Source organism: Castor canadensis, chromosome 5 (genome assembly GCF_047511655.1).
Source record: "Castor canadensis chromosome 5, mCasCan1.hap1v2, whole genome shotgun sequence".
Taxonomy (NCBI): domain Eukaryota; kingdom Metazoa; phylum Chordata; class Mammalia; order Rodentia; family Castoridae; genus Castor; species Castor canadensis.
Genome location: NC_133390.1, coordinates 176,577,954 through 176,720,027, shown reverse-complemented (window position 1 = coordinate 176,720,027; position 142,074 = coordinate 176,577,954). Strand labels below are relative to the sequence as shown.

The 142,074-nt window shown below is 52.0% G+C and overlaps 1 protein-coding gene across 1 annotated transcript; it reads left to right on the top strand.

Moving 5' to 3' along the window:
• The first annotated feature begins 31,017 nt into the window (after positions 1 to 31,017).
• Positions 31,018 to 109,783, top strand: Bmp7 (bone morphogenetic protein 7). The gene is made up of 7 exons (XM_020170147.2): positions 31,018 to 31,618; positions 62,164 to 62,356; positions 83,236 to 83,384; positions 95,319 to 95,516; positions 103,116 to 103,192; positions 105,610 to 105,720; positions 107,728 to 109,783. Exons 1-7 carry the CDS (start codon positions 31,201 to 31,203, stop codon positions 107,875 to 107,877), a joined length of 1,296 nt encoding a protein of 431 aa, XP_020025736.1. The 5' UTR covers positions 31,018 to 31,200; the 3' UTR covers positions 107,878 to 109,783.
• The last annotated feature ends 32,291 nt before the right edge of the window (positions 109,784 to 142,074 follow it).

Here is a 142,074-nt window from a genome sequence, read left to right as displayed (position 1 = left end):
TTACAAAGCCCTTGGCACAGCCCCTCTTGCCTGGAGTGTTGACAAAAGCCAGACATCTGTGCTGGAGCACAGACATCCTTCAGCATGGTGGCTGCAGCAAAGCTGGCAGTCACTTGGAGGCACTCAGGGAACACTTCCTGGATGTCAGCTCTAGCTAGCATTCAGCATGCCTTGGCTCACTGAGTCCTTATAAAGGGCATCCAAGGTCCATACTATATTATCTTCATTTTATGCATTGGGAAACTGAGGCTCAGAGAGGTTAAGGAAATTGCCCAAAATGTGCAACAAGAGCTTCCCAGGGAAGTTGGGACCTGAATCCAGGTCCATCTCCATCTCCTGTGGAGACCATTTCTCCTGGGGCAGGAGCCCCACTAACTCCCTCCACAGGTGGAGTCACCTGCCTGTGAGCCATGAACCTGCAGAGTGCAGTGGCCTTGGCTCCTGCAGAGCCCAGCTCCAGGTCTCACTTTGTTTGGCGTGGTCCTGTGTGCACCCCAGAGAGGCAGGAAGAGCCAAACCCCTGGCTCAGAGGCCCCACTGATGGAATTAGAATGTTCTTGTCAGAAAGGATTTCTTTTGGAGATAGCCAAGCAAGCCATGTACTCAGCTGCTGGAGGCAAGCAACAAACTTGTGTCATTCAACTAAGCCTTGGCAACCAGTGCTTCAGTCTTGGGCAAGGCGTGTGGAGAGGACATGTGGGTTGCACAGCAAATCCAACTTCATGGCCTGTTCAGATAAGATCTTTGGACTTCCTTTTCGTGTTCTGTCCTGTCCCCTCTTTTTCCAAGGTCATGCTCAATGTTAGCTTGTGACACCTCAGTCACTGGGCAGCAAACCCATGGGATGACCCCCGCCCCCTTTGGAGCTGATCAGCCCATGAAGGGAACAGTGAAGGACCTGACTCCGGGAGGGATCCTGATGGTCTTCCCTGACTGTGTTCATGTCATCTGCTTAACGGAATTCCACAGACCCTAGGTCAAAGCTGCCGGTTCTGTATGCTTTCCATCCACCCCCACTCTCTGCAGGTTTCCTGGCCAGCATTGACCTGAACACTTGACAGCTGACTCTCCATGAAGCTCAAAGCTGAAGGCTAATGGAGTCACCACCAAGCTCCTTAGAGGCCTCAGAGAAGGGAGAGACACTGGGAGGTGGCAGCCACGGCTGGCCGTGGAGACCTGTGGCCAGCAGGTCACAGCCTCCAGTGGGATTGTGTGGCTCGTGACTCAGGATGAAAAATGATTGCACATGGATCTGGCTTCTTTTCCTTTTTACCCATTTATCTGAAGCTCTACCATACCACCTTCCTTTGTAATGTCACTGTCCGATTGTCACATGCTTATAAATGCCCGTTGGGATCAGCTTCCTGGTCTGTGTCCAGCTGCAGGGGCACAGCATCTGCATTTGGACCCTGTGGCTCTCCCACCTGGAGTTGTAAGTTCTTTCATGGCACAGGTAAATGACGTCATTTCACTCTGCTGATCTTTCCTCCACTGGCTCAATGTTAGGCAAAATCGGCAAAATCCAGATGCAAGAGGCCTCATTCCAAGTCTGCTCAGCTCCTGCAGAGGTGCATGTGGTCTGTACCTGCAGGGGTTGGTCCCTGTCCTCACCTTGTGCTGCTCTGGAAGCCAGGACAAGCGGCTGTGATGTAAGGATTCCCAACCACCCCCACCCTAGGCAACCTTACCAGCTGTCTCTTCCTATCATCAGTTCAAAACCTTGCTATCATCTTCACTGGTCCATGGTGGCATTTAATTTGACCCAAGTGTGACAAAATATATTTCCTTTGGGACTTTTCTCACCACCCCTCCCTTTAGGAAAAAAGAACACATTTCAAAGAAACTACAAACCATGACTCTCAGCTCTAGCCTGTGTCTCTCCCTTTGGGTTTCTTTATTTACTCCGTTTTTTCTGACAGTCTTGCTATGTAGTTCAGGCTGGCTTGAACTTGAGATTGTCCTGCCTCTTCCTCCTAAGTGCTGGAATTACAGACTGCTCTGCTGAGCCTGATTTGGGCTGCTTTAGTTTTATTCTGACATGACACTGAATCTGACCTTGAGCCTGACTCTCTGCTGTCTGTGATGAGAACTCCTGGAGGACAGAACCTGTGAGTTTTTTTTTTTTTTTTTTTTCCTAGTACTGGATCTTGAGCCTGGGGCCTCACACATGCTAGTCAGGTCTCTGAACTACAGCCCAGCCCCCTGCTGTGTACTCTTTATTCCAAGTGTATAGAACAGAGTGTCCTGTGCCCTGCAGGAACTCAGTCAGTTCACTAAGTATTAATTCCTGGGCTTCCCATGACATGTGTTGAGTACTTGGAGAACCTGAATAGTGATCAGGCGGTGACAATTTATGGACAACTGGTTGCCCACTGTGCTATGTCTCCTGCATCTCTTATGGAGTTGAGCTGGGGAGCCGTGGGTCAGAACCATGGGCTCTGCTATCCACCACCTGGGTTCACTTCTGGCTGCAAGCACTTGGTGTAGCAGTGACCTTGGGCAAGTTCCTCAGGTTCCTCTGTGTCAATTTCCACATCTGTAACATGGGGCCAGTGGGAGTGCCATCTCCAGATTAAATGAGGCAATGCAGGAAAGCATTTTAAAAGACATCTTGTGCAGGTCGCAGGCTCAGCAAAGGCAACTGAGCCTAATCCTTTCTTCAGACTTAACGACAGGAGCCGTCAGGATCCTAGGCAGCAGAGGAGGAAAGAGATGGAGCTCACCCAGCCTTCCAGGCTGGTCAGCATCGGAGCCCAACATCCACCTGTTCTCACTGGCTTGCAGTTTAGCATGGGACAGGAGGCCCCTGCATGGATACCTAAGCTCTGCATTGCACTTGAAAGAAGGTCAAGTGCCTAGGTCATGTGCTTGTTGCATTGACTCTCATGTCATTCCAGGGAATCCCCAGTTATGCAAGGACACAGACTGGGGTGGTACTTTGGAGTCCTGTACCCTGTAGCATTTTACACAAACAATAGGATGTTGGAAGAGTACGCTGTGACAAGGAAAGTTCCAGTCAGCCAGTTCTCAACCAGTGACAAACCCAGTGACAGGTTAGGGTGGGCGTGCAGTTCCAAAGCGTTCACGGGCTCCTCAAGTGCAATTGAGGTGTCCCCTAGCAAATGGTTATGCACTGACTGTGTTTGAGTTCTTCTTGAAGGGCTAAGCCAGGGAGCCAGTGGCCAGCCAGCACAGCTCCCATTGTACTTCTTTTTGGAAAGCTGGGATGGACTGCACCCTGCAAGGTGAGGCTGTTTGCTGCAGCCCCACCAGAGAGACGCTCCCTTCCCTGCAGAGCAAGCCAAAACCTGCCTTAGACGAGGGCTCATTAGGGGTAGTCATTACCCAGCCTCGCCTTTGAACCTTGCCGATTGTGGTGTTTATGGTCTTAGATCCCGGCTAAGCAGGCAGCCTTTCACTAGGGTGGGCCTCATTTGAGGAGTTAAGTCATCTGCTAACAAAGTCTGTATGACTCTGATGTCACATCTAAAGACGGCCAAGGGTAGGTGCTCTCTAGACCTCAAGGTCACCCATGGCTGTGGGTGACAGTGGTGGACTTGGGCTATGTCCTAGGAAAGGGCTAGCAGCAGTAGTCAGCATTCATGAGTGTTTCCTAGGGCTACGTTCCACAAATGTCTTATTTAAGACTCTAACTAGTAGGGAGTATTATCCCTATGTTACAGGAAAGGATACTGAGTCTCAGAGAACTGTGCCAGGGTGCCCGGCTAGGATTTTGAAGTTTGTTATCTGCACTGGCTGGGATGTCCAACTTTACACTCCCAGCCTTAAGTGGAATGAGGGTTAGTTTCTCAAAGGAGGTGACTCCGAGCTGAGGTCTACCAGATACACTTTACCTAGACCAAGAGATGGAGACAAGGGCAACGGAAAGAAGCAGTTGTGTCAAGTGCAGGGTGAGAGCTCTCCTACAAGAGATGAAAGGGTGAGCCTTTGTCCCTTGGCCCAATAGAGGCCACCGTTTATGAGAAACAGGCCTTCATCAGATACCAAACGTGAGCACCTTGATCTTGAACTTCTCAGCCTCTAAAAATGTGAGCAAAAACATCTGTGCTGTTTACAAAGTATGCAATCCGAGGTATTTTGTTATAGCAGCCTGACAAACTCAGACACTTCCCACTGAAATCAGAATGCGGGTAAATTATCCCCATTAGCTATGTATTCCTACACAGCATGCAACCACAAATTTAACAGCTCAAAGCAAACACTCATTTTATTATTTTATTTTTGAGACAGGGTCCTACTACGTAGCCTAATCTGGTTTCAAACTCATGACCCTCCTGCCTTAACTTCCAGAGTGCTGGAACGCAGCTTTTGCAAATCAGGGTTGTGTGCTGGCTTCCAAGCCTTTAAGACTACCAGCAGGTTGAGGGCTGGCCCAGGCCCATCTGAAATGGACTGGTTGTGGATGTGTGGCCAAGCTCACCACATTGTTGGCAGGCCTCGGTGTCCTGTGGCCTTCTCCACAGGTTACTTACCTCATCAGGGCACATCAGCCCACAAAGCCAAGAGCAGGGCAGAGTATGCAGCTTCTTGTCACTCAGTTGGAGGGACATTCAGCATTGCCTTACAACCCTGTTGGTCCAAAAGGAGTCAGTAGGCCAGCCCGTCCTTAAAGAAGGGTTCACACAGGTCTTGGACATGGGGAGGTGGGGATCATAGGCAGACATTGGTAGTCAGCCAGCTCTACCCCAGCACCAAAGCCTCCTGGCCTTGGCTGCAGGCTTTTAATCTTGGGGAATGAGTGCCTAGGACAGCTTACAGGAAGAGGTTAAAATAAGTTTCCTGGAGTCCTGCTGCTGGCTCTGGGGCAGGTGACCATCTGCGGAGGCTTCTCCAGGGTCTCCCAAGCCCTGAGGTCCCCAGTGAATGTCCCTAGGCTGATGCAACTCTGGAAGGAGCCAGGCAACCTACCCCACCACACCCTCTCCATCACAGGACCTTCCCCTCCGCCCACCACTGAGTGCTGAGCTTTCTCTAAGCCTCCATCCCAGCCCCAGTGCTTTTATTCACATGAAAGCTTGACTCGGGCCTCATCCTGCTGGGCGGATTTGCTTTCCTCTCCTTTCATGTGCTCTTTCGAGTTATGAGATGAAACACAGACTTACGATCGCTGAGCTCATTAACAGACAGACAGCAGCACGCGTTATTACACCACTGGACCCTCACATCAGCCCCATAAGGAAGCTCACACTTTTTCTTCTGATCGTGAGACTTTTCAAAGATGGAAAAAGTGGAAAAAAAATTATAGCAAACACCCTTAACCCTGTGGCCAAGGTTCTATAATTAATAGTTTACTAAAGTTGTGATATGTCCGTACATGTATCTAATGTACTTTGATCAAATTCACCCCCTCTGTTCTCTTTTTTAACCCCTCTTCTCCCCTCCATTTTAACAGTGCCTGCTTCACTCTTTCTTTCACAATGGATTGCAAACTCGGGCCCTTATACATATTAGTGAATTTTTGTTGCTATTTGGTGGATTTTTTTTTTTTTGTGGTACTGGGTTTTGAACTCAGGGCCTACAACTTGAGCCACTCCACCAGCCCTTTTTTGAGATGGGTTTTTAGGGTCTTGAGAACGATTTGCCCAGGCTGGCTTTGAACCTCAATCCTCCTGATCTCTGCCTCCTGAGTAGCTAGGATTACCGGCGTGAGTCACCAGTGCTGGCTCTTTTTAACAGTTTTTAGTGGGTTTCATTATGTATTTTCATACATAGATACAATGAAACTTTGGTCATATTTGTATCTCCTCCCCCTCCCCTTTCCTTCTTCTCCTCCTGCTGGTTATACTGGGGTTTGAACTCTAGGACTTGTACGTGGCAGGTGCTTTACCAGTTGAGCTACACCACTAGCCTGTTTGCTCTGGTTATTTTCCAGATAGGGTCTTGATTTTATGCCTGGGCCACCCTAGACCACATCCTCATATTTATGTTTTCCAAGTAGCTGGCAGGACAGCCCTGCAGCATCATGCCCAGCTTTTTCTATTGAGGCAGGGTCTCAAGATCTGTTTCTCCAGGCTGGCTTTGAACTGAGATCCTCCCACTTTCCACCTCCTGGGTAGCTAGGGTTAGAGGCATGAGCCACCACCCCTGGATAAACTTGCTTTTTCCTATACCTGCTTATCTGTCCCTCTTTCTCTCCACCCATCATTCCATTTTTTGGTTTTTGGAATTGTTTTTAAAAATTCTAGGTAGGAGTATAAGGAAATCCAGTTTTTAAAATTATTGTAAGAAGTTTCAAATAAATCTCAAATTCAGTAGCTTGAAGTTTTACAAGCTCAGAGTGGAGAATTAGACATATATACACATACTTATTTATATAGCTGAAGTTTAGCTACTGTTTACAGTCCTCGAAGCCTGGGGTTTGTTGACTAGGCCATTGTGGCAGAAGACACTCGAAACAAGTCTCTAAAAAGCTGCTCTTATTCGTTGTTTGGTTTGTTTATTGTTTTGTTTTGTGAATATTTCAACATATGATGAGTTGAAATTCCAGCTTCTACAATTTTTAAAAAATTGTAACATGCGCCAAAAAATGTTCAAATTTGTAAATTCTATGATTTCCAATTTGTGTGATTTGGATTAAGTTATTTAAATCGCTTCAGTTATTCATTTTATTTTATTTTTACACTGTTGGTGATCAACCCCTGGCCTCACTCATGCTGGATAAGCAACAAGCCACTGAGCTACATCCCAGCCCTAAGAGTAAAGTCTCTTTCTCTGTCTCTCTCCCTCTCTCCCTATCTCTCCCTGCCCTTTCTCCCTCAGGTTCTCACTGTGTAGCCTGGTGTGGGACTCACAATCCTCCTGCCTCAGCCTCCTGAGTGCTGGCTCACAGGCATGTACCACACCCAGCCGTCAGGTCTGTTTGGGGAATGAAATAAGGAGAGTCCTAGAAAGGGCTCAGCACCCAGTGCCTGTCCACCTGCAGAGAACCTACAATGCCAGCTCCAACTGTGTGTGTGACCAGGACAACTCTGGATCACCTATAACTTCTATGTGGCTGGGGATTAAGGTGTTGGGGGGCTCAGAGGATGGGTGGCTGTGACAGTCTTGGCTTCCCATCCCCCCATCTGTTCTTTCCTCTCCCACCTTGAAGCAACCACATCCCCTCCAGGCTCAAAGTCTGAGCCACCATTAGCTCTGTCTAGGTGGCCCAGGGTGGGGAATGACAGCATCCCAGGCCCTGCTTGTCTACCACCTGCACTTCTTACCAGCAAAGACATCCATGGCCCGCCTTCTGGTCACCCACATAAAGCCACACTCAGTGCCCCGAGGGTCCTTCTGAAAAGCATGTGGCAGTCTTGCAGGTCACTGCAGTGGAATTTGACCTCTGAGCCTGGCCCTCCCCTGTCCAGAGTCACAGGATTCCATGGTTGGTTCCTGGCTGCCTCTGCCACGCACGATGACGGCTACATTCATGTCAGTGTGCCTTCCTTACATGATGTTCAGATTACCAGGGTCATACATTTTCATTGTATGAATGTCACATGAATATACAAAATAAATCCTCTTCTCCGGAAATGAGCAGTTTTGGAAAATTCCTTTAGGATTTTCTTGCCTATTTTGACAATATTTTTAGAACAAAAATGGAATGACATTATGCAGAGTATTTAGTCACCTTTTTTCTGTTTTAACCTTAGGCACATCTCAGACTTCATTCCAGCTGAGATGTTATAACAGCTGCAAGGGTTGCCACAGTGTGTTTGTTCTGTGTTGTCCCTGCTCCTTGGGGCAGATCCTTAGGTGACAATGCTCTGATGTTTTGAACCCTGCATGTATTATAAGATACTTGGAGAATTGTAAAATTGAAACTTGGAGTCAGAATTGGAAAGGTTAGCTGGGCGTGGCGGCTCACACCTGTAATCCTAATTGTGTGGGAGGCTGAGATTGGGAGGATCATGGCTCCAGACCAGCCTGGGCAAAAAAATTTTCAAGACCCCATCTCAATGGGAAAAAGCTGGACGTGGTGGCTTAGACCTGTCATGCCACAGAAGTGTAAAGAAGATCACAATCCAGGCTGGTCTGGGCACAAACAGAGAACACCATTTCCAAAAGGGGCTGAGGAGTGGCTCTACTGCTTGTAGAGTGTAAGCTCTAAAGAGTGAAGCCCTGAGTTTTGACTCCAATACCGCCAAATAAATAAATAAATAAATAAATAAAATCACTGGGTCAAAAATCGTCAAAACATGAATCAAGTGCTTGCCATGAGTCTTGACTTTGGCTCATATTCCAATATTGACTTTGAGAAGGGTTGTATCTAAATGCATTCCTGAAGGAGCTGAGGAGGGAGGGGGGAGGGGGATGGCAGCTCCCTGGCATCCAATGACACACGCAGTCAGTTCCAAGGCTCATGTTTTATGGGGCTTGGGCCTGTAACCCTCACACCCAGCCCGTTATGCAGGAGCCACCATCACCCCACTTTACTGGGAGTTCACCAGACAGAGGTTAAATGATTACTACCACACAGCTGGCACAGGGGCTTTGTGGGTTGGCGCCTGTTAGATTTCTGAGTTAAAGACGATTACATGAAGGTGGTTTTAAGATGCCCAGCCACCCAAGGGACTCCTGGTCTGCTTAGGTTGCCCGTCCCCATCATTCTCTGTGGGCCACTGTGGATGGCAATGGTGATACCCATAGAGGCCTGTGGGGGGCTGGGTGACAGGGCATGGATGTCAGTGCTGGGCAGGATCCTATTGAAGGCAAAGCCCCCAGTGAGGCTAGATTGTGCCCTGGCGGGAGGGAGGCAGGGCGGAGAATTCCAAACGGGGAGAAGCAAGATTGGAGGGGCCTTTTGCTCTGAGCTAACAATTAGGTGGGTCCCTTAGGGGTTCCTAAAGCTGTCCCCTCCCTGCACACATCTGCTGTTCCCATTAGCTTCCCTCTGTGGCCTGTAGCACTCACCTCCGGGTGCAGGTCAGTTCTCGCATCCCAGAGGCAACTGCTTAAGTTAATGTCATCAGCAACTCACCCTGGCTGAGGTCACCTCCTGCAGGTCACCTGGAGAGGCAGAAGAAGGTGGCAGGGCAACCCCTCTTTATCAGGAAGAAGACAAATTCCTCTCTTAGGGAGGAAGGTACAGGGCAGAGTGGGGGTGACCAGCTGCCTCCAGAAGGCTCTCCCAAGAGAGTGGCCAAGAAAGAACATGGAGGAGGGCCTTGCCTTCGCCACTGAAGAAGGAGTTTTGGTGGCAGAGGAAGAAGCTGGCCTGGGGATGACCCCTGGAGGACAAGGGAGCGTGCTGGACCCTGCTCTACTCCAGGCCCACAAAGCTGGTAGGGCACAGCCTCCCTGCAACAGCAAAGTTGAGTCCTGGACTCCAACTTCTCAGGGGGTTCTTTGTATCTTTTGTTGATTCTTGGACTCCTCTTCACTCATTTCCTAGGCGTGAAGATGAGGGGGACCCTGAGAACCTTCCTGGGGGTCTCTGCAGGCCTATCAAGTTCAAATTGCACACACAGTTTTCTGGGGTCTGCAGCCCTTTTAGCTCCCTGCCTCCCCTGGCACCCTCCCTTACTCTGCAGCTGCACCCCATAGACCTCATGCTTTACTCTGATGCTGTTCCCATCACCCAGATCGCCTCTCTCTATTCTGGGGAAAGTAGGGTTCCCTTCTTCAGATCTAAGGCGACACATCCCGGGAGTCACCCATCACTGTTGGTTGCAGTGCCTCCGGGGATTTTTCAAAGATGGTCTTCTACATGACAGTGTTGGGTGTTAACACTGGGAAGTTCCATGCCATTTTTGCAACTTTGCTGCAAGCCTAAAATTATTTCAAAAATAAAAAGTTATCAAGCAAAGACGCCTGTTTCTCCCCACAATCTTGGTGGGCTTGATTTCAGCCCCCACTTGTCCCATGACAGGGCCACCTTGTGTGGCCAGACCTGCCAGTCCTGTGGGATAAGGACTTCCCTTTCTAAGTCTCCCAGCCCAGGTAGTGTGACACCCCCCACACCCCCCAGATGCTTCTAGCTCTCAGCGCCTGGCCTCTTAGGTGATGTCATTTCCTCACAGAGGATCCCCCCACCACCCAGCTAGGCCTGGCTGTTGCCCAGCTCCTCCATGGTGTGACCAGGGAGATTAGGCAGTACAGTGGAGATTAGGTGGTACATAGTGTCCCTGGACGGCCACCCAAGTTCCCTTTGCTTCCCAGGGACAGACCGGCAGTGACTCTGGACCAGCAGAGTGCCAGGCACCCTGCAGGGGCTTCTGAAATGGACAGAAGCCAGTGTGGTGTACAGGGAAAGACGGGACCAGGGTTGGTATGGCTGCCTAACCTGCATGGCCACTGAGAAAGCCAACTTTCTTTCCAGCCCAGAGGGACAGCCCGCCCTTCTTGGCCTGCCTGTTTCCTCCACGTGCTAATTCACAGGACAGTAATAATCCTCCTGTGATTTATGGTTTGGAGGGCTCACCAGGCTTCGTGCTGGAGCTGATGGGCATTTATTACCTACTTAACCATTTAAGTAGAACAAAAAGGAAAACCCTGTTGCACAAAAGGTGATGAATGTTTCGGTTCAGACACCCTATTAAAATGATTCATTAGCATGACAAAGAACCTAGGCCTCCATGGGAGGCACACAGGAGGTTGGAGATCAGATTGGGCCAGACCAGCGCTCTTGGGGGTGGGGCTGAGCTCATTCCCAGATTTGCTTCTACTCTGTTCTGGTGGGAGTGAGGGGTGGGGTCTGTGCAGGGTGCACTTGCTGCTTTGTGGGATTGGTTTTTTAAAGAACCTGTGTTGTCTGACGGCAATGCTGCAAACCCGACTGCTCAGGGAGAAGCTGTGAAAGAATCGCAGAGGTCCCAACGCCTGCTCCTCTTAATCATTGTCCACCATTCCTTTGCCACAGCAAAAGTGTCCCAGCTCATGGGCAAACACTGAACTTCAATGAATACAGATGCAGCCATCGTGGGGTGAGGGACAGCTGGGGCAGAAAGAGGAGCTGTGCTTGGGGCAGTGGGTAGGCTTGGTGCCACGCCCCTGCTTTGTGGCCTTGAAGAAGTGACTTCGTTCTGAGTCTCAATTTCCCTGACAGTAAAACACCTAGCTTCTAGATTGATGCCAGGGTTCAAGGAAAGGAGAATAGAGGAGCCAAGTTCCCTGGCTGTCGCAAAGTTCCTGTCTCAGCAAAGACACCATCTGGTCCTTCTGGGCCTAGTTGGTCTCTCTCTTCCTCCCTCCCTCCTTCCCTCACTTCCTCCCTCCCTCCCTTCCTTTCCCCTCCTTTTCCTTTCCCTCCCTCTTCCTCCTTTCTCTTTCTTTCTTTCTTCTTTTTTGCAGTGCTAGGGATCAAACCCAGGGCCTCAAGCCTGCTAGACTACTGCTCTACCATTAAATCACATCCCTAGCCCAAAAAAGACTTCTTGTTTTTGAGACAGGATCTTACTTTGTTGCCCAGCTTGGCCTTGAGCTCCTGGGCTCAAGGGTCCTCCCGCCTCTGCTTCCTGAGGAGCTGGGACCACAGGTACATGCTGCCATGTCTGGCATGTTGCTGTCATTATTTTATTATTTTTTTAACATAGATGACATTGATCAAATGCCCCTCTTCTTTCTCCCTTAATTCCCATCAAAGACTCTAGGGTTTGCACAGCCATCAGCCCTGATTCCCAGACAGGAAGATGGAGGGTCAGGAAGGGTTAAGTGACTCGCCCAAGGTCACATGGCCAGTCAGTGATGCATATCCAACTTGAACCCTCATCTGTCTGGATCTTTCCTTGTGGTATTTACAAATGTGTCTTGCCATTTGGGAGAGGCAGGAAATGCGCAAGTGTTTCTTTCAGAATCACAAACCAGAGCTTGCCTGTCTTTCTCATTGAACCATCCAACAGCATTTCCAAGTAGGTGTTTTATTTGTTGATTGATAGATGCTTGCTCATAGTGTTTGAGTCCTTTGGTACAAGGAGTGTACTTGGGGGAGGCAGGCAGTCTTTGAAGGCAAATCCCACTGGGGTTCTGCATCACTATGGTGCTGTGACCCAGGACAAGCTGCTTAACCTCTTTGTGCTTCAGCTTCTTCATTGGTGGTCTTGTGCACTCACCTTCTGCGGTGGTCTGAGGCTCAGACATCCCCAGGGGTCTATCTCTATGACAGGCTGTGCCAGTGCTCACCTTGTCAGGGATAAGTCTGTTTCCTGGACTACATGGGTGGTAGCAGGCTGGCCTCCCTGTCACCGGGCCACAGTAACCTACAGGGTTTCCATCAGTGGACACTATCTGTGCTGACCTGACCCCACTGATAACTACTCCCAACCACGCCCCCTCATTCTCTTTTATTTGAAGATGAAATTCCTATTTCTACTATCTGGTGGGTGTGTCTGAGAGCAAAAAAAAATAAAAGAAGTAAGGGGGGATTCCAACCCTGGAACCTTTGAAGCTACAGCTGGCTGACAACATTGTAGCAAGTGTCCTTACTCAGATTTACCATGGAGGAAGAAGGTCCATGCCAAACAAAAGCGCTTACCAGGGGAAGGGAAAATATGAGAAGCATTTGGTCAGATCATCCTGGGAGCTTGGAGCTTGGCGGCTTAACCAGTGTGCTCCCCACCGCGCTGCCTCCCCATCCTGGGAAGTCATTGAGTGGAAAGTAATTCAGGTTGCTAAGTGATTTACCCCTCATGCAACCACTAGAAAGGAATTCTGTTTAATTAAAAATAAAAGAAAAAAGAAGGAACACAAATAAAGAAGTAAGGGAGGGAGGGAAAGAAGAGGAATGGAAGGAAGAAAGGAAGGAGGAAGGAAGGAAGGAGGGAGGAAGGAGGGAGGGAGGAAGGAGGGAGGGAGGGAGGAGGGAGGGAGGGAGGAGGGAGGGAGGGAGGAGGGAGGGAGGGAGGAGGGAGGGAGGAGGGAGGGAGGGAGGAGGGAGGGAGGAGGGAGGGAGGGAGGAGGGAGGGAGGGAGGAGGGAGGGAGGAAGGAGGGAGGGAGGAAGGAGGGAGGAAGGAAGGAGGGAGGGAAGGGAAGCCCTGTGGATGGGGCCGTTGAGGCTGGTGGGGACATTTCTTTTTCCCACAGAAAAAGTCCATGTCCTGCTGGGCAGCTAAGCTACCACTCTTCCTGCTGTTGGCCCCTCCCTGCCCCCAGGGAAGAACAACCTGAGCCTGCCCTCCTCTTGGCCTCACAGGCCAACTTCTAGGGAGCCCCAGGGTGATCCAGAGCAGAATTCTGAGTCATCAGGTCCAGAGTAGACCATCTTGTGGCCCGGGGATGTATCTGTGGGTTTGCCTGACTGGGATTTGACTCACCCACAGCACAAGAGCAATGTCTGTGTCCTGACCCCAGTTAGACATGTCAGATGTATGTCAGATGGTGGTGGAATGTCAGCCATTCCATGTTTCCACCTGAACCAGTTAAAGAAGAGTGCGGGGGAGCTTTGGAGACCGGGGGTCAGAGGGATGCAGGGTGTCATGCACTCTGTCACAAGCAGCCCAGAGAGTCTCTGAGACCTTATCCACGCCGAGTGAGCACATGCCAGGGGTGTTGTTTAATCCTTGGAGAGTCACAAAGATGAACATGGCTGCTCCTCCTGTCCTGGCTGAGGAAGCTGGACTCTGAGAGCCAGATGATTTTTCCGGGATGTTTGACAAAGCCAGTTCCAGAACCCCCACCCTTGATGGTTAATTTACTGAGCGTCGTTTATTTAAGTCGATACCTTCGTTTGCTCAGGAAACATTACAGAGGTTTTGTTTATTTGTTTGCATCTGCTGGGGGTAGGGATGCAGAGCAGGAAATTAAAAGGTATGGCAGAGAGGAGTGGCATCTTAGGGGGAGACAATGTGAGGGCCCGTTGTGATGGGGTGGCCAGAGTGACTGGAACATCTGGGTGGGGGTGAGAGAGGTCAGAAGAGTCAGAAAGCTGGGGAATTTGTGGACTGTACTTCTGGGGCCAGGAAGGAAGTTGGGCCACAGTGCAGGCAGAAGTGTTGGGGACACTCAAGTGGTGGAAGGAGAAGGAGCCAGCAGTAGCCCCCCCAAGTCCACAGCCAGTAGGCTGTAGAGAGTGGAAGCCTGGGATCTCACATTGGGAAAATGCCCTCTTCCCCATTATCGCCTTTCACACACTTACTGAGCGCCTGCTGTGTGGTGTGCCTGTGCTCTGTACTCAGGGACCTTCCCCTCTCCACCTCTAATGCCACAGGAAGTCACTGTGCAGGTGTGGAGAGGTGGGTGCCCCAACGACACACAGCAGTGGGTGGACTCCCTCGTTTGTGCTTCCCAGAGCCTGCAGAGGAACAAGGCTGAACCTTGAAGATGACCAGCTGCTTCTGACCATGGCCCAGTGCCCAGGTGTGTCTGTGCGGTGTGCACCTGGGAGAAGGGCGCTGCCTGCATTTCCTCTGCGCAGATGAAAAAACCCAGGTTTGGAATGGGGAGCAGGTGCAGGCAGTCCCAGGTTGCACTGCCAGATGGCTAGGGATACTGACTTTCGTCTCCTCACTATCTGTTCAAAGTTCTCTGATACCAATCTTCCCATTGTGCCTGGGGGGAGAGGAATGATTAATCCAGCAATACAGCCATCAGCAGGTTGTTTCCAGATGGTCCCTGGTGGCAGGAGCAGGTGTGTTTTGGGGATTGGGGGCGGGGAGAGGTTGAGCATGAGTGAAACTTCATGGAAGCCCACGGCTTTCCCCACACAGTCCACGTGGCCTTGAACTACTTGCAGGCTCTGGGAGATCAGTGAGTAAATATGCAATTTGAGTTGCATTTGGTGTCCCTACACAATTTAACATGATTAGTACCGGACAGAGGAGTCCCAAAGCCTTGTCCTTAGGGCCTGGGGCTCTCTGGTTGCCCCCGAGTGTTGGGGAAGGAACAATGGTGCTTTCCTGGGTCAGATACCACTTTGGCCTTCCCCAACCTTCGAGTTCTTGAGGATCCAAGTGCTTCCCATCTTGGTGGTGGGGGTGGGTGCTGTGATGGAGTCTGGGGCTGCTCACCCTGCCCAGGGTTTCTCAGCCTCAGCACTGTGGACACTTGGGCAGGCTCCTTGCTGCTGGGCGCTGCACACGCTAGATGCTAGTAACACCCCTTCCCCACTGGGATACCCAGAAATGTCCCCAGCCCATACTCTGTTGAGAACCACTGATCTAGAATTCACTAATGTGGGGAACAAGCCTGCTTCCTGCTGCACTTAAAATCTCACTAGTGCTGTGCAAAGGGGGAGACTGCCTTCTCCAGAGGTGAGTGGCAGCTTTTGTTTCCTGTCTCTGGTCCCTGCGGACAGTGGCTCTTAGGTACCACCTGGAGACTCTCTAAGCACTGGCCTGAAGAGGCAGGTTTTAGTAGGGTGCTGAGCAGGCTAGCCAGCCCTGAACAGAGAGTGGCTGGCATGCTGAGGTCTGTTTCCTCCCTTCAAGGTTCCCCACTCCCTGGGCCTTCAGATGAGAAGGGAGGGGTCAGACCTCTGCCTCCCAGAGGGCAGTCAGACAGCATGGCTGCTTCATTTAGTGGATTTGCTCCAGCAGCTTCTGGACACCCGGAGTCCCCTGCAGGACGACATTCAATGTCACACACTGTGTGTATGTATGTGTGTGTGTGCACGCATGCGCCTCTGAGCATGAGAGAGTTGTGAGTGTATTTGTATGTGTATGTAAAAGTGTGTCTGTGCATGTGTGTATGAGTGTCTATATGTGTGTTAGTGGGTTTGTGTGAACTCGTGTGTATTTGTGTGAGTGTGTACATGTGTGCCTGTGCAAGTGTGTATATAGGTGTGAGTGTTTGTATATGGCAGCATGTGTGTGAGACAATGTGTGTGCATGTGGCGGGCATGTGTGGGCATGTGAATGTGTGTGAGTGTGTTAGTGAGTCCCCAACACTTTGCAGGCAGTAATTATGGAAATGTGTGGGTCAGTCCTGTGTTACCCACGCCCTCCCCTTTCCCATCCTAGACAAAAAATAGGAGCCAGAACCCCTCTGCGCCGACCACCAAGGCCGAGCAAAGGCCACCGCCTTCCCTGACTCCCTCGCACCCTGCCTGCTTGGCGTCCAAGGCATCTCAATGAGCCGCCTGTTCAGCCATCCTCTGAGTTTTGGCCTGGCAGGGGCCACTGAACGCAGTTTCATCAGAACAAAAGCGGTTCTGTTCTTGTTGTCCCTGCTTGCTGCTTGGATGCAGCGGCTGTAAACTGATCTGGACCAAGCAGCAAATCTGGATCCAGCCCGGCCGCGGTTCCAGCCTCAGCAGAGATGTCTGGCGGGATTGGGAGCAGATAATTTACGGCTGAAACCAGGCACAGGAGAGGCCTTTTTATTTGGCACAAATGTTTTCTATTAAAAGCCTCGGAAGCCCCTGGAAACCGGAGCCCTGTTCTCCCCACACTGGCTCCAGGACCCTCAGTGGCACACAAAGCCCTGGCAGTCAGAGATCCCCGTGTAGAGGTTGCACTGGCTCTGGGGAGAAGTGGGACTGGACTGTGCAGAGTGGGCAGGAACACATGGTGGGAGGGCTCTGCACCCACCACAATCACTATCCTCTGGGGTCTGAGGAGTCCTGAACACCAGGGCAGTGGAGGTCCACCAAATGAACCTTCCGGATACAGGAGAACTGCCCTAAAGTGGAGTTGCTTTGGGTCCTGGGAGACAGGAATCTTCATGGCCAGCTCTCTGGGACTTCATACAAGATCAGTTCCACCTCATCTTGGGAGAGACTGCCCAAAAGAGGTCATTTTAAGTGTTTTAAAAATAAGTTCTTCATTTTACGTTTCTGTATTAGCAAGAATGTAACTTGGGGAGGTGACTGGGGTCAGGGGCTCATTTTGTGTGACCTCTGGATTCCTCGTCCAGATTTGCAGAATGGTTGTCCTTGAAGCTGCTGTTTCTTCTCACTGTGCATGGCCTCATGCAGCTCAGAACCACATTCATTTGGGCTCATGGGTTAGTTTAAGCAAGGGGCTCAAAGGCTGAGAAGCACCCACTGCGCACACACACCTGAGCATTGGTCAGAGGCTGGAACACCACAGGGCTCAGCGAGCCTTCCAGCAATTCAAGAGTGCAGAGCCTGATTCTTCTTCCTGAGGAAATCCTGCTTGTGAGATAAATGAGAGAAGTAATTCTGTCCATTCTGCAGATGGGAGCAAGGAGACACAGGACTGTCTGTGAAGTGTCCAGGGTCACAGGGCGAGTGGCAGGTTCTGACTTAGTGGGCCTGGGTGGCTGGCACGGCTGTTCCTCTAGTCACCCTCTGAGCAGGGAGGACTTAGGGCAGGGGAACACTTGCCAAGAATCAGATTGTAAATATTCTTTGGTTCTGTGGACCGAGCGGTCTCTTTCACTGCTGTTGCAGCCAAAAAACAAAGAGGCAGCTGTAGCTGAAATGTAAGCAAATGAGTATAACTGGGTTCCAATACCACTTCTGAAACCAAAGCAGGCAACTGCATAGGCCTGCAGATTGCTGGCCCCTGACCAAGTGATGCACACCTGTCCTTACCAAATAAAGAGGTCAGAGAGTGAGACGGTTCAGACATGCGATGTACAGAGGGTGCAAATACCAGTTCTCTTCTCTCCTTCCTACCAGAAATAGTGTGGTGCCAATTAAAAATGCTCACTGGTCAGGCTCCCTTGCAGCTAAGGTTATCTCATGCTGACTTAGAAGATGTAATGATATCAAGAAAGGCTATCATTTTCCCAAAAGAGTAGGACAGACTCAGCAGGCAGGTGCCCCTTGCCCTTCCTCCTTCCATTTATTCTGCTTGGGTGATGCAATGCCTGGAGCTGGAGCAGCCACACTGCAAACCATAGGCAAAGGATAGCCCAGCAGGAAGCTTAAGAGGAGGAGGCAACTTCAGTCTCTTCTGAGAAGCTGTACTAGTCTTGGACTTCTTCCTGTAGAATTCCTGTATGGAAAAAGCAAAAGCAACACCAACCATACTTTTCTTTGATCTGTGCTCTAGCAGCAGGTTTCTGCTACAGCCAAACACGATCCTCCAAATTCTAATACTTAGCCCAAGGCTGGCGGGTGCCGGGTTAAGTGATCATGTAGGGTCAGTAATGTGGTAAGGGACATCTTTCACCCCCTAGGGCTCTATAAATGCCAGTAGGGTGGCAAAGTGACATGTTTTGTGAGCAGTTCTGTGCAGGTAGGAGGCTGGGTAGGGAGTGGAAAGCGCCATATTTCGGTACTTCTTTGCATAGTGTTTTTCACAGGCTAGACACCGGAGGTCACCCATTGTGGTGTGTGGAGGTTTGTTAGAGCCACTTTGCCCAACGTGTCACCTTACCTGTGTGTCCCACGGCCGCTGTGACCCGCTTTCCCTCACCAGCAGCAGCTCCGTGCACAGCCGCTGGGCTGAACAGGAATTTCCTTTCCCAGCTTCCCTTGCGGCGGCAGCCACGTGACCTGCGCTGGCCAATCAGGCACAAGGGGCGGTCCCAGCGCACGTGGCCGGGGAAGGGGCTTTGCTCCCTCTCATTCTTCCTTAACCCGGCAGCTGTGGCACCTCGTGACCTTAAGTCTGAGCCTCTGCTCAGGGTGCCATGCGGGAAGGAGAAGGGAGCCTGGTCCCCTGTGGCCTCTGCACCTGCGCCTTCCCCTGCTCCAGCAGTCAGGGCTTCCACAGCCAGCTTTCAATCCCCTGGGTGCCTCCGCGCCCTTTAGGAATGGCCCACCCTTCACCCCTTGTTCGGCTCCCGGAGACCCTGTCTTCCTCCAGCCCACAGCCTGGCCTGTGGGAATCCTCGTCTGCTGTGGCTTCCTGGTGTGGCGGTTGGGGTGGCCAGGCCCGGTTCTCGTCCAAAGGCTCATCTGAGGAAGACTGGTGTGCAAGCTCACAGTGGTGCGGACTTGCAGAGAGGTCACTGTTCCTTGACGACTGTGGGTCATACGCTGCCCTGGGCTCTTTGACGTTAGGGACACCCCCCCCACACACACACACCCAGCGTAGCCCACCAGTGCGGCCGACGTCATCCGAGCTAGCGTGGTTGCATCACGAGTTACGTCATGTGGCTTTTCCTTACCTTGAATGCAGTCTGTGGGTCAGAAGTTCCTACCCACACTCAAGGAGGAGGGGGCACAAGGACATGAACACTTGGACTGGGGGACTCCTCAACTAGAGTCTGTCTGCTCCATGGCCTGCCAGGCCTCCATAATGAGGCTGCTGACCTGACCTCTGAGCTAAGCGCCTCTCAACTTTGTTCACTAGCATTCTAGTCATAGTGGCTCCTTAAACATGTCCTGCCCCAGGACCTTTGCACATGTGCTCCCCAGTGACATGAGTGGTTCCCCACACTGCCTTTGGGGGTCTCTGCTCTGATAGCTCTCCTCCCAAGAGGCTTTTCCTGACTGCAGCTAAATCCCCCCTTATACGTCTCTGAACCCTGGCTCTACATCACTGGCCCTTTGTCTCACAGCCCCTCTGGGGTAAAAGTTCCCCATGTCAGGAAGGTTGACCATGTTTGTCTCCCCCCCCACACACACACACTGCTGTCAGACAGTGCCTGGCTCATAGTGTCTCTCAATAAACATTTGTTACAGAGGACGAGGTGAACCCTGGAGAAATAAATTCAAGAAGAGGAAGGAATGAGTTGAAGGTTGGAGGCAGGAATAAGGTCTGAGAAGCAAAGTGACACAAAGAACCACTAGCAAATGACACTGGTCCCTGTTTCAGCAGCCATCAATGTGGTCCTACTGTGTGTCAGGCATTGCTGAGGGTGAACGGCCTGAGTGCAGGACCCAGGTGGAGAAGCAGCTCATGGGCAAGGTGAGTGTGACCTGAGGGTGCTCTGGGAGTGCCACTGCCGGTCAGGCATTTGCTGAGCACTGATTGTGTGCAGACAGAGCCACAGATTTGGCGCGAAAAGGCCAAGACAGCAGTACGCAGTGGTCCCAGGGTGTTCTGAGACCCACAGGCCCCTGCGTCTGCGTTGATGCTCTGCCGATAACCAGGCAGGGCAGGATTTCTGAGGTGAACTGGCCTGGCACTGACTGGCGCTGATCTCCAGGGGGGTCCCCTGCCAGCCCCCTGCCCAGTTGAGTGGTGCTCATACAGGTTCATTGATCAAACATGGTTTCATGTTTGTCCACTCAGTGTCCCTCTCTGCTTTTCCTGGGGATGGCTCATCCCTCTTCAGGGAAATCACTCCTGCCCCCCAACATAGTTGTTTGGTGAGGCTGACCCCATGCCCTGATTCCCACTCTGACTCGGTGTGCAGGTGTGCCATGCTTCACAGTCTGTCTCTGGTCTGCAAGGCAAGCTGAGACCTGGCTGCCCAGGCCTCCTCTCTCCAGTCACCAGCTGGCCCTGGCAGCTGCAGTCATTGGGAGCCAGCCGAGGCCCCGGGTGCAGGAGAAGCCAATGCTCAGATGGATGACAAGGTGAAAGATGGAGCAAGAGGAAGAGAGAGTTGCCATCCATGTGCCCAGCACTGTGGAACAGGAACCCTCTTCCCCAAACATCAAACCTGGCAGGAAGGTGGGCCACCAGGTGGGTGCCCAAGGCAGTGTGAATAATTTTCTCCCCAGCCCTTCCCTGCTTTGTGGGGCTCAGCGCCCAGCCAGGATTGGGAGTCACATGGGGCCATTTTCACGGGACCACTCCTGATCACATTCTGTTGTTTTATCTATTAAAATCTCCTGGGGAGATAGGCCTGCTTTGCAAATACAGGATGGTTTTATCTGCTCTGCTGTTTACAGCTTACTGCCAAGGTGGTTTCCAGAGACCACCAACCAACCTCCAAGTCAGGGGACCCAGGATGACCACCCTCACTTGAATTCTTTCCTTCTTAAAAAATGGAAAGAACCAAATGTCTACAAATTAAATTTCCTGGTTATACTGAGGCTTTTGAAGTCCTATAAATCAGCCTTTTGTTTCTCTAATTCCCATATCCCCTGCCCCCAGCAAATTCTCACATGATATTTGAGAATCAAAGGATTTTACCCCATAAAAACAAAACCAGGACCATAGTGCCAGGGGTGCAGAGGGCTGGGAGGCAGCACTGATCACAGGAGAGTGGGGTGGTGGTGGCTTGAGACTTCAGTAACTTCTGTCCTTCCTGAAAGAGAAAGCCCAGACTGGCTCTCTAAACAGCAGCAGTAGGAAATGGTCTGGTTGAGGCAACCATGCTTATTCAAGCCTTTTGATATTGGGCATCCTGAGTTCCAGCTCCAGGACCGAGGCTCACTGGGAGCCCATGCGGGCAGAGCAGAGTGGGCTGAGAAAGGGGTCTGGCTGAGGAGGACACTGCACCTCGACTGGGAGCAGCAGACAAGGGCCAGCAATGCCCAGGTCTGGGCTCTGTTCCAGGGGGAGGGCTCAGGCCTGTAGTTTGGGCTGAGATCCCTTGGCTGTAAGAAATAGGCCCCTGCTCAAGCCATCCTGATGAACTCAGGCATCATAAAGATGGGTTTGTCTGGGGCTGGGGTGCAGGGAGCCACCAGGCTCCAGGAAAAGCAGAGTTAAAAGGTGATTCTGGATCAAGGAGCCCTTTGCTGTTGGGGTTCACCTCATGGCCTTTGCACCTGCCATTGCTTCTACCAGCAACTCCCTTTCCCTATTTGTCATAAGCCTGGCTTCTAGGACATCACCTCCTCAGAGAGGCCTCCCTGACTCTTTGTTCCCAGTCCCTCGCTTCACTCTTTCTCTATGGCACTTGTCACTCACTCTTATTCCTCATCTGTCTCTTCCAAAGGAATTCTGAATGTCTTTCCACTGTTGCTGCCTCAGCACCTGCAAAGAGACTGTTACATGGTGCAAATATATAAATACATGTGAATGAATCGATGATTAAAATTCCCAGGCTGCTGGATACAGTTGCTCAGGGTGTGTACTGCACAACTCCAGAGGTCACCCATTCTAAAAGATGAGAATGACAGTGATGGCCCAATAGTACAGTGTATGAGCTGCACCACTGTGCACAGTCGCCCTGAGCTCCTTGGTAATGCCAACTTGCTCATCACCCACCATGGTCATGCTGGCTCCACTTCTACCTCCTCTCTCACCTTCCCTCCCATAGCCCATTTTCACAGTTTTCTACTTCAAATGCCTAAGACAGTGAATTCCATAAATCTGCCTCATTGTCTGGCTGCGAGCCATATCAATGGTTCCTCTGATGGACATAACATGATAGCTGTTTAGCCAGAGCGATGAGGACTCATGTTGTGATCAGGTGCTTTGGATGGAATCCCTTTTCAGGCAGCATTGTCTGTAGTCGCTCTCCTTCCTTCAGGGAGTGTGAATTCCTGCCTCATCTGCAGACACTTGGCCGGGGGCTTGCACACACTGAACACTGGGTGGAAATGGGGTAGGTCGATCTTCAGTGCTGGTGGCCCTGGGCTCAGCTATTAGATGTAAGTTGGACAGGAGTTGAGGAGCTGGTGCCCAGGGCTAAGCGAGGGCTCCTTTGAGTCTGCAGCCAGCGGTGTAGGCCACTCTGTCACCTGAGTGGTGACAAGCGCTTATATGATGAGCCCTTTCCAAGGATTGGGGGGCTCAAGAGCATGTCTACTGTCACTCACCAGGTGACAGGGTGTGGGGGACAGTGAGGCTCCTGATTCCATTCTGAGCCAGGCAACCTGGGCATTTGTTCTTCAGTAAATGTCTATACTACATCACTTCAGATGACCCCCTCTGCTGGGCTTACTTCACAGTAGGGACCAAGTCAGCACAAAATCCATGCCCATGCTGGGATGAGGGAGATGATAAACAAGAAAATATGTAACTACATATTCTGGGTGATGGTAAATATTCTAGAGAAAAAAACACAGATTGTTTCTGGTAGGTGCTACAAGAGGGTGTGAATGATGACACGCCACTTGAACAGAGACCCAGAGGACATGAAGGAGGGAGTTGTGGACATTGGCGGGTGAGCCTTCCAGGCAGATAGAGCAGCAAGTACAAAGGCCCTGGGGTGGGCATTTGCTTTGAGGCCGAATCCAGGACACAGCTGATGCTACTTACTTTATCTAGAAGATCCCCACAGTGTGGAATTGCCAGATAAAATATAGGATGTGTGGTGGTCCCATTGGAATTTCAGATAAGCGATGATGTCTTTTAGCATAAGTGTGTCCTGCACGATTTGGGACATACTTATACTAAAAAATTTAGTTGTTTATTTAAGATTCAAGTTCAACAGAGTGTCATGCATTTTTAATTTGCTAATTCTGGTAACCCTACGCAGTGGCCAGTCATCATGTGAACTATTTTGAGGTCTTGGGTTCGAATGCTGTCTTTGCCATGAGACTGTGAACCTTGGCCATGCACTCTGACCTGTGTCACCTCGCCTGCAAAATGGGAGATATGGTGTCAAATTTCAGGGTAATTAGAAGATTGAACTGTAAAGGCAGGTCACCATGTCTCTAGTGCTGGCTCTAATTAGGTCATGCTGAATCTGCCAGTCTCCCTAAACTATCTTTTTCATAGGAGTCAGGACTGACCTGTCAAGAGTGAGGTCTTACCCATGGAGGGGCAATAAAGATAAAATGCAAAGTAAAAAAAGGCTAATTTTTTGAAAAACTGAGCAGAAACACAGCATAGGAAGTGACAGAAGGGAAGAACAACTTTGGAGAGGGAGCCATGTAGGTGGCGAGGCTTCCCAGGACCCTGTGAGCCAGGAGCTCAAATTCTAATCCCAGCTCTGCTCTGACTCAGTGCAAGACTTGAGGCCACACAGTTTCTCTCCGGTCTCATTTCTGTCTCTTTAAGGAATGGAAGCATGAATTTGCAGTACTTTTGTTGCAACTGACTGCAAACAGCACACTATGGCTTAACTGAAAAGTCCTGGGTGGGGCTGGCTTCAGGAGGGGTGGGTTCCAGGGGCTTGTTGATGCTGTTGGTCTGCTGCTTTCTGGTGCTTTCCAGAAAGCTGACCCCAACCTGCAATCCCTTGGGGAGCAGAGACCCTCTTTTCCAGTAGTCCCAGGAATGCTGGGAAGTTGAGTCTTACTGGCTGCGTTGAATCATGTGACCTTTATTGAGCCATCACACTTTCTAGTTTTTGTTCTTTTTTGTGAGCTGGGGTTTGAACTCAGGGCTTCACACTTGGAAAGCAGGCACTCTACCACTTGAGCCACCCCTCCAGTCCATTTTGCTCTGGTTATTTTGGAGATGGGGATCTCTCAAACGATTAGCCGTGGCTGGCCTCGAACTACCATGATACTCCCGATCTCTGCCTCCCAAGTAGCAAGGATTACTGGTGTGAGCCGCCAGTGCCTGGCTACTTAATTTTTTGTCACTGTGACAAAATAACTGATAAAAAACAACTTAAAGGAGGAAGGAGGTCTCAGAGGTTTCAGCTCATGGCCGGCTTGCTCCATTCCTTTGGTCCTCAGAAGGCCATGGTGGCAGGAGTGTGTGGAGCAGGAGGCTGGTCACTTCATGGCAGCCAGGAAGCACAGCACCAGAGAGGAAGGTCTGGGGGACAAGACACACCTTTCAAGGGCCAGCCCCAGTGACCTACTTCCTCCCACCAGGCTCCACCTCCTCCCCACTGTGAACTCATCACTGATGAAGTCAGTGCCCTCATGACCCATTTACTGCCCCATTGTGCCACCAGCTGAGGACCAAGGCTTCAGCACATGAGCCCATGGGGGGACACTTCATATCCAAACTACAACAGCCTTAATAGGGCTTTCCTCTATAGGGTACCCCAGTCTCTCCTGCTCTATTTAACCAGAGGAGCTCCCTTTCTGTTTTTCATATTGGGCTTCTGTGGAAAACTTGTTGACTTAAAGTTGGAGCTGCTGAAAAGAGAAAGCAGTAAGCTGCTCCCAGCTCCCCAACATGAGCCCTGCAGCGCTCCTGGGCCTAAGGCATCTGGGCTGATTGGGCAGAGGAGGGGCTTGCCAGGTGATCTCGGGGCACCCAGAGATGGCAGAGATCCTTGAGGCTCCAGATCACTCTGCACCGTGGCTGGCCTGTGACACTTCCGGGAAGATGCCTCTGATTGACTAGTGCTCAGGCTGCAGGGCAGGCTAGGACAGCATATCTCTGCGGGTACATTCTGCTCCAAAGATGCGGAATTCCAAACACAGGAAAGGGATTGGGTGTGGCTGGGAGGAGGGGGATGCTGAAAAGGTGGGGCACTGAGGCAGGAGGCTCTTAAACCAAGACTACTGGTTTCCATGTGTCTCTGGGAGGGGGATCAGTCCCCAGGGTGGGAGGGGGCAGCTTCAGCCATTTCCATGGCTCACTCCATAGCGAATTGATAAATGCACCAAACTTGGTGGTTCATTGGCTGGTACAAGTGTCTTCTTTGGTGAAAATCGATTAGTTGTTAACAAATAAACACTGAGAGTGGTCGCATGCAAACCCAGGTTTCCAGCTCCTCCCACAGATCAGAACTCTGGTCATGTTGGAATCAAGTTTCTGCGTGGCATCACTTGGGAGCACTCAGTCTCCAGCTCATCCCATCCCCCCCTTTAGTGTATGTAGGCCCTGTCCCTTATTGTCTGTCATTGTGCTCATGGCTTCTCTTGGTGGACGTAGGAAGAAAGTAATTGCAACCTGGTGTCTCTGTATTACCCAGCTGCCGCCTCTGCGCAGTGTGGTAAAGGACTTCTGCTTGAAAGGAGGAATGGTAGAGGCGTTCAGAGGGGCTCTGAAGTTCAACAAACACTGATAAGGCACCTACTGTGTGCATGGGACAAGCGCTCTGTTTAGGTGTGACGCAGCGTTTAAGGACATAGGACCTGGAATCAGACAGCCTGTGCTAGAATTGTTATTTCACCATCAGTTCACTCTCACTGTAGCTTTGGGCAGATTCACTTTGGGTATTTGAGCCTTGATTTTGTCATCTGTGAAATGGGGCTAGTAATGAGGATTTTATAAGGTAGTTGGGAGGGGCAATCAGTTAATTTAAACAGCACTTAGAATAGTAGTTGGCAGATATTTACTATTTGCTTTGAAGCCTCAAACAATGTAGCAGTTGTAACTTCAGAAATTGAAAGCTTTATTCAACAGAGAACAAAGACAGCAGCAGCAAGAGCCCCTGGGAGCTGGGGGAGGGAGGAGGGAGGATGAGGGAGGCATAACAGGTCCTGGGGTCCTTTGCACAGCCAGGTGTAGAACAGAGTTTCAGGATAAAGCCAGGAGGAAAGGACTGCTCCCAGATCACTAAACACAGTTGAGCTCCTGGCCGTGTACACATATGCGACTTTGGATTCTGACTCTGTCACAGATTAGTTGTGGACTTTAGGCCAACCGCTCTCAGCACACCCTTTCCAGGATCTGAGGGGCAGAACTGGCCACTCCAGGTGGAGGGAGATGTGGGGAAGGCAGCATGGTCACAGTGGGTGTCACCCACAGGGGCAAATGCTTCCCACAGGCCAGGGGCTGTGGCACCTTGTGGAAGGAGGAGAGGAAAGGGCCCCTAGAGTTGAGCCAGGGAGCGCTAGTGCTCCCAGCCAAGCCAGAAGAAGCAGGGAAACCACAGTTATGATGTCATATGCCGGTCACAGCCAGCTTCCCTCCTCAGAAGACTCTGGAAATCTGTGGTGACATCTCAGGACCGTGTGTGTCAGTTCACCTGTCTGTGTTTTCCATTTGGAACTGTAGCCTATGTCACATGTGCTTAATTCTGATGGAAGTTTTTTTTTTTTTCTTTGAGACAAGTTCTCACTATGTAACCCAGTCTGGCCTTGAACTCATGATCCTCCTGCTTCAGCCTCCTGAGGGCTGGGATTACAGGCATATCCCATCATGCCCAGCATGATGGAGATATTGCATCTCTTATGTCACTGTTTAAAACATTGTACAAAGAACCCCGTAGGAGGAGCAGGCATGAGGAACCCGCACCTCTGGTGCAAAGAGAGGTTTGCACAGGAAGGAGATTTTCATTATAGGTGTGCTAAAATAATTTCCTCTTCGGTGGCTGTCGGCACACCAGGATTTTCAAGCATGTGTGTGAGCAGGCTCTTGGTCCTCTTGTTTCCTGCTGGGGCCTTGGCCAGGTGGGGTGGAAGAGGGAGCAGCCCCCCAGCCCTGTCGGATGCCTTGGGCCGGCTGGGCTTCCTCCAGCAGATGGAATAAGAGTTCTGGAGATGCAGACTGCCCCCACCTCGCTGAACAATGCGCGTGTCAGCAGAATTCTTTTCTTCTTTTTATTGCCTTGGGGACATATGCTGACTTGGTCAAAATCTCTCCTGCAAGATGTGACTGATGATGTATGAAATGAAAAGTCCTTGCCCCACGCTGGGAGGCCAGTCAGGGTGGGGACAGTGGGCGGGGGTGGCTGAACACAATAACACCCTCCAGTTCCAGGACCTCTTTCAGCCCAGGTGTGGAGCAGCCCAGGCAGATCAGATCAGATTACCGCCCTGGAGCCCCGCGCTGGGTGCCCTGGCTCTAGGAAGCAGAGCTGGGAGTGTGGGGGTCGGCGGCTGCTGGGGAAATGAGACAGGCCTCAGGGAAGTCCTGGGCCCTAGCTGGCCAGGGTGGGGGCTGGGGACAAGGAGCAGATGGAATGCAGGGATTACCTTTCATCTTGATGCCCCTCTGCTGGGCTCTTGCCCTCTCCCTCCGATGCTCCCCGCTCTTGGCCAGGCCTGGCTTGCTGTCTCTGCTGGGCCCCAAGACGCGCCATCATGAACGTTCTGTTATTTTAATACTCAAGATTTGCTGGGCATTGGTGGCTCACACCTGTAATCCTAGCTACTCAGGAGGCAGAGATCAGGAGGATCGTGGTTAGAATCCAGCCCAGGCAAATAGTTTGTGAGATCCTATCTTGAAAAACCGTGTCCCAAAAAAAAAAAAAAAAAAAAAGGAAGGGCTGGCAAAGTGGCTCAAGGTGTAGACTCTGAGTTCAAACCCCAGTACCAAAAAACAACAAAAACTCAGACTTTCTGGCTAAGGTCGTTTTCCTTCTTATCCAAACAGCAGTGTCTCTGTCTTCTTCCCAGGCCGGGAGCTGAGCCCTTTGTGTGAGCAGAATTCACTTCTGAGTCTTTGGGGTCACCCTAGGAGCCTGCCGCTACTCACCAATGGGAGAACTGAAGTGTGGAGAGGTTCACACACTGGAAGTGGCAGAGCCAAGTGTGGACACGGTGGGCTGGCTGCCAGATCCCAGATGACATCTCCACCTGAGACTTCTCCAAAGGACCTGCAGGCCTTTCTTGTGGTGGCCTTGGCCCCATGCTAGCATCCAGGACCTCCCAATGGGGGTATTTCTTGCTTCATGTTTGCATTTAGCACACTGAGGACCCAGCACAGTCTATCTTCCTGGAGCTGATCACCAAGAGATAAGGCTAAATAGGGGGTGAGAGCCCAGAGGGAGCCTTATCTCTGCAGGTTGGTGGAGCACATGATTTCCTCTTCTGTGAGGAGAAAGGGCAGAGAAAAGGAGGCTTCTCCACTCTGCTGGGGTGAGGGGCCTGAGAAGCACCGAGGCCCCCAGTCCACCGTGGTCACAGGGCTGGGTGTGGGGCTCAGAGTGGGACCAGGTAAGATGTACCAGGAGGGGACACGAGGATCTTGCTCCCATGACTCTCCAGCAGTGCCCCTTTCCACATGGCTAGGGTGATCCCCCTAAAGATGGAGAGTGGCTTACAGAGCCGGGGGTGGGGGGGTGGGGAGAACATCTTCAGAGCAATGCCTCCTGACTTGCCTTCTTCTAGACTTTGGAAGGAAGCCACCCCTGTCATTGGGGGTGGCAGAGCAGCTCTTTCCCTGGGTAGTCTTCAATGGGGTGTGGGCAGGGCTGGGGGCCCAGCTGGCTCTGTCCCCACTATGTAGGTTGGTGTGCTGGCTGGTTCCTCTATTGGATGCCTTCTCTGGGAAAGCCAGGCTTGTTCCCTCTCCTCTCATCCCTCAGGATTCAGGGCCCTGGCCTCCCCTCCAGAAGTCCCCAGCCCATTCTATCACCTTATCCTGTTTGACCCCCTCTGCACGTGGTCACTTTCACAGGCTGAGTGACCCGGGATCTTGAGTTGCATGCTCTCTCTCTAATGGATAGTGGATATGATGGCTCTCCAGCTACCTACCCAACAGTCCCTGGGTCAGATGTATTCACTGTACAAAACCCAGTCCAGGTGTCTCATCTCCACACCTCCTCCGTAGCCTCTCCTGTCCCCAGACCTCATTGAGAGTCTCTCTCCCGTCTCCCCCACTCAAAGACCAGCTTCTCCATGGAGGCCACCACATGGTCTTGCTCACCGCCACTCACTGCTGTGTCCTCCACCCAGTACTGTGTTCAGCACTGGGCTGGCCACCTGATGTTTGGGGTCTGGTGCAAAGTGAAAACAGGGGGCCCTGTGGCCACTGGTTATCAAGAACTGCAATATGGTGACCACAGGGCATGATATTAAGGGTGACTGCACACACAGCCACCTGCTCACATTCCATGTGGAGAGAAGGAGTTCATAGATACAGGGCAGCACAGAGGATTCTTGAGGACCTTGCCTGGTAAGGGGGCTTATGGTGTCCTGCAACCTGGGTCCACGTGGGAATATCTGGGACCTGCCTGTGAACAGCTGCTGCTTCCCTCCTGGCCAAGGTCTCTCCTCTCTCCACCCATGTGGCCCCTCAGACTGCCATATTGTCCAAGGGCCCTTAAAGGGAGACCAGAGAGCCTCACAGCAGACTACCCTTGCCAGGATGGTCTCCTCCAGCCCTCCTGCTCCAGGATGCAGGACCAACCTGCAAGTAAGGTTGAGCCAGAGTGCCCCACCCCACCCCTTTCCCATACTCAACCCTTCACACTCATCCCAAACTCCCTGGATCCTCCCAGGAGCCTAGCTCCAGGAGATCTGGGGAGAAGAGGGGAGCTCCCACTTTTCCTGATGAAAAAATGGAGGCTCCAAGATACAGTACTCACTGAAGGTCCCACAGGTCAGAGAATAGCCTTAGGCTCTTTCTTAGTTGAGGACAGGGCAGAAATGAAGCCCTGGAAGTCTCTTCTTGGCCATGAACTGGAGGCAAACAGCTGCCTGCTCCCCCCACACTCTTGAGGTGGGGGCTAGGCATCTGTCTCAGCAGTGGTTGGGGACGTGCTCTCCCCACCCCTCACAACTTTCACTTACGTCCCCAACCAATAGGGATTTTGCAGCCACAGTGGCTCCCAGGAGCTCCGAAAAGATGGCTAGTCTAGAGCCCTCAGGGCACTGAGTCTCTAGAGGGGGCAAGACAATAGAAACAGCGGGAAATTCCGGACAGTAAACAAAATAAATGTGCGAGGGGGCGAGAGGAGGAGCGCCCTTATCTCCACGGGTACTGGAAGGTCTTGGGGAGGAAGTGGCACTCCTGGGGGCAGAGGGCCTGGGAGAGTCCAGGCAAAGGAAGGCAAGTGCAGGCAAGCCGGCAGCAGGTTGGGGAGGGTGGAGGGGTCGACGTGACTGGAGTGAAGGGCGTATTGGGGGGGACAGAGTGACAAGTCAGGCTCAAGAGTCACCGCCTTCTTTTTCCCCCCACTCTTCCTCTGCCCCCTCACCCCACCCCAACTTTGCCCACCGCATCCGGAGTCCCATTGGTCGGCTCCGACCTCCTTTCTAGTCCCAACTGCAAGTGCCCAGAGAAGGCGGGGCCGACTCGAATTCCTCTCTCCGCACCCCCGCGGTGTCCGTCCCCGGTACCGGGCACCCGGTGGGCACTCGCTAAATATTTGTGGAGCGCCCAAGAAGGAATGAATGAACCCATTGGGCCCAGCCGGGGAAGGGCGGGGCCGAGCGCAGGTGGGAGGCCGCGGGCGCGGGAGGGGCCCTGGAAGCCCGTCCTCCTCCTCTTGCTCTCCACCTCCTCCTCTTCCCAGGCCCCAGCTCGTACCACTCAGGGGCTCGCGAGGCGGCTCGCGAGAGATCAGGGGAGCGCAGGGCTGGAAGAGCGACCCGGGGCCCCTGCTCCCCGCGCCGAAGGTCGCCAGAGGGTGGGTCGCAGCCCGAGAGTGAGGGAGCTGGAGGAAAGAGCGCTCGCTCGCCAGCCGCCTCGCTGCCTCCCCGGCACTCGCTCGCTGGACTCTTAGGTTTGCTGGCTGCTCCTCCCACCCCGCGCCCGCCTCCTCGCTCGCTCTCGCTCGCTTGCTGAAGCTAGTTTCCAAGATCTGCGGTGCGTCAGGGCGAGTGCGGGGCGAGGGGCCCCGGGCCAGCGCCGAGCAGGGGGCGGGGGTCCGGGGAGAGCGCAGCCGGCCGGGGAGTGGCCATGTCTGGCGCGGGCGCAGCGGGGCCCGTCTGCAGCAAGTGACCGAGCGGCGTGGACGGCTGCCTAACCCCCCTGCCACCTGGGGCGGCGCGGGCCCGGGTGCGCGGAGCCCGGGTCGCACGTAGAGCCGGCGCGATGCACGTGCGCTCGCTGCGCGCCGCGGGGCCACACAGCTTCGTGGCGCTCTGGGCGCCTCTGTTCTTGCTGCGCTCCGCCCTGGCCGACTTCAGTCTGGACAACGAGGTGCATTCGAGCTTCATCCACCGGCGCCTCCGCAGCCAGGAGCGGCGGGAGATGCAGCGTGAGATCCTCTCCATCTTGGGCTTGCCCCATCGCCCGCGCCCTCACCTCCAGGGCAAGCACAACTCTGCGCCCATGTTCATGCTGGACCTGTACAATGCCATGGCGGTGGAGGAGGGCGGCGGGCCCGACGGCCAGGGCTTCTCGTACCCCTACAAGGCCGTCTTCAGTACCCAGGGCCCCCCTCTGGCCAGCCTGCAAGATAGCCACTTCCTCACCGATGCCGACATGGTCATGAGCTTCGTCAACCTCGGTGAGTGAGGGTAGCCGGGAGGGGGGTCTGCGTCCCTCTCGGGTGGCACTTTTTTCATCTTGCCCGCTCATCGTTTCCATTCCTGGCCGTTTGTAAAACCACAGTGCCTGCCCGAGGTTCTCCCACCCGGGACCCTAGTGGACTCCAACCGGTGTGCGCCCCCAGGTAGGGCGGGCGGGCGGGCTCAGCTGGCCTGTGGGGGTTGATTATTGGGAGGGAGAGACCCATCCCCAAGCCTCTTCGGTGTTTCGCCGCCTACCGCATCTCTGGGGCGGGCCGCGGCTCAGTTCAAAGCGCCTGGCGGAGTCATGTGAGCCGGCCCGGCCACCGCAGCCCGCGCTACCTGGATTTAAAGGGCCCGTCTGGGAGAAGCTGCCTTCCCGCCTTTCTGCGCTCCCTCTCAGCCCTATCTGGCCCTGCCACCGCGGGCATCCTTTCTCTTCCCCGCCCTGGCAAACCCTACCTGTCCCCTTGCGGTGCGCGTACAGCGCGCCCTGAGCGCCTCGGGAGTCCCTCTACCAGCCGCCGGGCGCCCACCTCTCGTCGTCTCGATTGGAGCTGGGGAAGAAGCGTTGCCATTGCGAGTCTTCTATTTTAAATATTTAATGATAGGTCCCGGGCGGGCAGAATCCATTTTCAGCGTTTATCACGTGTGGCGCGCAAACCACGGGTTTTGGAGATTGGGTGGCGCGGAATCTCCCGGCAGACGCCCCCGCGGGGCCAGCTGGGGGACCCGGTTCTCGACTGGAGTCACAACGACCCTAGGATGCGGGCTCCGGTACGCCCCTCCGCCTTTAGTCTTTAAACTTGTTCAAACTAACCCCCGGCAGCGCGCTGTAGGGCTGATGATCAAATATTTGCTTTTCGAGATAACACGCTGTTTCCTGAGCCGCTTTCATTCCGCTTGTGTAACTTGCTGCGACAACCCGATCCAAGCCAAGACTGCAAACACGCCCACGGGCGCTGTGTCAACCTGGAAATGATGATGCTTGAAGCCCCACGCTGGGCACCTGGGGCGAGGAGCTGGGGCTCAGGGAAGCGCCGATCAGCCTTAATGCTTGCCGCCCCAGATAAGGACCCTGGAGTTTCTGGGAAGCTATTGTCTGTCCTTGATAGTAGCCAAAATCAAATAGGTTCAGGGAGCAAGGGGTGGGAGCTTGAGATGCCAAAATAACAGAGTTATTTTGAGTTAGTTAAGAATGGGATAGTTTCATATGTCTTGGTGTAGAACAGTCTCTGAGATGTAGGAGATGAAAAAAAGCAAGGTGCAGATCAGCCGTGCCCCAGTCGGAGAAGATACCATGAATCCAGAGAGATTTTACTAGGGGGCGGTGCTTAACGTGGTTGAATCTGAGGTCTGATTTTTCATTGTGCTTTTGTGTGTGTTATTTTTTGATGTGTGCATTTTTTGTCTATAGCAAAAACTAAAGAAAAGTTGTAACCACACACATATCAGTACATTAAGGAACAGGAAGTAGTGTTGCTCTCTGAAGCCAGGATTAAGTGGGGCCCTTTCTCACGACCTCCTGTTGTGATTCCCACTGAACACGCAGGTTCCAGGGCTGCACTCAGAAACTGGCTGAGGTCATTAAAAAAGTAATGGCTGGCTTGAGTAGCAGGCTTTCAGCAAGCCCAGTGTGAATTCTGCTCTGGTGCCTCTAGACCTGCCCTATGGGCTCCAGCATCCGAATGGAGGACCAGATCCTTCACTAGTGCTGCTGGGAACATCAGGGCAGGGCTAGCTGCTCCCCCCGCGCCCCCCCCTCCCCTTGGAAGCAAGCTGGGGCTTGCCTGGGAAGGCCACAGCTGGGTGGTTTTCCTCCTCTGGCTGTACACACACTGCACACCTTCCAATCCAGTTCTTTTCATCTTGAAAGGACAAAGACTGGCTTGTCTGAGCCTCTTAATCAGCCGCCTGGCTTTGGGCTTTGTGGGACCCGCCTGACTTTCTCAGGTCTAGCTTTCTGGAACATCACTCCAAATTAAATGGCAGAGTGGCTTTTAACAGAGCTCACTGACCTTGTTTTCTTCCTCTCTCTGTCCCTAAACTCGAGGTTAATTAGTTAGGGGAAGACCTGGACTGCAGTTTGGGGAGAGGCTTCCTGTGCATGCTTCTAAGGCTGGCCTTTAATTTCTGCTCAGCAAGACCTGAATGGCCTATTCCCTAGGAAGGATGCAGGGGTGGCAGTTGGGCTGAAAGGGATGGGGTGTGTGGGAGACTTGCCCTGATGCTGAGTTTGCTGAGAGGCACAGTTCTCCCTTGGACTACAAATCATGTCGATCTGTAACATACAAAGTTTTCTAAAGCCAAGTTTATTCTTGCACTTCACCTAAAAGTGAGAAAATATCACTTGTTCATGTCAAACCATTACTTGTTACCATTGGGGGGACTTTGGAAACCCTGGGTGAGGATCTTTGGGGGAGGCTGAGTTCCTCCGCCGCCCCTCCCCCTCAGGGCATACCTTTGCTGTCCTGTGGGGTGGGCCTGCCTGCCTGTCTGTGTGGGGACCCCTGCCTGAATTCTGAAGGCTTCTGCAGACCTGGTGCCTTTATTCTTCCTGCTGTCTGTAGCCAGACTGGGTTTTGTTCCTATAAGTTGTTCTCCTTGGAATTCGAGCTTTTTGCCAGGCTGAGCAGGATGTAAACTAGTGGGGAATTTACGACAAAACCAGGTGCTCCAGTGAGGACTTCAGATGATACCTAATGACAAAGACCAGCCTGCACCATAAAGGCCCAAGCAACAGCGGTCAGCTGCTTGATCGGGGCTCACACCTCCCCAGCCCAGGCCTCTTAAGTTCAATGGCAAGATCTGTAAACCGGTTTGGATTAAAAAGCCTCCAGTTCTTCTGTGTAGACTTAATTTTGGAATTCAAAACAGGCTTCGCTCTCTTAAACAGTCCCCAGGCGACGACAGTTCCATAGACTGGATCTACCCTTAGCCCTGACCACTCACTTTTCTCTGGAAGCCCCCAACAGCTCTGTTTGGACTCTGCTAGCAAAGCTAGCTGGCATGGGGACGTGCTGCTTGTGTTTATCTCTGGGCCAGGTTATGAAGGAATGAAATTTGTTTAATCTTCAAAGCTGCATTGAAGAAAGAGAAAGTTGGAACCCTATCATTACGAGAGAGTGCAGGAAAGTGGTCTTTGCGAACACAGCCCAAGCGTGGGGAGAAGGCCGCAGCTTGCTTTTTGCTTCCTACCATCTGGCCATCCTTTTTTGTTGACAAGTGTTTGGCATTACGAGCTCTCCTTTTGCCCCTTCAGAACAGGCCCTACCACTGTGGAGTATTAGGAAAAGATTCTGTTACAGTTTAAAAATGTCCTTCGGGGAGGGCTCTGCGGAGCAGGACGGCAGGCGCTGCAGCTGTAACCTGGCTTGTGTTAGAATCTGGAAGGAGTTGCTTTGCATTCCAGCGCTGCACGGCCCTCACTGGTAAGCAGCCAGAGGTTAATATAGCTGTCACACAGGCTTCCCCTTCTTTCTTCCTTCCCTCGCTCTCTCTGCAGAGTGCCTTCACTCTAGGAGTGTACCAACAGCTGTGTTTTTAGTAACCCTTTCAAAATCACTTCTTTTAAACCTCATTTTCCTGCTTATATAAATCAAAGATCTCCCTCTCCTCCCCTTTTCCCAAGGATATATATGACCCAGAATTGAACTTTTTGGATCTTCTGTGGATTTCCCTTCTGAAATCAAAGCAGGGTAAGGCTGAACCCTGGATGCCAGCTTGGGTAGATGTTTTGGGTTTGGATTCCAGGGTTGTTATTCAGTTACCAGGGGAAAGGGAGATGGTCCCGAGAAGAGTGGGCTTTGGGGCAGCACATGTCGGGAATGTGTGTGTGTTGGGGGGGGCGTTGGCGATGATTGTTTGAATGCACAGGGGGAAGAAAGTGCCTCTGAGACGTGGCTTGGGTGAGCTGGGCTTGGACCTTACCTTGGTGGCGGCGGCCATCAAGCCTTTGCCCAGATAAACACAGCTGGTGGATGATCCCCTGACCACTGGCATGCTTGCGATGTGAGCGCATATCACATGTCCACTGAACTTGGAGACAAGTGATGACTTCATTCCAGGGACAGCCCTTCTAAGTTGATTGATCACCCATATCGCTTTAATATCTCGCCCACCCCATGTGCTAAAGTCATCTTTGGCCCGAGGCGAGAATCACTGTGTCCTCAGGCTGCCCTCCTCCACCCTTCCCAGCCTGCTGTGGAACGCAGGGCCCCGTGCACCCAGCTGCAGCCTGAGCTGGGGAAGCACTTGAGTTTTGGCACCTGCTGCCCAGTCTCACCGGTGCACTCTGCGGGGTGTTGGGGTTTGGCGAAGACAGGGATATATGGACTGGTCATGTCATCTTCAGAAGGAACGTGAGGGTGAGCCCAGAGTGTGGGGGAGAGGCCGCAGCTGTACACTTAAAAGAGTTCAGTCCCACTGGTAAAATCAATATATTAAATTGCACAACCCTGTGCTTTTAATTAGTTTAAATCAAATGCGCCCGTGCCGTTTTACCTCCTCTCGCCTCCACAGGGTGAGGAAATACCAATATTTACATAGAAACTGTTAATTTGTGGTGAAAATGATAACACATTGGGCTTTCCACTCTCCAATGGCTCCAGCTTGATGGATCCCAGATCAGCATGGAGTTGAGAGGGGTGACATCAGCTGGGGATGAGGGAGCAGGGAGGGGACATCGGTGACATCTGGGGCTTGGACCTGGATGCCAGGACGAAGGTGGGTGTGTCAAAGGAGGCGATGCCTAGGGAGGCTGGACTTTCAAGAAAGCAGCAACTCTTCCTTCCTGGTCAGATTCACCCACGGAGCTGAAATCTGTCCCCTGAAGCAATACTGCAAAGCTGGCTGGGGCACTTGCCTTTGGGTTGGCCGTGACTCTGTCCCTCTTGCACTCTGGCTTCTTTGTGCTGGGCAGCTCGAGGTTATTTAGTCCAGAGCTTTTTTTCCCAATTCCTGCGGTGTTTATCCAGGCAGGAGGGCTCCTCACTGCAGATGACCCCTGTACCACCCCGATTGTGATGGGAGCCGGTCGTTACTAGCTGTGTGTTCAGCTGGGATCAAATTCCTGGTTTTGCTGCAAATGCATTTGACAAATACTATTTGACAAAAATGCGACTTGGTATTTCTTAATGCAGAACAGATATATCGTAGTTAACCTTCCCTAGCACAAAATCGCTTGAACCCAAGTGAAACGTCGGTGCCAATGAATACCAGGCCGGGCCGTTCATCCCCCCTCCCCCCCCAACCCCGAACCCCGCACGGCGAGTGTTTATGCTTTGGGAGATGTCAGGAGTGCAGGGAGTCTGACGCCTCCCGACGTGGACCTCTGAGCAGCACGCACTATGAGTCCTTTCCACATTTGTGTCGGAAGGCATTGTGGGAGCCGTGCAAAGCCTTTTCTGATCCGCGTGGAGTGGATCGAATTAATGACAGCTCGAGAGCCCCAGTTTTAGGGTAGTTGCTTTATTGTGTTGGAGCCAGCATGCTTATAATCCGGTTTCTGTACAAACATGTTTAACGTGTGTTAATGCATTTCCAAACCAGAGCCTCTCAGCACAACCCTGCTTTTCATTAATTGACATCGGTAGCATGGTGCCGTATTTCAAAGGGCTGGCCAAGTATAAACTGTGTTTTCAATTTCCTTCCTTTCCTGTGTTTGGAATGCCAATGTTAATTTGTTCCCATGTAGGAGCGGGGTGTGTGGGGGGGTGGCTGCCAACCGTGGCTTTCCATAAAGGGCTTCACAGTGAAGACCTCCAGCCCTCGCTCATGCTCGGGGCTGCCTGGCCAAGTTTCCTGACACTTTGCAGCTAATTCTGGGTGATCTATGGAGTGGGGGGCTGGAGGGGGGGCTTCCCTGTCGTGTAACGGAAGTTCTTGGTGACAGCAGTGGGTGTGGCTTGGCAAGGGAGAATGAAAAGGCGGTATCTTTAGATACCCCTTAAACCCATGTGCCTGCTTCCACTGTGGTTGCAAAGTAGCTGTGTGACCGTGGGCCAGTTACTGAACATCTCTGAGTTGGTCTCCTCGTGTTATAAAGGCTGGTTAATAATCCTCTCCTCAACAGCTTCCCAAGAAGACAAACTCATTTCACATGCAGAGTCTGGCACATGGTAGGCACGCAGTAAATGGTAGCTCTGTTTTTACTGGGGAGGCCAGATAACTATTCACTTTTGTCATGTTAGTCTGGATTTCAGCTTAAGTACTTTTAAAATAGCGAGAACAAGCCACTTGTGTTATCTTAGCCATGTCAAGAAAGCGACCCTACCGGAGGTGCACATCTGTAGGTGCCTCCCTTCGCTTGAAAGGTCAGTGAAATTTTGAAGGAGCACGGTATGCTTTTTGGATGATAAATAGGGCACCGTGTCAAAGCTTTCTCTCCGTGGTAGCATCCATGGTTAGGAAACAACCTGAGCAAGGGGGCAATCAGGAACGCCCTGCAACTATCATATCCACAGCTTCCAGGGAACACTTATTCCAAAATGAAAAAGTTCAGTTCTTAAAAATCTCATTACTGAAGTACTTCTTCCCACCCCATTCTGGAAGCTGGTCAAAGTACAAGCAGTCTTTCTCCTCAAAGGAGTGACAAGCCACCGAATTCATTAACAGAACGCTGTGACTTCCCACTTTCTATTGGAGCAGGTGCAAGCGGCCCACCATTCCTGCAGCTGGCTCCGGCGACACCCACAAAGCCCTCTGTGGGCTCAGCGGGTTCAGAAGCCTCTGGAGACCAGAGGACGAAAGAGTCGCCTCCAGGGCCCCAGACAGAGGGCTGGGTGTTCTCTCTGCAAGCTTTCCATAATTCCCCCCAGCCATTTCTGTGCTGTTAGGAAAATCCGATTTAGCAAGTATTAAGTTTATCTGCACCCCTGAGGTCACGTGTTTTGTCCCACCCTTATCTCCCTGAAGTCGCTTTCAAGTTTCTGTCTTTTGTTGTCTGGCTTGATTAAATTTGGCTGCAAATAAAAACTTGCGCTGTGTTCAGAATTGAGGACTTGCGCGACCTGAGCTTTGTAATTCCAGTCTCTCTCTTACTTTCATGTAGTTTGGAAAAAAAAACAACAAAATCTAAGTGCTGAGTCTGACACTTGGCCTCTGGTGGCCCAAGCGCTCATGGGCTCAGCGACTTCACACACACAAAGGCAGCTGAGGGTGCAGGGTGTCTGTGGATTCTGTGGCTTGTGTTTGGCTTTTGATAAAGGCCTCTTTTCTGAACTGTTGTGTGCAGGCCTTCTGGCTGCCCTGCTCAGACACTGCCTTGCAGAGTCCTAGAGCAGAGCGGGTGCTCAAACATTGGCTGTTTGTGTCCCTGAAAGGCATAGGGACATTCCAGTCGTGTCCTCTAAAGGCATCTGGTCTTGAGTTCCCGCCAGTAAATTTTCGGAGTGTGTGTCTAAATAGAAATAAATTGTATAACGACTGTAGTTTAGAAAACATAGATGAAAATAGAAAATTAAAGAGCCCAAAAGATTAAAAATACAAAATTTTCACATGTAGTAATTAATGCAAATTTTAATGAATCATTATGAAGCAATTTCAATTGACAGTTTTAGTTAGAAACAATGTCAGTTGAATCAACACTGCTGTCGCTAAAATTGCAGTGTGATGAAATACTCTTTGCCAGTTTTTCCAAATCATGGTTTAGCAGATTAGGGTCATTGAGCTGAACTTTGGATGATTCTGGCTCTTTGTCTAGTCAGCATAAAAGGAAGTTAACACCTGGTAATAAAGAGCCCCCCCGTGTCAGAACCTGGAAATCAGAGGTTCTGCATCAAGTTATGGGTCCATTGAGGGTTAATGGGGGTACACATAGTTGGCATGGAGGGAGGTCTGGGTCCTCAGAATGTCACCAGAGGGGAAGACACTGTGAATCCTGGGTTAGATTTTCAAGTTCCCACCCAGAAACTTGACATGGTCCTTCTCCCTACCCTTCACTGGCAAAGCTGAGCCCAGGTGGGCAGGAGGCTACAGTCCACGTGTGTGAACAGTGGGCACTGTGAAATGACGCCACCTGTTGTGTTGTCACACAAGAGAGTCTCAAGACACAGCTAGAAAAGAACAAGGTCCCCAGTTTTGGATCCCAGCTGCCAGTTATACAGACAGTTTGTTGAAACCTAGGTAGTGAATTTCCATGATGTGTGTCATGTTTGGAATTTATTTAATGATACTATCATAAAGCATTCTTTTCCTGCCTCTGGCAGATCCCTCTTGCCTTCCCCTCAGGGTGTGCACCCCATTTGGGCGACCAGTGTCTGTAGAAGCTCTGTCTTCCATGGTTCAACACCAGTCACTGTGGCTTTCCATGCACACATGTGAGGACCTTCCAGGTAGGACTTGCCTTTGAGCAGAGGTGTGTGTCAGTATCAGTTGGGTTTGCTGCACTGAGAATTCTGACACCTTGACCCTAAGGTCCCTGTGACTGAGGCTGCTGCTGCTATTTCTATAGAAGATAAACATTGTCCCTCGTCCCCATGCCTTGGTCTGAATGGAGGAACTGCCTTCCTTCCTGGGCCTTGGAAGCATTTCCTAAACCACATAGGATCTTGCGTGGCCGAATCTAGATTCTGAATTCAGAGACTCCATTGTGCCTGTGCATCACCTAAACTAAGCAGACTCACGGCGGAGGGCTGAGCTCTTTCCGTAGCAGCCATGGGTTTATCATGCTGTCTTTTTCTGCTCTTTTAGGAGAAGAGTAACCCCACCTTGCAAAGCTGGGTAGGAGGTGTGGGCTGGGCCTCTGCATGCAGCTCTTGCTGAAGACAAGGCTGCTCCTGTCCCAGAGGAGGGGACCTGCAGATAGGGAGGGAGGTGTGCAGATGGCGATGAGACCCTGAAAACAGAAGCTGAGCCCATGACCTTGACCTTGTCCTGTTCTGATGAGTAAGATGAAGATAAGCAGGCACACACCTCTCCCTCTAGGTGCTCACCCTGCTCTAATCACTCCTCTCTCCTCCGTCTTTATGGCTTGAACATAACTGTCTGGACAAAGAGCCCTGCGTGGCCCGGCACCCCTCCATGAGAAAATGCCAGGGGCAGCTCCAGATTGATATTTTAACAGCAATGCCTCAGGATGCTGAGTAGAAAAGCCCACAGAGGCAGTCTTACCATGTGTACTGGGCTGCCCACCACAGATGGCTTGTAAAACAGTGAAGTCGCCCACAGTCTAAGTGTCTGGGCACAGGGGATTGGTGGAGATCTGGGAAGGAATGTAGTATAGTTCAAATGCATGGATGTCTTTATGGATCAAAACAGAAGGGGGGAGGGAGAGAGAGAGAGAGAGAGCAGGATGATTGGATGTCAGACTTGTCAGTTAAGCACACATGCCACATGGCATTGTGAACTCGTTTTATTTTTTGTGGCTCACACACATTAGTAACTCATGGAAAGGATTCATGACCTTCAGGGTGTCAGTTGAGTGGGGGAGAGGGGCAGGTAAGGGATGGGGACTGGTAGAAAGTCTAAATAAACTCTGTTCCTGTCAGTTTGGTTTCTTTTAATAAGAAAAAGGCAAAAGGAAATGCAGTGTGGTGTCCTGGGTCGGATGTTAGGATGGATCAAGGCTGTCAGTGTGAAAAACTCCTGCAGCTTAGTTACTAGTGTGACCTTGTTGGTTCTGATAGATGTCCATCTTTCTGGAAGACGTTCATATTGGGGGAGTGAGTGAAGGGGGTCACACATGGCCCCCTGTGCACAGCTTTGCAGTTTCTGTGTAAATCTCAAGTTATTCCAAAGTAGTTTATAGTTTTTTTAAAGGAAGCAACCAAGCTATTAAGTCGTTATAGATACCTGTGATTTTCTCTATGCATTCTTTGTGATTAAACTTTTCCTAAGACCCCAGCAAACCAAAGCTCCTCGTGCTGGAGGGACAGATGGATGGGGCATAGGAGTCTGAGTTGGGGGCAGGGGGAATTGTGAAACTCTGTGTGGCTCTGCTTTCAAAGCTGGGGGCCTAAAGTGTGCTGGGTATTGCACCCCACAGGCCAATAATGGCTCAGTCCTCAGACCCATTAACAAATGGAAACCCTGTGGGACAGGGGCCCGAGGCCTTTAAAACTCTCTTCTGCCCATCCTGGATGCCCAGTATAAAGCAGCTGTTTGTTTATGGGCAGAGAGGGAGTGTTGTTTAGGGTCTTTCAGTTTTCCTCTTGGTCCTGAACTTTGTAAAATGCTCCCCCCTTCCCCTTCTCCAGTTCCGTTTTCAGACTGACTTGACCTCACCTTTGTTGCGAGAGAAGCCCTTAAAAATGGCAGTAGGGCCTGGAGCCTTCCAGGGCTAGGAAATGCTTATGGGGTGGAGGTGCTGCCGGTCATTTCCTTCAGGAGGAAATAATAAATGAAGTGACTTGCCTGGCGCCCCCCAGCCCCGAGCTCCTAATTGTCTTAATGTGTGGACAGAGGGGACCTTGGGGTCCTGGGGCCTCTGGCAGCTCGGCACCCCAGGGATATGGAAGTGCCTTGCTTAGGTAGCTGTAGGCCGGGGTCCCCAGCCTGCCCTGTTGCCCTGTGGAGCCACCCTGTATGTGTAGGATGTCCAGTAGCAACCCTGGCCTCCACCCCTCAAACACCAGAAGCACCCCAGCCCCAGTTGTAACAACCAGATATACTCCCAGCCACTGCCACATGTCCCCTGGGGGACAGTCGTCTGTCTCAAGGTGACCTCTAGCTGGGAGGCTCGGCTTCCCTCAGCGGCCCATGGTGCTGAATGGGAAGCCATGTGTCTCTGGGGGAATCACTTTCAGGCTGAAAGGGAGGCAGATTGCAATCAAGAACAGCCTCCCTCCTCCTTTCTGTAGCCCTCAGCTTGCCTTTGAGATGTCCTGGTGACCAAGCAGGAGGCTGAGGCTCTGATGAGTGCTGTCCTTTCCCTGGACCCGAGTCCACTGTCCCTCACCTGAGCCCATGGTGTAAAGCTGCACACGCTAGTGTGGTACTTTTCTCTCCTAAACCTTCCCAGGAAGGAGGCTGGCCCACCTTCCGCCTTCCTCCCCACAGGTAACTTTCCCAGGTGGGGGAGGGGCGGGCAGTGAGCTGTATTTTCCCTCGTGTCACCACAGCTTCCAGCTCTCCAAGCTTAAATGCTGCTCCAAGGTAGGCCACCACACAAGACCTACTTAGTTAGCTCAGGCACGGCCCGAGGGCCAAATATGGCCGATGACCTGTTTTTGTGCAGCTTGTGACCTCAGAAAGGCTTACACGTGTGTTTTTAAAACGGCAATAAATAAGACAATTGCAGGACAAGGCCAGTGTCTGTGAAATTCAGATTGCACATCAGGGTGGCTAGATAGTTTTGTGGGCACGTGCTCTGGATGAATTCTCTGCCATGAGGGTTTCCGTCCACAGAGACGGGAGACTGCATGGAGGCCCAAGCCTGGAGTTTCCCTGTCTGGCCCTTCTGGACGTTTGCAGACCCCTGCTTTCCATGTCTCCATCGCCTCCCTGTGACAATCCATTTAGCTGGCCACTGTCCTGTAGGGAGCTAGCGGCTCCCACCTGTGTTTTCGATTTCGCCTTGGGTTGAACCTGGGTCTCTTCTGAGGGCTTCTTTGAGCTCCTCACAGGGTGATGGTGCACCCCACTGGCTTTTCCTAAAGCCGCCGGGTCCCAGCCTCCCCTCCCTGTTTCTGTTGGTGGAGAATTTCTCCTGAAGTGGTGGTAAGGACATAGGCTCGGGGCTCAGACTGCCCTAGTTGAAATCCCGCCTCTGCCACTTGCTAACCTCCTGACCTTGGGCACGTTACAAAGCTCAGGGTCCTTATCCCTCCTCTCCAGTTGATAATTGACACCTGTCCCTGGGTGCGTGAAGGACAGGGGCAGGAAGGGAGCTGACCTTAGTGTGGGCACGTCTTGGCTGCCTAGTGGTGTTCGCTGATGACAGCGGTGCTGTCACTAGCCCAGCCTTACACCCATGCAGTCCCAGCACCTGGGGCAGTGGGGTGTGGCATCTGGTCATGCTCAAGGCCAGTGACCTGAGCTTGGTGCCTGAGCGCTAGTCGAGGGGACTGGAGCAGGGTGGCCCTGCCTGAACTATGACACCAGCTGAAATGGCCACCGGGCAAAACAGGAAGCCAAGGATGAATCCTGTCACACCAGAATGTCATCCTGCTGATTGCCATCTGCTCACTATGCAGGGTTTTAAGGAAACACTGAGATGTCAGAAGCAGCTTGAGGCAGCCCTGGCCTGTGGACCGCTTGGGTGACCTGTCACATTAGACAGGCGGCTGTGTGCCCCCTCCCCCCTGCTCTGTACAGACTCACACACATAAAAATTTCATAGTGAAATTGTGCCACTTCCCTTTCCAGTTCTCTGAACACCATCATGCCAGGCTCTGTGCCTGGCGTTTCTGCGTGTCTGTTCTCCATCTGGACCTCGGGCGTCTGTCCATCTAAGGCAGGCACCCACCACACCTTTGCTGGGCAGATAGCACGGGGAGGACATAGGATCAGGGATGACAGGGTACCTGCCCAGCTTTGGGGTTCACAGGTCTGTCTGTCTGAGTCTGGGTCACTGAGTTCAGTGTGCTTTGGGCCTCAGTTTCCCCTTTTTTGATAGTGCGGGGCTTCACACTTGCAAGCGCTCTGCCACGAAAACTACACCCCAAGCCATTTTGCTTTTAGTTTGTTTTTTAGGTAAGATCTTGAGCTTTTATCCTGGCCGTGCTTGGATGTTGATCCACCTACCTACACCTTCTGAGTAGCTGGGATTACAGGCATGCACCACCACTCCTAGCCTCCCAGTTTCCCTTTATTGTGGGTAGCTCAGGACTCAGGGTGGCCAGGACTGAGGTCATGGTGGAAGGGCTCAGCCATCACCTGCAGGGGGTGCTCATTGCCCTAGCAGCCAGCCAGGCTGCAGAGCACCTTCTCGAACCTGGAACAGGGTGAAGACTGGACAGGCCCCATCTGGCAGTGGCAACTCATTGGTGATGCCTGTGTGGCTGTGTCCGAATCAGTGTGGCCTCAGCTCTAGACTCTTTCATCTCCTAAGAAGTTTCATGTTGAACACATGGATTTATGTTAGTTGCTTAACTCCACTGCAAACTTTGACAAGAGGCCAGGCCTTGGACCCAGTATATTGTAGTCCTTTGTGGGGTCAGCCTGAAGGCCATGGGTGGGACAGAAATTGAGAGGCGTGATATCCACCCTGCAAGGTGCCACTATGTTGTGTCTATGTGGAAGGTCCCTGCTGCCCCATCACACGTGGCATAAGCAAGTAGCTTCAATCAGAGGTCTATGTTGTACCAAAATACTTAATTTGAGGTTTTTTGTTGTTGTTTTTTTTTGAGACAGGGCTCCCTATGCAGCCCAGATTGGCTTCGAACTCTCAATCCTCCAGCCTCAGCCTCCTGAGTGCTAGAATTGTAGGTGTGTGCCACCATGCCCGGCTCCAAAATATGTATCTTTAAATCCTAGATCCACTGTGAGCTCTAAGCAGCCCCGATGTGCTGTCTGCTTCTGTGGAAAGGAATAATGACTCCTTTAGGACTTGTTCAGCTGCAGGTCACAGAACACCTCCGAGAATGACTTCCATACAGATAGGTGTTTCTCTCTCCCATAACTTGGAGTAAGAGGGGTGACTCCAAGTTTGGAGCAGCAGCTCAGGGATACCTAAATGGTCCCCCATTTCTACATCTCTCCCCACTGCCCCCAGTTACTCCTGATTACAAGATGGCTGCTGCAGCCCTAGGTATTGTATCCTCCTGAATCCATGTCCAAGGTCAGAGGAGGAGGAAGGAAGGATCCAGAGAGCTCTTTTTGCTTGCCTTCCTCTTGGTTTCCCTGTAGTTCTCTGGAAGACTTCTTGAGCTTCCTGGGTCAAAATGCGTCATAAAGGTAGGTTTTGTTGCAAGAGTGGGTGGGAAGTTAAGCACTAGCCTCTAGCCAGGACTGTGGGAATGGTGAGGGGAAAGTGGGTTGGAAGTGACTGTTGGGGAACCACATGCAAGTGGTTTGAGTTTTTAATTTTTCTCTCCCTCTTTGTTGTTTGCTGTGTTGTATGTAGTTGGATTTAGGAAGGCGTGTGCATGTGTGATTTGGCTCCCCTGCATGCATGAATAGATAGACTGGCTTCCAAATCTCCCAAGTACTCATGTGCCACTGTGAGTACATGTAGACAATGGTGGCATTTGATGCTGTTTTCACCAGGTCCTCTGCAGCCCACAGAGAGGGTGTAGCTTCTCTTTAAACTTGACCTAAAAGTAGCTACAGCCTCTGCTCTGACTTTGAAGACTGGGTCTCTCAGGCAATAGCCCAATGTTTGCTGAAAACAGACCTTATTTTAGGACCATCACCCTTCTGACCTCCGTAGACAAGGGTGAACAGTTCCTGAAAATGACCTGGGAAGGTCAGAAATCACTGTCCCCTGCTCGGTAGCAGAGATGGTGGTGTGGGGGCTGGGTAGAGCTTGGTCTGTGTCCTGCTTGGGGACAGGTGGCTGCTGTTCTTCTGAGCAGAGGATGCATAGATCGAGATGCCCAGAGTGTTTAACCTGCTCGTTTCCATGTGGTCCAGCAAAGGTGGAGAGCTGCCAGGCAAAATGGCCTCCTGTCTCAGTGTGGGCTGAGTGCACGGAGACTGTTCCGGGTGAGTGGTGTCTGGGCACCTGTGCCGCTCCTCGTTGCCGTGGAAGATGACATGACAGGGCCTGGGTGTCTCCTCAGGCTCTGAGGGGAAGAGATCAGTGGAGAAGGAGGAGGGAGGAAGGTGTTTCCAGGAGATTTCTGGCTAGCGTGTGTTTGGTGTGAACATTGGGCAGAATTCTTTGGTTGTAGGCAACAGAAACCTCTTCCAACTAGTGACTGGGAAGGAAGAAATCAGCACTTTTTCGAGCATTGAGAAAGGCTTTGGTGGGCCAGGACAACTCCTGGAGAAACACGGACTGTCGCCTCCACACCACCATCTCTGCCACCAAGCAGCCTCCCTCTTGGCAACTTGTCTTGTCAATTCCTCTGCTACCTGGCTGATTGGAGAAGAAGTCACTCACAGCAGCCTGTGCTCACAGCTCTCTAGCTGGCCCATGCCTGCTGCCTGGCTTCCCTTGCTGCTTGACATGGCCTTGGGATGTTGTTCTGATCCTTACACACATGAGGAAATTGCTGGTGCTAGAGTGGGCTACGAGGTGGTTCAGAAAAATACTTTGCCTCCTGTTGAGTGATGAGCTCAGAGCTCCGTCTACTTCTCCCTTTTCTCGCCTTGAATGTGCTCCGTGAAGATCTGATGCTTGGAGCCCTGACAGCTAGTTTATGACCATGAGGAAAGAACCTAAGGATTAAAAGTTAATGTGCAAACAATGGTAGAGCAAGCAAAGACTCTAGAAACTTAAGTGGTTGAGCTGCTGCATTCAACCAGCATTCTAGGGGAGAGACTCTTAGGCAGCTTAAATCACAAGTTCCCTGGTGCAATCTAGAAGGTAGATCTGCCCCATGAACAGGGCTGCTGCGTTGGGGGCATAGGGCGTGTCTCCTATCTTGATTGTAGTGTTAGCTGTGATAATAATAATCTTCGTAGCTGCCACACACCCTTTTCCCCCTTTGTTTATCATAACTTAATGTCCTAACAACGTTTCAGGTGGAGGCTATTATTATCAGCCTGTTTTTGCAGACTGGGAAACTGAGCACAGAGAAGGAAGTAGCCGGCCGCAGGATGCACAGCTAGTACCTGTGCCTGGCTTTGGAGGCCCAGTGTCTGAGCTGTCCCTCTTACACTTGATCCTGACCTGTGTGACTGGCTCTGAGGACACTGGAAGCAGCAACCAAGAGCCAGCCTTGCTCAGGGAGAGCCTACAGGAGGCAAGAGGAAGCCTCACGTGGCCTTCACAGTCATGTGCATTGGGCCTAATGCTCCATGACCTTGTCCGCTTGTGCTTCTGAGAGCAGATGTCTTAATGCTGACTGTTGGGATCTTTTCCCAAAGAGTTGTCATTAGACTGGTTGTGCCTCTTTCCACAGAGGGGACTTGGCGACATATTTGGATTGAGCAGACAGGGAACGGGTAGAGCCACAGCGCTTACTGTTAATAAAAGTGTTTATGGAAGTGCAACATGTGTACCAAACAGTGCACAAATCAAGAACACTTGTGTGTTTTTGGGAAGTGAGCACACCCAGGGAGCAGGGCCTGGCAGAGACAGAGTCCAGTTCCCCCGAGCTCCTTGTTCTGCGCCCCGGGGTCTCCACTGTCCTGTGCCAACAGCATGGCACCACCTGCCTGCTTTTAAGCTATGTGAATTTAATTGTTTAATCCTTTTTTAAGTTACCAGTCGAGGAGCCAAGGCTAGGAAAGAAGACCCCTCTTGGAGCTGTTCAGAATCTATCTGCTGCTCTGCTGGGTGCCTCCACCCAGGTACCAAAATGCACTTGAAAAGTTGTTCTTCCTTTTTTTCTACTAGAAATAGTTCAAAGGGCAACAATGTCATTTTAAGGGTGTTTTGATGAGGGATTCAGGTGTGGTTTTTTAACACATGAACTTGAGATGAATGAGGGGCTCGGAGATTTCCAGTTTCCATTACTCCTTCCCCAGCAGCTCCTGGGGCGCCTCTGCCCACCTCTATACCCGGGTTCAAATACTCTTATTTTGAAAGGGAGACGTAGCTGGTGAAGCCAGCAGAGCAGAGCCAGCGCCTCTTTGCAGCACCTGCATCTCTGGCCTAATGAGTTTAGGCTGATGGAACCCAGACCCCAGGAAGGATTAGAATTTCTCATTTGATTTGGTTTGCTGCTAACATACCTGAAACCAGCTGTGCCTGCCCAGCTGACCCTGGGGCTCTGTCTGCACTGTGGAAAGTCTGGGTCCCCTGCAGCCCTGGGAGGTGCGGGGCAGTGGGGAGGGGGGCTGCAGCTCCCTTCCACCCCCCTTTCAGGGCTGTGCTGGGAAGCCCTGTAGACAGTACACCCAATTCTGCCACTCTGATGGTGAGCCTCTGTCTCCTCCAGCAATCAAAACAGCCCCCAAACCAGGGGCCTCCATGTCTGAGAGATGGGTTAACTTGTCCTCAGTCCCTGCTGATGACTGGTAGGGCCCGTGTCCTATCCAGCCCATTGGGCCCAAGGGCTCATGCTTAACCTCACTGCTTCCTAAGCTGAGTGAGACCAGGAGGGGGCTTCTTCCATACACTGGTCCATGGGGGCACTTCCACAGCCACTAAGGTGCCAAGCCAAGAGTGTGTGGGCAGAACAGACTCAAACAGCCAAATAATGACAGCTCCCATAGTGGAAGACATTTAAATGTATCAGGCATTTCAGGCTCTCTGTGGACTGGGACACCACTCCACATCCTGCTGGTTCTCAAAGTAGGATCTCCAGACTGGCATTGCCACCCCAAGTTAGCGATGCAGTGGGGCTCAGCAGTCTGCATGTGAACAAGCACCCAGGTGGTCCTGGGGCTCCATTGTCAGAACCCCTGGTCTAGGTCAAGCCCGTGAAACTTGTCCTTTTTCCCAGTGTGAGCCCATGTCCCAGAGGTGTCAGTGCTCACACTCTGAGGAGGTAGCAGAGACTTACAGCTCCATAGCGCCACAGTGGAGAGGCCGGGGTTCGACTCCTCCACTTGGTTCTTACTCTCTGGGAGTGAAAATCTACAAGCAAGGACAGTTCCCGGGCAGGTCGGCAGGCAGTCCGTCAAAGGGTCTCAGCAGGTGAGTTCCAGGAAGGAAATGACAGGGCCTAAGGGAGGGTGGCTGCCAAGCTGAGGCCCGCTCAGCCTGGGGAAGAGGCCATGGGGCAGGGCCAGCCTGGCGTAGAGCCCTGTGCTACTGACGTGGCCATGTCTGATGACCGTTCTAGGTACTGTTGCTCACCACGTGTGTGGTGGTGAGTGTCCGCTCCTCCCAGGGACACCATGACTCTGTGACTGGCACAAAGATGGTCCTGCCTGAACTGGTAGAACTTGGAGCCACCAGTGGCCAGCTGCCAGGGGCCGCAAACCCCCAGCTCTGGAACAGCATTCTCCTGGCTTCCACGGAGTTTCCCACACGTGGAGCCTCTTTGGAAGGCAAACCATGTCACCTACGTCAGCACACGCTGTGTGAACTGCATTGAGGGCCCTTGTTTCGCGCTTAGGCGGAAATCAAAGGCGGACTCGAAAGGTTAAAAAGGTTTTATTTGTGGATAGAAAGGAAACGTCACATGGGGTCATGTTGTGGGACCTGGAAACCAGTAGTCCCCTGGGTTAGGTTGGAAATCGGGTTTTATAGTTTTTATTTTATTTTATATTTTTTATTACCCGAGGGTGGAGGTTTTGGCATGGACTGGCGTGAAGGAGAAGTGCAAATGGACGTTTCTTGGGAAGGAGAAGGGGCTAATCAACACCTTTTGGGTATATGTGGACCTCCCACAGTCCACCCTTCAAGTTCCCCTCTCAATGACTGCCCTAACTGCTGTTAGAAATAGGGATGACAAAGTCTATTCAGTGACTGCTTCCTGCTGACAGGGGGCGATGAAGGGGCCCACAGCGTCAGGACTGACCACGAGAGGGGGTTATCGAGGGGACCAAGATAGTAGGTCATTTTTAATTCCATCAGGGGCATCTGTAGATTGATGGATTCTAGATGAGAGGAAACGAAGTTGACAAGTAAGTTTAAAATGCAAGGCCCAAACACAAGCAAGAGAATAATGGCAAGTATAGGCCCCAGAAAGGGTAGGAAGCATGTCCTGGAGAGGAGCCAGGATTTTATTTGATCCCATACCTGTGTGGATATCTGAGTTTCGAGGGACTTTTTTCGGAGCCACTTAGCCTGTTGGTGAATGTAATCTGCACATTCCTCTACAATGCCTGAAGTGTTTATATATGTGCAACAGGAAGCATTGGCGATGGCACATACCCCCCCTTGTTTACCCAAAGGAAAATCTAGGGCCAGCTGTGGTCCATGACCATGACTTTTGTATGGCAAGGGACGACAGAGACCTTTGTGTGTCCTTAATGGCAAGGCTGACCTGGTCTGAGGTGCCCTTTATTACCTTGGTCAGGTTTTTTGTCCCTTCATTTGAAGCAGATGGTACCTCAGTGTCAGGGAGCAGTGAGGATCACATGATACCGATGCTCTGTCTGTCTGTCTGTCTAGTGGGAAGGCCACGAACCTCATGTGGTTTTTAGATTTACATTATGTATAGTGAAATAAAATGAAACACTCATCTCCTCGGCCACACTAGTCAGGTTTCAAGGGCTTCCTGGCCACATGAGGCCTGGGGCTGCCATCTTTGTCTGCACAGGTGCAGCACCTAGGCCAGGTAGAGCATCGGGCTGAGCTCTGTGTAGGTTAAAGTGGGTGGGGTGTTGACTAGAAGACCGAGGGGCCATTCCTTCATGGAGAGGAGCACGGGCCCAGTCAGCCTGGGCCACGCCTGGCTGATGACCCACAAGGGGCTCAGGCCAGGGTTCTTGACCCCCGTGATTCTCCACCAGCACTGTCAACATTTGGAGCAGGGCCTTGCATGTGTCCTTGACTGACCTTGAACTCCTGGGCCCAAACCATCCTCCCGCCTCAGGTACCCCCTTCCCCATTCCCCAGTCCCTGGGTCACAGATGTGCTGCTGCACCAGTTGCTGTGGGGCTGTCTCAGCGTCATAGGATTCTTGACCTTGATCTACGGGATACCAGGAGCACCTCCCCCAACACCTATTGTGACATTGCTCAGCGTGCCTGGAAGTGGGGAGGCAGGGCAGGGGCACAGTCACCCCAGCCATAGAAGCCCTGTAACCTGGTTTCCATTGCTTCCCTTCATTTACAGTGAGCTGGGGATGGGGTTGGAACCCGGGACCCTCGGGGAGACAGATGCGGGGGTCAGGGATAGCTGCCTTGGTTCATGGCTGAAGGACAGATCTACACAGACAGCCCTTCTTTCACCTCCTCCTTCTCCTGGGTCTCTTTAGGCAAACCACTGGCCCTGGTCCAGAGATAATTAGACCCATCTTTCCTTCCTCCCCGCCCGGCCCTAAGCCTGTAGTTGACAATGGTAACATTGTCGAGCAGTCCACATGGTCACATTGAAGTGTTTAATCTTGCAGTCAGCTCGGCCGCCCCGCCCCAACATCTGTGCAGACCGCCATGCTCAGGACCAGAGACGCCCAGGATGCCTCGGGTGCAGCCCCCTCCCTGGATCAACAAGAAGGCTGTGTCTCCCCAAACCCTCTTGGTGGGCTGGTGGGGGGTTCTGGGGACCTGGTTGCTATTTGAGCACTTGGTGGAACGTCCTAGATTTGAAGCAGCTGCTCAGAGTGGGGGAGACAGTGTTGCATGTGCCCTTCTCCAGGCAGGGCCCTGCCCTGGATTTGGGAACCAGTGGGGGGGTGGGGGAGTGTGTGTGGTTAAAGCCACAGAGGCTGCTGCCTCCCTCTGAGGGTGATTCTGCATCAGGCAGGGGCAGAATTCACAAGGAGGACTCAGGGAGGGACCAGAGTCACACACAGAGCCCTTGCTCTCTGAGATTTCTTTTATGGACATTGATGTGAACCCGTGGAGTGTGCCAGAGGCTTCGTGTACGTCGAGCTGCTTCATTTAATCACCTCCCCAGTACGAGGTTGGTGGTGGTTCCCAGGTGAAGGAGAGACAGTGTGGCTGGTAGTGAGGCTCTGGCCTCTGGGACTTCAGATCAGCTGTGACTGTGGACAAGTGACTTTCCACTCAGCCTCAGCGTCTGCGTCTGTGCTTCTGAGCAGGACTCAAGGAGATGCCATGTGCGAGGCACAGGGGAGGTGGCATTCAGGCCAGTGAGAGAGAAAGCCGGCTCCTCCTCACACCTGGCAGCTAACCGAGCAGAAGAGAAATCAGCAATTGTGGGTGAGGATGTGCAGAGGTCAGGATGCTTGTGCATCGTTGGCAGGAGTGTAAGATGAGGCAGCTGCCGGGGCAAATAGTGGGGCCGTTCTTCAAAATGATAAAAATAGAATTATTGTACGACCCAGCATTCTACACGCTATGAAAAAAATGAAAGCAGGGTCTCCGTGAGACATTTGCACACCCACGTTGAGAGCAGCATTATTCACAGTGACTGACATGGAGAGGTGGCCCCAGTTCCAGGGACGGATGAATAGAATGTGGTCTGTTCACACACTGGAGTATTATTCAGCCTTGAAAAGGAAGGAAATTCTGACACCTGCTAAAGCATGGATGAGCTTTGAGGGTATTGTGCTGAGTTAACTAAGTCAGTTAGGGAGAGAAAATTGCTGCCTGGTTCATGGATAGGGGGTGGTTCTTAGAGGAGTCAGGTTCACAGAGACAGGAAGTAGAATGGTGGTTGCTAGGGGCTGGGTGGGGGAAGGAGCAGAGAATAGAGAGAGTTTTATGGGGTGGAGTGTGTTTGACACCACTGAACTAAAAGCAGTCAGAACAGTGCATTTTCTTTAGGTGCGCTTTACCACGGTTAGGCATAAAGATGGTGATATGGTGGCTGTCACCTGGCGCAGGGGCTGCATAGGTGAAGATGCTGCCGTCTAGATGGGCTTCTACCAACTGCTCTACTGTGGCAAGCCACCAAGGGCTTTTGCCTCTGCGTGCATGCTGGGGAGGCCATGGGGTGCTTGCTGATGGTGGGGACAGGTGTGAGGATCCCCTGTGTTTTCTGCACTGCCCTTCACTTCGGCTCTGTGTGCTGTTTCCCAGGAGCTGGGAGCGGAGCGCGTGGAACCCTGGGTATCCAGAACTTGGGATTGCCCTTTTCCCATCCCTCTGCCTTGCCATGCAAATCTTTGTGTGAATGACGAACCATCCTCGAATTTCACATCCCTGAGGATGCAGGACCATAAATCGCCTTGGCAGGTCAGGTCCAGTGGATTCTGTGCCAGGATCTTCCGGGTTGTATCCCTGCAGCAAGGGTAGTTGCTGGGCGAGGGCCTAGGGGATGAGACCTAAGCAGTCAGGGTCACAGCCGTCCAGCTGTAGCTGCTGGTTGTCGTGTGCACTTCGGTTAGTTCTGCTGCTTCCTTGATCCTCCTCATTTGAGGGTCTGCCTCAGTGCCGACAGCAGCAAAGAGCCTTGGATCCATCTGAGCTCACCGGCCAGGGGTGCAGAATTCTCACGTGGACTAGCGGCTTTTGCCTGGAAAGTGTTCCTGTGCTCCTAAACTATTTCTTCCTGTCTCAGAGCTTGGCGGCATCTTTGAGGGCAGTGAGAGGACCACATAGTCTGGAAGCTGGCCAGTTTTTTCCTAAAACACCATAAAGTTTTGGAGGGAGCTGCTTGGTGACAAACTTGTGTACCGTACATTTTTAGCTCTTCCCCGCTGGGTGGAGGAAGTGCAGAGCCCTGCGGGAGAACCCACAGCACCCTGCCACCAGGACAGGCACCATTCTGCAGTTCAGGTGTCCTGCACGGCTGTCCCCATAAGAACTGCTTTCTGAGGCCAGTGACCACATCCAGTGAATGGTGTCCCTGTCGTCTTTATCTGTATGGGCTACCATTGGTCATTGTTCCCTCCTTGTTCTCTGCTCGGCCTTCCCTTGGGCCTATCTCTTACAGTGATCATGGACTCTGTCTCCCACACAGGAGACACGGCTACCTGTGGTCCCCTAGTCCTTCCATTGTATAAGCAAGTTTCCTGAATGACTTTATGAAAACTCAGCTCAAAGGTCCAGACTCGAGCACTCAGGGAGTTCTGGACCTCTCTCTCTAGCTGTCTGCCCCAGTGTTCCCCTCTGAGCTGTGTGCCTCTTTTTCTCTTTGCCCATGGTCCTGTTGCCCCCCAGGCCTTTCCGAGCAGCCCTGGACACCCCTTCTCCATTTCCTGCTTTTCAAACCCTTGCATCAGGTCTGTTGGTTTTCCTGGAGAAGGACTTCTTGCCTGTCCTCCCTTTCTGTAGTCAAGACAGGGGATAGGAAATACCGTCGTTCTCCTCCTGGGCCAGCCAGGGTTGGTAGTGGCAAAGTGAGTGCCAGGTGGAAGAAAAGAATGTGTGATTGTTTAGTGATGCCTGGCCTGAGTGCAGGAAGGGGGAAGGGAACATGTGTACTGGGTACATACCATCCCGATCCAGGCTCTCCTAGAGCTCCTGCCCTGTTAACCTCCCCCCATAACACTTACCATTGGATCACCTGGCCTCTGTCTAAAGTAGATCTCACCATGGCACCACCCCCACAGCAACAGACCAAACTAGTCTCGTTGAATGGGGTTAAGGATTGAATCCTTAGCACGGCATTCGAGAACCTTCCCAGTGAAGAACAAGCTTGTCTTTTTCTGATTATTCCCAACAGACTTCTCACCTACACTCATCCACATGTTGCTTCTTGTCCCTCAGGCCTTCAGTTGCGATGCTGTTCCCTGTCCTTTGGGGATAGCCAACCTCACTCTTCCTAAGAGTTCATTCAGTACCTCCCCTGTGAGGAACTCCCACCTGCAGAGTGGTGAAAATAACAGAATGAACCATCTCTTTCCAGACTGTTTCCTCTAAATCCTTGACATGCAAGCATTTGACCCATAACCAAGCTTTACTGATGCAGTGATCTTGCTGAAGGCATTCACTCAATAGAAAGACGTCCACCAAGAGCTGTGTGAGAGCGCACGGTTTCTTTCTGTCTTCTTTCTTTCTTTTTTGTATCACTGGGGTTTGAACTCAGGGCCTCACACTTGCTAGGCAGGCATTCTTAACACTTGAGCCATTCTGCCAACCCTTGTTTTCGTGATGGTTTTTTCAGAATAGGGTCTCAGGAAGTATTTGCCCAGGCTGGCTTTGAACCATGATCTTCCTGATCTCTGCCACCTGAGTAGCTAGGATTCCAGCCATTAGCCACCGGTGCCTGCTGAATGTGCTGTTTCTAATGGCTACAGGCTAGAAAGCCCAAATGCCTGTCTAAAGATAAGTTCTGGCCTGTGTGTACTATGGGGTCCCACCCAGCAATGGCAAAGCCAAGCAGTGGAAACAGGTACAGAAGGCCACGTAGTCAGGTGTCATGTGACGAAGGCACCTGGTGTCGGTAGGGTGGTGTTCATTTTTGGGAAGAAGGGGGAGGTGTGGGCAGGCCCTGCTGATACGTCTTTGGTGCTGGTAATGAGTGGGTTGCGGCCTGTTCTGGGTGTGTCTGTGTTACGGAAATCCACCAGGATTTGGGGACACCTACCCTCTGTGCTCTTTGCTGTGTGTGTGTTTTATTAGTAAGATAATTTACTTAAAGTCTAGGAAGGAGTTAAGCAGAGAGTAATCTGTTCAATCTGTAGATTTAGGAAGCCCTGTGAACCACCAGGCCGGGCTGGGTCTGGGGGTGCAGGATGTAGGCTGTTGTAGCCCCTGTTCTTACAGAGCTTGGTCAAGGGGCACATCTTGATGTATTTGGAAATTACACAAGCCCAAGAAAGCAGTTCTCATAGTGAATGGTCACCTTGAGACGGCCCAGTCCTGTGTGTGCATTTCCTACCTGTGTGTTTCTGGGTGTGTGATAATTGGGCCCATGTTTGTTGGCTCAGAACTGCTGTTGTTGCAAAGCACCCCAACTCTAATCAGCTTAAAGAGCTTAAAGAGGACTTGCTTGGTGGAGCTCAACATTGTTCACAGACCTGAGAGCTACAACACTGACCTTCAGGAAGGTTGGCCTCAGACTACTGACCTCAGACCATGGCCGGGACCCCCTGTGCCATTCCAGCCTTGCCCGTTTTGCCGTTCTGCCTGGGTCTCTCTCTCTCTCTCTCTCTCTCTCTCTCTCTCTCTCTCTCTCTCTCTCTTACACACACACACACACACACACACCCTCACCAGCTTCCTCCTCCTGGCAGTGGGCTGTGGCTGCCCAGAGTGTTTAGAGTTCAAGGCAAAGAAAACATGCTGACTCTCTCACTAGCTTCTGGTAACAATAAGGTCAGGCTTCTGGTCAGGTTTGGGGCTTGTTTCCTGTCATCCCTCCACTCGCGAGAAGGGGGTCATCACACAAGATGGCAGTTCCCTTGAGATCACATGGCTTGACTGGGGGAGTGTCCACCAGGCTTCTCTAGAGAAAGACATGCTACCTGCTTGTGGCATCGTAGTGAGCTGTGCCCCCGGCCAAGGTGATCCACTGGGAGGCAGGGGAAATAGGTGGTTTTATATCTTTTTTCTCACATTTGTTAAGTGTTATTATACTGCTTTGTCTCTGTATATTGTTAGGTACACAGTAAGTAAGTATATTTTGGGGTTCATGCTCCTCATTTTGAGTGTGTTGGACACAGTTCCATGAAGCATGGTCTATACACCATGCGAGGGATTGTCTGAGTGTGGGCTCCCTTTGCACGTCTACACAGCAGGCTGCCAGTTGACTTGGTGTTGTGATCCCCTTGGTCAGAGGACTCTGTGGGAGGAAGAACCCCACAGCTGATGGGCGATTCCATCTGGAACCCTGGGATCTTTCCTGACATGTCAGAGGGTCATGAGAGGGGTCCCCCAGGGCTGGCTTCTTGTACCTTCCTGCCTCTAACCCTTTATTGATACCTTCTAGCCCAGACTTCCCTTCTTCAGTTTGGGGGCTGGGGCTTCAGGCTTTTGTAAATCGACACTGGGGCTGTCATGGGGTGCTTGCTATCAGGGTGCCTTTTTCCAGAACCTGTTCACTTTGGGATCATCTTTTGGTCTTGGGGAATTGGGTCTTTGAATCTCCAGAAGATGGAAGAGATGTTTGCAGTGTCAGTTCTCTTACAGCGGGGCGCCAGAATGCAAAGGCCACCTGTGGGAGAGCAGGTGACTCCTCAGGCCATGGGTCTTCATGGAAGGTTTTCTCGACGGGCTCAGAACAGATATGGATTCTAGACACTGGCTTAAAACCCAAGTCCCAGGCCATCAACTCTGGTCATTTCAGAAGTATGTGCAAAGCTGTGTTCTCCTATAAACACATGCAAACTTCCATCTACCTTAGTGACCACAATGAAGTCGTCTTGGTGTCAGGGCTGAAATCGCACAGAGCACACTGAGAGTGGCCTCCATATGAAATAAACCTTGGGAGGGCAAGACTTGGAATTTGTTTTGTCCTTTGAGTTATTCACTGCTTTTTTTTTTTTTTTTTGGAGAGGGTAGGTGATCTGGTCATGGCATTCTTTCTTGGATAATTCATACACATTTATTTCAGAACATTTGATGACAGGTGCTTCAGGAAGAACAAAAGGACACCACGGTTCATGCCTCTCTTGTATGCAAATAATTTGTGAAGGAAATTCACTCAGAAAGCCAAACCAGATTGCCCACAAATGTTCAATAGGAATTTAGTTGATCACTTTATGAGTTTCTTTAATTTAGAAAACCTTTATAACTGATAGCTCAACTGTCTTAACAGTATGTTAACAGTATGTCTTTTGCATTAAAATATCTTACATAGCTGTTGCAAGAAACTTTGTGATTACACGCCAGTGTTTTCTTTCTCGGTTGGGTGTGACTTGTGACTTGGTAAGTGTGTTTATTGTCAGGTGTGTTCTTTACTGTTTGGCCTGTTACAGTTCTTCTTTGTTTTTGCAAGTAAACGGGTCGTAACTAAATGAGTAAATGCTCATGTGCCCACCGTGCTGCTTCTGCCCCACTGGCTCATCGGGTTAGAGACCCCATAACAGTGGCCAACGCAAATTGCCATTTGCCAGGCACTCCTGTGTTGGAAAGGGCCATGTTGTATGCCTCTGAGGAAGAGAGGCACAGAGTTTCAATAACTTGGCCAAAGTCACATAGCTGGTGAGAAGCTTGGCTAAGACTCACACTCAGGCTACCTGGCTCTAGCGAGTGTGGAGGTCAAAGGTGTGGGCTTCAGTGCTCACCTAACTTATGACCATGGACAAGTTACCTGACTTCTCTGAGCCTCAGTTTCTTAATCCGTGAAGTGGGTATCAGCCCTGCCTCACTGCTTCCAGTAGATGATGGCTAGGAGTACTCGGTGTGGAACCCCGAGTTCCTGAGAAGCACTCAGGACTCATGCCTATTGCACTCCTGTGCAAGATTGCAGAATGCACCACTGCCTCGAGTCTCTTCTGGCCTCTTCTGCTGGGGGAGGAGCAGGAAAGATGGCTGGAAGAGACTGTGGGTGCCATCTGTCAGCAGTGCCCTCCTCACCCTCCGTAGCACCATGTGAACACCTCCTGTGGAACTCTAAGGGGACATTTTCCACAACAGCCTGCTCCCGCCTATGGGTAGAGCACAGACTCTCAACTGTGTGGAGCTGGAGGGAAATGAATGGACGGAAGAGCCCAAGTTGGTAGAACTTGGTGTAGGGTTAGAGTGAAGCAAGAGGAGGGGTATTGAGGGTGACTTCAGCCTCTCAGCTTGTGTGGAGACAAGCTTGTGTGGTTGAGGCTGCTCAACCACAGAACCAGGCCCGGTGAAAGAAATTCATGAATGGTTTAGGGAACTAACTTGGAATTGCCTTTTGAGGGTTATAATGGGAGATGTCACGAAGGTAAGGGGAGGCATACTGGCAAGAGATAAAACCATCTGTGTGTGTGGGTCATCTGCAGGTTCATTTGCATACAGGAGGTCATTTGCATACAGGAGGTCATCTGCATATAGGCTCATCTCCATGTAGGACGTCATTAGAATGTAGGAGTCATTTGCATGTAGAAGTAGGTCATTTGCATGTAAGGCCCCCTGCATGCAGGGAGCCTTCTGCATGTGGGTTGTAACCACAGTTGAGGACAAACTGTCATGGCGGTGGAGTGTGAGGAGACCAAGCTGAGCACTGGGGAGCACTAGTGATGTGGATGGGAAGAAGAGGCTGCATCTGCAGTCAGGTCTAAGATAGGTGGCTGGGTGTTGGGGGGCCATTAAAGGCTTTCACAGTGGGAGGAGCCCTGTGTTGATTGCTACCTGCCTCCATCCTACAGGATGTCCACCATTATCTCACCCAGGTGACTATGGGGTGGTCTTTAGGGACTTGGATTGGGTGTGGTGGTGGGTGGGGTGTACTGGGAGCTACTCCCTAGGGTGCACGGTGGGGGCTGGGGGCACATGCACTGACTGCTCCTTGGGGTCAGAGGTGCTCTCCAGGACTTGCAGCCACCTCCTGGGCCTTGGTTCCCCAGTGCTTTCACCTCTCTCTGTCCCCTGGAGAAAAACACCTCATAGCCGTGAGTGGTCCCCAGATGTTCCTTCCCCTTCATGGCAGACCTCCTCCCTCACGCTCGCAAACCTCCCTGGTGCCATACTCTGGGAGAAGAGCATGTGTTGTTGCTGCAGCTGGGCATGCCCAGTTCCATGTGGCATGCCCACACGCCATGTACACCAAAACTCAAGAATTGCCCTGCCTCAGGAACCCCAGTTGGGTAATTCCCAAAGGGCCCAGGAACTATAGCATGCACAGATGGTTGGAGTGGAATCTAGCTGAATCTGCAGCAGTGAGGATGAGTGAACACTCAAGGTAATGTGGATGAGTTAGAGAAGCCAGGTGCAGAAGAAAATACACCTCGTTCCTGTGCGGTGGGTTGAAGACAGGCTGAAGCATGCTATGGTTTGGGAAGTCGAGGAGGGGTGGGTGGCTGGCTATGTTCTGCTGTTTTTCTGGGTGGGGTTCTTATGTGAGGTTCCCTCTGTGACAGTTCAGTGACTGGCACACCTGTGGTTCATGCACACACTAAGCATGTAATAACGCAATTAGAAGTTCTGTATCAGAAGTGGAGAAACTTCCTTGCTGGGCTGTCCACATGGCTGCAGAGACACACGGTGACTAAGGTCTGTCTCTGGTTTGGGTGGGACCTGTGTTGGAAACCTAGCTCTGTGACCCTGGGTGTGCCCCTTGACACCTGCAGGTCTCCAGTGCTGTGCCAATGCCATGCTGTGTTCCCCTCCGAAGGCGACATGGGGGTGGAATGAACTAGCAGGTGGCAGGGACTGGCCCAGGCTCTTTGCCTTCCCTCCTACCATGGGGCACTTCCCCAGGCTCACATGACTCCCAGTGGACTGCCCTTCCTAGCAGCTGCCAGAAGGAACCCTCCCTCCCACTTCTCCATCAACAAATGAGAGGGACAGGTGGCACCTGTGGCCCTCCTTTCCTCTGCAGGCCAGAGAGTGCTCCTTGTGGGGTGAGGAGCCGTGCGGGGCAGAGCAGTCACTGGGAAGCACACAGGGTAGTTTCTGGAAGTCCTTCCCTCCAGTCAGCTCTCCATGAGTAACTTGGGGTTCCAGCAGCTACAGTCAGAGGTCACCTTCCCCAGACTGTCCCAAGGCCCAGCCTCTTTGTCCAGCCAGAGCTCCTGGCCTCAGGGCCTTTCTCTGCTCTTTCTGCCCAGTAGGGAGCAGCCCAAAGAGTACTAACTTCTCAGTGCTCCCTGCCTCCCCAATATCTTTCCCAGCTGTTACTAAGGTTGCTACCCTTAGAAAGATGAGATCTATCTGTAGGAAGGGCCTTTGGGATGTTAGTGGTAGGAGCCTCTTCCCTCAGTGGTGTTTCTGTCCTGCTTCCTTCCTGGAGCTGCACAGCCTGAGAGCTTTCAGGACTCCTAAATTGGAAGTATGCTAGCCTACGTCTCCTTTCTTCTGGCCATACTGGCTCTCCTCTTTCCTGTCACTCAGGTCCCCCCACCCACCACAGGCAGACGGATGGAGCTCTGTCTTCAGGAGAGGAGAGGTCCTGCAGATGCTAGGGCCAGCTGGAGCTGGTCATCCTGCCTCTGCCAGCACTTAATGACTTTCAGTGTTGTGCTTCAGTAGGCATGGCAGCCCAGGGCCATCGTGGAAACCCTGTCCTTGGGTTTATCTCCACCCTAGTATCACCTGTGAGACGGACATGCTGTCTAGTCTCACATCACCACCAGGAGAAGGCAGAAAGCTGGGATCCTTTTCCTTATTTTGGCCTGATGTCATTTTTGGAAGCCCCTAGGCTTTGTCCTTCACCTCTTTTCCGGCTGTTAGTCTGAGGGTGTGATTGTAAACCTTGGCTACCTTTTGGAAATACGTGGGGTGCTTTGAAAAAGTGCAGGCTTCCAGACCCCTCCCCAGAGCTGTTGATTCATTCACATGGGTCAGGATGGGGTAAGAACAGCATGGTGCCAGAGCCCCCTGTGGGCTTCTCTTCCCAGCTTCGTGTTCAGGATCCTTGAAGTCTGCCAAGATGGCAACATTTACACCATGGAAAATGTCAGACTCTACAGATCAGGTCTCAGTCAGAGCTGATAGTTATATTTACCACTGTGAGCCGGGGCATGCTTATTTTCAAAAAGTGTTCACAGTGATTCTTAAGTTCAGCCAAGGCTGAGAACCACTGGCCTAAGCTGTCCCAGGATTGGCGAAGCCAGGTGCATGTCACCAGTGATAGTTACCATTATCAAGCCCTAATAGATGATAAGCCACTTGTGTGAATTAACTCCTCACCCTCACGACGTTCCCTGAAGAGCAATTATTATCCTCATTTTTTAGATAGTGAGACCCAGGTCATTGCAGGTTGCCTGGTACCTTGTCCAGGGCCACACTGCTAGTTGGCGGCTGAGCCCCAGCTAGTTGGATACTTAGTTGCTCAAGATGACCGTGGGGTTTGCAGGGTGTCAATGTGGGATGGGCAGTTGCCACCAGGGGTTGCTTTGTACTGATCTTCACCCAGCTCAGGCCAGGTACTTAGACTCTGTGCCAGGAGAAAGAAACCCAGAGACTAATGGGCTTTTGCTGCTGGTGTGTTTTCTTCCCCTTCCAGTGGAACACGACAAAGAATTCTTCCACCCACGGTACCACCACCGGGAATTCCGGTTTGATCTTTCCAAGATCCCAGAAGGGGAAGCTGTGACTGCAGCAGAATTCCGGATCTATAAGGACTACATCCGGGAACGCTTTGACAACGAGACCTTCAGGATCAGTGTCTACCAGGTGCTACAGGAACACTTGGGCAGGTGGGTGCTGCAGTGGTGCTGGAGGGGGTGGTGCTAAGTTTCCTCCAGCTACAGGGGAAAAAGGGGTGATGGCCACGGATGGGGCAGACAGCAGCAGGACAGTCATGGTGACTTCCATCATGGACCACCAGTTACACAGGCCCTGGATGGGTTGTCATTTCTAAAGAAGGTGTATGATATATGTCACTGTCTTAACACTGTGCCTGACCTAAATGTGGGCAGGCATAGAGGGGCCAGGGAACCTAGTCTATGGCCCTGTGGGGGAGGGTATGGAACATCTGGTTCCTGGCCGTGTACTCAGGGAAGACAGGAGAAGTGGGAGAGTTGGTGCTGACGGTCTCTCTGTCTCCCACGTGCCACTCTGGAACCCTGCGTGATGTCCACCGATCAATGAAAGTGGCTTTTATAGTAAAATATTAGGGGAAAAACCCCAATCCAAAACCAAACAGCCAGAGAACTTGAAGCCTTCCAAGAACCACTACTAGGTCAGGAACCAACAGTTTGTGCTAAGACTTTAATTTCTGGCTCTTGAGAGAGCCAAGAATTCTAAAAACTGGAACACCTGTGAGTAGTACATCTGAACAGCCAGTGTCCTTCTCCATGCTGGGCTTTTGGATTGCTCAGGTCATGGGACTTTTATTGTCCCCTCCTGCCCCAACCCCAAATGCAATGGCATGGTAATTAATGGAAGCTGGTGGCTCTTGTTCTTCAGCTGGGAAGGGGACTCATCACTGCAGACAGGGACTGGAAACTCTCATCTCACTTGCCGAGCACTGCTGTGTTTGGATCATCTTGACTAAGTGGCCTAAAACCACAGTGAGAGGTCACCCAGTAAGAAAGTGGCCACATGAGCATATGGCCCAAGTTTGGGAAGCTGGAGCCCATGCTTACAAAAAGTATTTCTGTTGAAAATTTGGTTTTAGATAGGTATGGCATGGCCATAGATTAAACACTGGTAATTAAGGCTTGTTGCTACTGCCAAGTCCCAGCCTCCTGACCCCAAGGCAGCCTGTGCCCCATTCCATGAGTTGCCTCAGGCAGCAGGTATACCTATACACGGAGCCCACCACACGTTCTTCTGTTGTCACATGGTCAGTCCTTCCCCGTCCTTGTGCTTTCAGTCCTCACTAGGTCCCATCATGTGGGTTGTGTGGTGGGCTATCTCACGGTTACTCACAAGTGTGTGGTGGACTTTCTGTTCTGTTAGTATGGACAGTGTCTCAGGGGGGCTTGTGTGACATGCCTGTGCCTCTCAACCCTTTTTGCTCTAGTCATTTTTCAGATGGGGTCTCACTTTGATTGGACAAGCCTCAGACTGTCATCCTCCTGCCTCTGCCTCCCATGTAGATGGGATTACATGCATGCTTCTCCATGCCTGGCTCTGCACTTGGTTCTTGACGGATGCAACCCCTGTGCTGCTCTTTGTTTGAGGGACATCTCCACCAATCCCTTCCATACCTGCTCTGTCTCACAAGTGGGGAGGGGCTGGAGGCTCAGTGACCTACAAGCCGTCCTGTTCTGCCGTCATGGAGGTCGAAGCTACTACCTTTACAGAGACGATGTGATGTTCTCTGCAGTTCTTTTACTAACCCCTGCTGAGCATCCGTGCTGCAGGCTCTGTTCTTGGAGAACAGAGAATTTACTCATAGTAAAGATGAGAGAATTTACTCATAGTAAAGCACCCAACTGTCACCTTAAAACAATAGGACTTTATTCTCCCAGAGTTCTGGAGACAGGAAGCCCAGAATCAAGGTGTCAGTAGGGCCCTGCCCCTTTTGACGCCCTAAAGGATGTAGGGGGTGTTGATTGTTGGTGCTTTCTGGCTTTGAGTCTAGAACCAAGATGAGCCTGGTAATTCCCAGGTGGAGTAATTTAGCTCTTCCGAACCTGGATTGGAACCCTGCCATCTGGCGTACTGTGGTCCTGGAAGTAGTAACCTCAGAGCCTCTGTTTTCTGCTCTATAAATGGGGATAATAATTGAATCTCTCTCCCAGGGCTGTGAGGAGGATGAAGGGAGTCAAGGTTCTGAGAACAGTGTCTGACACATAGCAAGTGCTCAATAAAGTTTTACTAAGCCTCATCCTCTCCTACCACCCGTCATTGCCAGACATAGCTGTCCTTCATAGGAGAAGGGATAGCTTAAGCTTGGACCTCATTACGGTCTTCTCTGTGTCTTCGCAGTACCATATCCCTCAATTTTGCAGTCTCCGATGGCGACAGAGGTTTGAGCTGGAAAAACGCTCCTTGGATCCTGTGCGTCCAGCAGCTCTCTATGCAGAGGCCAAGTGCTCTTTGGCTTGTTCCCAGTGGGGACATGCATCTTCTTCCAGCCAAAGGCCTCCTGCCTGTCTGGGTCCCACCAAGGAGCCCAGATTCTGCCTTCATAAGCCCTGGCTGTGCAGCCACCCTGGTGTCCGTGCTAAGGGAGCTGTGCTCTTGTTGTCACCCTCGCCCAGCTGCGTAGGGCTGGGACATCTGGCTCTCTGGCAGGCTCTGCCCGAGCTCTGGGGAAGCTCGGGGGTGCCGGAGATTAGCTGCTGCGGGTTGGCCTCAGTATCTCTCCCCATGTGAGAGTCACTTTTGAGTCCTCTTGATCTCTTGGAATCCAGATTAAATTCCGATAATGAGCCGAGCTGGAGGCCTTCCATGGCCCTGGGGCGCTGCTTCAAGCTTGGCCCCAGACAGCTGGAAAGGAGTGCAGGAGCCGCCCTTGGTGGGCTGTGGGCCAGTGGGGGCTCAGAGGCGGGTCTGGGGATGGTGGCCCTGGTTCTAGAGGCCTTGTGGGGAGGGTGGGGTGGCAAAGGGACCAGAGTCAGCCTCGTTTTCTAAACTCTGGACAGCAAGCTGGACCAGCTGGGGCCTGGTCTCCAGGAGTTGGCTTTGCTTCTGTCCCTGTTGGAGCAGGTTGTTTGGGGCAGAGGTCTGGTTGGCTTACCTCTTCCACATGTGAAACTGGAACTGGATGCTCCACCACCATCCCCCACCCCTCCAACCCCAGTGTGTCCCAGGCTTGCTCCCTGTGCTTGTGCCTTGAGAGCCCCAGCGAGGCTAGGCCCTGTCACCACCAAGGTCGAGATGATGACAGCAGCTGGATGAAAAATGTCCCCCAGTCCATCTCAGGGACTTTGGCTGCCAGGAGAGTGACCTCAGAGTGTCTCCAGTGCCAAGATCAGGATCAGCTGCAGCCTGAGTCACTCTGAGGCTGAAGGGGCTGGTCCCTGTCTGTCCCCCACAGGGGCGAGGTCAGCAGAGGAGGCCGAGGTGCAGCTCACGGCCCGCATCAGCCCATGTGCATGCTCCTGTTCCCGTGCCACCCTGGGTGGGGAGTGCTCTGTAGTGCAGCCTGGCCAGCGACTTGCCCAGGCTGTCTTGCCTGGCTTCTGCTCCCCACTTGGAAGAGGTGCTGAGGGTCTCACCTCCAGGAGCACACACCTGCTTGCGGCTTTCCCTGTGCCTCTGGAGAAGGAGATGTCACATAGAGCTTCCCCATTCCCCTAGTAGGTCCACTGCACTTCTCCAGCCAGATGGGGAGCAGGTGAGGCTTCGGCCTCTGATCTGGCGCTCCGAGGGCCGGCACAGCTGTGTCCCAGGGACACGGTGGTGACTTTGGTGCTCTGCGCAAGAAGGTTTGTGGAAATGGATGCAGGAAGAACACTGTAGTCCCTGCAACCCAGGATGGCCTCAAGCCCTGGGCAGATGGGTCTCAGGGCCTCATTACATCCAGTCATTTTCTGGGGACTTGAGGTGGCAGTTGTGTCATGCATAGTAGGTTCTGGGCAGGAGTGGAGCTGACTTTAGCCACATGAGCACATTTGAGCAGAGGGACAGGGACCCATTCCCGAGCACATCCCACCCCTGCAGTCTGGGTTTCTCCTTTTGTGGCGCTTACCACTTGTGACTGGGTGGTGGACACTCCACCTCCGTTATGTGTCTTGGAAGTGACCTGTGAAAACGTGTCCCGTTTTTACAGACCCCGAGACTGGCTGAGAGCCGGGAGGTCGCACAGCTGGGGAGTGGCAGCAGTGGGACCGAACATGGGTCTCTCAGATGCCAGCTCTCACAGGCCTTGCTGCGGCAGTGCCATGGTGCCTCCTGTTCGTCCCCCTCTCCCAGTGGGCCCAACATGGCCAGGATGAGCTCTAGCTGTGGTTTTCACTGTGACAGGGCACTGGAGCCAGTTAAAGCTCCTAGTAACACAGGGTGGACCCGAGCGTTGGTATTTTGCAGAAGCTTCCAGGTGGTGCCTGCACGTGGGGCTGGGAGCAGATGGTGTCTGTCGCCTGTGAGAGAGTCTCTGGCCCCGCCTGGTGCCTTCCACTCATTCTCTTGGAGACTTCTCCTTCCTACAGGATGGAGCCCAGATTGTGGTCCAGACCATGTCTGTCATTCTCAATGGCATAGGAAAGGGACTGGCTGAGGGTGGAGATCCCTTCGGGCTCTGGCTCTGGAAGCTTCCGGAAGCTTCTGGAACCTTCGTACTGCTCCTGCAGGCCTACGTGCCTGGTTCCACGTCTCCTGGCTTCTGCCCCTTGCCACTACACCTCAGCCCCAGGGCGTGAGCTCTAGTTTCGAGCTGCCTTCTCAGGAGGAGCCAGGTCAGCTCCCAGGAGCCTCTCCAGACAGCAGAGGGGAGCGGCTGACGGCCACATCACCAGCATGTCCTGGAAGGTCAGAGGAGAGGCGCGAGTAGCCTTGGTCAAGGCCACCTTGGCAGCCCTCCTGCCGCCACTTTCTCTGGGCCCCTCTCCAGCTCCGTGCTGCATAGTTCAAGTGACGGTCCTTGGGACCTCGTATCTGCCCTTGTGGCCCTCTCACTGGTTTGCAGGGATTGTTCTGGAAAAAGCCTGAATTCAAGGCCGCCCAGCCAGGCAGGATGGCAAGCCACTGTGTCCAATCCAGTTAGTGCTGCTAGCGCAGCCAGCAGGCCCCACTCAACATCCCGGGGCCAAACGCCCGCTGGCTTCCTGTCCTGTGGTCTGAGGCCATCTGGTGGGCCTTGGTGGCTGTTTTGATCTTCGTGCCTTTGATTTCCTTCCATAATTCATCTCAAGCCTAGCTTCTTGGCGGCAGTGGGTGGTGGTCGGGGTATCAGCGGTAACAGGCTTCGTCTGTGGAGTGCTTGCCAGGGGAGTGGGGGAAGGGGACTCCTTGCAGACCTGAATCACACAAAGTCTGGCTGGACTTGGTCAGTCTCGCTGCTCTTGCAGACCCCACATGGGAAAGGGCTGCTCCCTCAATGGCAACTGATTTGGTCAACGTCACAATGCAATCCACAGTTACCTCTTCTCTATGACACATCTCTGAACTGGAAGAAGAGGTGGCTGCCACCAGGGACGGTGATGATGACAAAACCTAACTAGGTGCCACTGCCTCTCTTTAGAACTTTCCAAACAACCCTCCCAGTGGAGGTGTTCTTATCCACCCATTTTACAGGTAAGGAAACTGAGGCACGGTGCCAGGTTGGGGAGAAGGAAAAACAGCTTCCCCTTTCCCCTTGTTACATGTGTTTTTCTTCCTTGGCTAGTGGGTACACATTTTCCTTTCTCCCCACAGCAGTCCTATGAACTGGGTGATGGTGAGGCCAGTTGTATTTCCACATAAGGAAACTGAGGCAGAGAAGACAAATGACCTGCCTTGCTGTGAAGCGAGGAGGATTTTGCCACTTGGAGCCCTCTCGCTCCACCACTCGAAGTGCGTGAACTTCGCTCACAGGCCTTGGTGAGTGGGAGCTGTGGTGGCCTCGGGAATGGCCCAGCTGCAGGGCCATGCACGGCAGGGGCCGAGTCTGTTTTGCTTGCTGTAAGTCTTTTTGCCTGCAGCCTGGCACATAGTAGGCCCTTGTAAAACACCTGTGGCATGAAAGGATGAAAGGGTGGCGTGACCTTATGCTTTAGAAGGTGGCTTCCTAAGCTCAGAACATCACAGTGTCCTCCATTGCATTGACGTGAGAACCCCACTTTGGGTGTCTGCAGCACAAGTGCGTCAACCAGCACCTTTTCCCTGGCTTCGTGTGTCCCAGCAAACATTCCAGAATGTGCTGTCTTCCAGAACTGAGACGGGAGAATGCCTTGTTTGCAATCTTTCTTCAGCATCTGAGCTCAATTTCCAAAAAGTGAAAATTGCCTGTAATTACAGTACTTTCAATCCTGTGCAAGTTTCCCTGTGATAATCATAATTATATTTTTTAGAGCTGGTGGGCTGGTGGGTATCCAAGGGTAGGTTGGCTGTCATTGGTGAGGAGGGGAAACATCAGTGTGTGCTGTGGCCCTGGGTTCCTGACGCTGGAATGCATCTGGGGATGACGAGCTATAGGATCGGGGCTGTCTGGATAACTTGATCTGACACTTTAATTCCAAAAGCACTTCATGCTTGGATCAGGACCTCTGCCCGCCTATAGGAGCCTATTTTTCCAAATGTATTAACATCTGTATTTCATAGCAGGGCCTGTAATTGCTTTAGCCTTTTTGGCAGGAGACAAAGGGAATTAATATTTTTCAATTTGGTCATGAGCGGTCATCTGTAGCTGAGGAGCAAAGGACCTGCTCAGATACTAGGCCTGTGAGGATGGGGAACACAGGCACACCAGAACGACATCGTCTTAAAGACACACCTACGGTTAATGAAGTTCTCGGTTATTTCAAATTCAGGTCAGAGGTAGGCGTTCTTCCTTTGTACCCTACTACCAATTCCCATGAGCACCAATTTTGTGGTTTTTTTCTCAACAACGCCCCTGACTTCACCACTCCAAGAATGGAGGACGCAAAGCTGACACCCAGGCCTACATTGTAGCATGGGTGGCACTCATGTCCCACTGGCCACTGGCCTCTCTGAGATGAGGACTGGGTGAGCATGACAGTGAATGGTTACAAAAGGCCCAAGAGCACAGGGCAGTGGGACCAGGAAAGGAGGAGGCCAGGTCGGGGGATGGTGCCAAGCACAGTCCCAGGAGAGTGACTGGCTCACTCCTCTTGCATGGGGTTCTGAGATGAAGTCGTGCTCTGTGGGGTCAGGGAGGCTGCAGGGTTTTTGTCAACCCCAGGCATCCTAGCTTCGGCCCTGTGGTCTCTTGTGCAGCCTCCCTGCCTCTATGGCATCTCTCTGCACTCAGGTGTGAAACCAGGAATGCCTCCAGATTTCGTCGTGTCCCCTAGGTGGCAGATTGCACCATGTTGAGGGGGTTCCAGTTCCCAGGAACATCCACCTGTGTGCTCATGACACCTGGCAGTGAGACCTCTGGGGCCTCATGTCCCAGTGGGAAACCCAGAGGCCCCCACACTTTGGACATGGCTGCTGGAGCTGGTGGTGCTTAGAGTAGGAAGCCCCTTGCCCTTCCTGTGCTCCTCCTGCCCTCCCATTCGTTTTGCTTGCTGCTTCCCCCCACCCCTCTACTCATCTCATGGGCTTCTGTTGCCTGAGCCAACCTGTTTTTTGAACTCCCACCCAGGAGCCTGTTTAAAAGAGAATACAGACCCCACGTTTCGCTTGGTGAATCTGATGCAGGACGTGAAACCATTGTTACTAGTGTTTCAAAACAAGCTCCCAGGACTGGCCGCTTGTGGGGCTCGGTGCAAAATGTCAGTGTGGAGCCCCTTGTTGAAAAACGTACCAGTGATCTCAAACAGCGACAGAGGAGTGTGGAGTCACCCGTGAAGCGGGTTCTGCAAGTCCCTCGTCGTAGGTGTTCATTGATATCCATGGCCAGTGGGTGGTGGTGAATTTGCCACCCAGAGGACCCCATGGCTTTGAGCCCCAGATGCCCAGAGCCCTGCTTGGGCTGATTTCCATCCCTTCCTCATCGCCTCGCCCCCTCCAGGTGGTTCCGATTAAACAAAGTAGTTGCGTTCAAGCCCTTAACTTAGGATCTGCTTCCGAGGGGACCCTGGAACATGACAGGTGAGGGGAGTGCGCCCCACTTGGGCAGCCAGCAAGATTCCATGCCTTGAGACATGTTTAGCGCCTGGCCCAGCTCTGGGAACCTGGCAAGCACCTACTAAGTGTGTGCCACTTGCCTTCGCCTTCCCTCTTCCCGGCACCTTCTGGTTTCAGGGTGCTGCCATCACAGTGAGTTGCAGACATCCCTTCCCCCTTCTTCTAGATGTTCCCATCAGCTTTTGCTTTTGAGAGTCTTGAGCTTGTTAGCTATCTGAGCCAGCTATGTCAGTAACATAGATGGAGACACTTTGTATCGTTCTACAATGATTTACAGGTGTAAGTCACCAAGTAGTCTTAATTTTACTTGGGACAGTGGCAATCACAGGCTCTATTCCATTCCAGTTTTAGTTAGGTTAATTCTTAGGTAACACATTGCATTTCACATGATACATAGGTTGCAGAATGGCTAAGCAGGGTCAAAGGGGTCAAAACAGTCTCACTGAAGACAAGGTCAGAGAGCTGAACAGATGCAGAGAGTCATGCAGAACTTAGAGGAGGCCTTAACATAAGGAACCCTGCCACACCACTGGGGTGCAGGGATGCTAGGGTAGAGCTGATTCAGAGCACAGAGCTGGCTCAAGGCTCTGAATGGGTTGGACCAACAGCAGTTCATTTCAAGTGGGCCTTGTCACGGGGGCTCGGGCTGAGCTGAAACCCAGGGATAGAGTGAGGAGTTTGTTGCCTGTTGATCAGATCTGTGATATGCAGTGGGTGGTCTGCTGATAGGTCAGTGGGTGCCACTGTACCCCGGTGTTAGGTGTCCCTCCTTTTGTATGATCCAGGGGAAGGAGCTGTATCATTCCTTGGTCGCTGTGTTTGATGAGCTCACAGGCCTGGCTTCTTTGATAATGATTTTGACGCACATGTGTCTTATCCATTTGTTCCTGATTTAATTTGATAAGTTTGTAGGTGGTCACTTTTATTTGCGTAAATAAGTTATTAGTCTGCCTCATAGTTTGTGCTGGACAGATGGTGGTTATTTTCTTGCACAAACAAGATACAGAGTTGTCCTGCCTTAGCGTTTACACTCAGAATGGAGCAAACTCCTGCTTTGTTAAAATGGAGTCGCTCAGGGAAAGGCCCAGCCTGAAAGCCGCTGTGCTCTACAGTGATACGGAGTAACCTAGATCAGGGCACAGCCTGATCTCCACGATAACTGCATCGCTTGCTTCTTTCTGCCTTCAACTCCACTGTCAAGTTCACTTCCTTTCTGCACTTTTCCAGCTCTGGGTTTGGAATCTTAAAACAGCCTGTGGTTCTTTCTGTTATTGTTTTGTTTTTGAAGGTTAGAGAAATGACGTAGCATGAAAACTGTTTGTGTTGGTTTGCTTAGCCGAGTTTACCTTGTTCTATTTTGGTTTGAGCTGGAGGCTGGAGGAAATTGGGCAACCAGGGAAAGTCTAGAAAGATCCACCTCTACAATGCTGGTTGTGGGCAGCTGCCCATCTGTGCGGGACTTCCCAGAGCTGGTTCTGAAGCCCTGTGGTGGTCCCCTTGAGGCCTGGCTTCTTGGGAGGACTCCCAGGGTCTTGTGAATATGTCTGATGTGGGTGCTGGCATCAACGGGGGGGGGGGGGGCTCAGCTCTTGTCACTGGATTTCCTGATGGATTACACCTAGGTTAAAGGGAAGGACAGAATCTCCAGTTTTCCAGAAATTCTGGGGCCCACACTCTGAAGTCTTGAGCGATGGGGAGGAAGTGTTGAGTCTGCAAGGAAATTGGAGGTCTGCTTTCTTCCCAGTGTTGCCCCTGCTGGCCTGAATCCTCTTAGTTTTTCCTGACATGTGGGGAAAGGAGGTGGCCCTGAGTGGTGATGGGACAGGAATCAGGAGGAGAGCAGGAAATCCCAAACCATCTAGTAGTTTCTGACTAGAGGTCAGTTTGGGGTAAGTTGACCACCAACTCCTATCACCACCACCATTACCAGTCCTCAGTCGCAGCCAGGCCTGTGGCAGGTGGTGGTACAGAGATACTCAAGGCTGACCAGAGTCTCTCCTTAGCTAGTGTGGGGAACCAGCCTGGAACCTGGGAGGGGGCTCCCAGGTGGCTCAGGGTAGGATGGGTGGGTGAAGGCCCAGGGAAACCAGGAGTTGAATCCATTTCTGGAGATTCTGTGTGACCTGAAACACCTTCACTCTTCCTCTTAATAATGTAAACTACCACAAGTGAACCAGCAAGCCACCTCGGGGAGAGCACGCTGGGATGCAGCACAGTTGTTCAACACAATGGTTCAGCATGGGCGAGACCTGTACAGTGCTCTGCTGGGTGCTGGTGCTGGTGCAACAGAAGGAAAACGGGCTGGGTTTGCCAACGGGAGCTTATAATCTTTTGGGGAATGAGGAGAGCCCTAAGAATGGTGTGAGCTGGAGTGATTGCGGCTCTGGTTGCCTGGGGAGGACTTGGGCTTTGGGGCATTCACAACAACGTGATGCCATTTTCTGGGGAACTGAAGGAGGAGCAGAGGTGATAGATGTAAAGAGGAAGGAACAGTGTTGCAGTCAGCATGCCAAGGCCTGGGCGGGGGGGGCTTGGGTCTGGCACATTTAAATGAGAACCTGAAAAGTGGCTGGGGACAGGGAATAGCGTTTGAGGGATCAGGCCACATCAGCAGGCAGGTTACCAAAGCTCGTTGGCTCACTTGTGTGAGCTCCGTTGTCCTCTGAAGGATCTTAGTCAGGTGTGTAATATCTTTAAGTATGGGACACAGAGAGCATTGCTTTTCATCCTAAGAGCTAACAAGGGGCTTGAGACAAGACAGGTAGCTTTTCTGTCCATGCAGGCTGCAGGGGACAGGGGAACATGGGTGGGAAGGCAGGGAGGACCCCCGAGTTTCCTGCAGGTGGCAGCTCTCCCTCTGCCATCCCAGCCGTTGCTTCCCTGCATGGGGGTTCCAAGCTGCACGCTACCACCTGCAGGCTCACTCAGCCTCAGTCTCCCACCATGACACCTGCCTCTCAGGTATAGGGTTCAGTGAGCTCCTGAGCCAGGCGTGATCTAAGACTGCTGATTCTGGAATCAAGGTGAGTACAGTGTGGTTGGGAGTGCCTTGCTCTAGGGCCAGGGTAGGGTCAACTAGCAATGTGAAGGTGTCCCATTGACTTTGAGGTCTGGGACACTGACATCGAGGCCCTCTCCAAGCCACTGGGAGCCTTGGGCCTCGGGCTCTATGCTGCATCCTGACCTCACCATTCCATTTAATCCATCCCCTGAAATCATTTCCCCTGAAAGAGAGAAGTTCCATGGCCCAGGGACTCGGCTCCTCTGGGACTTGACTCTAGCTTTCCTCTGCCCAAAGCTTGTGTGCAAAGCCTATACTCTGACCAAGTCACAGTGAACCCAAGGACCAAACTGGGGACTTCCTCACACAGAGGATCCAGGTGCTACCAGGACCTCTGCTCATCTCTGCTGGTAGCTGCATCTCTGATAGGGGCAGTCTTCCATTTCTCACTGTGCCTCCCTTCCCTCTCCAGACCCCACCCTGTGATCCTCAGGTGTTCCCAAGTTTGAGAGCTTCTTTATCAGCTTCTATTTCCAGAGTAGACATTTTTTTTTGGCAGGACTTCTCAGAGCCTTTAAAGTGCTCTGTCCAGTGGGACATATCTAAGGGTCCGTGTCTCCCATGTTGCTTCCTCACCTTATTTAACCACAAAACCTCTATTAATGAGATGTGGTTTTGAGACCTTGATAAACTCCAAGCCCTTCATCTTGCAGATGGGGTAACTGAGGTCTAGAGTTTAATGATGCTGACTTGCTTCCTGACAACTCAGCCCCCTTGGGCACTGGATGGGCGTGTCCCAGGCCCTCTCTGTGTGCCTGCTGGGCCCCCTTTGTGATCAGCTGGTGGGGCCCTGGGTGGGAGAGAAGGCAGTGGGCAGCTCCCGTGCTCTCCCTGTGGCCACAGGATGTTGTGTGTCTCCTATGTTTTTCCACCTTTCTCTCAAGTGACTTAATTTTAGTCTTCCTGGAAGTGCATAGCCTTAAGAAAGTGTGTTTAAAAACAGCCTTGGGCCTCCCTGACTTCATCTTCCCGTCTTGGGGGCACCAGAGATCATTTGGGTGACTTGGTGGAAACATGGGGCATTCCCTGAAGCCAAGGTGGGGCGCCTGGGGCCTAGAAGGGGCACTTCTGGACCCTGGCGCCTGGTGGCCATGTGTAGGCGGGTTGGCTTCCTCCTGGGGCCTTTGATGTGCCTTCCGGGCTTCCCTGCAGGCTGGCTTTGCGTGCTGGGCCGACTCCAGGTGTGTGGAGGGTTGTTGGTGTCCCAGGCTGACTCATCCGTGGCAGCTGCATGCTGGCTCTGCCCCATGACATGCAAGCCAGGGAATGCTCTGGTCACTTCTCGCTGGCCCTCTCATTCGCTCTCCTCTGAGAAATGTACTGTGGCCCAGCAGCAGTTCACAGCGTGCCGGGGTTCAAATTGCCCAGTCTTGACGTTTTCCAGAGTAGCAGAGTGAAGCTGTTGGGGGATGTGGAGGGATGTCTGCTGGAAGGGTGGCCTGGGTAGGGTTTCTCCCCACCCTGCTTGAAATGCTGCACCCTAGCTCTCAGGACCTGCCCTCCCTGACCGGAAGCTCTGCAGCATCTGGACCCATGGCTCACCTGCCTCTCTTTTCTTGTCTGTCTCATGAAGCTTCCCATATTCTGTTCCCTCTGCCGGGAACACTTGTCCCAGTCCTTTTGGCTTCATCAGCCCTGTTCATCCTCTGATGCCCTTTGGGATGTCCACTCTGCATACCCACATTGATGGTCTTGTCCTTTTCTTTCATCTTGCTCATACAGAGGGCCCCTGTCCTTCTTGCCACTTAATTAAGGTTTTAATTACCCCCCTTGTGTGCTACCCTCCCAGCCTCTGGCCTCCAGGGTGTCCTCTGGCTGCCACTGTCTCCTCAGCTCCTAACAGAGGCCTAAGGAAAAGAGGCGACCACCTGTGAGGGCTTCAGGAGTGAAACTGCATTCGTTTCTTTCCTGCTATGAATGCTAACTCCAGATTTAGAGGCTTAAAACACAAATTTATTCTCATACAGTCCTGGAGGGCTGAGGTCTGACCTGGGCTCCAGGGAGGATCCATTTCCTGGTCTTTAATGGCCACTTTATTTCTTGCTCGGGATGCCCAACCAGCAAGCCCATCACTCCAGCCTCTGCTTCTGTCTCCCCATTTCCTCTGCCTCCCTGCCTCCCACTCGTGTGTCATCTTTTGACAACAGTGGGCCCCTCTGGACAATCTGGGATAATCCCCTTAGCTCAAAGACCCTTCGTTTAATCACGTCCGACCCTGTGGCCATGCAAGGTGGTGCACACACAGGTCCTGGGGCTCAGGACTGGGACCCCTTTGAGGAATGTGTTACTCTGCTGATCTCACAGTCTGAAGTTCATTTTCCTTTCTTGCGTGGTGGAGCCACTTGGCCCAGGGCCAGCCACATTCCCTCCTGTCACCCCTGGTGGAATTCCTGGCTGAAGTGGCCTCTGAGAGGCTGATTTGAGGTTCATCACCTAATCCCCCTCTGGGACTTTGCCCCTCACTTGCTTGGCCTGTTAATTGGGGACCGAGTTTATATCTGCATGGAGGAGGAAGGAGGACTAGGTAAGATAGCGAAGGTGCCAGGATGTAGCGCTGAGGCCCCCAGCCATCAGCCAGGCCTCCTGGAGAGGCCATGGAGAATCCCAAACCCCGGCTCCCCATGGGTGATAGGCTGTGTCTTAGGGTCCCTGGGGGAGTCAGGCTGCATCCCAGGCTGTGACGTTGACAGCAATTTTTGTCACACCACCCAAGACTTGACTCACAACTGGATTCCCCTCCATCCCCCAGCAGACTGCAAGTGAGACCCCCGCCTTCAGGGCTGAGGGCTAAAATGCCTGTGTGGATTTACAGTATCCTGCTGGATAGATCCCTGGATGCTGGGCCTCCTCAAAGGAGGTTTATTCTTCATAGCCCTGAAGCCAGGTCCTGACACAGGACGCTGACAGTCCAGGTGAGGAGGCAGGGGCACTGCATGGCCCAGTTGGAGAGTCATGTTCCCTGTGAACTTTTCTTATGTCCAACTTCAGACGGCTTGGTTTTGGGCCTCCCCTGGAGCCACGTTGGCACAACGCCTTAGCCATTCGTCTGAAGTCCTGATTTGTGGGTCTATCCCTGTCCCTCAGAGCACACACCCTCCTCCTCGTGGGTGCAGGCCCTGGAGGATCACGGTCTCTAAATAGCCTCGAAGTAGCCAGAGGGCCAAAAAAGGACTTTCCACCCTCCCACACTTGAGATTTTAAAATACCCACTTTCCATGGGGGTGGTGGGCCGAGAGGGGTGGGAGACTAACCTTTGAGGTACACAGCGTCTCCACTTCCCCTTCATGGCTAGATGCAGCTTCCTACATGGGTGTCCCTGGAAGAGGATTACACCCCAGCAACACCCCATCCCCAAGCGGTGGCTAAATACCAACACCTCCAGCACCAGTGAATTGTCACCAGGAGTTCATGCCTTGTAGAGCAGGGCTTTGGGGAACCTGGGTTTCAGGAAGAGACAAGTTGACTTTCCAGGTCTTATTGCTGTTTCTTTAATCAGAAACAGACCAGGTGCAGTGGCTAATGCCTGTAAGCCCAGCTACTTAGGAGGTAGAGTCAGAAGGATTGTGGTCCGAGGCCAGCCCCAAGCAGAAGCAAGAACTTACCTAATAAAGCAAAAAGGACTGGGCGTGGATTGAGTGGTAGAGCACCTGCCTAGTGAGCATAAGGCCCTGAATTCAAACCCCCATATTGCCAGAGGCAGCACGAGGAAGGGACAGGAATGTCCATCCATATTTGTAAGCCAGAAGATGAGTGACCTGTGCCTGACCCCAGTGCTTTCCGTGAGCTTGGAGGAGATGGGCCACACTGTCCACACTCATGGCAGTGAGAGGCCAGCCACCCTCTGGGGTTGTCCTACAGTCATGTGGAACATAGGAACAAGTTGTCCCAAACAGATGAGGAGTTTTCAGAGTGGGGTGCTTGCTGGACTGGGGCGGGACCCACAGGTATGCACGAGAGCAGACAGCAGCAGACTGTCTGGGACCCTGCGTGGTGTGTGTGCATGTCACCTTTTCGTGTAAGGTATGCACTTTATTCACATGACGGAATCTCGTTGTGTATTTGGGGCTGGTTTTGGCCTCATACATTTAAAGATGTAGCTTAATTGAAATACAATTTGCATACCACGCTAGCCGATTTCCTGAGGCACACTCGGTGTTCTTCTGCCTCCAAAGGGAGCCCCACACCCACAAGCAGCTGCTCCCCCATCTTCCTCTGTCTCTGTGGATTAGCCTGTTGGGGGCATTGTATGTAAATGGTCTAACTTCCTTTTCTTAATTAGCATGAAGAGTTTTCAAGGTTCACCCAGGTCATAGCAGTGATCCATGCTTCATTCCTTCTTATTTCTAATTATCATCCCCGGGTATAGATATGCCATCTTTTGTTTGTTCATTGCTCAGTTGGTAGACATTTGGGTAGTTCCCACTTTTCTGGCCATGATGAGTAGCGCTGCTGTAAACATTTGGGTGTAAGATTTTGTGTGGACATAGATTTTCATTTCTTTGGGAAAGGACAATGAATTGAGTCATTGGGTAATGGCTCTGTTTCATGTTCAAAGTGCCTGCGCCATTTCATACCCCACCACAAGCACTCGAGAGCTCCATGTTCCCCACATCCTCCCACGTCCCTGTGTTTCCCTAAGGCTGAGCAATGGTGCGCACCTTTTTTTTTTGTGTCCCCTGACCATTTGTGGGACTTCTTTAGAGAAACAACCACTCAAATCAGCCTCTTCTGTGTGGGACTCGATGGCATACAGCCTTCCCATAGGGTTCACAGTGTACCTTCCTTCCACTTTCTTTTCTATTTTTTTTAATGGTACTGGGATTTGAACTCAGGGCCTTCACCAGCCCTAGTTTTGTGAAGGGTTTTTCGAGAAAAGGTCTTGAGAACTATTTGCCCAGGGCTGACTTTGAACCATGACCCTTCTGATTTCTGCCTCCTTCGCAGCTGGGATTACAGGTGTGAACCACTGGCACTTGGCTTCTTCTACTTTCTTGACCAACTACTGACAATTTTGTAATTTTGGTAAAATGCAGCACACAGCCATCTGGGGTGAGAGGATAGAGAAGGCCTTTTATTCCTTCTTCAAGTTCTTTTCTTTTTGTGTCATACCAGAGATTGAACCCAGGTCCTTGCATGTGCTAGGGAAGTGCTGTACCACTGGCCTATATTCCCAGCCTTATTTTATTTTATGTATTTATTTTATTTTGAGACAAGGTCTCACTAAGTTGCCCAGGCTTCCCTTGAACTTGGGATTCTCCTGCCTCAGTCTCCCAAGTACACCTAGGATTACAGGCATGCACCACCACACCAGCTCCCTACTTCAGTTTCTTTGATGACAATTTGACTACTTAAAATTTCCATTTCTTTTTGCACTTTGTAGCATTTTGTATTCTTCCAGGAACATGCATCCTACACATTCTGTTTCATACCACCTTTTGTTTAATGGCCACCAAGTGGATCCATGTGGTTCCTCACAGCGACTGTGAGGTACTCTTGCCTTGGACATACCCAGATGTTTTATCTAGTTCCTCTCGGGAAACTGTTCGTTTTTAGTTTTTCTGTTATAAACAATGTGAGCATTGTTTGGATTATCTGTCTCCGAAACTGACCACCCACATGTAGTAGCTTAAAACAACAGTGTTCTGTTGCTCAGGAATTTGGGCAGGGCTTAGTCGGGTGGTTCTTCTGCTCCTACTGACATCTGTTGCAGTCATGAATGGAGCTGGCCTGGCTTCTCTCTCCCTTTTTGCAGACCCTCATCCTTCTTGGCCTCCACCTAGCCCTTCACAAGACCTCTGTCTTCAGCAGTGGTGAAACTCCCTGAGTCACTTCCTGAGGGCAAAGCCAGAGCTTCTAGGCCTCTTAAGTCCTAGCCTTGCACCTGGTGGGGCCTCATTTCCACTGGGGTCTCTTGTTCACAGCAGGTCACATGATCCTCCAGACTTCAAAGATGGGAACCAGACTCCACCACTGTCTAGGCTGCACATGGGCACAGACAGGGGGAACTGTTGGTGGCCATATTGGCAGAGGGTCTCACACAACCGTGACCATCCTTACACACTGTCTGATGAACGTTGGAGATAATGGTGGACAGCCTTGGATAGATATGTGACCTACTGATTAGAGGATCTTGGGCAAGTCCCATAACCTCTGGGCCCAGGACTCATAAAGCCCACCCTAGAATTTCTTTCAGTGTAGCAGGGAAAACACACCAACCCTGCTATACTAGTATCGTGCTGACTACAGAACCCCCCCTGCCCCGGGAGCCCCAGGAGTCTGTGCCTAGTTTTCACTGGGCTTTCCTCAGTCAGTGACAAAGATGACATTGTCCTCTTACAGAAGAGGACAACCGAGATGTAGCTTGCCCATTGTCCACCACTTGGCTCTTGTTCTCTTCTGGCATTTTTCTGCCCCATATGGTGCTGTGTGACATGTGTCATACAGGATTCAACAGCTCCAAGTCTCTTGTTCCCTGTTGAGACAGTGAGTAAAGGAGGTGACAGGGCTCAAGTACTGGAGTTCTCAAGTGAAATTTCCTGTGCCGCAGCCTGGTTCTGTTCTTATCACCTGTCACTTTCTTGATCTGTGAAGCGGGAAGTCTCAGGAGGACCTAGGGCTGCCAGGGCGGGGAGACTCAGAGAACCTGACTTGGAAAGCACCTAGGTTTCGGGAGTGGCAAAGGTAAGGGATGCGTTTCGGTTCCCCAGGGCCCTCGCCCTAAGCCTTCCCCACCTCTGCTCTCACCTGGCTGGGGCAGGGAGGCCATTGTACTCAAGGTAAATAAACTGTCACAAAGGGCTCATTCAGTGCTGTCCTGTCATAAGTCAGAGGCAGTGTTCTTTTGTGATGCTTCAAAAGATGCTCCCGGTGGTAACGAGAAATCCTGCTGTCCCCAGCTCGGTCTGGACAGGCTGCAGTGTGTGTAAGATGTTTTTGTTATGCGGTCCTGCCTCATGGCCTGGCTGAGTGTCTAAAAGTGAATCCGTGTGAAACTTGTCCCACTGTCCACAAGGCTCCCCTGTCCTGTGCCTGCAGACCAAGGTGTGGCTTTTCAACTATGCCTGGGACAAGCTGCAGACTGTGACTGGGGTAGGTGAGTCACTGCTGGCCTGGAACATGTGGCCCTCGGTGTCCTGGCTGGTAATAAGAGGATGTTTAACATCGCTGGGCAGGGCAGCCTCTGTGCAAGGCCCGCTGTTCCCCTGGTCACCGCTCACTGTTTCACTGGATGAGGGCCCGCCCAAATATCTGTCACATTTTCCTGCAACATTACAGCCCAGGTTTGGGACTTCTGTGTGTCAGGGCAGAAGTTTCCCGTCTCGGGGAGAAATTGTTTTGACTCCGACCATGCTTCTGCTCTCGTCTGTTAATTGTCCAGAGTGACTACCTGGCCCACAGACAATTTGGGAACCCTCCAGAGTCCAGGAAACCATCAAGGAAAATTGGAAATGAAGACAGCAGGAAATTCTTGTCTGTAGGTTTGAAAGCCCTGTGGACATCCCCCAAGTGAGTTCTGGAACAGCCTCTAAAAGGGCACTGGGAGAAATGGAAGCCAAGGGGTCCTGAAAAGTCATCTCATTGTTTTAATTGAGTTTGGATGTGAAAGTCAAATGTAGGGTCTTTAAAATCCTGTACAGCCCACACAGGGGTTCCTTGCTTCTGTAACCTCTGTGTTGTGGAGGGGAGGGTCGCTCCCCCATGTGCTATTGGAGTACATGTTGTCTTGTATGGTGGCTGTTTTAATGGTCCATAAGATCAGAAGTCATAGCATTCAAACACATGAAATAACCGTCTTTGTTTGTGCTACTGTAACAAACTACCCAAGACTGGGTAATTTGTAAAGAGTAAAAATTCCTGTCTCACAGTTCTGGAGGCTGGAGAACCAAGTGAAGGTGTCATAGGGTCAGGTGAATTTTGCTCTTTTTCAAGATGGCACCTTGCTACCATGTACTCAAATGGCTAAAAGAGGAAGTGCAAAGGGGGCCAAACTCCCTCCCTTGATTCTCTACCAAGGGCTAATCCCTTCACAAGGGCGGAGCCCTCAGGACCTAACCACCTAGGAGAGGTCCTACCTTTCGATACTGTCACATTTCAAATTAAGTTTCATCATGAGTTTGGGGAGGGACATGAACATTCAGACTGAAGGATGTAATTCAGCCTTTTCCTAATTGGGTTCTAGGGGTTGTTACTACATAAAAAGTGGGATTTGGGGGGCAGTGGTGAGCCTGTCCTGGACCTCGCAGTTCTGGTTATGCTGCCCATCACACCACCCACTGTCAAAGCCTGGGCACGTGACCTGACTGGGCCACCTAGAGTCTCTGTCCCCGGATTTGTGACTGAGGGGATGCAGAGAGGGAAAACCACTCAAATTCAGCCCCTGTGTGTTTGTGCAGGTGAGGCTGTCATCCCCCACACCTGCCTGGGCTCTGATGCTGAGGCATGTTGCCAGTGGTTCTAAGTTAAAATAAGTTGGGACATTGGCCAGCGCTGCAGGTTTATTTCCTGGGTTGTACACGCTCCTGTGTCTGCTGGAGTCAGTGCATTCCAGCCTGTTGCAAATCTGGAGGTCCCCAGGTGGCAATGATGAGTGGGGGTGGTTGGCAGTAGTTTAGTAGGAAGAGGGGTCTGGGGCCAATTGGAGATGTGTCCTCATTCAGGGGACATCTGGTGCTTGGCTCTGGCCACTGGCTCAGTGGGACATACTGCAATGAATTTGACTTGTCAGAGGCTCTAAAATAGTGGCAGCTGCACCTGAGCAAAGGTAACATCCAGAAGAGGCATCTTCATGCATGGGGCAGGCTTGGGCTTGCAGGTAGCCTGGCCCTTGGCCCAGTGGCGTAACACTGGGTAAACAGCTCTGCCTTTTTGAGCCTTTGCTTGAGATTTGCACAAGGTGTGGGCAATAACATCCACCTCACAGAGTTGTTGGAAGGACCCAGCCACAGGAGGCTTGTCAGGCTTTTCAGCCCAGAGCCTGGTATGTGGTAAGTGTGCAACAAATAGTTGCCACGATGATAGCTTTGTATGTGAGTGGCAAAAATTCACCTTGGGTTTTACCATGGTGCTTTCCAAGCCAACCATCTACCCGTCCACTTATCCACTCACCTGTCCACCTCATCCATCCATCCACCCACCAATCCATCCATCCACCCGCCATTCATCCATCTAACCACCCATCCACCCATCCACCCATCCACCCATCCATCCATCTATCCATCCATCCACCCACCCACCAATCCATCCATCCATCCATCCATCCACCCTTCCATCCATCCATCCATCCATTCATCCATCCACCCATCCATCCATCCATCTACCCATCCATCCATCTACCCACCAATCCATCCATCCACCCACTAATCCATCCAACCATCCACCCATCCATCTACAATCCATCCACCCATCCACCCACACATCCATCCATCTATCCATCCACCCACCCACCCACCTATACATCCATCCTCTCATCCATCCATCCATCCACCCACCCATCCACCGATACATCTATCCTCTTATCCATCCAGCCAGCCATCCATCCATCCACAATCCATCCATCCATCCACCCACACATCCATCCATCCATCCACCCACTCACCCATCCACCTATACATCCATTCATCCATCCACCCATCTATCCATCCATCCATCCATCCACCTATACATCTGTCCTCTTATCCATCCATCCATCTATCCGTCCATCCACCCACTCACCTGTCCATCCATTTATCCACCCTGGGTCTTGGGCTGGAGAACCCAATTATCAGTGACTAGTAGGCCTCCTCCTACTCCCCCGTCCCACAGACTCTCCTCTCTGGTAAGTGGCTGGCTGGCTGGGTGGTAGAGCCCTGACCCAGCTAACCTGGAACTGTGTCTCTTTTATCTCTCCAGGGAGTCAGACCTCTTCCTTCTGGACAGCCGCACCCTCTGGGCCTCGGAGGAGGGCTGGCTGGTGTTTGACATCACAGCCACCAGCAACCACTGGGTGGTCAACCCTCGGCACAACTTGGGCCTGCAGCTTTCGGTGGAGACTCTGGATGGTGAGTCCCTGGCCAAGGCCACCACAAGTCCAGGGCAGCCCTGCTTAGGAATCTCAGGAGGTTTTAGCAGTATGCACGCTCATTTCCATTTGAGCAGGCTTTCCCCACCCTTCCAACCAGGACTTCATGCCTCACTTTTTGGATCCAAACTCAAAGCAGCCCCTTTTCCTTGCATGGGAAGAGTGTGAGGCGGGCCACAGCTGAGCGAGGTAAGGCCTCACTGCTTAGAATGGTCCTACATCAGCTGGGTGGGTCCCATGGGTGGCTCTCGTTCTGTTGGAAATGTAGAATCTCTGTTATATCAACAGCACACCTGCACGAGAGCCCCAAGGCAGCACTGTAGACAGGGCACTCTGGGAAGTGCTGGTGCAGGCTTTCTACCTCCTGACTCCGCGTTCCCGGCCATCCCAGGCACTGGAGCGTGTTAAGTGGCCTCCCTGGCCTCGTACCAGTGGATACTATTAGCATCTCCCTTTTATAACACTCAGGATGTCCTCTGTGGGACAGAATCGTCCCCGCTTGAGAACCACTACACTGCTCAAAGCATTTGTCCCTTCTACATAGACCCTGAGTGTGGTTCTGCGCCTGAAATCTTGGAGAAGCCATTGTTAACTGGGCCTCCCCAGAGTCTTTCACTCCCTGTCCAATCCGCTACCTTCAAAAAGGGCAGACTGGAAGGTGAGTGGGAGCTGGGAGTAAGCTCTGCCAGTTTCTCCTTCCCCCAAAGTGTGTTTCTGATTAAATGGGGGCTGTTTCTGGGTGTGTAGCTCCTTACCTTCCACTGGTTGTAGGAAAACAATTTTTTTTCACTTACTTTGGAATAGGAGCTACATGCCTGTGGCTCCACAGTCAAATATTATGGAAATATGAAATAGTAAATGGTTTCCCTCCAACTTTCTTCCCAAGCTGTAGAGTTGCACTTCCCAGAGGCAGCTTTTGCTTTTATTGGGTGGCTTTTCAGAGGTGCTCTCTTGGTAGTTAAGTGATTATGCATATATTCTGCCTTCCGTTTTTTCTTCTCCCACAAATGATGGCACAGTATACACAGTGTTCTTCATCTGACACCTTATCTTGGAGAGGGGACCTATGTGCCATTAAGGAGCTTCCTTGTTTGTTTTAAAGCTTAGGTGTTTTATATCCACGTAGAGTGTGACTGTAGGTCACACTGCCTGTCTCTCACTGTGTGACTTTGGATGGATTCCCTGACCTCTCAAAACCTTAGCTTCCTCATCTTCAACACACAGGTGGTAAGGGAGCTGGGCCATTGGGTTGTGTGAGATCTCAAGAAGGGAAGAGCTGTGACTAAGGTGGCTTATGCCTGTAATCTCAGCTACTTGAAAGGTGGAGATAGGGAGAATTGCAGTTTCTGGGCAGCTTGTGTAAAAAGTTAGTGAGCCAGATGTGGTACTACACTGCTGTAATCCCAATTGCTCGGGAGGTATAGGTAGGAGGGTCTTGATCTGAGGCCTGCTCAGGGCAAAAATATAAGACTCTACCTGAAAAATAACTAAAGCAAAAGTGCTGAGGGTGTGGTTCAGGTGGTAGAGCACCTGCCTAGCAAGTGCAAGGCCCTGAGTTCAAACCCCAGTACCACCCAAAAAAAGAAATTAAAAAAAAAAAGGGGAAGAACTTTAAAGATCATGCCTTGATATGCACAGGAATCACTGAGCGTCTTGTTAAGACTAGGTTCTGATTGAGCAGGCCTAGAGTGTGGGAGGGCTGCCTTCCTAGACAGGGATGGCCAGGCTGCTGGCCCCTGAACCACGCGCTGTGTTTTAAGGGGTTAGATGCCACCTGCACGAGCTGTTCTTACTGTCTTCCAAGCTGGATGCCTGGTGTTGTCCAGTCTTGCCGTTGCACACAGGCTGCAGAGGGAAGACTGGGGCACCAGTCATTTCCAGCTGAGCCAGTGCAGTCTCAGGTGATCTCCTGGGCGTAGTGTGACCCTCTTCTGTACCCCACCAGTAACCTTTGAGGGTGCCTGCTTCCTCTTCCTCACTGGTTCGAGCCCTTGTCCTGGTCCCTCCTTGCCAGTCCGGGGAAGGACAAATGGCACCTGTGTGTGGCTTTGCTTTTCTGTCTTCTGTGGGAAGTAGCGGTGTCTCATGTGTGCCTCCCCGTCCTCTGTGCTTCGCTCTGATCACCCATTCACCTTTTTCTTCTTCGTTTTGTCTCTTTGCAGTTCGAGCAGCAATCTTTTGTCAGTTTTTAGTTTTCTTTTTTCCTTGCTGAGGCTGGCTCTTGTCAAGTGGGTCGGACAGCGTAGCTGATCAAGTTGCCTTTTTCTTTACAGATCCTGGCTCTTCTTCTTCCTGTCAGGCCACTGCTGTGGTCTGGAGCTGGGGAACAAATGGCCAGAAACTCAGGGTGACTTCATGAAAGTCTGGCTTAGGGGCCTTCTAACTTGACCCATGGTACAGGACGTGGGGGCTGGGAGAGTCCGCATGTTTTCAAGGCCTGCAGTGGGAGTTTGGGCGCCCTGTGTTCTAGAGGGCTCCTGCTGACAGGCTGCCCTTGGGTCCTGGGCCTGAGCCTTTTCCTGTCAGATGCCCACTGGTGAGAGACCCTCACTCAGGGAGTCAGCGTTCATCAGCAACTGACTGCGTGCCTGGCCCTGAGCTGGTGGCAGAGTCCCTGGTACCCGCCCTGGGGACCCCCTGCCAGCCTTGACTGAGATAGCCACTGGCTCACTGCCTTGAACCGCACCTGGAGAGCCTGGGCCTACGGTAGGAGGCAATAGTGCCCAGTCCTGGCCAGGGAGGCAGGAAATGGCACAGATCCCTCCCTGACTCCAGATAGCATCTTGTGGTCATGAGGCCATGTTCCTGGTGGCTGGTGGCATTCACAGTGGGTTGCCTCTTGGGCCTTGGCTTCCTTTCCATGTGCGTGGTAGAAGCACAGCCAGCTGCTTCTGTCCTGGCATGGTACCGCACCATGGCCCCCAAACTTCTCAGCCTGTAAGCTCCCACTTCCCTTCCATCTGGCCTTGGGGGAGGTCCCGCTTGAGGGTATCCTTCTGAGACCACCTAGGAGGTGAGCAGAGCCTGCCTGCTCCCTGCCCCCCAGCTGTGGCCTCCTGTTAGTCACAGCAGCAGCACAGCTGGGGCTCTGCTGGAGACACCGGGCTGCCCATGTGGAAGGGAAGCCCAGAACTTTCACACCTGCAGCTCTTGGAGGAAGCTAGGCATCACAGGCTCACGTCCCGAGGAGGAGAGGGATGGATGGTGCAGGGGTGAAGTCTGCTGTCCTCCCTTCCTTTCATACAGAAGAGACCAGAGAGGTGCCAACCCCTGCCCAAGCCCCACAGCCTGCCCTTCCTGCCTCTGAATCTGCCATGTCCTATATCCCAGCTGTTGCCTGGCGCTGGCAATGAGTGGCTGTATGGCCAAGGGTGAGTGGGAGAGGGGAGGGAGCACCCTGAGCAGATGCACTCCTGTGACTGAACCCAAGTGGTGCTGGCAGGTGCCAAGCTGGTGGCAGCCTCACTGCAGACCAGGCCCCAAGTTCTTCCTCTTGTGGGTGCTGGGAACAGGACAGGCTCACTGCCCCTGGGGTCACCCTGCATGCCCTCAGCAGCCTGCCCCACCTCTCGGTGCCTTGTTCCTTCATCTGTTCTGTGGGCATAGCAACACCACCTGCTTCATAGGCAGCTGGGAGGAAGGAAGGGGTGAACTCAGAGCCCAGTGTGAGCCCTCCATCTGCACTCTCGGGAGTCAGATATCATTACTGATGATGTACTTAATTCTCACAGTAACTGTCCAGGGAGCACAGTGGTCACCATTAGCCTTTTACTGACGAGGAAACCAAGGCAGAAAAAGCTGAAGAGTTAAGTCCCGTGGCTCTCAGGGATGACCTGAGGACTCTTGACTCCAGGGAGTGTGGTCACTGGGGACCAGGCTTGGGTATAGTTAGAGGGGGCAGTGAGTAACCAATGCACCCAGCTGGACCTTGCCCGCCTGTCGCCTTCTGTGGGAAAGGAGTCCACTGAGGAGTGCCCGCACTTGACCAGGGCTGTGTTCGGCAGTCCTGAGCATCTCTTCCATGAAAAGAAAGATGGAAAAGTATGTTTTTTGACCATCCTACCTGGGCTGAAAATTAAAATATTTTCTTCAGTGCTAAAAGTTCATGTTTTGTTAGAGGGCTCTTTCTTTCTCCCTATCCTGGGGTTTGAACTCAGCTTTATGGTTGTGAGGCAGGTGCTGTGTTTTGTTTTTGAGACAGGCCCTAATGTTGCCTGGACTGGCCTCAAACTTGAGATCCTTCCACCTCCTGAGGAGCTAGGATTATAGGCATGTACCATCATGCCTAGCTTTTTTATGTTTTTTAAAGAGACATTAAAACATTTTCACGTGTTCCTCAATGTGGGTGAGTCACACGCTGGGACGGGACCCATGCTGATCCCTGTTCCACCCCACACCTGCTTGTTAGAACCAACTTCATACAGCCAGTGGTATGGCTGTATCTTCCCCCATGTTGGAAGCACATATATTCACTCAACAAACAGCCTGAAGTCACATGGCTCACATTCTCATGGGTGGAGGCAGATGGGGAGCCAGGGGCTGCACATGGAAGGGGAGGGCAAGGATGGGTGGACAGGTCCTTACGTTCTGAGGAGCCCTCAGTCCTGGTGCTGTGCACATCAACGTGCCCTGTCTTCTTCTTTCCCTACTGTGGGGAGGTGAGATGCCTTGACTCTCATGTGGAGAAACCTGGTCCTTTGTTCCCAAGATGACTCCAGCATCCTGTTGCCTTCTCTCCTGGCTCACACAAGAAGTCACTCGGAGGCTGAGAAGGGCAGCATCACTCAGCTGATCCCGGAAGACAATCTGGTGGCCTCACCGACTCCCACCCCACTTCCACTCCTCAGGGACCAACTCCAGCATTGCTAGCCCTTGCTCTCCATCTCCCGGCGTCAAGGCCATGGAGCACCTTCTCCGTTCCCACCCCATCGCTGGCTCCTCAAGTCAAGTTGGGCATGCAAGTTGTGTGTGTGCGTGTGCGCGCACGTGTGTGCGTGCGTGTGTGTGCGTGCGTGCGTGTAGCCCCAGGGCCTCTTTCCTCTGGCACTCGAGAGCACCTCCCTCTTCTCTGCCATCCCAGATGAATCGGATGTGGTCGAGAACCTTTAAAGGATTGAAGGCCATGTGCTGTGCAGGTGTGGTGCTCGGCTGTGTCACTTCTGTCCTGCAGCGGCTGGGGACACTAAGCCATCAGGCCCAAGTGGTGAGCGATCCCGCCCACGGCGCAGCTGGCTTGAGGCGCCTCTGCTTCTGGTGACTGCTTCATTTCCTGTTTGTCCAGAAGACAAGAGGAAGGGAAAGTTAGAGGCCCAATGGCCCAGCGGCTGGGAACTGTCTTCCCAAGCCTGTGGTGGCAAGAACGGAATTGAGTCATTGAGGCCAGGCAGATGTCACAAGTGTTAGCTACATTCTCGCTTGTCACTTGGGCTTGGTCCATCGAGGGCAGTGGCCGGAATTAATGTGTTTTCCACCATTAATGGGGAACATTCTAATGCTGTGGGCCTCAGAGGGGCAGTGATGGCCCTGGGCCTGGAAAACAGAGGCCACAAGAAAGCCAGGGTGCCTCCCTTCTGAAGGCAGGTCATGCTTCCGGCCCGTTTCCTGAAATCCTTCCCAAGAATGCATCGATTACACTGTGCAGGACTCACCAATCCTACTTATGTCACCCGGGTCAGCCAGTCCCTGTCCTGGGATCACCCAGAGCCCTGTGTCCACCAGCTCCTCTCCTCAGGGCCTTCCCCGGACCTTGGTGTATCCTTGCCACCATTGCACTCTGTAGGCACCTGACATCCAGGCCTGCATTCCTGAATTCAGAGGTCCTTTATCCCCACGTCTGCTTGGACTCTTTGGTGTAGCATCTTGACTCAGCTGGGCCAGGTGTGGGCTCTACCTCTGCCCTCCACTGCAGTGGGCCTGGGTGGATGACCTCAGGTCTGTGGCCTTGCTTTCCTCATCTGTAACCATGGGTCACAATTCCTGCTGTGAAGGTTGCAGTGCAAAGAATAGGGTTAGTGCAGTGCAGCCCTGCAGAGCAAGCATTCAGGAAATGGTGGCTTTTCATTCAGATTGAGGAACAGTAATGACTGGAACCAACTATTGTGAAGCAGAATGGCCTCTTGTCTCCTCGGGACCCCATGGTTTTCTTTACAAGCCTGCACATATGCACATATAGAGGTTGGTTACAGTGGGGTCACCAAATGCTTTCAGAAGTGCACCAGAGAGTAGGTGTTTCAGGCTTGGAGGGTCAAATATTTGTTTTCACAGCATGCCTTTTGGCCTACAAGTGACCACAGGCCATGTGCACCTGACTTGCATTGGCTGTGCTCCAATAGAACCTTGTTTCTGATGCAAGGTGCAGGGGACGTGGCCGGAAGCTGTAGTTCGTGAGCCCCTGGGCCAGAGCATCTTCAGTAGCAAAGGCTTTTCCCTTTCCATCTCCTTGTGCATGTTGGCATTTCCTCCTGGCTCATCACAGCACAGTTGGCAAGATGACTGCTTCCACATCCCCAGGCAGGTAGGAAAGGGGTGGGGTGACCTGGTAGGTAGTGTAAAGGGCGTTATCTTTCTAAGGGAAAGGCGCTTTGGTACTGTCTCCAGAAGAAGCTGCAAGTTGAGGCCCAGGAGGGTCTGGCCTGCGACCTCCGTGGGAGGAGGAAGGCCAGGGACCAGGGGCGGGGGAGGGGAGGTGGGTGCAGCCACAGGAGCTGCACTACTTGGACTCCACTTAACTCTTGGGATCAGGCCTTCCCCCACCCAGCCCACAGGACGGCGGCTTTCTGGGGCGCTTCAGACAGTGGCTGTGATTATAAGCAGAGGGCACATGAAGGACTTGGTTTGTTCTTTGCCTGGGGAAAATGAAAAGATGGATGGTTCCCACGACGACCTGTGCATAGGCCATCCTCATTACATCCAGAGACCTTACAGGGGACCAGAAAAGCAAACACGTGTCCTGTAGAACACCACTCAGCAGCGAAACACGGGACTCTGTGGATGAACCTCAGAGCCATTCAGCTTGTGAAAGACTGGAGGAATCCAATCATGTGACATCCTAGAAAACACACAGCTACAGGGAGGCCACAGATGAGCATTCAGCTATGGCTAGGAACCACAGAGGGTGTGACAGTGGTGGCCGAGCTGACCTATGGGACTGCATACTCTAGGATGCCTGGCAGCTTCTGGGACCTCTACCAGGTGATGCCTGTGACATCTCGCCAGCTGTGATGACACAGTTGTTGCCACATGTCCCCCAGGAGCAGCAGCATCCTGGTGAGAACCATGAAACAAGAGGCAGCAAGAAGAAAGGGGGGTGCTATGTGTCCCAACTGAGGTGTCACCGCACACGTCTGCACATGTGCTAAGACATGCAGATTTGCAATCCAGAAAATAGAGGTCACTTTTACTCTTTTCCTACTTTAAAAATGAAGACTTTACAAAGCAGCAAAACCAAAAGGAAGCATCCTTCAGGAAGGCAAGCATGAGTCCCAGCAAAGAAGAGACTGGGAAGGATGGTGACACCCCTGGCCCATCCACCTGCCCATCAGGGGCCAGATTCCCCTGTCCTGTTTGCTGCCATCTGCAGAGTGCTAGGTTATTATCACCCACCCAGAAAAGCTTCCTATCCCAACCTTAAGGAATCACAGATAAAATATAAGACGCCCAGTTAAACTTGACTGACAAGAAGTGATCACTCAGCTTAAACAGGCTTCAGATGTTGCAAATGGGATTTATCTGAAATTCAGGTTTGAGAGGATGTCTTGTTTTTTATTTGCAAAATCTGGTTATTCTTGGGCAAATCAGCTGGCTTTAAAAACATCATATTAACCTCCGGTTAAAATAGAGATCTTTCCCAAAGACAGATTTTATAGTTTAAAATACTTAGGTTTTTTTGAGACAGGGGCTTGCTATGTAACCCAGCCTGGCTTGGAACTCAAGATCCTCCTGCTTCTGCCTCCTGAGTGCTGGGATTACAGACCTATGCCACCATACCCGGCTCTTGCTGGACATTTGAATACAGATAATAAAAAAAATTACACTTGCTAATTAAGACTGATACATTGTAACATCACAAAATGAAAAAATCCTCCCCTACAATAACTTTTCTTGATCCTTTCCCACAGCATTAAAACAAAAACAGAGCTGGGTATGATGGTACATGCCTGTAATCCTGGCAGTCAGGATGCTGAAGCAGGAGGATAAAGAGTTCCAGGCCAACCTGGGCTACATAGTGAAACCCTATCTCAAAATAAATAAGCAAACAAGCAGATTTTACCTATATACATAACAGCTGGTTGTGATGTTACACTGTATCGGTTTTAGTTAGTAGTGTGCAGTTACTCAGTTTGAAGACTTGTAGGTAAGTGTCTGGGATAGCTGTGGCTCTCCACCAGGGCATTTTGCTTCCCAGGGGACATGTGGCAATGCCTGGAGACATTTTTGATTGTCATAACTGGGGGTGTTATTGGCAGTAGTGGGGGTGAGGCCAAGGATGGTGCCCCATGGCAATGCCAAAGACCGCCCCCCACAGTCATCCAGCCAGATTCTCAGGGCTCCCGCCCTCCTCCCGTGCCCCAGCCATCCCTCATTCACATCCAGCTCGTGGACTTGGCGCTTGGTCCCACTCTTGGGTGTTACCCATAATACTGCTGTGATAGCTCACGAGCTCACCGAGCTGTGTCGTGTGAACCCGTTATCAGCCTTCGTGGGCTTCTCGTTCTAGAAGCAAAGGCGTTGCTCACACAATAACTGTGCACGTGACCTCTGAGGATGCGCCAACCCCTCTTCTGTATCCGTTTTCTGTCTAAGGTGAACAAATGCCTGCTGTGATGTCTTTCGGCCTTTAGGTAGAAAACCTAAAAACCTGAGTCTTTTCCCAGATGGAATACCAAAGAGGCAGAATCAGTCCATCATCTGAGGTCTGCTCCATGCCAGGCCCAAGACAGCTTGTACCCACTTCTGTCTGCAGCCTTTGAGAGAGGGACGGGCACACCGCAGACACCAGCTTAGACGGAACAGAGGAGAGGGTCTTCCCCTCCACAGTTGGGGCTAGCTCAGTCTTCAACTTAGCCCTGGTGCCAAGTCCCCATCTCTGCTGTTGCTCCTCCTGCCATCAGCCTTGTTGGAAACAAGTCTGTCTGTGGTCGCTAACTGGTGGCTGATTCTGGAGCTCCATCCTTCTCCCTCAGTTCTGTCTAGAGAGAGAAGGTTGCTTGTGGGTGCTAGAGTGGCAAGTTTCTTTTTTCTATAAACTCCCAGACATCTCTCCTCCACTCACTGACTAAATTGGGTCATGTACTCATCCTTGAACCTTGACTATACTAAGAAAGTAGGTAATTTTTGTTAAACCTCAGGTCTCACCTGAGACCAGAGTGAAGTCAGCTCAAGTAACAGCTACCTAAATGAAAAGGAAAAAGGGTGACTAGGCTAGTGATACCCTCACTTTGCATGTAAGGAAGTTGAGGCCCCATACACATCTTCACCTCTGGGCCCCCACAGGCAGCTCAGAGTGGCCATGAGTTTCAGCTCCCACAATCTCTCTTCCTCCTCTGTGCCACCATTTTTCAGGGAGGCCAGAGGTCCTGGACATGGCTGTGCTGACAGCCAGGCCCTCACACAACCATGCAGAGGCTGTTCCCAGAGCTTGGATTAAGGTGTCTGGAACAGCATCAGGTTTTCAGGCCAGGCATTTTTATTTTGCCCTAAAAGCCTTCCAGGGGGGAAACACAATTCCTAGGGGCTCAGCTTAATGGTTTCTTTTATAGAATCTTTCACATTATAGATGGATGAACTCGGGGAAACCCTGCTCAAGAATGCAGGCGAGCCGGACGTTAAGAGGGGGGACGGTAAAATCATGGCAGGTGGGGGAAGTTTGTTCTCTTAAACAAAGCCAAAGTGAACCCCCTGGTACCGAGCCGGTCTAGGAAAGCTGGGTTTCTTGACTTCTGGCCAGTATGGGGGGATCCAAGGTGAAGTTAATTCCAGATGTGGGCGGGCCTGGGACCTCCAGAACCAGCACTTTTGCTGACCTCATTCCCTCTCACCCCTTGCTGCAGTGGGTAAATACCCTGGCTCTCAGTCAGTCTGACCTGGGTTCAAGTTCTGCATCATAGCTTCCAACCTGGGTGTCTTGGGCAGGTCACTGAGCCTCTCTGGGCTTTCTTTGTCATGTGCAAATAGGCTTTGTCTCCATTTGATGTTTGCCTGCACCTTTGGAGCACTCACTACCAGACGTGGTATTAAATTTGCATACTTCCAACAACCTCATCATTGTCAGAGCCATAGGGAGAGAGTCCTTTCTGAGTCCACATCTGAGACCACTGGTAGAGCCGAGCTCACAAGGATCAACCCATTCACTGTCCTCTGGTTTCTGGGACCCCAGGTCCTTCAGCATCTCCCCTCATCCTCTCTAAGCTTCTCAGACCCTTCTCTACTAGGTATTCCCACAGTCTTTGCTGCAAACCTGGCCCCTCTGTAGAAGAGGGAGAGCACCTGGATCAGTCACCACTTGCTGTCCCCTGGTGAGCTTGTCTTGTCTCCCGGCTTCTTCATGCCAAGGACCCAGCTGTGTCATTGGCCCTGCCATGCCCTGAGCTAGTATTTGTGACCTCTGCTCGGAGCCTCACATGAGCACTAGTTGAGGAGGTAGGAATGGGGCCAGAAAGCCCATCTAAGCCCCGGTCCCTTGCTTACCAGGCCCCAGCCAGGACCTTCTACTGTCCGCTAACTGTGTCCCTTGGGCACCAAGTAGGGCTTTGAGGCAACACGCATTAAATCCAAAACTGCATTTCGTCTCCCATGCTCCATTCCCCAGCCCTGCCTCAGTTTTCCCACCTTGGTAAGTGGTCCCTCCCTTTTCCTAGGGGCTCAGGCCAAGCGTGTGCAAGTGTCACGGGACTGCCCTTGTTCTCACATGCTTTTCAGTCTCTCAGAAAGTTCCATCAGTTTCTTTTTAACACATGCGAAGGCTGCATCTTCCAGTTGCGGACATCTTAACCCGGCTGTCTAGGATGTTACCTTGGGGAGACAGGATGAGGGTACGTGAGACCTTCCCCGCATTTCTTCACTTTCCTGTGTGTCTCTGCTTATTTCACAACAGAAAGTGATAACCAAAATAAATTCCAAATGTGGGCTTAAAATGCTAACATAGAGGATCTGACCATTTCTTATCAACCTCATTCCCACTGCCCAGCCTGGCCCCTGTCACCTCATCTGGGCTGTTCAGGGCCACTTCTGCCTGGCTCCTGCTTCTGCCTTTGGCCCCACAGTCCAGGCTCCAGGGGCAGCCTGGGGGGTCTTTATAGACACTGAAATTGCCACCACATGGCTCCTGCATCCTGCTGAAATAAAGTGCCACCAGTCATAATAGCAGGGCTCTACTCCCATCTGGAGATGGAAGTCCCAAACCCAGTCAGCAGGCTGTCTCCTTCCGAAGGCCCGGGGAAGGCCCTGACTGGCCTCCTCCAGCATCAGTGGCTCCTGGCATCTATGGTCTTTCTTGGCCTCCATCTTCTTTCCTTGTGTCTGTCTCTGTGTCTTTACACATCCATTGTGAAGCCACCAGCCATTGGCTTAAGCCCCTCATCTAGTATGGCCATTTCTTAACGAATTAGACCTGCAAAGACCCATCCAAAGTTCTGGGTGGGCATGAATTTCAGGGGACACTGATCTACTTGGTGAAGAGTTCAGGCAAATGCTTCTGTGCTCTCAGGACCTGGCCTTTTAAATTTTGTTCACAGCCGTGTTTCGAGTTCCTAAAGCAGTTCTGGGTGCAGAGCCCATGCTCAGTCAGTACTTGTGGATGGAGGCGTAGTGAATGCACGGGCGAGTTGTGAGGCACAGATACGATCACATCTGTCAGCCCTTAGTGGCTCACTCCTTCTCCTACCCACTCGCTGTGCGTTGGCTACTTCCTGTCTAGGGCAGAGCATCAACCCTAAGCTGGCCGGCCTGATTGGGCGACACGGGCCCCAGAACAAGCAGCCCTTCATGGTGGCCTTCTTCAAGGCCACAGAGGTCCACCTCCGCAGCACCCGGTCCACGGGGAGCAAGCAGCGCAGCCAGAACCGCTCCAAGACGCCAAAGAACCAGGAAGCACTGAGGATGGCCAGTGTGGCAGGTACGCCGGGGCAGGAGGGGCAGGGGGTGGGCCCAAGGAACCAGACAGCCCTGTGTGACATGGGCAGGGAGCCACTTGGAATCTGTTCCAGTTGCTTTGCAGACGCTGTGGCAAACCCCACATCCCTTCCTTCCCAGGGCTTGCATCCCCATCTATAAAAGTCGTCAGCTAATCTAGAAATGCAAATAGCAGAACCCTCATAGAACACGATGCCAATCGTGTAAATTTCCAGATAGACAAAAACAATGGCTACACTTAAGCCTGCTCATACGTGAAGGAGAGCCATGAAAATGTGTGGATGACTTCCGGGGACGTCACCCGTGGGAGAGGGGAGTAGGGAAAATGTGAGGAGATAGTTTTCTCTTTTATTTTGTTCCTACAACGAAAATGATGTGAAACTCATGTTGAATTTGAGTATTTTTAAAGTATGGGTAGAGGTCTTTAAAAATATATGTATATTCTTTGGGGTACTTTTGGGTTTGTTTGAAATGTTTCACTACTATAAGGGAAAAATCAAAAATCAAGGTTAAGCCAGGTGCCAGTGGCTTGCACCTATAATCCTAGCTACTCAGGAGGCAGAGGTCAGGAGGATCATGGTTCAAAACCAGCAGGGCAAGGTATTTATGAGACCCTATCTTGAAAAAACCCATCATAAAAAAAGGGCTGGTGGAGTGACTCAAGGTGTAGGCTCTGAGTTCAAGCCCCAGTACCACAAAAAAAAAAAAACCTAAACAAAACGAGGTTAACATTTTCATTGCAAGCAATTCAAAGATTCATACAAGGACTAGAGAAAAGCTATCCCCAGAGGACACTTCTAGGGATGAAAGCTTTTGGGTTGTCACCACAGGACAGGACAGAGCTTTTAGCATGTGATGTTACCAACTTCTTGAGGCTCCGAGACAGGTGGCTTCCCACTTTGCAGAGGGACAAAGCTAGAGCTCAGAGAGGTTAAATAACTTGTCCAAGGGCATAGGGTGAGCAAGTGGCAGCCCTGGGATTTGAACCTGGAAGGCTGGTGTGTCCATTAGGCTGGAGACTTCCTGATGTAGTATTGCCTAGTGTCTGCCTGTCCTAGGTTAGTTTTGGTGCCCCCAACCATCCTGTTGGTGTTTTTTGACAATTCACACATTTGCTGAGCCCTTAACCTAGGGCTGGCCTTGTCCTAGCATTGGGACTGTGGGTGGACACAGTCCTAGTTCCTACTGGTTAATTGGGGAGTCAGACATTGAGGGTACTTGGTGGCCTTGATTGCTAGGATCCTGGGATGGTGCATTTTGGTCTAGGATTGGGGGCTGGAGGCCCAAAACAGCCTTCCCAGTACAGTGGCTGTCTGTGACCAGCTGCCTCCACCCACCATCTCATGCTCCCTATAACATGCAGTGCTCCCTGTGCTGATAAGAGCTATGTCTCAGACTCCACCCTAAAAGGAAAGCTCAAGTCAACTCACATCACCAGCAAAGCATTTCCCAGTGGACTATATAGATGGCCAGCCTGATCCCAGGAGGCCTGTCTGTGGCTGGAAGAAACCCCCAGTCACATCACCTGGCCAGGTGACCTGCTACCTGAGGGGCACTCTTTCCTTGGCTGTCCTGGAAGCTGCTGTGTTAAGCAGAGCAATGGCCCTGGAAGACGTTTATGTCTTAATCTCCAGAACCCTGAATATGCTCCAGCCTATGGCAAAGGGGTTTAGGTTGCCCATGGAATTATGGCTGCCATCAGCAGACCTTAAAATAAGGAGATGATCCTGAATGACCCTTTGAGTCGCATGAGTCCTTTCAGGAGAGACAGGGTCAGAGGACAGGGGTTCTGTGCTCCAGCTTTGGAGATGGGTGGGGTGTGAGGCAGGGAAGGTAGGTGGCCTCTAGAAGCCAGAAAAGGCAGGATATGGACTCTTCCCCAGAGCCTCCAGAAGAAAGGGGCCCACAATAGCTTGGCTTTATCTGGTGAAACCTGATGAATTTCTGATCCCGAGAGCTGTAAGATGATAAACAAGTACAGTTTGGAGCCACTGTTGGTGGTGGTTTGTAGCCACAGCAGTGGGACATGGGGAGACCATTGCTTATGAAGTGACTTCTCTTGTCGGTCCAGCATCTTCTCCCAGAGCTGGGCCCTCCTGCTCCACTGGCCATGAAGTGGTGAGCATTCTGGGGCATAAACCAGCTCCATCCAGCACAGGGGCTCTGAGGTGATTCACCCTCTCTCTGGCCCCTGGGCTGGAAGTGGTCCAAGTAATCGCTCAAGTAAGCTCAGTGTTCAGAAAATCCAGGTGAGGTTGATACAGCAGTCTCCACCCCACGTTCACCTAACATTTTGCCCATAGCTTTTTCTGCCTCACCCCAGTTCACTCTGAAACTGATGTTTGTTTTACTTTCCCAGGGAGAAGGCAGCCTGCTGTGGTGGGTGGCCTTTTGAGAGTGGGACTAACCCTGGGTGTCCTCCAGGGTTCTAGGGTAGATGTCAGTGGTGTTGTGAGGAAGCTGTGTCAGAAACATAGATGGACACATTTGTGTCTTTCCACAGTGAATAGCAATAAATTCATAAGCTATATCCCATTTCTCAGGTCTTACTTAGCAAGTACTCCTGATTTCACTTGGTATTCATGGCCAGGTGAAATCATGAGTCCTTTTATTCCAATCTTAATTACAGATATTAACTTTTGTGAACTGATATTAATGAATATAGTTAACTAATATATCGGTGTAATACATTACACTAATAGATTAGATAATATTAATTACCACATTGCCTAATAATATCAAGTCTCAGATCACACATTGCGTCACACACAGTAACGTGTAGGTAGGGGACAGAATGGCTGAGAAAGGGTCAAAGAGGCCGCAGAGTTCAGAGGGCTGTGCTGAAGGCTCAGGCAGAGCTTCACAGACACAAGGAAGGTCTCTTAGGGGAGCAGATAAGGAGTTTTGCTAACTACAGGTGAGGAGCTGCTCAAGGTGCAGAGTTGCCAATGCAATTCCAGGTGGCAGGCCATTTAAGTGTCAGTTGGAAGTGGTCTGGGTGTCACAGGCAGGAGAGACTGTTGAGCTGGAGGCTTGGGACGGAGGCAGAGGTCCTTCACTGTGGCAATTTTCCTGGATGAGGCTCCTGATGGGTGATGGGTCAGTGTGCCTGCCACATCTCAGCCTTGGGGTGTCCTACTTTACAGTCCCAGGTGAGGAGGGTTAAATCTGTCCTGATTGATAAGTTCATGTGTCTGGTGTTTCCGGTATGATCTGATATATTCACAGGTATAGTTATTCATCGGCATATATCATATCAGTTTGTGTTTCCTGATGTGCAGGCAGATAGTAGTTGTTTATTGGTATAAATAATCTGTTGAGTTACTCTGCCTTGACACTTTATGCTCAAAATGGAGTAGCTTAGGTCCAAACTGCTGCTTTATAAAATGGAGTAGTCAGGGCTTGGCATGGTCTGAAAACTGCTGTTCTGCACAATGCAGAGGAAGTAGTCTACACAGCTCCAGAGTGTGTGGTGTGAATGGGGATATGGCATGGATTCTTTTCTGGCAGGTGGAACCAACTGAACCCCTTCATATCTGGGTGCCTCCTCTATGCTGGGCTCCTGGGCTGGGGTTCAGTGGTGAAAGCTGAGGCACAGGCTACCCTGAGGAGCTATTCAGGGTGGGCTGAGATGGTCATTACTCTCATCTGTTGTAGTGACAGGCCCAGGGGGGGAGATGTGATAGGGAACCTAATTCATTGAGAGGTTGTGGACACCTTATTCTTGGGGTGCAGACAAGACTTTCAACGGGAAGTGAGCTGAGAACTCTGAGTGAGAGTCCCACTGCTGTAGGCCCCACAGGTACAGAGGACTATATTGGGAAGTTTTATAGCACCTGTGAGGCTGTGGTGGCTGGGGCAAGGAGTCACAGATGTCCTGGGAGCCACATCTTGAGTTTGAAATTCATCTCTGGACAATGTGGAAGTTTTGCCCTTTCAGGTCATGGTGTGCAGCGTGGGTGTGAGGTCATCCTGGCTGCTCTGAGAAAGGTGGGGAGTGGGCAGGGTGTTCCGAGGGATGGGTCAGAGTCTGGAGACTTGTCACAGATTTTGCAAATCCAGCCAGCAGGAAGTGCTGCCAAACCCCATCCCAGCAGAGCCTCTGTGTCTTGTGGCTACCAAGTGTCCTGGGGAAGGGGAAACCCCGCCAGCCTTACCTCTGATCTGCCATGGGTTCTTCTTCAGCCCTCACAGGGCCCATGACAAACCCCCCTACACAACCCCAGGACCAGCCTCACCGTCTCACATGGCAGCTCTTCTACCTGGCTTGAGATCTGCCTCCTTCCCATGCATTTCAACTCCCCGGCCTTGGTCTAAGTTCTTCTGAACCCTGCCTGGAAGTTTAATTGGGAAAAATAAACACCAGGCCCTGGCTGTGCCCTGGGCTTAGCGAGCTGGAATCTGCGTGTGCGTGGGTGTGTGCTCTGTGCCGTTTGAAGTGCTCACCTCACGTGATAGGCTGGGCTGGGGATCCTGCAGGGCCACACAAGTTGAGTCCTCTCTTGCACGCACGCAGCCTTTTGTGTATCAGACGGGCAGGGGACACTTGCTCCAGCATGCCATGCTATGAAGCTTTTGTGAGGCCACCCCTCTCCCCCAGGCTCCAACTGCTCCTCAGATGGTGTGGCTCGGGGTGGAGAATCTGTGTCTCTTGCCCCCTTTGGAGGCCCAACGCCTTGGTAATTGGCCACCTTCACCAGATGACCTGCGGGGGAGGCAGCCAGGTCTGAGCACTGGTCCAAACTTGTTGGTTGCTTGGGCTGGGCCTTGTAGAGGTGTCTGCACCTTGTCTGGTGGCTGGCACTGGCTCTGACTCTGCTCACTTGCCCTCTGCTACATGGGGCAGGTGGGTCAGGACCCGAGGGGCAGGAGAGCTAGGTGTCTCCTTTGTTCCCTTCCCTTGTTCTTTTGCTAGCAAGAGGTCCTGGTGATGCCCAGAAGACTAACCATTTTCTCCTAAGACAGGCGTGATCCCAAGAGGCCTGGAAATCCAGTTCCAGTGTGGAGGTCCCTGTGCAGGTCCTGTGTCCACCCCCCACAGCTAGCCCCATGAGCTGCTCTCAGCCTTGGTCTCTTGGGACTCAGGTTTGAACATTAAGCCAGATGCCATGGCTTGGCTCTAAGGCAGGGTGAGGGAAGTGACTTAGGCCATTGTTTGCCCCTCTGCTCAGGGCAGACATTGCTACTCAATCATGGCACTTTCTTCTCACTGAGCCCTCATGTCCCTTCAGGATCCTTTGCTCGGATACCGAGCTTGTCCCTGACCCAGCTAACGTGCCTAGGGCTTTAGCCCAGCACCCCTGGGCTGAGAGTAATCCTGCTCCCCACAGGGAAGAGGGAGAAGGAGGCATTTGGAGTGGGCGGCGTTCGCTGCACCCGCTGGACTTTGCTATAGTGATGGATGCTGTCTTAAATTTTCAGGTCTGTGCTCAAAGACCATGTGTTCCAGAGGGTGGACCATGTAGTCCAGGGCCACTGGCTCTTCTCTGATGGTGCCGTTGACCTTTGCGTGTTAGTGTACCATTTCTCACTCACCTAGAAGTCACACAATAGAATTCCCGTGAATCTGGGGGAGCAGACTGAGGGGGATGTCATTCTCCATCAGGTACCCTGCTGGTGTCTGAGTTCGGAGGAGCCTGTCATGACATTCAAATGGTTAAAGGGTGTGTGTATTCTCAAGTTTCTCGCACAGGTTGCCCAAGGATGGTAAGTCACCCCTTGTGGTGTGACTGGACTATTCTGAACACTCAGACACCGACACTTGATCTTAGCCAAAAGGCTGAGAAGTGATTTGCTCAGACACCTGGGCGAAGGGATCTCTCCACTGTGCAGACCAGGAGCTGAGTGCTGGGGGACCCAGCCTGGCCTCCAAGACTAGGGCGGCCCCTTCAGTGGTCCTAGCTCTCTGGTCAGATAACACCCACAGGATCACTGTGTTCTGGGGTCCCCTCCAGGATCTACCTTAGTCTCTAGTCCACCACTCCGTACACTGGGATGAGCTTCTGGGAGAATGGGCAAGCTGGGACAAGCTTTCTGTCCAGGGATCTCCAGCCAATGGGACATTGTTGGCCCACAGAAGCAATGGAAGGCAGATGTTACCTGCCAGAAGCTTGTCGATGTCATTTCATCTCAAGACTATGGACACTTGGAGCCATAGAGGCTTCATTATTTTGTTGCCAGGCAATGGGAGGAAGAGGATTAGAGTCTTCCCATGAGTCTTTCTTAGGAAGTGGGGAACTCTTTCCAGAAGCCCCTGTGTCCCCTGGTTTGAACTAGTTCACCTCCCCTTCCCTGAACCAGTTCCTGCCTCTGGGGATAGAATGTGTGCTGACAGCTCAGGCTGGGTCTCCAAACTAGCCACTGGGAAAGAGTGCAGTTGTCATGAGGGACCTGGCCAAAATCTACCAGGTGGGCCACATTAGGCCCATGGGTGTAGGACGGGAACAGGGGGCAGCTGCATGTGCAGCTTCCTGATCATATAGGGCAGGTGACCCAGCAAGACCAAGTTCATCTTCTGGGCCTTCTCTCTCCATTCTGTGAGTTGTCCCTGGTCACCTCACCCACTGTCTTTATCCCTTCCTGGGATTCTCAGGCCTGGAGAGCCTGAGAATAGGCAAGTAGACAGAAGCCAAGGCACTGACCCCCGAGTCCTGAATGTTCATTAAACAAATGTTGGTGGAGAGTAGGCTTTGACTCTCACAGCAGTGACTTCACAAGTTCTTTTCAAGAAGTTGGCATTGGATCCAAGGCTAGATTGTAAAGTGGGAGCCAGGTACATAGAGATGATAGGAAGGAGTGTAGCATGTATGGGAAACCCAGTGCAAAGGACTATAGTGGAAATGAGCTTGGCACATCTTTGTAACACAGAAAGAAGGCTGGTGCCACTGGGATTTAGTATTTAGGAGTCAGAGCCACACAGGACCTATGGGCAAGGGCAGGACATTACTCTGAGTATGACAGAACAAAGATAGGTCATCGTCAGGAGGAAGTCAGTCCCTCCAGGTGCAGGGTGGAGGGAAGATGGTGGAGCATGTGTACGTGAGATGGGACATCTTGCAGCATTTGCAAACCCTCACCCAATGCCTTCAAACATCTGAAAACACCACGTGTCACTGTGTTCCTTAAAAACCTCAGCAGTGCGGATCTGCAAGGTTGGGAGTTTTACCCTGTTGCCCCCTGGTTTCTTCCTGGTGGTGGAGGTGAGAGGCTCTGTCCCAGGTCCTGTCTATGTATCCCTTCCCCCTGCAGGTGGAGGAGCATCACAGGGTGGGCTGAGATCCCTCAGCAGTGAGAAGGGGAAGAGGATGGGATGGGAGTGGATTCCCTCATGGAATCCAGGCACGTGTCAGCATTTAGACTCGTGTGTGAAGGAAACCATTGTCTGCGAAGTGCTCTGAGCTCAGACAGCAGGCGAGTGGGGCAGGGTGTCCGCACCTCCCCTGCCAGGCGTCTGTTGGGAGTAGAGGTGGATTTTCAGGCTTCAGATCCTCGAATGGGCTTTTGTGTCAGGAGATCCACCCTGCAGCCTTTGCATGTTTCTCTTCCCCCCTGGGTTCTGCTCCTTCACCTCCTGTCAACACAGAGAACAGCAGCAGTGACCAGAGGCAGGCGTGTAAGAAGCACGAACTGTACGTCAGCTTCCGTGACCTGGGCTGGCAGGTAAGGGTGAGGTGTGCTGCTCGCCGGGGCTCTCCCTGGTAGTGGCTCTGTCTCCATGGGTGCAGTAGGTCATGATTCTCATCTTTGCCAGTGAGACCCAAGATGCCAGGTGGCCCGGCAAGGGAGGACTAGGGCTAAGGGTATGGGGGAGTCCCATGAAACCTAAGAGCAGCAATGGGATTGACACTCGGGCTAGAACCAGGAACCTCATCTTCCACATATACCTCGTTCCCACCCTGTGACCGCCTCTTCCCTTACATGAGGCTGTGCCACCTGCTGGAATGGATCCAGCTTCCTGGACAACCAACCACCCTCTGTCCTGACTGTTCCTTTTCTCCCTCCCATGGCTCAGATTCCCAGGGGAGCCACACATCAGCCCAGAGCTCAGTCAGGCACTTGTCCTGGAGCCAATCAGCTGTTTTCAGGATGGGATCACATAATGGGAACATGGCTTTTCCCTCTAGAGCCATTTAGATGAGTGGGGCGAAGGGCAAGGGGCAAATCTGAGAGGAGGAGCTAGGGTCCTGCAGCCTGACAAGAGTCTCCTGCCAGTCCTGATTTACCCCCACCCTGCAGCTGCTCTTCAGCATCCACAGCCTTCTGGGCCCTTTTGTGGGTGCTCAAGATGCAGCAGTGAACGTGAGGATGTGTCTGCCCTGTGGAGCTCAGATGTCTGTGGAAGGGCACTGCCATAAGATCACTGGACACCTCCTGGTGGCGGTATTCTGCCCTCAGAGTCCAATGGGGGAGTCCAGTGGGAGAGTTCAGTGGGAGGGTCCAATGGGGGAGTCCAGTGGGGGAGTCCAGTGGGAGAGTTCAATGGGAAACTCCAATGGGATAGTCCAATGGGATAGTTCAATGGGGGAGTCCAGTGGGAGAGTTCAGTGGGAAACTCCAATGGGATAGTCCAGTGGGGGAGTCCAGTGGGAGAGTCCAGTGGGAGAGTTCAGTGGGAGGGTCCAATGGGGGAGTCCAGTGGGAGAGTCCAGTGGGAGAGTTCAATGGGAGAGTCCAATGGGATAGTCCAATGGGGGGGAGTCCAGTGGGAGAGTCCAGTGGGAGAGTTCAATGGGAAACTCCAATGGGATAGTCCAATGGGATAGTTCAATGGGGGAGTCCAGTGGGAGAGTTCAGTGGGAAACTCCAATGGGATAGTCCAGTGGGGGAGTCCAGTGGGAGAGTCCAGTGGGAGAGTTCAGTGGGAGGGTCCAATGGGGGAGTCCAGTGGGAGAGTCCAGTGGGAGAGTTCAATGGGAGAGTCCAATGGGATAGTCCAATGGGGGGGAGTCCAGTGGGAGAGTCCAGTGGGAGAGTTCAATGGGAAACTCCAATGGGATAGTCCAATGGGATAGTTCAATGGGGGAGTCCAGTGGGAGAGTTCAATGGGAAACTCCAATGGGATAGTCCAATGGGGGAGTCCAGTGGGAGAGTCCAATGGGAGAGTTCAATGGGAAACTCCAATGGGATAGTCCAATAGGGGAGTCCAGTGGGAGAGTCCAGTGGGAGAGTTCAATGGGAAACTCCAATGGGATAGTCCAATGGGGGAGTCCAGTGGGAGAGTCCAGTGGGAGAGTTCAATGGGAAACTCCAATGGGATAGTCCAATGGGGGAGTTCAGTGGGTGAATCCAATGAGAGAGCCCAGCGTGTGGGGGGACTCAATGGAGGTGTCCAGTTGGAGAGTCCAGATTCCTCCATGGGGATCAGGCCCAATACCCACAGTGCATGAGTGCATGCAGCCGGCCTGGCTGTCCTCAGGACTCATGACCACCCATGCTCCAAGGGTGCCAGACAGCACCTGCATGCTGGTGCTGGAGCAGAACCCAGACTCCAGGGCCTCTGCTAGGAGACCCCATGCCTCTGAGAATCAGTGAGGGGTGTGGTTCAGCTGGCTGAACAGCACTTCTGTGCCAGAGGCCCTAGAAACCAGCCTGTCACATGTATGGCTTATTGAATGGTGCAAGCGTGTCCAGAACTGTCACTCAAGACATGGCAGGTCACTGGCCTCTTACAGGTAGGTGCACGCAGGCACAGAGGTTTGGATCAAAGCAAGCTGCAGTGTGTGTCATGGCCTTGGAGGGGCAGAACTGGTTCTAGGTTGGGTCTCTGTGGCACTGAGAACCCCTCTAATATGCCACCTCCCATCTAGGAGATAAAAGCCACAGATGTGTCATTCTGGGTTCAGCCAAGCCTGTGACATCTTTCCCTCAGATTTTGTTCTGCTGGGACCATAAAAGTCTGGGATCATTTCTTCCTCTGCTGCACCCCATTGCCCAGGAGGGCTAGTCCTGCACCTCTGCCCTCTGGAAGAGGGTGGCCATGGGGGGCGGGGGGCAGAGGGACATGGGACTTGACCACAGGCACTGTGCATGGTTTTTGAAGTGTCTGGACTGCTCCCCAAGCTCTCCTCTCTAAACAGGACTGGATCATTGCACCTGAGGGCTACGCTGCCTACTACTGCGAGGGGGAGTGTGCCTTCCCGCTGAACTCCTACATGAACGCCACCAACCATGCCATCGTACAGACACTGGTGGGTGCTGCCCACTGTCCAGGGGTTCAGGCAGTGGGGAATTCAGCCTGCAGGTCACTGGGTCTTGCCTCCGCTGCCCAAGGCCACATTGTGACTTTCATGGGCCCCCTGCACCATAAATGATCTAAAAAAATTTATGTTTTATGACCACATTGGTATAAAGATGAATATAGTCATAAGCCCTAAAATTCTGTTATTTCCTTGAATTTGGAAAGTGAAACAGTTGTGTGGGCTCCTAAAGGAATAATGGGTGCTAGTCATGGTGTCTATCTGAGAATGGGCCCTGGGCTGGGGACCATGCTCTTGGGCACTAGCTGAGATGGATTTGTTTGCTGCTTCCTGCCCTCTCCCGGTGTCTGGCGTTTCACTGGACAGTGCTTTCATAGCTGTCAGAGCCATGGCCCCGCAGAGCTCTGGGCTTCCTCTCTCAGCTTTGGACTTCAGCATTCAGCCCTGCAGAGGTCTGTGTCTCCTGAGTGTCTCCTGCATGTAGACTCTGCCAGGGACTGGACACTCTGCCGGGCGCAGCACTGATGTGTCCCTGGCCTAGAGGGTTTGTTTTCCATCAGAGAAGTCAGACTAGTAAACAAGGAAGTTTCAGATGAAGAAGGTGCTAAGACGAGCTTCTGTGGAGTCTCTGAGAAGATTCCAGTGAAACAGAAGCTTGTCACTCAGGGCCAGCACACAAACACACTGGGGAGATGCCTTTTTTGCTACTCTCCCAACAATAGTAGTGACGAGTAGGGGACTGTGTTCTTTAGCTTAGAATCCCAGATTCGAGGCTGTCTTGTCCCCTGTCATGCATGTTATCTGGGCCTTTCCCACAGCTGATCATGCATCCTGTCTGAATGCTCTGGTGACAGCAAAAGCTCATACCACTGTCCACCCCTCTGACCAGCAGTTTGCTGCTGACAGAGCTTTTCACTGCCATTCGGCCATCTGCTTCCTTCCTCCTTTGCCCTGCCTCGTGTGTTAAGAGAAAAGGCTCATCTGTCCCTTACGTCGGGTTCAGGCTCTGCCCTTTGGAGGGAAGGGCAAATCTGGGGACCACATCCCTGTCCTCTATCCCTGCCTTCGTGGTTGGGTCAGACTCACAGTTGCCTGGTGAGTCCCTTCTTCAATCAGCATTTCACCAGAGAGTTTAGGATCAAAAAAAATTTTCCAGTTATGGTGAAAGGATGTTTAAGAGGACAACTCAGGGTCCTCCAGGAAGTCCTGGTGGGACATACAGAGGAAACTAACTGGCTCTGCTTTGAGATTTCTCAAGGTGGAGCAGGTAGGGAAGGGTCAGCCGTGTCAGGATGTAGGGGGTGATGTTGCCTATCACACAAGATGGAAGAAGCCGTGCCCCAGATCACAGCCAGGAGGCTGTGAGCAGCAGACCAGGCGTTGGCATGTCTGCTTGTTATACCCCTTATTCAGAAAGTCCAGAAGTTACCACTAAAAATAAAACAGAACAGCTGGCCTCTAGCCTGTCCTGAGCCTTGGCGCACCTGATGACAGTGGTTGTGGCCAGCTGGGCTGTGGTCACTTTGGACTGTGTAATGCAATTTGCCTTAGTCCCCACAGCGCCTGCTGTTTCTCCCTGGCCTACTTGGCTTGTGAGTGACAATCATGAAGCCTGCCAGGCCTCTGAGTTTGCTTGCTCCTGCCCCATGCTGCCCAGGTGCCCATGGGCAAGAAAGAGCCCAAACTGTTAGTGGCCAGAGGGGAGGGAGGGACAGAAGGAGGCCACGCTCTGTCCGGTGTGCCGCACAGCCCTGTGACTTAAGAATTCGCAGGCCACTAATTTTGCTGCTCCTACAGTAGCTGGGCGCTGTGAAAACTCCATGGAATTCGTCCTCCTGCCTGCACAGTGGGACAAGTCCAGAACTGAGTTAGGACCTGGACTACGCTTAGAACAGGGGTGCATGGTAACAGTCACTTACGGCCACTTGGCCCAGGCGGAAGATGTCCCTTAGACAAATCGGAGGCCGTTCACCAAGGTTCCTGTTTGTTCTGCTGTAGGTCCATTTTATCAACCCGGAGACAGTACCCAAGCCATGCTGTGCACCCACCCAGCTCAACGCCATCTCTGTTCTCTACTTCGACGACAGTTCCAATGTCATCCTGAAGAAGTACAGAAACATGGTAGTCCGGGCCTGTGGCTGCCACTAGCCTCTCCTGGGACTCCAACCTTTTGGGCCCTGTTCTTCCAGATCTGAGGTGTCTCACTGCCCAGTATCTCCCACTGCCTGCCTCAGCAAGGAACCAGCAGAACAACCACCTCTCATGAGCCCCCCCCATTCCATCCCCAACTCAAAAGGTGTGAGAGTGTTAGAGATTTGAGCACAAGTGGCTTTCTTCAGTTTCTCATCTGTGACATCCTATGGACAAGATCCTACAAGCTGCTAGAGGCAGAGCCCAGCCGGAGACACATCTGCCAGGAAACCGGGCCTAGCACGGCCACTGCCTGTGCAGTCCCTTCGTGCCACCCTGGCTCCTTCCTTCCAGAGGTGATTACACTTGCCATTCAGCCAGGCTACCCACAGTGGCCAGCAGGGAGGTAGGGCATGGCCAGGGGGTGGCACATCGTGTCTGTGCTGAAGGGAAACTGAGCAGAAGATCCTGTAATAAATGTCACAATAAAACCAATCAATGAAAATGGTTAGGATGTTACAGATATATTTTCGTAAACAGTTTATCCCTGTTTCTTGGTTTACTCTGATTTCATAAACAGAAGCCATGGCTGGGCAGTGGAGTGTGACTAGCCCCCCTCCTTCCATTCAGTTTCGATTTTAGGCTCCAGGGCCTGTGCTTATGCAGATCTGCCCAATCCAAGACGCAGAAACCTCCATGCCAAGGTGGTATGGAGGGACTGCCCAGCCAGTGGCCGTGGCTGGGCCCAGTTTCTTGGAGAGAGAACGGGTGTCTCCTCGGAGAAGGAGAGTATTGGTCCAGAAGGAGAAATGTGTCCTGCTCAGTAAGCAGGGCAGAAGTCAAGACAGGCACAGTGTGAAAGACAGGCAGATGTCGGAACGAGTTTTCCAGCTCTCGCCTCACACAGTAGGGAACTGGACAGAGTGAATAGGCCAGCAAGTGGGGTAGGACTCTCAACGGAGGAAGTCTAGTCCCTGTGGGTGCAGGAGAGCAGGACACTGGCCTCCTCCCTGTGGGTTCCTGTCCGTGGCTTCTCTTGGCTGGGGCATCATGGCTGCCTCTCCTTGCTTGCTGACCCCCCCTTAGAGGGCCCTGCAAACAAATGAACCAGCCCCTTAAAGTGAGGGAGAGCAGCGTGGAGGGAGAAGTCTCATGAGTGCCACTGTGCTGGACTCATGTTGCAAGCAGAAGGATCTAGAGGGTGACCCTCCTAACCACATATTCTGACTTGGAGGTAGCATTTCTGACACAGCTCTTATTGCAAGTCCTGCTTGCCTTGGCCAGTGGGTCCCATAACTGGGTTGCATCAGCTTCCAGTTGACAACACAAGGCCTTGGAGAGAGTTGGGCTGTCTGCGAGTGAATCCATACAAAGAACCAGGTTGTCCAGGCAAGACTTATGGCCCTGCTGAGTCCAGCCCACTGGGGAACTCTTCTCCATCTCTGCTGGGTTGGTTCCTGGAAACACTGGGCCTCTGCTTTTTTTTTTCTCTTTTAATTTTTCTACTTCAGCAGCTTGGGCTGCAGGCTTCACCCTGCCTGATCATCAGGGAGGAGTATTTTTTGGTTCTAATTTGTTTTGTGTGTTGGCACCCCTTCCTGGTGCAAGTTGCTCACGGCTCACCGCCTACAGCCTATGGTTAGCATCATTTGTACATTTAAACATGTAAATAGTTGTGACAAGACAAAGAGATTATTTATTTCCATCTGAAGCTCTTTTTGAAACACTCCGTTCATCCTTGTTGGGGACAATGAGTTCACCCTCTTACAACCTGTTTGTTTTCTTATTTAAGACTATTTATTAACGGTTGGACCAATGTACCCATGGCTGTCGAAAAAAGTGGTCCTTAGTGAAAATTCTGTATAAATAGACAAAATAAAAAGGGTTTTGACCTTGCAATAAAAAGAAACATTTGGTTCTGGTTCTTGGGCCTCTGTGTGTTGTTTTTTTATTCTCTCTACCCTGGACCCTGGAGTTTCTCAGTGCACAGAGAACTCTGCTCTGGCCGCCACCATTAACACGCCCTTTATCATCCAGGTCTGGGTCGAAGTGAACACTCGTCAATATTTGGTGCAGCTGTGTGTGGCTCCAAGCCGAGGGGATGGAACCAAACAACAAATGTGAGTTTGGTAGGCTTGACTGCAAAGATCCTTGATTGAATTACAGCGCAGCTGTCAGCAGCTGCTTCAAAGAGGCAGGGGTAAATTAACTGTGTTTATGGCAAACATAGTTGAAAGATTTAGTCATCCCAATAAAATAGAGGCACAAGAGAGGAAAACGGGGAGGTGTACACCCAAAACTCCAAAACTTGAAAGCAGCGCTGGCCCTGGGGCTGGGGTGTTCAGTACCCATCCCCTGGGCAGTTTGGGGGCTGCCGCTGGAGCCTGGCTCTGGAGGCGAACGGCCTCCGTGGGCTTGGGGGAGGCTCTAGGGTGCCAGTGTACATGGAGCGGCCCTCCTTGGGGCTCCTGTTCCGTTTGAAGGATGCACTTAAGGTCACCTGATGGGTGCTGTTAGAATCCCAGCCGGTGCTTGGACAGGCTGCTCATTCTTCCCCAGCTGACTCAGGCCAGTGGCCGCTCCTAACAATTTCCAGCCCCTGTACGTTCCACACCCCTCTTGTCATTGTCCTGATGCACAATTTAGCTTTTGTTCTGCTTTCCAGGCCAAAGACCAGAGCCACAAACCAGAGGTCCAGATGTGGCCACACAGCCATGTCTTGCTTCCCCTGTGTGGTGTTTACACATTTTTTTAAAAACATGAATTCATCACCAACATGTTTTTGAACGTCAGAAGATGGAAGTGGAAAAAAAAAATCCCGAAACTGGCTTCTCTTGAACAAGTGACAGAGCTGCCACCTGGCAGCCACAGTCTCCATCATGCCCTGTCGTGTCCCACAAATGCATGAGGGCCAGTGGCCATTTTTTAAATAGTAGGGTCCATGTACCTGTCAGAGAGGGACGTAAGGGGCTACACGGAGAAGAATGGGCTTTCTTCTTCTCCGTGTAGCCCCTTGTAGCAGAGGATGCGGCTCTGGGCGAGCCCTGTGGGCATGTTGGTGGCTGAGTGCGGTCACTTGCTCTGTCTTTTCCTTCCCTTTCCCCTCTCCTGGTTTCCCCCTTCCCTGCCCCCTTGGACCTTGGAGTCTTTTCTCCTTGCCTCTCTGTCCAGTGTGGCTCACTGTCAGGCACAAAGAGCTGATGATTGCTGGAAACCTGGGCTCCATCCCTTGAGCTGGAATCTCCTAGGGCTGGCTGGAAAATGTGAGGATACCTGGCCCCCAACTCTGACCCCCAGGTGTCCTTCCCCAACCCCCTGTGTCAACCCCCAGATCCAGGCTGAGTTCCTAGCTCTGTGCTCAGGGGTTGGACCTCCCTTCCACTTCCAAACTGCTCTAGGGCCTTCGCCTGTGGCATGACCTTGACCCTGTAGTTTCCCCATGGCTGATGGCCCTCTGTCCTGCCTGCCAGTGAGCAGCGTGTGGACACTGTTGGGGCTGGGACAGTTGGCAGGGGCCATCGGGGAGTGGGTGTTTGGAGTCCTTCCCTCATCAGCTCTTTGGTGAGTGTATGCTTTGCCTGGGACCATAGCAAATTTCTACGCACTGGTGGCTTAGAATAACAGAATTGATTCTCACAGATCTGGAGCCAGATGCCCAAAATCAAGGTGTCCACGGGGCCCCTCCTTCTGAAGGCTCTAGGAGAGGCTCCTTCCTGCCTCGCCCAGGTGTCCCTTGGCTTGTGGCCAAATCTGCCAATGTCTTCATGTGGCCTTTGCCTGTGACTCTGATAAGGACACTGTTTTTGAGGGTCCACCAGATAATCCAGGTTGATCTTATCTCATGATCCTTTACTTATCACACCTACAAAGACCCTTTCTCTGGGAAAGGGGGGAATCCACAGGGCCTAGGAGCTAGGATGGACAAGCCACCTGCTGAAGTGAAGTTTCATGTCACTCTCTCGATGCCCTGTTCTCACCCCAGTACCCCCGCTTCCCAGCCTTGCTGGTACCACTCTCCAAGTGGCCAGGTGGCAGTGCAGAGGCCATAGGCCAGATGCCCCCCACAACTGAGCAAGTCCCGAATAGGAGCACAAGCCGCTTCTGCTTGGGATCATTGCTCTTCTGCCAACCCCCAGTGCATGGCAGGTGCCAGGTACTGTGTGGGCAGTGGATGGTGGGGTGGGGGAGAATAAGCAAAGCATCTGTGCTCAGGAGGCTCACAACAGGGGTACCCAGCAAACAAACAGTAAGCAGTGCCACACTGGGCCTATGGGGCCCCTCCACAAAAAAATAAAATTCTGTTGATGACCATGTTGGTGAGAAGATGACTGCAAACCGGACTAGACTATCTGCTTCTTTTCTTCTGATTTGTAAAATGTATGACAATATTTGTGTGGGCCTCTAAAAGCATAAAAACCTCAAGTCTTAGGGCCACTGTGCTTTACCAATAAGCCAGGCCCAGGGTGACGGTGCAATGTCACGTGAAGATGTGTGTCAGGAAGCTACAGTAGCTGGGGAGGGGGACGGCGGACATCTCCTCAGATAAGGCAGGTCAGTGTGACTCCACGGAGGACCCTTCCAGGGAAGACCTGGACAAAGGACAGAGCAGGCCTGTGACAGGAGCACAGCTCCTGGAGGAGAGAGTGGTTCCAGCTAAGGGGTTAGCAGGTGCAAAGGCGCTGGGGTGAGCTTGCTTGGCAGGGACAGTGAGACATCCTGTGTGTCTGGAGCAGAGTCAGGTCAGGAATGAAGTCGGCAAGTGAAGGCGGCCTGGCATGCAAGCTCTGAGCGACATGAACGGTGGGTCTCATCCAAAGTGCTATGGGGACCACAGGAAGTGCTAAAACCTTTGAAGATGTGATGGGTGGGGTGCGGGGCCTAGGAGAGTTCAAGAAAGTGTGGTGTCCTCATCCCATCTGGCCCAGGCCCCTTTCCCGCCTCCTTTAGGGAGGCAGCTCTGGTAACGCTGGTATGTGATGAGTGTTCAAACCCACCCTGTCGAGGACCCCAGCTGGGAGGTGGTGCCTGGCCATGTGCACCACACAAGTAGCCAGGAGGATAAATAATTCCCCTCCCCTAGGGAAGATACCTGCCACCTTCTTACAAATATTTACTAGGATGGAGGAGATGTCTTGTGTCACAGAGCAAGAGACAGTGAGTGCAGGGCAGAGAGGCCCAAATGAGCTCCAGCACAGAGCCCAACCCAGCTACAGAGCCAGCTGGACATCCACCTTGGGCAACTTACCACTTTCTCTGTGCCTCAATTTTCTCATCTGTGAGATGGATCTGGTGCCCACCTTTACTTAGGATATTTAAGATCAACAGCATATAACATAAAAACCAAAATAATAGTGGCTTAAAGAAGATAAAAGTTTCTCTTTTACAAGAAGTATGAAGTTCAGAGTGATAGCCCTATTGTGGTGTTAAGGATCTCAGTTAGGTTCTTCTTCTTGACTTTCTGCTCTGCCATCTTAATTCATGGCTTTCAGGCTCACAGTCTACCTCATGGTCCAAGATGGCTACTGGAGCACTGCCATCATACTCTTTCTGGGCTATAGACTCGTTTAAAATAGCTTTCCTAAAGAGCAGATACAAGAGATCTAGTGAGCTCTAATTTTGCAAAAATTCGATCTCATGGTCACATTTACCTGCAAGGAAGGCTGGGAAATACAAGCTTATCTTCTGGGTGAAAATGTGCTAGCCAAAACTCAGAAGTCAAGGTTCTATCACTATCAGAATTCTATGGATATTGTGGTTGGCATTAGTTTTCTGGGTTGGTTAGCAATGACCACAAACCTAGAGGTTTAAATCACCTCCTGGTTATCATTGTGCAGTTTCTGTGGGGCTGGAGGCCAGGCCTGGCTTCGACTGGGTTCGCTGCTCAGGTGCTCATGGAACTAAAGGAAGCAGTTGGCACTGCAGCCTTATCTGTGGCTCGGTGGCTTACATACTCATTCAGGTTCTGGCCCAACTCAGTTTCTTGCAGTTGTAGGACTGCGATCCCATTTTCCTGGTGGTGTCCTTTTCAGCTCCTCATCTTCCCTCGGGGCCTGTCCCTAAAACAGCCAATTCTGCAAAGCCAGGGACAGAACCTCTTGGCCCCTCTTAAAGGCTCACCTGAATAGGTCAGACCTACCAGCAGAGTCTTCCTTGATTAACTCAAAGCCAACTGGTGAGGGCACTTGATCACAGCTGCATGAGCCCAAGTGACCGTGGTGGGAATGATGTCCTCATGCTCACTCCAGTGGGTGAGACTTCTGAGAGCTTCCTTAGAATTCTGCTACACTACGACCCAGGTAACAGAAGACAGAGACCATGCACTGATGATAAAGTACCTGACAGGGACGACAGCTGAATCCTCAGGGCCTCCCACCAAGAACTTCCTCTCACTGATTGAGCAATTTGCTCTGTTACTCTTATGTGCCTGGAATTCTTACCTGCCATCCAAATTCTCTCTCTCCTCTCTTTCTCTCTCTCTCCTCTCTCTCTCTCTCTCTCTCTCTCTCTCTCTCTCTCTCTCTCTCTCTCTCTCTCTGTATTTGTGTGTGTTTCTGGGGATGGAACCCAGGGCCTCATGCATGCTAGACAAGCGTTCTCCCACTGACTATAATCTCAGCACCCTCGCCCCCCACTTTTTGAGTCGGGGTCTTGTGAAGTTGTGCAGGCTGTCCTTGAACTATTAATCCTCCTGCTTCCTCCTGACAAAATTCTCTAGCAGACCATTCATCGCCTAGCTCCTCCTCTGTGCACCTGGAAAGGATGCTGGGCAGCCTGAGTCTTTGCAAGACACAGAGCAAGTCCCTGATGGGGGGTGTCCTGCCTGGGGCACACAGAGTGCTTGCACTTGGGCATCCACGAGCTCAGAACAAGTGTGGAGCAACCATCCTGCCACTACCACCACTGCTCAGAGGTGACAGGTAGTCTCTGCAGATGACCCTGCACAGCCTCAGGATACTCTGCACAGAGTGTCAAAGAAAGTGACGCCTCGAGGCTGGGCCGCCCCAGGTTGGGGGCATCTGAGCTGGAGTCTGACTCGTAGGTTCCGGCCCTTGTCAGCACCCAGTGTCTGTCTGTCCCCGCCAAGGATACTCACAGGACATCCCCTTTAGTGACTCCTGGCTCAGACCCCTCAGTACACTGGCTCTGGCCTCTATTGGTCCCAGATTTGGATGGTGGCAGCGTGCACCTGGCTCACAGAGCCATGCTTACCTCATGGGCTCGGGTGCTCTAGTCCACGTGGCTCTGCGTGGTGGGCAAGGGGGTCGGGGAAAACCCTTAACTCTGCAAAGGAAGCCTGGAACATCCACACTGAGTGCAGCTGGGTGGTGGGAGGGCTGAGCTGTGTCCACAAATCTCCTACCTACCCCATTGATCCCCATTGTAAGCCAGGCCTGAACCATCTGCCAGCCAAGACACGAGGCCAGCATTCGGGGACGCCGAGTGTGTTTCATGCTCTGCTGTGGCCGTGTTGAATTTATTAGTAACTTGTGGACAAGGACCCCACATTCTCGTTTTGACTTGGGCCTGCAGACTCCTCAACAGGTCCTGAGCCTAAGGGATAGAGCGAGGACTCGGGGTCCAGTTTGGGCCTCAGCCATGTGTGTCACTCACCAAGTACATTTTGAGCATCTGTGAGCCACGGACAGTGTCCTAGGCACAGAAGACGTGCTGTGGACCACAGGGGGGTGAAGCCCCACTCTTGGATGGAACATCTAGGGGCAGAGAGAACAAGTGCTTGCTGTGATCAGGTGACTCTTGATTGGCCAATGAAACAATTCTGGGAGGAGAGGGGTGGAATTTTTGGTCCCACCCAACCTCAGGATGGGTGAATGGAGGGGAGGGGTTGGAAGCTGAGGTTAATCACTGATGGCCAATGATTTCTCAATGGTGCTTAGATCCCATAGCTGCTATAAAACTGCCTGGCACCCAGCACAGCTTACTTGGCAGGGTATTTTTTTTGCTAGTATACTGGGGTTTGAACTCAGGACCTTGCATTGCTAGGCAGGAGCTCTACCACTTTTGATCCATACCCCCAGCCCTTTGGCTATTTTTGAGTACGGTCTCACCAGTCCTGGGTTGGCCTGGACTGTGATCCTCCTGTTTACGCTTCCCATGGGATGACAGGAATGCCACCATGCTCAGCCATTGGTTGAGATGTCTCTAACTTTCTTTCCTGGGCTGGCCTCGAACACTGATCCTCCTGATCTGCATGACTTCCAAGTAGCTAGGATCACATGCCCAGTCACTTGACCTGTTTTGATAGTGAATGGCATTACTGTTATTAACGGGGAGGGTAGCCTGGAGCCTCAGCGCTGACCCTACCAGCTGAGTGACCTTGGAGACAGCTTCAGTGCTGGTCTTGCGAGCCTCCCCCTAAAGACCAAGGTCCAAATCGAGGCTCATGGTTTGAATTCACCTGGCTCCTTTGAATCCCATCCCTGGCACAGTCAGTGAAAAGTTTTCTTCGATGTGCCAAGGGGGGGCTCCAAGGGAGTCGTGACTTTGCCCACTAACCATTACAAATTCTGAAGCTGTTGTCTCTGCTTTTTTGTTGTAGGAGAGGAAGTGTTGTAGACTGACCTTAGACTGGTGTTTGCCCAAGCTCTCGTCATTGTTTAATGCTGCAAGGAAACCACAACCGACAGGCTAAATAATGCCTGAGAGCAGTCCATGTGCGTAAGGGATGGGGGGCGACAGGGGAGGTGGGTGGAGGGCAGAGACATTGACCAGAGTGAGCTCAGAGGTCCACATCCTTGAGCTTGACCCTTGATGGGCTGTGAGAGCTGAAACAGCTGCTCTGAGCAAAGTCCTTTCCCAGCTGCCTTCAAGGACCGTGGCTTTCTGCTAGCTAGAGCCTCCTCAACCCTCCGAGAAAGCACGGGTCTTTGTTTGAAGCTTGCTTAGGGTGTTGATGAAGGAAAAGATGACAGGTGACCTGGGCCTCCATCACTGCCTATTCTCTAGTGGTCCCTAAAATAACACCATTAGGGGGCCCAAGCCTAAGCTTCTTATCTGCGGAGCGGGGGCTGCTGATAACGCTGAGTGGGCCTCACATCAATTGCTAAGGTCTCTGCTTCCTGGCTAGCCTGATGACATTCCAGGGGTATAAATAGTCCGCTCGGCCAGAGTCTGGCACACCTGGTACATAACATCTACATAGAGCCGCATGTGTGCAGAGAGCTGCCACTGCTCCTACCCATGCATCTCAGCCCAAGCTGGGACCTCTGTGCCCCAGGGATATTGGAGGGCCCTCTCTCTCACCCTCCCAACCTTCGCCCCACTGTGACCGCCCCTTCCCTATGTCAGCTGAGGTCACTTACCTTGTCATCACGCCATGTATTGCCTGGCAGCTGACAGCTCACGTTGGAATGCTACCTCTGTTCACGTTGATTATTCTCGGCCCCAGGTTTGGAACAGAGGAAGACACACAGGAGAAAGGGGAAATTGCCCACAACCCAGCCATGTCCCTCACTGGTGCGATGGACTTCACAATACTCACAATGTTTTGTCGAGTTTCTGGAGTTTTTAACGCCAAAGGGGTCATGCTCTGTGTTTATGTCCTCTTCTTTTCACTTACTAGATCATAATGTTCCCGGCCCAGAGTCCCCATTTGAGCTCTGTCCTTTTTTGTTTGTTTTTTGAGGGTCTTGCTATTAGCCCAGACTGGCTTCAAACTCACTGTCCTCCTGCCTCAGCCTCCCGGGCTGAGGTCAGCTCCATCTTTGATGACTGCGTCCCAGCTGAGTGAGTATGCATTCCGGCACCGAGCTGCCTGGGTTACATCCTCGCTCCACTTCCTATGTGACTTTGGGCAAGCTACTAACCCCTCTGCTTGGTGCTCTCACATGTGAGATGGGGCTTATAACCATTTGTGACCTCATGACAGAGTTGTGAGGACTAAGTAAGTCAATATGTAGTGTTTAGAAGTGTGCCTCATTCAAAGTGTCCGGCCAAGTATTGAGTCATTGTCATTGTCACCACTGCCAGCAAGCATCAGCATCATCACCATCCAGTCATTAGCCATACCACCTTCACCATCACCAATATCACCACCACAATCATTATAACCACCACCACCACCACCATCATCACCACTATCACTGTTACCACCACCATTACCACCACCTACACCACCACCACCACCACCATCACTACCACCACCATCACCACCACCAATATCACCACTATCACTGTTACCACCACCATTACCACCACCACCTACACCACCACCACCATCACTACCACCATACCATCACCACCACCGTCATCACCACTATCACTGTTACCGCCACCATTACCACCACCTACACCACCACCACCATCACCACCACCACCATCACCACCATTACCACCACCTACAACACCACCACCACCATCACCACTGTCACTGTTACCACCACCATTACCACCAACTGCACCACCACCACTTACACCACCACCACCATCACTACCACCACCATCACCACCACCACTATCACTACCACCACCATCACCACCATTACCACCACCACCATCACCACCACCACCACCACTATCACCACCACCACCATCACCACCATCACCACCACCACCATCACCACTACCACCACCACTATCACCACCACCATCACCACCATTACCACCACCACCATCACCACCACCACCACCACTATCACCACCACCACCATCACCACCATCACTACCACCACTATCACCACCACCACCACCACCATCACCATTATCACTGTTACCACCACCATTACCACCACCTATACCACCACCATCACCACCACCATCACCATCACCACTATCACTGTTACCACCACTATTACCACCACCTACACCACCACATCACCACCATCACCATCACCACTATCACTGTTACCACCACCATTACCACCACCTGCACCACCACCACCATCACCACCATTACCACCACCACCATCACCACCATTACCACCATCACCACCACCACCACCATCACCACCATCACCAATACTACCATCACCACCATCATCACCACTGTCATCATTACCAGCACCACCAGCACCATTAACCTCACTCCTTCCCATCGCCTTCCCTTTGCCTACTGTGTTGTCCACACATGTGAAACTTAAGTGGCTTGGGGCAGGGAGGTGAGTACATGCTGGGTTGACACAGTCAAGGAACCACATCTGACAGCAGTGGCCAGCCAGTGTGGCCAGACTTGAGCGGTGGGTGGCCTGGCCACAGCACACACTGTTGCTTCTGCTGGAGAGAGGCCTGGAAACTCAGACATCCAGCCAAACTGCTCGGGGCCCTGGGAGTGCATCCAACTCAGCACTGCCCCCACTCCCCTAAGCACATGCTTACACATCATCCCCTTCACAGGCAGGGAAACTGAGGCTGAGAGCAGGGCAGGAAACACCCAGGTCAAGTAGCAAATAAGAGGCTGCTTGGTCAGGGCTGGGGCTCTGATCTGTGGACTGTGGGCTGGCAATGCTCTCGGAGCCTCAGTGTTCTCACCTGTAAAATGGGAGTGGGAAATGATTCATAAAGTTGAAGCTGTGTTTTATTTATTAGCATTTTTAATGATTTGAAACAGCATGAAGATGTCCCGTGCTGCTTGGGGCAGTGGTTATGTGGGTGTTTGTTATGCCCTTGTCTCTGTTTCAGATTTTCTGCCTACATAGAACACTGACATGTGTTTCCTGTCCCCACCATGCATAGCATCAGTACTTCCCTATTCTTCTTGTGCCCCCATGACAGCCCATGCGCCCCATGGTGACGAAATCTCCTTCCTGACATTCTTGACCCCTCAGGCACACAGTGTGCACCACTGAGACTCCAGAGCACTCTGGCTCCTCTGACCTGCAAGTCCTCAGGAGACCTGGAGCTGGATAGCCTCCTTCTGCCCTGTCCCCTTCAGGAGATGTCCTCTCTGCTGACAGATTCCTAAAACCTCCGGGCAGGTCTGCTGGCCTTAGCCAAAAAAGGGTTCAACCATGGCCACCCAGCCAATTGTCCCTATGGGGTAGCCTGATAATGCCTTTATGGTGACTTCTGAGCACTTGCCCCTCGTGCTGGTTTACACAGCTGCCCCATCAACTACAAGGACATGTTCCCGTAGCATTCCACTGGCCATCAAAGTCCACAGGATGCAGCTGCAGGGCCCCTACCCACCCCAGTCTGAGGCACCATCTTCTAGACTCCTGGGACTGGCCCCTGGCTGTCCCTTCATCCTAATTCCAGCCCTGACCAACCAGCTCTGCCTTGGGGAGCCCCATGTGGGCAGCCTTACAGCCCACCACCTGCTGCTTGGGCGCTGGCCCCAGCCCTACCGTGGCAGCCAGCATCTGGCACAGATGCCTCCTGCTTAGACACCTGTGACTTGCCTGTGACTCCCAGTCATGCTCACACCTGTGTCCAGTGTAGGACAAAAAGATAATCTCCAAAATGTCAGTACTGGCTAGCACAGGCTGGTGGGATTTTCAGGGGGGTTTTCTTTGTTTCCTTATGATTTTCTGCAGTATTAAGACTTTCCCCAAAGAGTGCTTATTTATATAACTAGAAAAAATATGTATTTAAAATATAACATGCATGAAATATTAATATGTAAAATAAATGCAAAATTATAGATAGATAGATACATGCATATATAATTTGGCGGTTCTAGAGTTTGAACTCAGGGCCTTGCACTTGCTAGGCAGGCACCTGACCTCTTGAGCTACATTCCCAGCCCTTTTTTGCTTCAGTTATTTTTCACCTTTTTGCCCAGAGGTGGCCTTGTACACGAATTCTCCTGTGTGTGTCTGCCTTACAGCTGGAGTCACACACATGCCACCAGGCCTGGCTTGTTTTTTGAAGTGCGGTCTCACTGACACCACCCCGCACCCAATCCCCAGCTGGCCTCAATCATGATCTTCTTGTCTCTATCTCCTGAGTCATCGTACAGGCCTGAGCCAATGTGTCCGACATAAACCTATGTATTTTAAGAGAGAAAACTCTGGTGGCCTACCATTGCCTTCATGGTTAGGTCCTAATGGTCCTTAGGCCCTGGGACCTCTTCCCTGGTCTAGCCTCAGGCACCAGCCGCTGTACCCAGCATCCAGCCTCATCCTGCTCTGAGTCGCCTGCCCTCTCCAGCTGGCTTGGTCCCAATGCCTGCCTTGAACACGTCCATTTCTGCCCTTCTGCTCTGTTGATCAATGCTCAACTTGTCCTTCCAACACCCATACTGACAAGCACTCATTTTGTTCTCACTCTGCACCCAGGACTGTTCTAGAAGCAAGCAGAGGAAGGAAGACAGACCGGCTTTGCTCTCAGACACTCAGCCTGGGAGGGAGACAGACAAGGCTCAAAGAGAATCAAGCAAGCAAGTGACCAACATCAACCAAGGACGCATCTCACTGGTAGATGGTGACAATGTCCCTGTGGAGAGGTTCAGAGGGGCAGCGCCTCTGAGCGGGTAATGTTTCTGCTGAGACCCGAGTAATAAGAGTCACTGTCAACCCGGGCCACACTACCCTTGTTCACACGAACCAAGCTCCTGCTTATGATTCTGTTTATTTTTAGCTTCCTAGTGACTATGCTATCCGTGCAAACAGGGTGCAAATATGTAGGAATGAATCTTCAAGATGAGCCTCTGCACGGGGAGTAGCTTCAGAGGCAGCAGTGTGGTTCCTGAGGACTGGCTTTGTCCCCTCCCCACCATGGTAAAAGCTATCCTGAGTACTCGCTCTGTCCACTGGCTCTGCCTGTGTCAGAAGTTATGTTAACAAAACAATATGATGTGCTCTTGCAGGCCTGGCTTCTTTGTCACACTATGTTTGGAGGTGGCTCTGCGTTTGCGGTTTAGCTGTGGCTCTGTCATTCTCAGTGTCATACAGTGTTCCATTCCACTAGTGCTCCATTTGCTGGTGATGGGACCAGGTGGCTTCCAGCTCCTCTCTGGTGAGGAAAAGCCGCTGTGATCCCAGGAGCCCCCGTGCTTCTGGTAGGTCTAGTTCTAAGCACGGAACAGCTCCTGGTCAGAGCTTGCCGGAGTCTCCATGGTGGTCAGTTCTGCCAAACTGCTTCCAAGGTGCTGCACCATTTCCACCTCACCAGCATGTGCGTGTTGCTTACTTGACATCCCCGCCATCTTTTCATTTCACATGTTCTAGTGTAATGACACCGAATTTGGCTTTTTTTTTTCTTTCCCTAGTACTGGGGATCAGCCCAGGGCCTCACGAATGCTGGGTAAGTGCTGCACCACGGAGTTACCACCCAGCCCTTGTCCACTGATTTTTCTTTTAAGCAAGGGTGATTTACTAGGAAAGCAAAATTACACCTTGAGGGGTGAGTTGGCAGTTCCGGTAAAGATGGCGTCCCAGGAAGCTGTGGGGCTTGGGTTTTATCCAGTAGGGTGGGGCTACTCGGTGGTGAGAAACTGAGGCTCTGCTCTCATGGTCCTCCCCAAATGGTGGGGCCACTGTGCAGAGGCTGCCTGGGTGTGGGAGGCTGAACCTGCTCATCTGACCCTCTTTCCCTCCTGGCTTGTGATATGGGAGTGGGCTCCATGAGGAAGACACAGGGCCACTGTCCTAATCATGGGCCACCTGGGAGTTTTCGAATGCAATCTTCCAGCCCGGGGCCTCCCCCCAGTTCTCCCCTCCTGTACATGCTCACTGAGCTGCTGCACTAATGTTTCCCCTCAAGAGCACGGGGCCGGAACTCCTTCAGGGTGTGGATGGCGAGGTCGATTTGGCTACTTCCTGCTGACAGTGGTGATGGGAACTCAGGGTCCAGAACCTTGCTCTCAGTCAGGACACAGAAAAGTTTCTGGGCTCAGGCAGACATAGCTTTGGAGAACATGGCCTTTCTTTTGTTGGACCATCAGGACTTACTTGTCAGAAAATGCATTTGCCATCATATCCAGGGTAAAGATGGGTTCTGTAGGTTGGAGGTAAGAACTTGAATAAGGGTGTTAAAAATGAGAGGTCCAAAGGAGACATGCAGCAGGCTGAGGAGCAGGGCCAGGAGGGAGGTGTCAAAGGGGTTTTTGGTTGGGCACAGTCTTGACAGGACAAAAAAGTCACTGGTACTGGGGGGAGGGTAGATTTTGTTCTTGTCACAAGCAGTTTATTCAAGGTGTTCTTGGAATGCAGGGTGACCTCAGAAGACAAAGGCTCAGAGCAAAGGGGACAGGTACAAAATGGAGGCAGTGCATTTGCAGGTCCATGTGAATAGTCACTGCTTTAAGCAAAAGTAGCTTGAAGTACCTGCTGTAATTCCTCTGGTTCAAAGATTTCTCACTGCCGAGAAAATTAGGGTGTTGGCTAATCTGGCTTTGTGGATAAACTAGTACATGAGAAGGCGGGAGTTATGACGGCTGAACTATGCAAAGAAAAAGAGCCCGTTATTAATGCCTAAACATAGAGGCACCAGAAAACAATAGGGATTCAAAGAACTCTCAGGTCAAGTACCCTTGTAAAAACCTTTTCTTCATAACTTCCTGGCTTTAGTTACTTTTGGAAAGGTTGGCACAAGTGACTCCATTTTTGCCATTATTTTGAGACAGGGTCTCACTATGTAGCCCGGGCTGGCCTCAAACTTACGTTCCTCGTATTTCAGCCTCCCAGGTGCTGAAGTTGTAGATATGAGCCACCATGTCCAGCTTGACACCATTTTGACTCTGCAAACATCCCCCTTGTCTCCAAACTGTTTGTCTCTGAATGGTTTAGCTTTAGTTGTCTCTTGTCAACAGGATGAGCTTTCCTAGTTCATCTGATTTGATCCCAGAGAAGTGACAGATGGTGGGAATCAATGTCAAAGACCCCCAACTAAGGCTTAGAAGGAGTGCTTCTTCTGCTGAGCTTACCTGAAGTCAGTTTTGAAGTTTGATCTTGTCTGTTAGAGGTGGTGTCTCCAACACTGCTCAGGTTGTATTGTTAGGAACTGTACTTCTGCAGAATGTTCACAGATGACAATTACAAAGTTTTAAAAGGAAAACTGAAAAAAAAAAAAACCAAAAACAGAAACAGCAAATATTTAAAGACAATTAACTCATTTGACAAATAAATAGAGTCATTCCCTATGAGCCAGGCTGCAAATATTCCAGAGGAGGAGGCAAAATTTAGAATCCTTGACTCAGTAGATAATTGGTGCCCAGCCCTGACAAAGACAGCAGGAGGTGACGGAGTCAGAGCTGAGAGAACAGCTAGAGGAGGAGCTTTCTTTTGGGTTTTGTAATCCATCCCTGGATTCATGCAGGAGGCAGTGAATACTTGGTCAAATGGGACCTCTTAACATTCCCCCACTTTCTACAGAATCGGTCTAATGGCAGGGGGGCGTTCTGATCTACAAACCCATTGGTAGCCAGGGCACCCCATCTCCTTGGGAATGGCAGGACCAAACTTGAGGACTGAATGCTGAATTAAAATAGAACCCAGGAGTGAATGCCAACGTGCAGAGGACTGGTTTCCTATTTCTGGAGAGAGGAAAAGGGCACATGCCTCCCGCGGAGGGCTTGAGGGCATGCCTTCAGCGCTGCCTCCTTGTGAACCTACCTGTGGGGAAAGCAACCCCCTTTCCCATAGTTAACTGAGGCTGGGGAAATGGCCCTCTTGGTGTGGCCTTGAGCCCAGGCTGCCCTTTGATTTTCCTCTAGCTCCATGTTGGCTGTTGACAGGTGACAATTGCAATCAACCCTGAATACATGCCCTGCAAGTGGCATCTTTAAATCTCATTGTCCCTTTAAATAAATGGCCCCCAAACTTGGTAGGTTGTCAGGGCCTCCAATATGTCTCTTTTCTTTCTAAGGGGAAACTTCAGACGCCCCTTAACTTGGATTCAGTCCAGGTAGAACGGAAAGGTATAGCTTCCCCATAGAGTCCTTTCACGTCTACCTTGTGACCTTGGGGGCAGAGGACAGTGAGAAATGATTGTGTGGGGTCCCAAGTCACATGGGAAAAAGGTCATGTCACACAAAACGTGCAAAGCATCGGCAGGTGCAGTGGGAATGATAGGCCAGGGCTTAACAATGGGGTTGGGTTGGGGACCCTCCGCCATTCCAGACAGTCACGAAAGGAATGGGATTTGGTTGCCATGGAGGCTGGGCAGGGAGGGAGACAGGGCATAGGCTGGAAAGGCAGTGGAAAGGCACAAGGTCTAAAATTGTTCTTGAGTCACCAGAGGAGGCAAGAACAGAACTCAACCCTTTAGCAGAGGAGTTGCGGTACCAAAATGTTACTGACAGATGGGTCGTTCCAGATGTTTCTTGGCTCTTGGGTACAATGCCCAAGATTGTGATATGTGGTAGCAGAAGAACCATGGGGAGGAAGAGCACAGGAAAGACTGATTTTTATGGGGTGGAGGCAGTTCAGTTAAAGATCGACTCCCCCTAATCTCTTGAATTCTGAATTCCCAGTTTGAATTAATTTGGGGTGTTTCACTATCACATATGACTATTTAGGGGCATGGTTGTAATCAGAAAAGAGAAAGGACAAGCTCTCTGCTTGTTGCAGGACTTCCAGTGCCAGCGCCAGTCCAAGTATTTCCATTCATTATCCTGGTCCGGCCTGGACAGAGGATGCAAGTCACAGCTGGAGCTGACATCCAGCCCCAGTCACTCCTGTGCTGGTAGGGCTGTGTCTACCCTGGAGGGCCACCTCTCCCAGACTCATGCAAAGGCAATGGCTGGGCTCGAAGATGGCCCTGGAGGAAAGGCCATTGGCTCAGACAGAGTCTGAAACTTGCCAGGGCCACACAGCTAGAGCGTGGCTAGGAAGCTGGCACCATTCTGCCCATTGGGAGGGTCCCCCTGCCCAGCTAAGAGGGACCTAGAGTCTCCCATGGACAAATGATATTTCTCTTTTCTCTTGGCACCTTATACCCCAGGCCCCCACCGTCACAAATACGGGGGGCCCTGACCAAGAGCTTGTACTGGAATCCAAGGAGGGACCTCGCCCAAACCTGGGTGGAGACGAATTAAAATAAGCAACTTCGCTGGTAATTCACCCAGCATAGCCCCACAAGGACACCTGGCAGGTGTGCTGCCCACCAGCCACTCCAGCTGAGCAAACCTGGTAATTCAGGCTAAGAAAATTCCCTTTGCTCCATGGCCCCAACCAATGGGAGTCTGCCAGCTCCACCAGGCCTTGTGCTGCTCGGGACTGAGACGCTGTCATTGCTTTAAGATTTGTAGATGGCCTACTTCCAAAAATGGATTGAGAGAGGCTTAGCAAAAACTTAAAATTTAAACATAAGAAATTGGGGTGGGGGGTGCTAAAGATAATATTGAAGTAAGATGCTTTTTTTTTTGTTGTACTGGGATTTGAACTCAGGGCCTACACCTTGAGTCACTTCATCAGCCTTTTCAAGGTAGGGTCTTGTGAACTATTTGCCAGGGCTGGCTTCGAACCACAATCCTCTTGTCTCTGCCTCCTGAGTAGCTGGGATTGCAGGCGTGAGCCACGTGTGCCCATCAGTAAGATGCTTTTTTAAAAGGAGAAGAGAAGGTAGTGACAGTAGGTATGGTGGGATAAGACAAACTCAAACATGTCAGGAGGCTGCCTGTTGACTTTGTGCCTGATGCTGACTCCATAGAAATGAATCTAGACCTAGAGAGAACGTGGGTCTGCGATGGGGTGATGAACCATCCAGGTTCCTGGGACAGATGGGTTTTCTAGGAATGAGGAGATTTCTGTGCTCAACCTGAGAAAATGTCTGGCAAATGAGGTCCAGCTGCCACCCTAGGCCTTGGTGGCTTGGTTCGAGTTCCTGAATCGAATCTTACCTGAAAGTGTGCCGCCCCTGGGCTTCTGGGATGTGTACACCCATCAGGATGTTTTGTTGCTTCTTACCCCATAGAAAACGGTCCTGTTATTTTTAAAGTGTTAATTTCTGTGGCTCTGATGCAAGGCTGTGACCTACCCGCTTTTGTAGAGAAGGCTCCTGCTGCCGGTGGGATACAAGCTGGAGGACATCACGTTGAACTTACTGGGCCTTTTAAATCTGGGCCCCTGTGCCCAACAGACGAAGCTGCTTTTTCTTTTTACTCTCTCACCTCCGTCTTCTAATGTATGCTTCTGTGCTTTTATTTAATTTTCGGTTTCATTTTTTCGGTGGTTCTGGGGCTTCCTCAGGGCCTTGCACTTGTAGGCCGGCACTTTACCACCTGAGCCACTCTGCCAGCCCTTTTTGTGCTGGTTATCCTTGAGCTAGGGTCTCACTTTCTACCCAGGCTGGCCTGAACTGCAGTCCTCCTATGTGTGCTCCCCCACATAGCTGGGATGACAGGCCTGCGCCATTGTGCCCAGCCATTGGTCAAAATGGGATCTCTGAAGTGGGGTCTCCATAACCTTTTGCCCAGGCTGGCGTCAAGCCATGATCCTCTCCATCTCTGCCTCTCAAGCCAGGATTACAGATGGGGGTCACTGTGCCTGACTGCCTCTGTGTTTTTAAATACTGTGCTCATGTTGTTCTTTTTTCTTTGTTTCCTGTCTCAAACATCATCCACTGTTATGGTCTAAATGTTCACATTTTGGCCACCAGCTGCATACGTTGAAATCCTTGCCCCCAAGCTGGGGAGATGGGCTCTTTGTGACACGGGATCCAGAGGATTCGTGCCCTATAAAAAAGACCCAAGTGAGACCCCTTCACCCCAATTCACAAGGGAGGATGTGGCAAAAAGGTTCCATCTCTGAGCCAGGAAGCAGCCTCCCCCAGACCCCAATCTGCCAGCACCTTGGTCTTGCACTTCCAGCTTCAGAACTATGAGAGATAAATTCCAGTTGTTTAAAAGCCACTGTGTATGGCACTTTATTACAACGGCCCGAATGGACTGAGGTTCATCGCCCTACACATGGAAAATAAAGATGGAAACCCCTCCTCACAGGGGTATTTCCCACATCCTCTTGGTTGTAAATTTTAAGTGAAGTTTTTGTGTTTATGTAATTATGACCACGTAAATATCACTTTCCTCTCCACCACGTAGCACATCGCACTCAGCCGTCCAGCCTTTTGTGTCTCCTGGAGTTTACAGTTGCCTTCAGAAAAGAACCTGTTTTCCTAAGTCTCCAAGAAGACTCCAAAGCGTCGCTCAGTGCGAGCAAACCAGGTCTGTCAGGCAGCTTTCTTTGGCTTTGGTTTTTAGGTTTTCCTCCTGGTTCCTGCTCAGTGCCTCCTGGCCCTGATGCACTGCAGGATTTCCCCTCCCACCGGGTTCCTGGACCCTGTGAATGGTTCACAGGCTAGGTAGCTGGATACTGGGATGAGGTCAAGGGAGAAGGTTTTAGAACTTTTAAGATCTGAAAACACCCTCAGTTTATCTCCTACTCTGTTATCCTGGTTCTACTTTGACTGCAATTCTCCTCCAGGCGTTTGAAGGCTGGCAAGGTTCCAGGCTTGTCATAGCTACAGTATTTCCAGCACCGCTCTTAAGAGGTTCACGGTATTGGGTACTGTGGTGCATACCTGTAATCCCAGCACTGTAAAGGCAGAGTCAGAAGGATCATGAGTTTGAGGCCAGCCTGGGCTACGTAGTGAGACCCTGTCTTAAAAGAAGAAGAAAAAAAGGAGGCAGAGAGGAAGAGGTAAGGGAAGAGGAAGAAGTAGTTTGAGGCTATCTCATTTCTGAACTTTGCCCTTCTTTCTCTTGGAAAACCTGCAGCATCTTTGTCTCCTGTGAGTGCCAAAGGTATGGTCATCTCTGCCTCAATTCTGGCTTTCCTTCTGCAATTGCACCTCATTTTCTCATCTCTTATCCCCAGCTGTCCATCTCCTGCATCGTCCTACGGACTCTCTGACTACAGTTTTGCAAGAGGCATCCTTGCTCTTCAGCAGGATTTGCTCTTCTTCCTAAGCAGACTTTCCTCCTGGTTGCAGGAATTCGTCCTGACCTCTGCGCACACAGGAGTGACGTGCTTCGCTCTGCTTTAGCACCCTTCCCTTCCCTGTGTCGTCTTTCCCTCTCTTGGGCCTGTATTTTGCTGGCTGGGAAGTGCCTTGCACAGGTGTCCTGATTCCCTGAGCCCCCAGCTCTGGATCGGCTGAGGCTCCTTCACTGGAGCATTGTGACTGGGGAGCCACGGTGGCCCCTCCACTCTCTGTCCACCTTCCCACGTTTTGTGGGCTTCCTTCACCTGCTGGTGTCCCTCCTCTATTCCTGCTGTTCTGGTGTTTATATCTTTATTTAACAATTCATGAGCTACTTTGAAGAAAGTTCTCTGGATTAGCAAAGAAAACTCATGTGCCCAGGGGCCACAGTATCACAGGTTGTCCAGGACTTGCTGGCTTTAAAATTAGAGTCGTACTCTCCAGTTCTCCCATTGAACCCTGGGCTCCTCCTGCCTGGGCTTGAGGTTTCCTGAATGCACCCCACTCACCCAGGAAGCACCCCTGCCGCAACAGGGACCACGCCAACCAGGTCACTAGTGGCAGACACTCACAAGTGTCTGGAAAAGTCCAGTATTTCTGGAAACCCCAAAGATAACCGGCGTGCATGACTGTCATTACCGAAATTGCTGGCTGAGTGGAGCCGCGCAGGCCCAGGAGGTTCCTGGGGTGCAGCCCCCGCCCACCCGCACAACCCTTGTAATTATAAGTCAGCACTTGAAATCGTTCCAGTCCAAACAAGAGCTGAAGTGCAGAGAGAGGGCTGGTTGTCGGGCTGGAGAGGAAGGGCAGCCATGGAAGAGCCTGGGAGGACCAGGGCCAAGGGCAGGGCGGAGGGGCTGGCGTCTAGGGTTTGGGGATGGAAGGCATGAAGGGGGCTTTCTTGGCACTTGTTCCCTGTGGGGATGGCATGAGAAAGGGGCCCTGTCTTTTATCGCTTTGTCTCTGTGGTCACCAGTTAACATGCGTTTGGATGAACTGCAACTTAAAATTAAAAAAAAAAAAAGAAAGAAACCAAACAAACACCCATCGGCAGGAGTTGTTGAGCTTAGCCAGTGTGGGACTTGGCTAGAGGTCGGCGTGGGGGCAGCCGGGACAGTGGGGAGCAGGGCCCAGGGAAGGGCGCCTCGTGGTTCTGCTCTAGCCCTGCCTGGCTACCTACTGGCAGATGGGCAAAAGGGTGTGACCATCACCTGCCTCATGGGGCTGCTGTGAATATTCAAATGAAACTTTTTTTTTGTGGCACTGGGATTTGAACTCAGGGCTTCACGCTTGCTAGGCAGGCGCTGTTACGGATCTTACTGCTTGAGCTCCTCCACCCTCCTACTGTGAATATTTAGAAAGATAAAGCCCAGCGATGCAACACCCACTGGCAGCACACAGTCCCTGGTGTTCGTGTGGCCGTTTTCATTTCGCTGTTCCTCTGTGGACCCTGCCGACCCTCTAACAGTGGAACCCACTGCACCTGCTGTAGGCCCTGCCATCTGAAGTGGAGCCCCAGGAAGGAGCAGACCTTGGGTCAAGCTTTGACTGAGTGCACCGTGATCAGTTGGAATTCAGCAACCAGATCCAGCTTTCCCAAGCACTGGCCTGTCTACACCCCACAGCCAGTGGAGACAAGCCAAAGCATCATCGCCAGGTCCTGGAAGAAGACAAAGGTGGCCAGGATCCTGGGAGCCTCGGCACCTGCCTCCGGCCTGCTAAGCCTCTGAGCTGTGTGAGGAAGCAGTCAGGTGCAAGTCCTGACTGGCAGAGACGCGGGACCAGGGGTCAGCAAGCTGCCACAGGCCAAAGGCTCATGGGGACAGTGGCTAGCAGCCCGCAATCCTCATCTTCTCTGACCTGGCCATTTCTGGAGAGTTGAGCTTCTCCTAGCCAGGGGAGGCATGACAGCCCCCTCCCTGTGCCCCTGGGACCCCTCCTGTCTCAGGATCTCCCAGCCTCCCAGGGAGACTGACAGGTACAGGACAGGCATGTGCACCTGAAGAGGGCTCCGAGGGCTCTCAGTAACACTAGGGAAGATGTAGCTGAGCACAGGAGGGAGCACGAGAATCAGCCAAGCACAAAGCTCCAAGTTCAAAACCCCAGTACCACCAAAAAAAAAAATCCAAAGAGCAAATCCTAGCTGTGGTAGTGGCAAGGGAGCCCAGAGGACTAGAATCCATAAGACTTTCAGGATGCCCCAGCAAGGCAGCCCCTTTCTCCCTCCCACACCCCCACTGGCCCCTCCACTGCTGTCCATTAATTCTCCCACTTTTATTTCTCAAAGTTCAGAAACAGGCTGGGCAGGTTTGAGAGGGGAAGAAAATTGCACAAGTAGCAACTCTTGCTTGGAAGGAGTGGTTGTGGTGCACAGGCAAAAGAAGGAGCACTCAAGTTCTGTCATAAATATCTGGAAAAATATTTTGAGGCATTGATGAATGTTCCTTCTACCATTCCTTCCTGGAATGTGAATGTGATGTCTGGAGGCACAACTACCATTCTGTACATGTGAGACAAGGGCCACGCACAAACACTGCAGCGGGGAGGAGAGGAGGGAGAGATGAGGAGAAGGACACCACTCCACCTGATTTACCACACTGCATTTGCTTGGTGGCCAGTCTGGGAAGCCCCCTGTCTGGGTCCCCTATCCTCAGCCCATTGCCCCCTGCATCTGGAACCAGGGTGAGAAGGCTGGCCTCCTGTGGCTGGGTCAGAGAGGTGGCCCTGCCCTGAGGAAGGGACACATCACCTCTCCCCTGGATTGCTCTATGGCCTCTGCTTCTGCCTTGGGACAGCAGGAGCTTCCTGGCGGGCCCTGGATTCCTCCTTGCTGGGGTTTACCGGGGTCTCCCCCAGGGGACATCACAACAGGTGTGTTTTCCCAAGAATGAGGGATGAGTACAGTGTGTGCACGCGTGTGTGTGTATACGCATGCATGCTCGTGTGCGGGTGGCTGGCACACCGTGCTGTGACCGTCATCCTAAGAGCCATGGCCTGACACTTGAGAGTTTGCAACACACGTGTAAACATACATGGCTACAGTTTTGTGAGACAGACTCACGCACCACGCAGCTCCCCTCCCACAGGACAAATCACTATAAACACACACAGAGCTGAGCAGCCACCCCACACTTAACTTGGGGACATTGTCATCACCCTGCAGAACCCTCTCGTCCATTAGCTCCACCCCTGCAATGCACCTGCTGGACCGCTGACCACCATGGGATGGCACATGAGGGCATTCAGGAGGTGGCTGGGTCAGGACGGCGCCTCTGCCCGTCCTTGGGAGGACACAGGGAGAGATGGGCAGCCAGGAGCTCAGCAGGGACTTTTCCACTCCCCGCCATGCCACTCCAGCTCTCAGGTCCCCGCCCCAGCACTGGGAGGAGGACAGTGCTCTTGTTCAGAAGTTATTCTGGAGTTTGGTCAGGGCAGCTGGAACCAACCTAACTCCTCCCTCAGGCCCTGGCCACCAGCGACTTCCTGTGCCTATGGACGTCCACGCATTTCACGTCAGTAGACCCTTGCATTCTGTGTTTGGCTTCTTTCACTTAGCAACGTGTTTTCAAAGTTCATCTGTTCTGGGCCTGGGCCAGTACTTCATTTTTATGGCTGCGTAATACTCCACTGTGTGAAAACACCACATTGTATCCATTCAGCGGTTGGTGGGCGGGTGGGTTGTTTCCAGGTTGGGCTGTTACAAATGTTCCAGTACAATGTTTGTGTGGGCACGTTTTAGTTTCTGTTGGGTTTTCTCATTGCTGTAAACATACCTCATCATTGCAAATCTGTGTTTCAGCTCTTGGGGACTTGCCACACTGATCCCCAAAGTGGTCACACTGTTTTCAGGTCCCACCAGCATGTGAAAGCATCTGACTTCTCCGCACCTCTCCAGCACCGCTGCTTTCTGTCTCTGTCCTTCCTAGTGGGTGAGGCTCTGGCACCTATTTTGCTTTGCATTTCCCTAGCAACTGGTGATGCTGAATCTCTCCTCGTGCCTATTGGCCACTTGTGCGTCTTCCTTGGAGACACCCTGCAGACCCCTTGCCAAGGCTTTTTTTTATTAGCAAAGTTTTCACACATGCGATCTGACGTGATCCCTCTGGGAAGGCTTCCTGGCTCTCACCATGGCCTTACAGAGGACACTGAGAGCTTTCCTGGGACCAGCAAATTCATTTGCAGGGACCAAAGCAAAGTGGTAACTGAGGCTTTTTATTTACAAATCATTAAGAAAGTCAAGACAGCAGCAGGGGAAAGTCACAGCCAACATGGGGCCCGGGAGGATCCACGGGGCTCAGGAGCTGCCCCTGGCCAGATCGACTGTCATCAAAATGCTGACGATTGTCCAGTGGGGACCATGTGCCATGGTCTCTGTGCCAGACCCTTGGCAAAGGAAAGGTGTCGAGATTTGACACCTGAGGGGGTGGCTGCCTCTGTCACCTACACCTTGTGGGTGAGAAGCAGGGGCTCAGGGACATGGAGTCACAGGAACTCAGGTGGGGGGTTGGGCTGGGGTCTGAGCAGCAGAGAGCTTGTGCTGCTGGCGGTGATCCAAGTCATCTTGGGGTTCAGCTGTCCCTGAGACAGGAGGCGAGGACCAGGGGAGTGTTTGGGAGGCAGGGGAGTGAGAAAGTGAGCCAAGGAGGGAAGGAAGCCACCAAGGGTGCTGCATGCAGGGGCAGAGAGTCTGGCAGACTGTGGGGAATAAGTGATTCAGAGTAAGACGTTGCCAGGTGTTTATGCTCCAGCTCTGTCATCGCTCACACATGTGCCATGTGTTGTGCTAAACACATTCCACCACCAGTGACCCCAAACCCAACAACCCCGTAACGCAGATATTATTAGTCCCACTTTGCAGATGGGCAAACTGAAGCCCAGACGCTCCATAGCTTATGATCGAGTGAGCTGGGGTTTGAGCCCAGCCCTGGTGCAGAGCAGCTGCCCCGACTCTGTAGGGCAGAGCCTCACATGCAGGGCCATAGGACAGAGCTATGACCCGGCCACACACTGGCGCACTGACCCTGAGCCCAGCCCAATCCCTAGACTCTGAAATATAAAGGAGACCAAGCTCTCGGTTCTCAGCATCAACCTGGACCTGCCTGCTCACCACCATCCCCGTGTCCCTGCAGACCCCGGCTCTTCAGGGCTGGGCTTTCTGTCCCTATGCTGTGTGATTCCTTGGCCTGTCCCCCTGTGGCCTGGGCTCTGGCCGCTTTGATGTGGTTCAGCTCCCCAGTCTGCATCTGGCCTGCACATGGGGGAGTGTGCCTCTGAGCTGTCCCCTGATGTCCCTCCGTGTTTCTCCACAGCTGCTCATGATTCCAGCGTCTTCCAGATTCTGTCTCCTGTGTGGAGCTCTGCGGGGGTGGGGTCTGGGTTCCACAGGGCTTGTGGGGGCAGGCAGGACACCTGGCTCCTGGCCGCTTTTGAGTCGACAGGGCCTGGCTGGCTCACGGTGGCTGCAGGGAAAGGTGGCCAGCCAGCAGAATTACCTCTGAGCCCTCGGGGCTCTCAAGCCCTGACCCTCCCCCAGGCCAGCACCACCGTGGGGATTGCCACGCACCTGCTTGAAGTGTACAGTGATGCACATGGGAGAGGAGCCCTTGCCACAGTGGTGGCGGTGTGGGGAGGGGCTTTAGATGGCACACAGGCCACATGCCCACACTCTGGAGCCACCATCTTCAGCATGGCCCCTCTCACCGCTTCCTGCAGCCTATGGTGAAATTCTCCCCATGGACCATGTGACCCTGGTCCGTGTGGGGCTTTCCTGAAGCCCCAGCTCCTGCACTGGTGGCTCTGTGGGTTCCATCCCACAGTGACCAATCCCTCTGAGAACTTCTGTTCTGCATCTGAATGTGCTCACGGCAGTAACCAACTTGCAGGGCTGTTTGAAGATCAAGTGCAGATGCTCCAAGTGTGGCTTTTCGGAGAATATGCCAGATGTAGCTGGCCCAGCCTGGTTGCTGACACTGTTGGCTCAGGGTCACCATGACTATTAGCCGGGCTGCAGGCAATAGAAGGAGCAAAGCTGCCCAGGATGGCTCAGCTCCCACCCTTGGTGTCCCCATCTGTCACCTGCAGCCTGGCAGGTAATAACCGGCTGGGTTCTGCACTGTTCCACCGCCCCACAGAGCCCCAGAGCCTCACTCAGCCTGGCCACCGCCTGGCCCTGGCTGGGGAAGCAGCTTCACCATGAGCCCCTCCCATCCAACTGCCATGACACTTGGGTCTGAAAGGAAATGAAGGCCAAACGGGGAGACTGCAGGCTGGCGAGTGAGCCAGCACGGTCAGGACACCTGACATACCAAGAGCGACTCAGGACGCACGCAATGCCACCGTGGCATTCATTCCCCTCTTCATTACTGGGGCTGTGAGTGCGTCCTAGAGAGTACACCATCTTACAGGGCAGATGCATACCGGCTTGGAAGCCAGATCGCCGGGGCTCAAATCCTGCCTCCCGAGCAGAGGCGGCAGAGCTGGGTAAGAGGCCCAGCCTTTCTTGCCTCAGTTTCCTCATCTGGACCTACCTGCCCAGGTAGGGGTGAGCATTATCCCCAAATGTCTGGCCCCAGAGACAGCAGATCCCACTGAACACGTGGAATGACAGCTCTTTGTGAGCAAGTGCTCCTCCTCAGCTATGGCCGTTCTGAGCCCCAGGATAGCCAGGGGACTCTGTGGGAAGAACAGGAGACATCTGGGGTGCACACGCCCAGCCCATGCCTCTCTTCTGGGAGACCTGCCTCCAGGAGGGTGGCCTCCAGGGCAGCCAGGTTTGTCCCTCTCCATCCTGCTTGTGGGCCACAGCTGATTGGCTCAAGGGTGACATGTGCCCCATGATGGGCCAATCAGAAGCTCTTCTGGGAGTTTGACCTAAAGAACCAGCACCTGGGAGCTGGAGGGTCCATGACAGGCTTCAGGCTGCCTCCCTACAAGCCTCCCCTGGGCTTGAGCTGGTGCATGTGGAGGCTGTGACTCACAGACTCCTGAATAAAACAGTCCTGAAGACTTCACTCAGAGAGCCCAGCACGGTGGCTCACGCCTGTAACTCCGGCTACTTGGGAGGCAGAGATTGGCAGGATGGTAGTTAAGCCAACCTTGGGTAAAAATTTACTGAGACCCTATCTTAACGAACAAGTGGACCATGGCGGCACACGTCTACAACATTACCCTAGCTATGTGGGAGGCGTAGGTAAGAGGAACAGGTCTGAGGCTGACCACAGGGCAAAAACACGAGACTTCATCTGAAAAATAAACCAAGTGAAACGGGGCTAGGGGCACGGGTCAGGGGGAAGAAGACCTGCCAAGTAAGCACAAGTCCCTGAGTTCAAACTCCAGGACCCCCAGAAAAAAAAACAGACTTCACTCTTTCTGACTTCAGCGATAAATCTGGGTGGACAAGGGACATAGGAAGGTGCCAAATGCCACCTTGCACCTGCCTCCCCTGGTGGCCAGGTAAGCTTTCCTACAGTTGCTGGCAGGCAGTGCTGGGATTACAGGCATGAACCACTACACCTGGCTCAGATGAGTAATATCTTACTACAATGTAAATTAATGCCAAAAAATAAACCCACGATGAACAAATACCAGTTTGGGTTTTTTTTTTTTTTTTTTTTGGTGGCACTGAAGACTAAACCCAGGGACTGAGCTGCCTAGGCAGGCACTCCACCACTTGAGCCACGCCCCCAGCCCTTTCAGTTTCTGTTGTGTTTTTGACATAAGGTCCACTAGCTTTGTCCATCCTGGCCTTGAACTCTTGATCCTCTTGCCTGAGCCTCCAGAGTAGCTGGGATTAGAGGCATGTAACTCCCTGTTGGTAAAAATATCAACATTTTAAAGAAAGATGAGCTGGGTCACAGGGTTGTGCCATGACACAGAGGAGCCTGGGACAAAAGGACAAACAGTAACTGGGATCTGGTCTTTCTTTATCTTCACCCTGAGCTCCGGCAGCGCCTCTCCCCCATCTTACCTTTGAAGTTCCTGGTCCTGGTCCCAGCCCTGGCTTAGTGTGTGGCGTCCTGTCCTGTCCTGTCCGAGGCTGCTTCCTTGTCTCACTTAATCCTCCTTCTAGCCAGGACAACTCCAGCTGGGCCTGGGTTTCTCACTCCACTACCCACACTGGCACACAGTCAGTTCTCACTCCACTGCCCACACTGGGCACACAGTCAGTTCTCAATCAGAGCCGGAGAATTTTGAAGTGCAACTCAGACCTTATCCGTCTCCTACTCAAAGCCTTCATGCTCAGAGGAGCAGCTTCCCCACGGTGCTGCCTACTCTCCAGCCTCTTCTTCCCCCACTCTCCTCCTTCCCTCGCTTCCAGCACATGGATGGCCTTGCTGTGATTAGAGCACCACCATGCCTAGCCCTGCCCCAGGGCCTTTGCACCAGCTGTAGCCTCTGTGAGATCATTCCCTAGGTGTTTACCCACCTCACTGCATAACTCACTTCACACAGGGCTCAGCTCCAGTGTCCCTTCCTCAGAGAGGCCTTCCCTCGGCACCAATCTAAAGTGACCCTTTCTCATTCGGGCGCTGGTGGCTCGTGACTGTAATCCTAGCTACTCAGGAGGCAGAAATCAGGAGGATCGTGGTTCAAAGCCATTTTGAGACTCTATCTCAAAAAACCCATCACAAGAAAAGGCTGGTGGAGTGGCTCAAGATGTAGTCCTTGAACTCAAACCCCAGTGCTGCAAAATCAAGTGACCCCTCTCTGGTCCTTTTGGACATGTTCCATTCTGTTTGTCCTGCTCACAGTGGAATCTCATTTCTTCATCTGTGTCCCTTCCGGTTAAAAGTTGTTGTCTATAACCTAAGATCCCCAAGCACGAGGACCTGGTCCTTCATGGTCCCTCTGGCCCTCAGAGCCCAACTCAGGCTCTGCCAGCATCTTCAGAATGAACCAGGGACGAGGGCAGCCGGTTTCAGATGAAGAAACTGTCCCAATGCCCCAAGGCTGCAACCGGGCTCCCTCCGAGCTCCTCTGGGGACCCTGGGGTTTTCTCTTGAAAGAGCCCCGGCCCTCCCTTCAGCTCTCCACACCCTCGGTCTGGCTCCGATTACCGGTTGCTGCCACCCACCCACAGACGAGCAAACGTGGACCAGCTGTGCCGCAGGAAGGGCCACCAACGCCCGGGTGCTGCAGGGATGTCTTTGGTTAACATAAATGGGCTCCTAACATCCTTTCCTTCCCCCTTTGTGCAAAATACCTATCATTAATCCTGACTCGCGAGATCAAACGGTTAACTACGTGTTGATCCCAGCTGACTTTCAAGTGATGGATCAGCTCATCCGGGGAGTTACGGGGCTGATGCCTTCCTTGTCCACGAGAGGGGCTCCATGGCCCAGGGAAGGAAACAATTAACAGCTCTGCTAGGAGGCTCCCAAGCGCCCTTGCGTCATCCCTGTGTTTTATTGAACACTGCACTCTGGATTTTTTCTTTTTTAATCAAAGGAAATGAATTCTTTAGTTCATCACTTTGAGCAGCATTGGAGATAGACTAGGAAATGAAAAGGCTTCACTGAGTATCATTGTGGCTTTTTCCCTCTCTGTGCAGACGTGGCCCAAGCAGGGTCATTTTGAGAATTGACCCTTCCTTCCTTCTTTCCCTCCCTCCCTTCCTTCCTCCCTCCCTCCCTCCTTCCATCCCTCCCTTCCTTCCTCCCTCCCTTCCTTTGATGCTGCAGGGTCCAGATGAATATATAAACCCACAATATAGGCTAGGTGTAAGACATTAGGGTGTGGTGGGGACTGTGGCTAATTGCAAATCCCATGCCTGGTCACAAGGGGCCGCCACTACTCAGACTGTGACCACAGTGGGACCATTTTTCAAGGTAACCTGAAAATCTGGGTGCAGGCCACCAATTAACAAATGGAGCCTGTTTAGCTGGAGGGGTGACAGAGCTGGAAAAGTCCCAGAAGAAATGTGGTTTGTTCTCTGGGGAGAGAAATTTTATTAGTGGTTCTTTGAGGGGAAGTGTGTGGAGCTTTACTGGTAGACAACCAAAGACATCATTTTTGATATTTAAACAAACCAAGATGTGTTATAGAGCAGAGTGTGAAAGGTAAATCAATGCAGAAACAGAACAGAAAGGGCAGTTTGTGTCCACGGCAGGTGGACTCGGGGAGCTCCCCCAAGGCCCTGGCTGACAGGAGCTCTTCCTCCACCCTCTCCGGCATCTGTCAGGAAAGCTGAGAAACCTGGGGGTTTGATTTTCTCATTTGCGGGTGAGGATTAATAACAATTACCCCACAGAGCTGCTTGGATAGGCAGTGGCCCAGAGTTCACAACTGTCACTTATCCTTTGTCCTCAGAACTAAGGAGTGAGGCTCCCAGGAGCCCTTGTCCTGAGGGCACTGGGCCTCTGCATCCTCCACTGCCCTCTGTCCTGCTCAATGCTGTGCTCCTCTCCCAAGCCTCCCTGACTCCCTGCTTGTGGTGTGCACGCCAGTTCCCATCACTCCCTGCTTGAGGACTCCTGGCCCTGGGTAGCTGTCCAGGTGTCTGTCTCCCTTGAAGTCTGCCCTCCCCAGGCCGCTGCCTTCAGTCCAATTGTCCCTCTCTAGCAGGTACAACCAGGTCTCATACTGTCCCCATACCACACAAGCAGAATGCCAGGGGCCCTTAAAGTTGGTTTTGGGGTTCACATTTAACCTCCATGAGAAATCCGTGAGTTTCAAACCATCCCAGACACACAGAAGCGCAATTTGCACTGCGTGTTCTCCCAGCCGACTTCCTGTGTGGCCGGTCTTCGATCCCCACATCCAGAATCCCACAAACTGCAGTTGAAATGTTTAAAAAGAAAAGAAAACAAAACATTGCCTTTGTGCCGGAAGCTGGTGGCTCACACTGTAATCCTAGCTACTTGGGAAGCTGAGATTGGGAGGACCGAGGTTCTAGGCCAGCCCTGGCCAAGAAAAGTTTTGTCAGAACCCATCTCAACGGAAAGAAGCTGGGCGTGGTAATGCCACCTGTCATCCCAGCAGAGCAGGAAGCGTAAAATAGGAGGACTGTGACCCAGGCCAGCTCAGGGGAAAAGCAAGACCCCATCTCCAAAATAACCTGAGCAAAATGGACTGGAGGTGTGGCTCAAGCAAAAGAGCACCTGCTTTGCAAGCAGTAAGCCCTGAGTTCAAACGATGGTGCTGCCAAAAAAAAAAAAGTGTCTCTGCACTGAACACGTGCAGATGTTTTTTGAAGGCATTCCCCTAAACATTGCAGTGTACCAACGGTGTACATGGCCTTGGGTATCAGAAATTGTTTAGAGATGACTGAGGATCCGAGAGGAGGGCCTCGCTCCATGCAAATACTGTCCATCTTAGAGAAGGGACTTGTGTGTCCTCGAGGTCCTAAAGCCACACAATCCTGAAGGACCCCTGCGCTCTGTGCCCAGCTCTTCCAAGCTTGCTTCCTCCGGGCTGAGGGGCTGTGGACTGGACGCAGAGGCTGGTGCTGACTCGCAGTAGGGGCGCTCGGATTTGTTGGGGACACACGTGTCTGAGCGCGTCTCCCATGCCGGCATCTGCTTCAGTGGAAACCATCACTGGCAGAGTTTGGAGGAGATTGGGTTTCACTAGTGATTTATGCGCTAACTCAATTTTGCTGTTAAAAAAATATAAAAAACCCATTGAGGTGGGAAAGTCACCATCCGTAAGGACAAATAAAGCTGCCAAGCTAATGTGCGCTAAGGTGCGCAACCTGGGCAGACCTTGGGTGGAAAATGGCCATCACTGTAAGAGGACAGTGGTAATGTTCCCCGAATCTGGCGAAATGTGCATCCAATTAGCCACCAGGGATGGGCCTGATTTATAGCAGAATACTAGTGGGGTCAGGTTGCACTTTTTCCACCCGTGCCTGCTGCGAAGAGCTCAAGCTGAAGCATCAGCCGGGATTAACAGCGCAGACAAGGGAGTCGTGAGGGCATCAAGGTGCAAGGTGTAGTCCGGCCAGGGCAGGTTTCCATGGTCTTCTCTGCGGGAACACGGGGAGGGAGAAGGCGAGAAGTACGGAGATGGATGGGGCACAGGGAGGCGAGCGGTGGCAGGAGTGGGCACAGCGCCTTGGGGTCCAGGCCGGGCCAACCCCACTGAGGTTGGCTCAGCGGAGGGCAAAATCTGGAGATGTCTGTGCATGGGAAAGGGGGATCCTTGGCCCCGCGGGGTCAGGGTTCCATGAATCCAGAGCATGGAGCTGGTAAGAAAATAGTGGGGGGTGCCAGCAGAGGGGGACACACCTTTTACAAAGGGTCACAGAATAAATATTTTCAGCTTATTGGTCAGCCTGTCTCTGTGGCTCGGTCCTGCCAGGATAACCCTGGACCATACACAAACAAAGGAGCGTGGCTGTTCCAATAAAACTGTATTTACACAAACAGGCTGTGGCCTGGATTTTTCTACCCTGGTTTAGTTCAAGGGGAACCAAGATGCAAAGGTGAAGCAAACAGACCACTTTGCCCAGGGCCTAAATAATTCCTGACATCCTAGCGGGCAGGTGCGCGGGCACGGAGTGGGCATGGAGCCCTCACTGAAGTGAGTTTCCTGTCCTGGCGAGGTGGTGAGAAGTAGGCTAGGCAGTTGGCTGAAAAGAGGCAGTAGACTAGGACAGAACGACCCTGGGAAACCTCCATTTGACATTAAAGTGTGCAAAGAAGGAAAACAGGCCATGTCAGAGTGAGGACACTATGAGGACTAGGACACGGCCAATCAGAACACAGGTTCTGGACCTAATTAGCATAGAGATTGAGCAAGGCCTGGGGAGAACGGGTGAAAACCTCAGTGGGTGTCACTTCTCCGCACCCTCTCTTGGGACCCCTCCCAACTCTGGGAGCTCTACTCTTTGCGGTTTTTCTCTCAGTAAACTCCCCATTTTACTGGCTCTCCTTGTCCGTGAAGGTCATTCTTCGGCTTCGTGAGACAAGAACCCAAATGCCAGCTGTCCTCTGGCTGAACGCCTAAGCCGGCAAGGTCGAGTGGAGGCTCTCGATCCTACCCAAGTCTCCTGTTTCAGGTGGCAGAAACCTAGTTCAGGGATTGGGTTCTACGTCCCCCTGAGGACTGCTTGGGTCTGAGGGTGTCCAGACAGTCCCAGGCATGGGAGTGGCACCTGGCCTTGACCTTGCCCCAGACCACCTCAGGAGGCCGCACGCTCCCCACCCTTTCCCTCAGGCTCAGAGCTCAGTTTTTGGGGCTGCAGAACCGTGCCAGGGTGTACATAGCAGGTTGCTTGGCCACACCTAGCAGAGCCCAGGGTGCCGTGGGGTTCTGTGAAGTTCCCAGGCACCCCAGACAGAAGTTTCTCTGGCGCCCGGCCCTTTGTGTGTATCCCGGGTGCAGGAATCGCCAGCTCTCGGACTCTTCCACACGTGGCCAACACGGAGTTTCTATGTTCTTGGATCACACGCTCCT

Coding starts and splice junctions, on each gene's coding strand:
- Bmp7 (XM_020170147.2), top strand. CDS start 31,201: ATGCACGTGCGCTCGCTGCGCGCCGCGGGGCCACACAGCTTCGTGGCG. Junction 31,619..62,163: donor CATGAGCTTCGTCAACCTCG/GTGAGTGAGGGT, acceptor TTCCCCTTCCAG/TGGAACACGACAAAGAATTC. Junction 105,721..107,727: donor ATGCCATCGTACAGACACTG/GTGGGTGCTGCC, acceptor GTTCTGCTGTAG/GTCCATTTTATCAACCCGGA.